Source organism: Bubalus kerabau, chromosome 1, assembly GCF_029407905.1.
Source record: "Bubalus kerabau isolate K-KA32 ecotype Philippines breed swamp buffalo chromosome 1, PCC_UOA_SB_1v2, whole genome shotgun sequence".
NCBI classification, from domain to species: Eukaryota; Metazoa; Chordata; class Mammalia; order Artiodactyla; family Bovidae; genus Bubalus; species Bubalus kerabau.
Genome location: NC_073624.1, coordinates 221,976,428 through 222,120,606, shown reverse-complemented (window position 1 = coordinate 222,120,606; position 144,179 = coordinate 221,976,428). Strand labels below are relative to the sequence as shown.

The 144,179-nt window shown below is 42.5% G+C and overlaps 1 protein-coding gene across 1 annotated transcript; it reads right to left on the bottom strand.

Moving 5' to 3' along the window:
* Positions 1-80,285: 80,285 nt before the first annotated feature.
* Positions 80,286-133,201, bottom strand: NDFIP1 (Nedd4 family interacting protein 1). The gene is made up of 8 exons (XM_055556301.1): positions 132,905-133,201; positions 104,869-104,956; positions 97,588-97,718; positions 94,262-94,349; positions 93,187-93,311; positions 90,917-90,983; positions 87,303-87,408; positions 80,286-81,331 (listed from the first exon to the last, which is right to left on the bottom strand). Exons 1-7 carry the CDS (start codon positions 132,965-132,967, stop codon positions 87,305-87,307), a joined length of 666 nt encoding a protein of 221 aa, XP_055412276.1. The 5' UTR covers positions 132,968-133,201; the 3' UTR covers positions 80,286-81,331; positions 87,303-87,304.
* Positions 133,202-144,179: the final 10,978 nt, after the last annotated feature.

Here is a 144,179-nt window from a genome sequence, read left to right as displayed (position 1 = left end):
TTTCGTCTCACAAAGCCCCTTGGGGAAAATGCTCCAAATCCACATGGACACCCATGTCTGCAGGGCTTCTCGTAGGTGCTTCTGTGCCTTCCCACCCATCTCAGGGACCAGGTGGAGTGCTGGGTTCTGAGCAGAGGCCAGGAGGTCCCTGCTAAGCTCTGGACCTTACTGGACCACCAGGTCACCAGAGCACTGTGCTCATACACAGAACTGCACAGTTTCTGGTCTAACCTCAGGTCTTAATTTCTAAAGTATCCTGGGAGGAATCATCTACCTTAGTGGAGCCTCAGTTTCTTCATCTGGAAAATGGTAATATGGACTGAACTGTGCTCCCCCAAATTCATATCTCAAAGTCTAAAACCCCCAAGGTATTTGGAGATAGGGCCTATCAGGAGGTAATAAAGGTTAAATGAGTACACAAGTGTGGGGCCCTACTCTGACAGAATTAGTGTCCTTATTAGAAGAGGAAGGGATATCAGAGCTTGCTCTCTCTCTCTCTCTGCATGTACAGAGAAGAGACCATATGAGGATATAGTACCTAGGAATAAATCTAGAAAACATACATAAACCCTTGGCAGAAAATGATCAAACTTTAAATGTTATTTTAAAAGACCTACAGAGATGGAGAGAAATACGATGTTTTTAGATAAGAAAATTTTAAATCATAGTCCTATTAATTCTAGCCAAACTCATCTTTAGCTTTAATGTAATGCCTACAAAAAAAGTCCCACAGGTATTTTCCAAGGACTTGAAAGCTGTTTCAAAATGTATATGGTAGAACAACTATTTAATCTGTCCAAGAAAGTTAAGACTTCTGAACGAGTTTGGCAGGGGCACTCAACCAAATACCATAACCTACTGTTAAAGCTGGATTAATAAAGACAGTGTGTATTGGAACAACAACAGAAGATGGACCAATAGAACATAATAGAGAACCTCGAACCATATTTATGTATATGTGGAAGTCTGACTTATGACCAAGTGGACATTTCAGATAGTGATTAAAGCCTGAACTATTTAAGAAATGGTGTTGAGACAATCGGTAAATTAAACAGAAATAGGTGAAAATGCATACGTGTCTCACATCTTACATCGAAAAACTAAAAGGCCCATTCATTAAATATGAAATATACAAGTATAAAATCTTTATAAGGTCACTAAAAATATTTTTATATCCTCAAGGATATAATCAAGAAGAAAAAGCCTAAATGATAAAGGAAACAACTGACAAATTCAATGACATTTTTAAAAGAAAGTACAAAAAGACTACTTTGTGAAAAAAGATTGGGACATATTTCACTAACAAAGGATTAATACAGAGACTATATAAAGTACTTTTATAAAAAATAAAATGGTAAAATAAATTACAAACATAAGCAAAAGTCTTAAGAAAGCATTTCACAGAAGAAGAAACACAAATGGCCCATCATATGAAAAGATGCTCAATCTCATTAGTCCTCAGAGAAATGCACACTGAAACTGTGATGAGCTACCCTTTCACATCTAGGCTTCCGTACCTATTCCTTCTCACCTTCCAGATGCATCATTACTAGAAAATCAGCCAAGGGGCTTCTCTGGTGGTTCAGTGGCTAAGACTCTGCACTCTCAATAAGGAGACCCAGGTTTGATCCTGAGTCAGGGAACCAGATTCCACATGCCACCACCAAGAGTTTGCATGCCACCGCTGAAAATCCACACGCCGCAATGAAGATCAAAGACACAGCACGTTGCAAAGACTCAGTACAGCCAAACAAATAAATATTTTTTCTTAAAAAAAAAAACAGAAAGAAAGTCTGCCAACCCAGGGCTTGGAGATGTGAAGCAACAGGAACTGTTACTGGTGGTACCATAAATTGGTACAACCACTTTGAAAAAAGCTTGCCTTTACCTAATAAAGACGAGTATGCTCACTTTCTATCATGCAGCAATTCCACTCCTGTGCTACGCACCCCAGATAAACTCCTACCCAAGAGTTCCAGGCAACATGCACAACAGATGTTCACTGCAAGGTTGTTTAGCAGAGACAAGACCCAAGGGAGGAAAAGAGGCTCCTGGGGTACAAAACCTAAGATGGCATTCACTCCAAAGGCTGTTGCAGGTCAATGCCTCTGATAACTACACTCTTGGTGTCTGCAGTGGGTTGAATGGTAGCCCCCCAAAAGGGGGACTGAAACCTCTGAATGTGGCCATATTTGGAAAAAAGGGTCTTTGAAGATGTAATTAAGTTAAAGATCTAGAAAGAAGATCATTTTGGATAATCTGAGTGGGCCCTTACTCAGAGACAGATGTCCATTTATATAAATTTCAAAAACAGGCAAAGGAAATAATGTATTGTTTAGGTTTTCATGTGCAGGTAGTAAAGCTATAAAAAATAGCAAGGGACTAACACAAAATGGTGATTACGATTATTTCTGAGAGGGAAGAGAGACTAAGGGCTTGTAAGGTTGTGGGGTTTAAGCTGGATACTAGATACAATGGTATTTCTTATTACATGTCCCTTTTATGGACTTATTGATAGCTTTGATTTTCAGTAAAAATGAACTAACAAAGAAAGTACAGCCTTATGGACATGAACCTTTTCAGTATGCTGAATGTCTCTCCTTAGATGAAAGATGCCACAGGACAGGGACTAATCAGGTCATAAGTCATTCAGTCAGTCACCCAACACAAGCGCCAAGCTCCAAGAGGCGCTGATACTGTGCTAGCCTCTGAGCTCCAAAGTGAAGGCACAGGTTGGCAGGTAGAAGTCTTAAGAGCTGAGAGAAGAGACAACACACACTGACTTATCTGCAAAATTAATTTGCAAACTGAAATGTGTTTAAGGGTTGCGACTTACAGTGTTTTCTGTTACCCCAAATTCTGAAAGCTTTCAGTGTTTGATAAAGGAATAAATCTGCTGATTGGATAAATTCCATCCACTTAAAAATGGAAGACTGAACACATGCACTTAATTAACATCCCAAAGCTCACTAACAAAAGATGAAGGAACATTTTTTTTTTTTAAAGAAAGATATAAACCCAGAAGGACAACATGAATAGAAGAGACAGCAGCAGAAAAAGCAAAACAAAGCAAACACCCAGCAACAAGAAAAAGAAAGCTGGAAAGCAGATGGATGAGTGGTCTTCCATTTGGCGGGACCACAAAGCCGGCTCCTAAGCCAGAGCAGGGCAGGCTGAGAGGTCACATGATTTGCACACAGATCCCTGCAAGGGATTCAGGGTTGAGAACACCAAGTATCCATAGAAGTGGGAGCAAAGGTGGAGCCTGGACTGTGTAAGTTGAAGCCAGACTCCTTCTGTCCCCATTCCGTGCAGTCCAGGTTTGCCTCTTTCCCAGGCTGGTGGACCGGGGAGGTTTACTCTCTAAAGACTGATTCACGGAGGGTCTCTTTCCTGAGGGCAGCAGCTCAGTCAACAACGGTGGGATGAAACGTGAATGTTTGCCTATGGTGCATGGAGATATGCCTGCCCTCTGCTCCCATGGGTTCCTGCATAGGTAAGGCAGAAAGTTGGCAGCCAGGGGAGCTAAGAGTGGTGATCAGTACCTTGAATAACTCAGTATGTGCCAGTCTTCATCACTGTGCCGTCAGTGAGTCTCTCTGTAATGTCACTGTGTCTCTCTCCCCTGGTCCCACAGTGCAGTGGCAGGACTGGAACCCAGCACCCACCCAAGTTTTCTAAATCCATGTTCTTTCACATTTTTCTGCTGGTTCCCCCAACTCAGATAGATACCCACCTCTGACCCCACAGCCCAACCCCACTGTTCCCAACTCCAATATACTGGTGAAAAGACTTAGCTGGCATCCTGTCAGACACGTCGAGGGCCTGGCTACCCTTCCCTGCCCTTAGTAAGATCAGCCCTCACAGCCCCACACCCATGGTTCTCTGTCCACAGTGGACTCCTCAGGATTTTCTGAAAGTCTGGAGGAGATGTGCAGAGTCCCCAAGGGTCCGGGGCCCTGTAATGAGAGATGACAACAGAGGCAGAATCTGGCCTTCCAGGGGGCCTACTTGAGAGCTTTCTGGTCAAACTCAGACTGTGGGTGAATGGGTGTCCTTCCCCGCCTACCCCTGCAAGTGAGGGAGGGGCTAAATAAGTGCTTAGAGACCATCACTTGCAGGGAAAGAGGAGAAGCAGCAGCTTCTGCGTCTTCCAAACCTGTCTCCGTGCTGATGCCGCCCCACTGCTGCCTAAACTGGCCAAGATAAACGGTAAATTATGTCTGTCTAAGAGCGTTCTGAGACAGGTGGCAACAAAACCGTTTCCACACACAAAACACAGCGGCTCCTAGACTATGTGGAGGCCACAGATCAAGAGTACAGCCTTGACTGGGAAGCCCTAGATGTGAAGCACCCAGGCATAGCTAACCTGTCTCAAAGGGCTGGGACTGTTTGGCTTCATCTCTCTGTTCATAGATCTGCCTGAGTGGTCTGCTCCAGGGAAGAGATCCCATAACGAGTCAGGAGAAAGAGCAGAAACACTCACAAGAAACCCAAGAGGAATTCTGAAAAGATCCTCCACACCCACTCCCTCCCTGCTCCAACCCCAATTGTCATCCGCTCAAGCCACAAAGCCTTCCGTCCCTGGGGAGCCCCCAGTGCCATTCTTGCCTGCGGGTACCACACAGCCAGGACAAGAAAGCATTCCTTTTGGTGGGGTAAGGAGGAAGCGGGCCCAGCCCTGCCAGGCAGGAGGGGAAGAAGGATTCCATTCCCATTGTTCTCACTCAGACCGCCCAACAATGGGAGAAGGAGGAGGAAGGAGGTGCCCTGGGAGTCTGTCTGACCTGCCAGAGCAGCAACAACAGGGCATTCCAACCTCATGGCTGTCGTCGGCTCCCTCCTCCCTCCCCTAGGTTCTCCCACACCACCTCTTTTTCCTCCTCTCCCCACCCCACCCCCCAAAGTGCCTACCATCTACAGGACACTCAGGGCAGGGGCCCAGCCCTGGTGCCTGTCACCTGTTGCCAGCCCCTGCTTGCCTGGTAAGCTCTCTCTGCAACATTCCTTCTCAAAGACCTGCAGCCTCAACCCACAGAGCTAAAATCCAAACCTCTCCCTAGTCTGTAGACCTCACACCATAATCCCAGGGCCACAACCACGTGGGGTAGAGACTGCTGATCAAAATCAGTTCCTTGCATTGCAGTCATCACTGTTTGTAACGAATACGTGCCAGGTACTGGGGACACACAGTGAAACAAACAAAGATTCCCGTCCTTATGACGCTTATGCCCTCGTCTTCTGCTCTCACCTGTGTGCCAGGTCTATGTGACAAGAAAATACTTCCTCGGCAATCTGGCCAGGATGTGGCAGTATGGCGCAGTGGTTAAGGGTAGGGTTTTTGAAGCAAACTAGACCTGAGTTCAAGGCCTGTTGCTACCCATGTGCAAACTGTATAACCCTAAGAGAATTTTCCTTAGCCTTCTACGTCTCAATTTCCTCATTTGGAAAGTACAGTTTTAGTATGAAGATAAGCATTATTGTTAATAAATAACATTTAGTTATCACAGAGGTTGTTGTGAGGCTCCAACGAGAAGACACATATCAAAGGCTTGGCCCAGTGTGGGGCATGTAATAAATAAATGATCAGTTTAACATCAGGTGATCTCATGGGACCCTTGCTCCATGGGGAAGCTGTGCTGGGGAAGGACTCTTTAGTCTGGTTTCCTATGTACTTGCTAAAGGTCCACTTGCCCTGACTACTCCCTTTTCTGCAGCATCTTATCATGAGCCAGCTCCCCCCCAGATATTCACTGGGCTGTTTATTTTCCATTTGTCCATATGCTTACCGCAAACACCAAGGAGCCTCTGGATGAGGCTTACACTGAGGAGCTATAATCGCTACCTTGCAGCCAATGCATGGAGCCAGGAGATAGGATCCAAGTGCAAACAAATTCACCATATGGTTCAGATTTCTGAGGTCCTTGAGAAGCATACCCAGGAAGGTTTTTAATTATGTCATTGGGCCACTGGAGAGAAATGAGCACCCTCTGAGAAGATCTTTTCTGAGCTACCAAACCGGAAGATGACTTAGTCTCATCAGCTATCTCCTTCCATGTTGGAACAAAAAGGCAGGTCCCATCCTCCCGAGGACATTCCTTCCCAACTGGGTGAACACAAGGAGGTTTGAAATCATTCACTGAACACAGCAGGGGCAGGACCAGAGTAGGGACCGGTGACCATACTGTCACAAATAAATCTTGCCCACAAATGATATCCACCTCTTCATATTTGTAATTGGGGAGGGAAAACCATTCTCCTGTTTCTTTGCATGCGTGCTCAGTCGTGTCCAACTCCTGCAACTCCATGGACTACGGCCCACCAGTCTCCTCTGTTCCCAGAGTTTTCCAGACAAGAATACTAGAGTGGGTTGCCATTTCCTTCTCCAGGGGACCTTCCTGATCCAGTAATCAAACCTGCATCTCCAGCATTTCCTGTATTGGCAGGTGGGTTCTTTACCACTGAGCCACCTGGGAAGGCCAAACCATTCTCCAGGAAGATATAAAACAAGATCCTGGAACTTCCCTGATGGTCCAGTGATTAAGAATCTGCCTTGCAATGCAGGGTCTGTGGGTTGGATTTGGTCAAGGAACTAAGATCCCACATGCCTCAGGATAACTAAGCCCAGTGCTACAACTACTGAGCCCCCGTGCCACAATCAGAGAGAAGCCTACATGCTGCAATAAAAATCCTACATGCTGCAACTAAGACCTGATGCAGCCAAATAAATAAATATTGAAAAATAAAACAAGGCCCTGAGCTCATAAACCCCAACTTCTTCATTTGGGGGCAATTTACACAGATATTGAAAGATTCGAGGAAACATCTGAGGAAAGCATGATATAACCCTATTGTCTTAGACAAATGTGCTTTCTGAGTCCTTCTCACTATAAACTTGATTTAATGGAGCCTCACACTGCACACAGCCTTCTGCTAAGTGTTACCACATTTGCTTGCCTGTTATCAGTGGGTCTCAGACACCTAAGTAGATTCCACTGAGCTCCTCGGCTTCTAGACACACAAGAGGAAGTGTGCACAACCAACAAGTCCTTCTTGATCTGAAGATGTGGGGTGAGCCAAGGGAAATAACGCTGGGAGATAATGAAAGACAGTGAGGCCAGATGTCACAGAGAGTCAGACATAAGTTAACAACTGAACAACAACATAGGATCCACATGGATTTCTCAGTGTGTGAGGGGGTGGAGGTGAGCTAGGGGTGCTGGCTTGTCCTTTTGTGTACACTAGTCCATTGGAATAGGGAATTGGTGTCAGCTTAGAAAACCCTAAGGCGACAGGCCTGAAATGAAGACATAAGTGACAGGAGGAACAGGACTCTTTGTTTACTAAGTGTGACATCCCTCAGGGCCTGCCTGGCAGAATGGATAACAAATAGAAGACCTTGTATCTGTCAGAGTTCTGGTAGGAAATAAGGGGTCCACTCCAACTGGATGAATGAGAAGTTTCATAAAAGTTCAATTTACAGACCTGAAGGAAAGAAACAAGGGACAGTGCAGTGCTCTGAGGTGAGCCACAGTGGGTGAGCCTGAGGGGTCAGAAGAGGGGAGTGTCCACCAAGGCAATCCAGTTCATCCTTTCCCCTCCTTCTAGCCTCTAACTGGTGCTTCTCCTTGGCTGAACCCACTCAGAAATCACAAACCAGGGGGAACTGAACCCAAGGTGCAGTCCAGCCCAGTCCACACACACACATGCCCCACCTGGGTCACACAGCAAGTAGAGAAGGGAGACTCTGGCTTTGGAGGGCAAGCAGAAGACATCCAGCCCAGCCCTCAGTACGGATTTGCTGGTTGACTGAGAAACTAGCCTCTGACCAAGGATGAAGCTAAAAAGGAAAGAGGCCTCTTGGTGCTCTTTTGTGTATCACTGTGTGGGGATAAAGTCAACGCACTGAGCACTTACCAAGCATGGTATTAAGGGCATTACATAAATGGTCTTACTCAGTCTTGACAACAGCCTCAGGAGGGGGTGCTGCTATGAGCCCCATTTTACAGAGAAGAAAACTGAATTTCAAAAGGGTTATGTAATTGGCTCGAGACCCACACTTATTAAATGGATTCAAATTGCATCTTATTCCTTTATTTTTATTTCTCTACTTTTCATTATGAACATTTTTAAATATAGAGGAAAAAAAGAAAGAATGAAACAGTGAACATCCTTATATCAACTGCCCAGATTCAACAACTGTAAGTACTTTGCCATATTTGCTTTATCTATACATATAAATATGTAGACTTTTACTTAGGAAAAATATAAAATAATTTGCAAATATTTCTTCACACATCTTCAAAAATATTGACATTCTCTTCCTACTCACTCTACTACTGTCACACCAAAGAATATTAACACCAATTTTCTAATAACAAACAAACCAGTTGGGAGTCAAACTTTTCTGGTATTCCCTAAAACATCTTTTAACTTATTTGACTCAGGAGCCAATTAAAGGTCATACACTGCATGCAGTTATGTATTTTTGTTTGTTTTCTTTTGTTTTGGTTTAACGTATTTGAAGACCCTTTTAATCTAGAACGGGCCTCCCAACTATCAGCTTTGTGATGAGTCCAGGCCTGCTGTCTTACGGAATACTCTGTACTCTTGATTTGTCTGATTATTTCCTCATGGTGTTATTTAACTTGTTTCTGTATTCCTTTTATTTCTGTAAACTGAAGTGGAGGCTGGATTAGATTGGAGCTAAACATTTTGAGAAAGAATATTTTACAAGTGATGCTGGTCCCTCCTACTGCATCATCTTAGGGGGCCAAGACTCTCCGAGCCTGCACTCTGACCTGCCAGTCAATTTCTCAGCCCGGCGGGGGTTGCGGGGGTGAGGAGGTGGGGGCTGCTGGAGAAAGCTTGCTGACCATTAGAAAAATCCAGCCCGAGGAATTCCTAACTGATGGCTGTCAGTGGGTTGGAAAAATGGAAAAATCCATGAGAAAGAACAGGATAAGAAAGAGGAGGGACAGACGGCCCTGCCTTCAGGGAGCCTTTGGTCTTCTCTAAGCAGCTGTGTAATAGCTCTAGGACTCCAAGGAAAAGGACAGATTGCCACACACACAGATGTGTGCCTCATTCACAGGCAAGCTGCCCCCACTCCCAGCATGACCCAATCACAACCAAGGGTGTCTGCCTTTTTGTTCCATATATTTATTTATGTATTGTTTTCTGCTTTTACATCCACAATCAAATCTGAAATATGAGGTAACTCTTCAAGGGTTCAGCAAAATTATCATTAACTCCTTAGATCTACATTGATTGAAAATTAAAGAAAGAGTGATTTGGTACAACTGTTCAGAATCCTCACTTGGTTGCCACTCTTCATTTTTTTCAAAAGTATTAATTCCTTGTTGTTGTTTTTACTTGAAGTTGATTTACAATGTTGTAAAATATCTATGTTATATATTGTGGTTATGTAATTGTTAATCTCAAACTCCTGATTTATCCCTCCTCCCCTTCCCTTTCTCCTTTGGTAACCATAGGTTTTTCTATGTCTGTGAGGCTGTTTTTGTTTTCTAAACAAGTTCATTTGCATTATTTTGTAAGATTCCACATATAAGTGATATCATATGATATTTATCTTTCTTTGTCTGACTTACTTCACTGAGTATGATAATCTCTAGGGAAAGAGGAGAGTGAAAAAACTGGCTCAAGACTCAACATTAAAAAAACTAAGATCATGGCGTCCAGTCCCATCACTTCATGGCAAACAGAAGGGGAAAAGTGGAAGCAGTGGCAGATTTTACTTTCTTGGGCTCCAAAATCACTGTGGATGGTGACTTCAGGTATGAAATTCAAAGATGTTTGTTCCTTGGAAGGAAAGTTATGACAAACCTAGACAGCATATTAAAAAGCAGAAGACATTACTTTGCCGACAAAGGTCCATCTAGTCAAAGCTATGGCTTTTCCAGTAGTCACGTAGGGATGTGAGAGTTGGACCATAAAGAAGGCTGAGCACTGAAGAACTGATGTTTTTGAACTATGGTGCTGGAGGAGAAGACTCTTCAGAGTCCCTTGGATGGCAAGGAGATGAAACCAGTCAATCCTAAAGGAAATCAACCCTGAATATTCATTGAAAGGACTGTTGCTGAAGCTGAAGCTCCAATAATTTGGTCACCTGATGCCAAAAGCTGACTCACTGAAAAAGACTCTGATGCTGGGAAAGACTGAAGGTCAAAGGAGAAGGGGGCAGAGATGATAAGATGGTTAGATAGCATCACTTAATGGACATGAATTTGAGCAGATTCCAGGAGACAGTGGAAGACAGAGGAGCCTGGCATGCTGTAGTCCATGGGGTTGCAGAAAGTTGGACATAACTTAGTGACTGAAAAACAACAAAATATTCCATTGTATATACATGTACCACATCTTCTTTATCCATTCCTCTGTTGATGGACACTTAGGTCACTGACATGTCTTGGCTATTATAAATAGTACTGTTATGAATATTGAGGTGCATGTATATTTTTGAATTAGAGTTTTTGTTTTTTCCATATATATGCTCAGAGCAGGATTGTTGGATCACAAAGTAACTGTGTTTTTAGTTTTGGGGTTTTTTTTTAAGGAGCCTCCATATTGTTCTCCACAGTGGCTGCACCAATTTACATCCCCACCAACAGTGTAGGAGGATTCCCTTTTCTCCACACTATTTTCAGTATTTACTATTTGCAGACTGAATATTTGTTATTTCTTATGTGGTCCCTTTTGCCAGTCAAGTTATGTGGGGTTTTGTACTGTTTTATTTTGGTTAAGGAGTGTTTGGTTATAAGAAATAAAAATCCACTTCAGGTAATTTACCCTGGAGAAGGAAATGGCAACCCACACCAGTATTCTTGCCTGAGAAATCCCATGGACAGAGGATCCTGGCAGATTATATATAGTTCACGGGGTCGCACAGAGCAGGATACAGTTTAGCAACTAAACAACAATAACAGTTAAGTAAAAAATGTTATATCACAAGTAAATGGGTATATTTAAAAACAGACAGACTCACAGGAATCCCAAACCAAGAGCTGTCCTACTCCTCTCAAACTACACTCAGATGTGCTTTGGGGGTTCTGGCCAGCACACAGTCCTGCATGGGTCCTAAAAACTTAGGACTTTCTCCTTTGACCATTAGATTAAGATCCACTCTGGTCCCAATGGATTTCTGCCTCCCAGGAATTCAGCATTATAACTAAGAGAGGTAGGTTAGTTTCTGCTGGTTGCTGAAATTGAGGACTTGTCAATTCAGTAAAGCTGAGAAAGCCAGCATGTGGAGAGGGAACAGAGAGGGCTGACAAAGAGAGGCCAGAGGTGTGTCTCAGGGTCCCTGAGAAAGGAGAGAGGCATCCCCCAGGCTTCTCCACCAGACAGCTCAGTTCCTTTTACACTCATGAATCATGAAGTCGCTCAGTCGTGTCTGATTCTTTGTGATCCCATGGACTGTAGCCTATCAGGCTCCTTTTGGCTTAAGCCAGTTTGTAATGAGTCTGTGTAACCTGCCAGTAAATCAATATGACCAAGCAGCAGCATACCAGGGGAGGGTAGAGGAGCAGGCTGCCCCATGGGAAGGAATAGTTTTAACATTGGCATTGTTTAGAACTGCTGGTGAATGGCGAGTAGTCCTCTGCTTCCATTTCCTTCTTGACTTTTCATCCTCTTCAGACAATGTGCCCCTTCAGTGCCTGCGCCGGCTGCTGCTCCCAACCACCCTACTCTTCAGACACCGCAGAGACTCGGTCAGTGAGAATCAGATTGGAAGGGGTTTGGAAATGTTTCTTAAAGACTATGTTCCCCTTGTTTTCCCAACCCTGATTCAAATATCCTCCTGCAAGGAGTCCCGTAAGAATTCACAAGGGGCATGAAGTTTTCCCTCTTGCCAGCCTGTAGGGAGGCAGGGGACAAGTTCGGCCTGTGGGAAACTCAGCCCTAGATGTCAGTGGGTCTGAGCCTGAGTCTTCGGCCCATCCCCAGCTCCAGCTAAGTACCTCCCCGGAGGCCACATTAGTACCTAATATGGATTTCCACATGCCAGGAAGATGTCTGGTGTCATCCTCCTCCTCTTTCTGTGGACACTCCCTCTTCTGTTTACCCAGTGAGATCCAGCTCTTAAGAGGAAGTGAGGGTCAAAGATGGGAGCCCAGAAGGCTTCCTGGTCAAGAAGGTAAACTTGTACATAAGACCTCAAGACCCAACCCAACTATTACTACATCCTCCAGAAACATCCCAAGAATGCCTGTCTCCTCCCAGGCTTGTGTGAGCTTCCCCCTGCAAGGCTGAGATCAATGTTATCTCAGGGAAGCCGCATTGCCCAGTGGTTAAGAATGTGGTCTCTGTAACCCAGTGAATTCCGGCTTTACTGTTTCATTGTAGACAGGTTAAGTGATCTTACTGAGCCTCAATTTTTTTCTTTAACTTTTAATTTTGTATTGGGGTATAGACACTTAACAAACAATATTGTGATAGTTTCAGGTGAACAGTGAAGGGACTCAGCTATACATATACATGTATCCATTCTCCTCCAAACTCCCCTCCCATCCAGGTTGCCACATAACATGGAGCAGAGCTCCATGTGCTATACAGTAGGTCCTCGTCAGCTATCCACTTTAAATATAGCATGTCCATATCAAACTCCCTAACTATCCCTTCTCCCCATCCTTCCCCCTGACAACCAGAAGCTCTTTCTCAGTCTGTGAGTCTGTTTCTGTTTTGTAAGTCCATTTGTATACTTTCTTTTTAGACTCCACATGTAAGGGAGGTCATATGATATTTCTCCTTCTCTAACTTACTTCACTCAGTATGACAATCTCTAGGTCCACCCATGTTGCCACAAATGGCATTATTTCATTATTTTTAATGGCCAAGTAATACTCCATTGTGTATATACAGCACATCTTTCTTTATCCATTCCTCTGTCGATGGACATTTAGGTTGCTTTCATGTCTTGGCTACTGTAAACAGTGCTGCAATGAACACTGGGGTGCACAAATCCTCTCAGATCATATTTTTCTCCAGATATATGCCCAGGAGTGGAATTGCAGGGTCGTACAGTAGCTCTATTTTTAGTTTTTGAAGGAACATCCTTACGGTTCTCCATGGTAGTTATACCAGTTTACAATCTCACCAACAGTTTAGAAGGTTTCCCTTCTCTCCACACCCTCTCCAGCTTTTATTGTTTGTGGATTTCTATTTTTATAATAGCCATTCTGAGCCTCAATTTTTTAAAAACAAGTTTAAGTTCAGTTCAGTTCAGTCGCTTAGTTGTGTCCTACTCTTTGCGACCCTATGAACTGCAGCACGCCAGGCCTCCCTGTCCATCACCAACTCCCGGAGTTTACCCAAACTCATATCCATTGAGTCAGTGATGCCATCCAACCATCTCATCCTCTGTCATCCCCTTCTCCTCCTGCCTTCAATCCCAGCATCAGGGTCTTTTCCAATGAGTCAGCTCTTCGCATCAGGTGTCCAAAGTATTGGAGTTTCAGCTTCAACATCAGTCCTTCCAATGAATACCCAGGACTGATCTCCTTTAGGATGGACTGGTTGGATCTCCTTGCAGTCCAAGGGACTCTCAAGAGTCTTCTCTAAGACCACAGTTCAAAAGCATCAATTCTTTGGCACTCAGCTTTCTTTATAGTCCAAATCTCACATCTATACATGACTACTGGAAAAACCATAGCCTTGACTAGATGGACCTTTGTTGGCAAAGTAATGTCTCTGCTTTTGAATATGCTATCTAGGTTGGTCATAACTTTCCTTCCAAGGAGTAAGCGCCTTTTAATTTCATGGCTACAATCACCATCTGCAGTGATCTTGGAGCCCAAAAAAATAAAGTCTCTTACTGTTTCCACTGTTTCCCCATCTATTTGCCATGAAGTGATGGGACCGGATGCCATGATCTTAGTTTTCTGAATGTTGAGCTTTAAGCCAACTTTTTCACTCTCCTCTTTCACTTTCATCAAGAGGCTCTTTAGTTCTTCTTCACTTTCTGCCATAAGGATGGTGTCATCTGCATATCTGAGGTTATTGATATTTCTCCCGCCAATCTTGATTCCAGCTTGTGCTTCATCCAGCCCAGTGTTTCGCATGATATACTTACTCTGCATGTAAGTTAAATAAACAGGGTGACAATATACACCCTTGATGTACTCCTTTTCCTATGTGGAACCAGTGTGTTGTTCCATGTCCAGTTCTAACTGTTGCTTCCTGACCTGCATACAGGTTTCTCAAGAGGCAGATGAGGTGGCCCGGTATTCCCATCTCTTTCAGAATTTTCAGCAGTTTATTGTGATCCACATAGTCAAAGGCTTTGGCATAGTCAATAAAGCAGAACAAGTTTAGTGAAATATAATTTACACATAAAATTCATCATTTAATGATTGTACAATTTAATAATTTTTAGAAAATTTACTGAGTTATGCAACCATCACCATAATTGAGTTTTAGGATATTTCTGTGACCTCATAAGGTCCCTTGTGCCCTATTACAGCTAATCCTTATTTCAACCCTCAGCCGCAGGCAACCATCCATCTACAAAAAAGATTTGCCTTTTTTTGTACTTTTTATATAAATGAAGTCATATGTGTGCCTTTTTGTGTCTGGTTTTTTTCACTGAGAACAATTTTTTGAGGTTTATCTATATTACAACCTGTATCAGTACTTCATTCCTTTTTGTTGCCAAATAATATTCTACTGTATATACATACATGTATGTGTGTGTGTGTGTGTGTGTGTATTATACATTCATCCGGCTTCCAAGGTGGCACTAATGGTAAAGAACCTGATGGCCAATGCCAATGCAGGAGATGTAAGAGACACAGGTTCAATCCCTGGGTTGGGAAGATCCTCTGGAGAAGGAAATGGCAACCCACTCCAGTATTCTTGCCTGGAAAATCCCATGGACAGAGGAACATGGTGGACCACAGTCCATAGGGTCAAAAAGAGTTGGATACGATTGAAGCAACTTAGCATGCAAGGACGTATACATTCATCAACTGATAGATATTTGAGTTTTACTGAGAGATATTTCCGGTTTGTTGCTATTATAAATAGCGCTGCTATGAAATGTTTCCATCTAATTTTTGTGTAGATATCTGGTCTCAATTTTCTTTTCTTTTTTTTTTTTTTTTTTGGTCTCAATTTTCTTGGGTATATACCTAGGCATGATATTGCTAGGTTGTATGGTAAATCGATATCTAACTCTTCAAGAATCTGCCACACAAATTTCCAAAGTGGTTCAGGCTTGATTTTATTACTGGAAACTCAGTATACTGAGTTTCTACCTTGTCTGGGTGCAGTGAGTCAATGAACGAATGAGTCAATGTATGTAAGCACTTAGCCTGGGGCCTGGAGAGCAGTAAGTGCTCAGGAAATGCTGGTATAATTAGCTCCTGATTACTTGACTAGTTCTCCCTTTAAGGCAGGGAATGTGTCTGATTTGAGTCTTTATCCTCAGACCTAGCAGAGTGTCTGCTGTCCCCGAGGCACGAAGTGTCATGGGGATCCAGAGGGAGGGTCCCTCTGAGCGTGTGTGACAGGACTTACTGGAGGCAGCAGCCGCTGAGTTGAACCTTGAAGCCTGCCTTCTGCAGGCACAGGCTTGATCCCTAAAGAGAAACTCTTCACATCTCAGGGAAAGCATCTAAAACACCTCACCTTGGACTGAATCCTGGGGCCCTGTTTTCCTTCTGGCTCAGAAGAAGAATGGTGGGGGTACTTTCTTCGTCCTTTCTCCACTGTCCAGCAAAGACGGGAGGACTTCCAAGGGCATGCAGCCTGACAACTCTCTCCAGCATCAATTCTTTTTCTCCATCCTCTGCCCTTGACCACTGAGAGTAGGAGCAGGCTCTGGGGTCCCCTTTCAGAGGGCTGGGCCTCACAGACCTTGGAATTCAATGCTCCCTCCCTCCTTAGGATACCCCTCTGGCAGCTTCCCACCCATCCTTAAAACGCCAGGTCCCAGCCTCTGTACCACTCATTGCCTTCTGGTGAACTCCCCCACATCCACTCTGTTTCCCAGGTTCTCATGCCAGGCCTGTGTGCATGAGAGAGAGCTGGTATATGTGTGTGTGTCGGGGCGGAGTGGGGGGGCAGGGCGGTGGTGGCCAGTAAGCCAGGAGAATCCATTTTCATTGGGGTGCTTACTCTCTGCCTACAAGAGCCCCTCCTGTGCCCCTCACAAGAGCTAGAGGTAGAGCAGATTTGTGAGCATTAATTGCACCCCTCAACCCAAGCCCTCGCCAGCCTCCAGCCTGGTTTACCTGAGGGTTTGGCTCTAATGCACTGCGGAAGCTCTCCACTGCTGGAGCCACAGCAGTCAGGCCTGCCGCTCACCTCCACCTCTCACAACTGCCGGCCCCCTAGGCGCTCTGGCTGGGGAGAGGGGGAAGGGGAGGGAATACTTCCCATCCCAGAGGGCAATTTCAAAATCAATGCACTTCGGACCCAACAACAAGCCAACTGCAGGTTCAGGAAATCAGTGTAATGTATGCAATTAATTAAAGGGTAAGACTCAAGGCAGACTAAATACTGGAAATCAGGAACCGGAGTCCAAGTCCCTTCATGATCGGAAGGGGGAACTTCCCGATTTGATTGCAGAAAGCAATTTACTTCAATTAGCAGTGACATAAACAGGGTGATTGCTTAATAGGGGTGCCAAATCTCTAAAAAATAAACAGCCTGAATTGCATCCCTTACCATGACATTAGCGGAGTGGGATAGCTTTTCCCCAGACAGGTTGGATTAACCCTTTAGGAGCCACCCTACTCTCAAGCAGGGAGATGCATGGCTCCGGCAAGGTCTTTACATAGTGGTCCTAAACATTTGTTGTGCATTTAATACGTGTGAATCAATTTGTGTGTTGCTTTCATGTCTGTTAATCCCCTCAGTAATCCTTTACTATGCCCATTTTAACAGATGAGGAGAATGAAGCTCAGAAAGTTCAAGGGGGTGAGCTTTTCAAATACAAATCCAGTGAGGTAATTTCTCTGCTTAGCTTAAAACCATCCCATGGCCTCCAAATTCCTGATTATAGCCTGAAAGCCCCAGAGGGAAGTGTCACAGTTGGATCTCCTGCCTGCTTCTCCCACTTACTCACTATACCATACATTCTATGGCCACTGTTTATTCCTGAAACATATCAAGATCATTCCCACCTCAAGGCCTTTGCACCTGCCATTCCCTCTGCGTGGAACGTTCTTCCATTTCTGGACAGAACTGACTTCTCTCTTCTAGATCTCTGGTCAAATAGCACCTCCTCAGAGAGGCCTACCTCATGGTCCCCACTCCCTTTGGCTTTTGACCTGACACTGAGAACTACCAAGATTATCTTGTGTGTTCACTGTTAATGTATTTCTTGTTTGCTTCCTCCCCCACTCCCACCCTCCACCCCCAACCCCAGGCACCATGGGATTAGAGATTCTGTCTGTCTTACTCACTGCACAGGCTTGAGCACACAGGAAACAGACAAGTGATCTGCTTAATAAAGGAAGTGTTGGGACTTTTCTGCTGGTCCAGTGGCTAGGACTCTGCACTCCCAATACAGGAGGCCCAGATTTGATCCCTGGTCAGGGACCTAGATCCCACATGCTGCAACTAAGAGTTCTCGCACCACCACTAGAGACTCTGCATGCTGCAACAAAGACTTGGCACAGTCAAATAAATAAAATACGTTTAAAATAAGTAAATAAAGGAAGTGCTATCCTTGTTTTTATAGAGAGAAAGAAACTGAGGTTCAGAGAAGTTAAGCCACTTCATACACTGTCAGAGGAGAAGGAAATGGCAACCTTCTTGTCTGGGAAATCCCATGGACAGAGGAGCCTGGCAGGCTACAGCCCATGGGGTTGCAAAAGAGTAGGACACGACTAAGTGACTAAACCACCATACACTGTCAAACAGCAGGTAAATGGCAGAGCTGGGGTTCAGACAGCTTCCTCCCATGTAGCTACATAGCCCTTTTGATTTTTTTTGAGAAGCCTCCCTTCTCCCCCACCCACCTTGCCCCCTACACCTTCTCACCATACCCACTGACCCTGAAGAAGCAGGCACCCATCCAACCAGCTGGGAGAGAATTAAAACCACAGCCCCAGAGCAAAATCTCTTCTTGCCGAACCTCCCTCCATCATGGGTATAATTGGTCCTATTAAGCCTTAGCTGGGCAAGGTCATCATTCCAAGAATGCAAATTCCGGAAGTTAAAGACCTTAAGACCTTCTTCCTCTGGCTCTCCACCTGGAAGGATTTAGGTGATGAACTGGGCTCCGGTGTAAAGCTGTTTGAAGGCACTTAAGCTGTCCAGGGATTCCTGCCCCATTCACTGCTCATTCCACTTTTGGGTCCAACCTCCCCACACTGCTGGTTGAGTGGGGGCTGCCTGGCTTATCCTGAGCTAATTAAAGGGGAAAGAGAAGTCTGGTGAAGCCAAGATCAGTGGCAAGAGAAGTGGCCAGGAGAAGATCAGAGAAAGGGTGAAAGTTATGAAAAATCGGGTGTTAACAGCTCGAGGTGTGGGTTGCAGGGAAGTGGGACTCTGAGCTTCCTCCCTGGCCAGGCAGATGGGGTGGGAGCTGAAAGCAAAGCTCTTCCCCTGCCTCTGACTGGGCCTCGCTGTCTTCCTCTGGCAACTCACATCATCACCCTCGGGTCAAGTGTGGTTGTTATCACTGTCCCAGCTTCGCTGTCCATTGCCTGTGTGACCCTGAGCAGAACTTTAAGCTCTCTGACATCACTTCCCAGTTGATAAGGAGATCACAATACTCACCCAGTCTAAAGACTGGGTTTCAGCAACTTTAAATAAGGAAATGAATGGAAAATGTAAAGTATAAAGAACAGCAAGGGGATGTACTCTCTATGTAGCTTAAGTAGGCAAAAGACTCTAACGTTTACTAAATATCTACTGCCAAAGGTAGTTTTTTAACGCTCCATGGTGAGAGGTAACTGAGGCTCACAGAGCAGCTTTCCTCCAGCTACTGAGCACTGAAGCCTAGGCGCTGATGACTGGTTCTGCTGCAGGCATCCAGCTGGGATGTGACACTGCATGCAGCACAGATCTGATCCAATCAGACAAAATCCTGTGCAGAGGGGAACAGCCAAGGTGCAGCCTCTGAATGTGGGTGAAAAGCACTGCGGGGTAAGGAGGCACAGGGTACAAGATACAGATGCAGAGGGGGCAGGGTCAGATCATGGGGCTTCCCAGGCCGTGGAAAGGGCTTTCATTATTTGGTTCCAAATTGCAGTAAGAAAGCAATGGGGAAAAAAAAAAAATCAACATCTTTAAACGTGACCCTGGCAGTGTGTGAAGATGGCAGTGTCGGCAGTTGGGGCCAGGATGGGGTGGGAGGAGTGATGGAACTTGAAGGAAAAGGATGGATTTGAACTTAAGAGATATTCTGGAGGTGGAACCCAGAGGGCCTGTTGGATGTGGGCCGGGATGACCGAGAGAGCGCACCAGAGGGTGAACATATTTTACGAAGGAGTAAAGCAAAAATTCAGAGCTGCCTTCTTGTTAGGGACACTTAAAAAGTTTCAGAAGACCCCAAATCTAGTGGATAAACACGAAAAAATTCTTGAAAAACACGTCTCGTGTATGCCCTCAGGAAACAGGGACGTATGGCGCCTCTCACCCCACTGGCTAGAGACATCTGCTCCTTTCTTTAATTAAGCTCTTCTCTGAGCCCCTTCACTGTTAATTATTCCCAGCTCCTGGGTGGGACAGGACCTTTTCTCATGAGATTCCAGGCCAGCACAGCCTTCAGAAATGCCTTAGCATGGCTTTACTTAGGCTCTGGCGCCAGCTTCGGGCCTCGGAGCCTCAAATTCCCACATGACCTGGAGAAGGAAGACTGAGTCCCATTTAAGGTCATAAAATGCTTTCCAAGGGGCTCAAATGTCACCTCCTCCATGAGGCCTGCCTGACAGTTCTGAAATAAAAATTCCACCTCCTGGGTGGACCTAGAGACTGTCTTACAGAGTGAAGTAAGTCAGAAAAACAAATATTGTATATTCATGCATATATGGGGAATCTAGAAAAATTGTTCAGGTGAACCTATTTGCAAAGCAGAAACAGAGACACAGACATAGAGAACAAAAGTATGGATACCAAAGTGGGAAAGAGGGGGAGGGACGAATTGTGAGATTGGACTTGACACATATACAGTATTATGTATAAAATAGATAACTAATGAGAACCTATCCAACCAGTCCATTCTGAAGGAGATCAGCCCTGGGATTTCTTTGGAGGGAATGATGCTAAAGCTGAAACTCCAGTACTTTGGCCACCTCATGCGAAGAGTTGACTCACTGGAAAAACTCTGATGCTGGGAGGGATTGGGGGCAGGAGGAGAAGGGGACGACAGAGGATGAGATGGCTGGATGGCATCACTGACTCGATGGACGTGAGTCTGAGTGAACTCCGGGAGTTGGTGATGGACAGGGAGGCCTGGCGTGCTGCGATTCATGGGGTCGCAAGGAGTCGGACACAACTGAGCAACTGAACTGAACTGAACAGTGTAGCACAGTGAACTCTCTTCAGTGCTCTGTGGTAAAAAAGAGGGAATACCTGTATACTTAAAGTAGATTCACTTTACCGTATAGCAGAAACTAACACAACAGGGTAAAGCAACTAATCTTCCAAAAAAAAAATCAGTATCAAAAAAAGTAAAAGAATTCCATCTCTCTGTTATTCTCTATGTCTGTACATAGGAGCTTTTTAAAAAGCTCATAGTGAGTATGATAATTTATCATTATCAATGACTCACTTGATTACCCTTTGCTATTCTTTCTCCACCAGTCTGTGCCCTCCTACAGGGTCTCTTCAAGCTGCATATGCGGCCCTCGAGCACACTACACTCAGTGGAGGTGGCTTATATTTACCCATTAAACCCAAGGCACTCAACCAGGTCTTTGAAAGTCCCCACCACGCCTTCCTTCTTGTGGGCTCTCTCGGGCCCCACAGCTCTGACTGCCACTGCCAACTTCTGTCCCCAGGAGCTGTGTTCCCAGGAGGGAACTGCTGAGAGCACCAAGTCACTGAGGTCAAAGAGGTTACTAATAACAGAAAGAAAAGCCAGCCTTCACTTGTTAAATGATGGTACTCAAAGGACTACTGCAGATATGTGTTTTTCAAACAAGAACCATGAATACTGCCCACAGGCCAGGCACAGTGCTCTGAGCTGGGACACAGTGGAGAAGATCAACCGGTCCCAGCCCCTCTTGGAGCTCACAATCTCATGGGCTCCTCAGGCTTTCCCAAGAACCACTGGTCTCCCAGAACAGATGTCCACGACCAGGGAATCCAGCTTTTCCCCTCCCCTCCCCTTCACCCTGAATGTGGCAGTTTTCAAGTTCCCCAAGGAAGGAATCAGTGCAGGAAACCCCACCTCCACTGACTTCAGGCTAAGAGGACACCAGGAATGAAGCCTTCAAGGGTCCATATCCCAGCTGTGCGGCTCATTAACTACATAACCTTGAGCACATAACTTCTGTAAACCTCATTTCTTCCCCTGCAAATTGAAATCAAGCATCCCCACTCCAAAGAGTGGTTATGAGGATTAAGTGAAATGATGATGATGATAATTGCTAACATTTTTGGAGTTCTTTACTAGTGCCAGACACTGTGCTGAGAGCTTTGTCTGAATTATCACATTTAATCTTCCCAACAACCCCATAAGGAGAGCTGTTATCATCCCTGTTTTTAGAGCTGAGGACAGATTACATCATTGTCCGGTATCACCTAGCCAGCAAGTGGCAGAGCTGGGATGGAGATCAAGCCATTTTAACTACCATCTACACTACAAGCCATGGCCTTATATGGCCTCCCTGTGCAGTCACACCAGGCAAAGAACAGGCTTGGTGCCTGGTATGAAGTTAAAGAAAGGAAGAAAAGAGGAATGAAGTTAGTGCTCAATAAATGTTACTCTTATTAAACAACTGGAGGATCCAATATAAGGTTGCCCCAGCTCTGACACTTCTATGGGACTGGTCTGTGATCTCCCAGCAGTCATGCTCTCCCTGACCTGTGCCTGTTCCAAGTCCCCAATCTTCCTCCTTATAAAAGCTGGTGGCCGGACCTTCCCTGTCATCTCCCTGGCAGCGTAATCACTATGGGACACACCCAGTGCCTCAGCCTCGTCTTCAGATCCGGACCTGAGCCTCCTTGAAGAAGCTGAGCGGCCAGGTTGTGTCAAGGGACTAATTTTTGCTCTCCTTGTCCCCTTAACACTACCTGCAGGTACTGGCCTGAATGAAAACAGCAGGGGCCTGGGAGGTAGCTCTGGGTACCACTGGGACAAGCACGACTCAGGTCCAAAGAAAATGATAGTATGAGATCATTCATTATAATATTTAGCTCCCAGAAGAAACCACTGTAAGCCCCATCCAAACCACAGACAGCTTTGGCAGCCCAGTATCCTCTTACGGTTACATAAGCTTTGCAGGGAAATAAATACCAACTCATCTCCGAGGAATTTTAAGGGCTAATAAGCCTTAACCAGTCTGTGCAGACAGGGCTCCCTTTCGAGGGAGGGACTGTGGTTTTAGGGAAGAAGGATTGAGAGGGAGTTGGGATAGGGTTTAGAGGAGACCCCATGGGCCTGGCTGGCTGCAGGGCCATTCTTCAGAGAGCACCTCACTCACAGGGGCAGACATTCCCAAGGTCAGCCGCATCCGTGGCCACCACTCCCTGTATACAATCAGAATCCACTCTCCAGTTGCCCTTTACAAGTAGTAAGCTCTCCATCATTTGAATATGTTCAAGCATATTCAAATACACATTCAAACACGAACTGCCTAACTGACTCTAAGGGACTTTTCGGTTTCTGGATTTTATTATTATATTATGATTTTCAGGTATAAGAAATTGCCCTTGGCATCAACAAAAGGCAAGATAATATGGGAGAAAGAATTTGCATTCAGAAACTGAAGACCTGTAATTTTACACTAACTGGGTGACCTTGGGCAAGTTGCTTCACCTTTTTGAGCCTCAGTAAAATAGAAATAACAATTACTCTCTTCTGCCTGCCCCACCTGGTTGCTGGAAGAGGCAGGTAAAATTGCAGTGTGTGAAAAAATGCATAGTGAGATGCTGCAGACACACCAGGCATTAAGCAGAGACCGTGGCTTTCTGCCCAGGGTGATAGGAAAAGCACTAAAAGCCCAGACTGACCATCACCGCGCACATGTCGAAGGCACATTCTCTCACTGTCCTGTGTTTTCTGAGAGAAGCAAATCAAGTGTGTCTGTAGCTTCTGGAGCTAGATTCCTTGGTTCTGAGTCCTGGATCTGCCACTCACTAGCTGTGTATCCTCAGTCAACTCAACTCATTTGACCTCTCTGTGCCTCACTTTTCTAATTTTAAATGGGTATAAGAATAGTACTTATCCTCAGGCTTTCCTGGTGGTCTAGTGGTAAAAAATCCACCTGCCAAGGCAGGGGACATTGTGTTCGATCCCTGGTCTGAGAACATTGCACATGCCTCAGAGCAACTTGGAGAAGACAATGGCACCCACTCCAGTGCTCTTGCCTGGAAAATCCCACGGACAGAGGAGCCTGGTGGGCTGCAGTCCATTGGGTCGCTAAGAGTCAGGCATGACTAAGCGACTTCACTTTCACTTTTCACTTTCCTACATTGGAGAAGGAAATGGCAACCCACTCCAGTGTTCTTGCCTGGAGAATCCCAGGGACGGCGGAGCCTAGTGGGCTGCCATCTATGGGGTCGCACAGAGTCGGACACAACTGAAGCGGCTTAGCAGCAGCAGAGCAACTAAGCCCATCACCACAACTACTGAGCCTGTGCTCTAGAACCCGGGAGCCACAACTACTAAGCCCATGTGCTGCAACTACTGAAGTCCATGTGCCCTAGAGTCCATGCTGCTCAATAAAAGAAGCCACCTCAATGAGAAGCTTGTGTACTGCAATGAAGAGTAGCCCCTGATCGCAACTAGATAAAGCCCATGCAAAGCAACAAAGACCCAGAGCAGCCAAAAATAAAAATAAATAAATCTTAAAAAAAAAAAAAAAAAAAGAAAACCTATCCTCAACAGGTCTTAGGAAAATTAAGTATAAAATAGATATTAAGTGCTTAGAACAGTAAAAGTACTTTATAAGGATTTACTGTTAGTGTTATTAATACCTTAACCAGCTAAAGTAAGTTAATTTCTATCAGCCACTGTCAGTGAACAGGAAGAAGAATCCTCACACTGCTGCTGCTAAGTCGCTTCAGTCGAGTCCGACCCCATAGATGGCAGCCCACCAGGCTCCCCCGTCCCTGGGATTCTCCAGGTAAGAACACTGGAGTGGGTTGCCATTTCCTTCTCCAGTGCATGAGAGTGAAAAGTGAAAAGTGAAGTTGCTCAGTTGTGTCCGACTCTTCGCAACCCCATGGACTGCAGCCCATCAGGCTCCTCCATCCATGGGATTTTCCAGGCAAGAGTACTGGAGTGGGGTGCCATTGCCTTCTCAGATCCTCATACTAGACGGCTAAATTTAGAAAGGGGTGACAGAGACAACTGTGCTGTGCTTAGTCGCTCAGTCGTGTCTGACTCTTTTCAACCCCATGGACTGTAGCCCACTAGGCTCCTCTGTCCATGGGGATTCTCCAAGCAAGAATACTAGAGTGGGTTGCCATACCCTCCTCCAGGGGATCTTCCCAACCCAGTGGTCAAACCGGGGTCTCCTGCATTGCAGACAGGTTCTTTACTGTCTGAGCCACGAGAGAAGCCCAAGAATACTGGAGTATGTAGCCTAGCCCTTCTCCAGGGGAACTTACCAACCCACGTATCAAACCGGGATCTCCTGCCTTGCATGCAGACTCTTTACCAGCTGAGCTTCCCAGGGAAGCCCTGGACAGAGACAACTACCACTCTTTAATCAGCAATTAAAATGTACCAGGCACTTTACAAACATTATCTTATCTAATCTCCAAGACAAGTGGTAGTATTATTGTTCCCATTATATAGCAGAGGAGACCAAACCTCAGCAAGGTCATGTGACTTAGCCAAGATGACAGAGCAGATAAGTGATAGTGTCAGGGCTTGAACTCAGGTATTCTGGTGCTGAGGTCAAATCTTTTAGGCTGATTTCAGGCTTGGGTGTCATCCTGGCTTCTGGGCTTGGAGTCTCTGTAGTGAGGGGCTATCGGAAACAGGAAGATCACGTGTCATGGACACAGTGGGTGGCCTGAAGACCACCGGGCAGTCCCAGGCCATTCTCAGGTGTCCTGGTGTCTCTGGTTTCCACAGAGGAGGAAAAGGGCCTCCTTTAAGGGCCAGAAAGGACTTCAAGGTGTTGGGGAACAAACATCACGTCTGAGGGCAGTGTCAAGTGCAAGAAAAGGCTGAGTCCCACCCCAGCTTCAGTGGCCTTTGTCCCCATGTCTGTGGACGGAAGCTGGGAAACATCTCTCCCCCACCACCCACCCAGAGGAATGGGTCTGGGTAGGCAGACCAAATGCTAGGAGGCAACACTGCCTTCTCAAGTCAGATCAAGACTGGGGAGAGCTAATAAGTAACTGGGCTCAGTGAGATTCAATCTGCATCACCAGGGCAACCACAAGGTTTAGTAACACAGAGACCAGAGGGCTGGAACAGACCCCCAGCCCCAGAGCTGGCAGGCCACATTCCCAGAGTGCCAGGACCAAGGTGCGTGGACTCCATCACTCTCTCCCCAGAAGCAAGGGAGGCCCTGCCAGGTCCTCCAGCAGAGATCTGATTCCCCCCACATTAAAAGCAACAACTTTGTCTCTGCCCCAAAGTTCTTACTGGTCAACTGTACCCAAAGGAGAAAAAGAACTTGCTCAAGCCTCACTGCCCAGTCTCTGGGCCTCCCCAAACATCTACAGGCTGAGAGAGTCCTGGAAAGATGGAGGCTGCCCACTTTGTGCCAAGCCTGTGCTAAGTGCTGCCAGGTTTCTAGAGATCTGAATGCCAAAGGGCAGAACAGGAGAGGGGTACAGCCGAGAGGGGACAGGGGAGGATGAAAGCCTTGGGAGGCCTTGGGGGAGGCCCTTTGAGAACCTCAAAGAGAGATGGCTGTGTAATCCTGCCCACCTCCTCATCTGCCACCAGGCCCTGAGTTGGTAGTTTGGGTCTCCCTCCCCAACCTGGGGAAGTGCTCCATGTAGCTGACCAAGAGGCTGTCTGGCTGGCTGTGTCAGGCCCTATCGGCCCACCCTGCTTCCAGCAAGGCGCTCTTCCCACAGAGCCTCACCCACGTGGCAGGCAGGCAGCTGGCAGCTTGTTTTATGAACATCCAAAATCCAAGGGGAACCACAAAACCACGCTGGGCTGCAGACAACCTTTGGAGAAGGAGGCTGCCGCTGGGCTCTGCCCCATACAGGGCATTGGTGGGATCCACTTCCTGTTCACCAGGCGCCTTGGCCGGCCAAGTCTTAGCATCCAGCCCTGTGAGCTGGTATACCTGCTTTCTCATCAGGTAGCAATAGCATAGTAATGAAAGTCGCTCAGTCATGTCCGACTCTTTACAACCCCATGGACTATACAGTCCGTGGAATTCTCCAGGCCAGAATACTGGAGTGGGTAGCCGTTCCTTTCTCCATGGGATCTTCCCAACCCAGGGGTCAAACCCAGGTCTCCTGCACTGCAGGCAGATTCTTTACCAGCTGAGCCACGAGGGAAGTCTTCTTACTGGGAAGACTTGAGAATCAGAAAGAGTGGAGGGCACCAGAGGTGGGTGGCCCATGACATAGCTCAGAGGGTCAGTAACCAAAGGAGACCACCTGGAACCTTCTCAACTATCTGGAGCCTTTTCATTGCCTGTTACTGAGGAAAGGAGTCTGGGGACTCCGGTGGCTAAAGGATGGTATGGAGGAGGAACAGGGGCAATGGTACAGAATTTCCTAAAACTGGTCTTTTTTTACTGAACAATAAATATGTTGAGGATACTTTTCTGTGTCAGGAGATATAACTGCACTGTATCCATTTTGTACCTTTTGATACAAAATGATACATACTTTCAGGGGGCTTTTTCAAACTGTTCAATTTAGAGAGTATAGAGATGGATGAACCAAAAAAGTGTTACGGCTTCTCGCCCCTCTTGCTCGATTGTAGTCACAACAGTGTCACAGATCTTAAGACTGTAAGGTCTTGTTGTTGTGTTGTTCAGTCGCTAAGTCGTGTCTGACTCTTTGTGACCCCATGGATTGCAGTATGCCAGGCTCCTCTGTTGTGAGGTCTTAGCTAAGGGCGACCTTCTCCTGAGTGCCTCTCCCTCACCAATTCTCACTGGTCCTCTCTCCTCACTGGTCTTTACCTCTGTAAGGTTTTCTTTTTCCTTTCAATTACTTTATCACAATATTAACTAGACATTTTTTGATTGTGTATGGACTTTGTCCTTCATTAGATTATAAGCAATATGAGCTCAGGTGTATTCTAAGCACCTTGCATAATTTTAGTTGAGTTCTTAATAATGAGCACTTCCTCATAATGAGCACATATTGAGTATTCAACTCATATTTGTTGAATGAATGAATGAATACTAAGTTGAGAACGAGATGCCAAGAGATATAAGGTGTGCTCCCTACTTTTAGTCTTACTATTGGGGGAGTGAAAAAGATGGCTGTATGGAAAAAGGTAACCAATTAATGAGAGCATTTAACAAACCAACAGTCTTGGAATAATTCAGGAATTCATAACCAAAAGAATGGGCTTCCCTGGTGGCTCAGATGGTAAAGAATTGGCCTGCAATGCAGAAGGATACAGGTTCGATCCCTGGGTCCAAGAATGACCACCCACTCCAGTACTCTTGCCTGGAGAATTCCAAGGACAGAAGAGCCTGACAGTGTACAGTCTATGAGGTCTCAAAGAGTCGGACACGACTGAGCACTTTTCAAACAAAAGGATGAAACTCAGCTAAATCTCACACTTTATATAATAATTTAAAATGTATCACTGATCTAAATGCAAAATATACAACTTTTAGAAGGAAACATGGGAGAAATTTTCAAGAGCTAGAGTTAGGTAAAGAGTTCTTAGACCTGACACCAAATCACAATCCATAATGGCAAACAACTGATAAACTGGACTTCACCAAAACTTAAAATTTTTGATTTGTGAATGACTCTGTTAAGAAGATGAAAAGACGAAAAGAAAATAAAAGAAGATGAACAGACAAGCCACATATTGGGGAAAAAAAATCTGCAAATCACATTCCCAACAAAGGACCTATATCGAGAATATAAAAAGAACTCTTTAAATAAACTCAACAGTAAGCAGATAAAGGATCCAATTAGAAAACAGGTAAAAGTTTTTGACACTTTACCAAAGATTATGAGGATGGAAACAAGCACATGAAAATGTGTTCGATTGGAAAATGCAAATTAAAACCACAAAGATAACCACAAAGGTAACTAAACACAGCTAAAATATACATACCAACTCTACCAAGTGCTGATGAGGATGAGGAACTCTCATACGCTGGTGGTGGAATGTAAAATGGTCCAGTCGCTCTGGAAAAAGAGCTCAGCAGTTTCTTATAAGATTAAACACACTTACCCTGTAACCCAGCAATTACTCTCCCAGGCATTTATCCTGGAGAAATCAAAAACACTTAAGTTTGCACAAGAATCTATATATAAATGTTCAAAGCAGCTCTATTTGTAATTGCCAAGAAGTAGCAACAACCAAGATGTCCTTCAACAGGTGACCAGAAAAACACAGCAGCCAGCAGGGAAAGGAACCGATTCAACACTGTGAGACGATCTCCAGGACTCCAAGCTGAATTCAAAAAGCTAAGCTCAAGAGGCTACACACTATTCTCAAAATGGCACAACTATAGAGATGGAGGATACATCAGTGGTTGCCAGGGCTAGGGATGGGGGCAGGGTGTGACCATAAAGGAATAGCAAGTGTTCCTTTGTGTTATGGGACAGCTTTGTATCTTGATCATAGTGGTGGTCACACAAATTTCTAAAGGTAACAAAAACTTAATAGAACCACACACATACACAAAGTGTACACACACATACACAAAAGTGCAGGTAAAAAAAACTGGTGAAACTTGAACAAAATCCATAGCCTAGTTAATGGTACTACACCAACATCAATTTCCTGTTTGTCAATGTACCATAGCTTCGTAAGATGCTACCATTGGGGAAGTTCACTGAATGGTACAGCAATGGACTGGACTGCTCTGTGCTATTTTTGCAACTTCAAGTCTATAATAATTTCAAAATAAAAACTTCAGAAAATAATAAGTAAGGTCAATATTGGTTAAAGCTCCAAATGTGAAGAATGAATGTGAAAAGCTGTTCAGCTCCAGGGGAGGTATGGTGTTGGCAGTGGTCAAGAAAAGCTTCAAGCAATCTGGTATTTAGCAAGCCCCAACCCTGTGATGCATGCCAGGCATCATGCCAGACAGTGGAGTTAATTTAAAGACCCTAGTCCTATATGGTAGAGATCACCATAACAATGTAACCAATTAAACTCCAATAAAAGAAAATATTTTTTAAAAGACCCTGGCCCTATTCTCAAGAGACTCTGAACGAAGAGGATAGGGAGGTGGGGTCAGGGTGGGGAGGAAATGCCTATTGGTAATGGTAGGAGCCGCAGACCCATCATAAGCTGGATCTTGGCCAGGACCCCATTTATTATGTGGACCCCTCTAGCCTCACCTCAAAGGAAAACTGTCAGGACACTTCAGGTGTCAGTGCAGACCCTGTCTCTAACAGTCCTCAGATATCTAGGTATTCCCATTTCCCCAGTGCAGTGACCTCTCTGAAGGAAGGATGGGGGTATTACATGTCACAGTATTACAGGTTCTTTTTTCTGGAGTCCAAGTCACCTCTTTAGTCAGGGGCTTTCAGGTCTAAATACTGGCTTAGGTCTGGAAACAGGGCAAAAGATTGTGTCTTTTTATTGGACCCCAGTCTCTAATTCATCCCCCCTTGATCTCTTTGGTTGGTACAAGCTAGATAGCACCCTTATCAACTATTGAGCTATTTGCCCCAGAAACATTGTGATATACCAACCCACTCCATAACTTTCTGTCAGGCACCCTTTGCTGCCACTTCAGTTTTCCCAGCTGTCATGATCATTGTGGTCCCCTGGCTTCTGGAGTTCAAAGCACTGTCTCTGACCTCTATTATTTGGGAGATCCTATCACTACCATAGTTATTAGAGAGACAAAGTCTCAGAGAGTCGCTTTACCCTTAGTCCTGGCCTGTAAAGGAAAGCCATCACTGAACTCTGAGTGATGCTGGGGTTCCTCTCAACAGCATATCCTTTTCACACCTTGGCAACTGCTGTGTCCTTCGAGCCCTCCTGTGGAAGATGAGGAGGCAGGTGTTCTGGCTGTACTGAGTCAGTCTATGTCAGCATACCTACTCCCTGGAGTCCTTTCACCCCTTCCTCCATCATTTGCCATGGCGATTCTGGCAAAGTCAACTTTGCTTAGCAAGGGTGGTCACTTTCTCTATGCCTCTGGAAGCATCCTAGAAGTGAGTCAGTACCATCTACTAGGGTCCTGTGTCTCAGGAGAGCACACCAAAGTCAAACTCTTTCCTGCTCAGTGTTACATTCTGTTCCTTTGATTGACACCCTCAGATCCAGGCCCATGCATGCTCCCCTGGCCAGTTCTATCCTGCAACCCTGTGGGATGGGCCCTTTCCTCCCACATCCAGCCATAGTATCCCTCACTGGGTTATGCTGCGACTTAACTGTAATTTCAGGCCTAATGGCCAGGAAGGAAGGGGTGGACAAATCCTAGAGGCACCTGCTGCCTTCAGGAGAGAGACCCTTGCACTGCTGCCCAGTACCATGCTAGCCTTACTAGGGAGGGCTGGGCCACTTCTGCAGGCTCCGAAGGTTCAGCAGAACTGGAGAACTCACAACCTTCTGGGCACCCACATGGGATGTCTGTATCCCACTTGTCAGGGTTCTAGGGTCTCGACTTCAGCATGATGGAAGTGGTTGGTTGGGCATTTCACTTTCTTTGAAGTTTAGTCACTGAACTAAACTGACTAAGGTTTGGGTCTTTGCCCTCTGTTGGAGATTAGAACATCTTTGTATAAAAGAGAGAGGCCCTTGAGCTTTCACATCTGCCTTTCAGTGCCTGTTACTGATAACAGTTGTCCATCATCTTTCTGTACAGCATCAGTGGGGCTGAGTAACAACCATCCAGTCCCTTCATCCATACAGCCCTGTGAAACCCCAACACCTCCATGGCTGCTGCTACATCCTCCACTGTACCTGAAGGTGAGTTAACAGTGGGCACCATCTCATCCCAGGGACAGCCTGGCTCCACCTCCACTCATTGTCAGCCCTGGGATCAGTGAGGCTGCTCCAAACCCCAACTTATTGTGTGTTTTGCTGGACCATCCCCTGGACACACTGTCACAGGTGAGGTTCTTCCGAAGCAGACACAGATGTGGAGTTTGGAGTGCAAGATGTTTCTTAGTGGTCAACATCTACAAAAGGAAGGAGGCAGAAGCAGAACAAGCAGAGGAGAAGAAGTCAAGCTGCAGTGCAAGCCTGTCCAGTGCAAGGCCAACCTGGCGGAAAGCTCTGGAGCCAATGGTGCACCAGATCCATCCCTGTTAGGCTGGAGTGGTCAGGCCTTTAGATCCTCACTTCCCTGGGCCACCAGATGTGGGCCACCCTGAGGAGGGCATGGCCTCGGGTGGGACAGTTCCCAGCAGCAGAGGCAGATTCTGAGGGAGTAAGGAGCTGGGAGCTGCCTGCTGACAGCCCTGACGCTGGACAGCGAGCAAGTCCTGCCTTGAAGGGAGACCTAAGGAATGAAGTAGAACTCCAATTCATTTTAAATGATGAGATACTTCTTCCCCCAGATTTGAAGCATGGAATTTCAACAGAAAATAAAAGAAGGGAGAGACTTTCCCAAAGGGGAAAGTCTAGCACTTTCCCAGAACAAGAGAGGGAGAGACTTGCATGGAGAAGCTCCACGGGGGATGGTGTCCCCTGAGCCTGGGAACGTGGTTGCCTTTAAGGAGTAGGCATGCTTGACACTTGCTATCTATTAGTTTTACTTTTTGGAAAAGTAGCTGAGACTATTGGTCCTGAATAAACCCCTCAGAGATCATATTCAGAAAGAGGCCTTTCAATAGTTCCAGGGGTGGGGGTGGGGGCAGGGTCTGTAACACTAGCAAAGTTCTTGTGAGAGATATCTTTTAAAAATTGTACCAGCCACATGAAAAGATGCTCAACATCACTAATTACTAGAGAAACGCAAATCAAAACTACAATGAGGTATCACCTCACACTGGACAGAATGGACATCAAAAAGTCAAAAAATAATACATGCTGGAGAGGACGTGGAGAAACTGACCCCTCCTACACTGTTGGTGGGAATGCAAATTGGTGCAACCCCTATGGAAAACAGTATGGAGGTTCCTTAAAAAATTAAAAATACAGTTACCATATGATCCAGCAATCCCACTCCTAGGCACATGTCCAGAGAAAAGATACATGCACCCCTAAGTTCACAGCAGCACTATTTACAATAGCCAAGACATGGCAATGACCTCAATGCCCACTGCCAGAGGAATGGATCATGACGATGTGGTACATATACATGAAGGATTCTACTCAGCCATAGAAAGAATAAAATAATGACATTTACAGCAACATAAATGGACCCAGAGATTATCATATCAAGTAATACAAAATCAGAACAGACAAATACCATATATGGCTTATATGCAGAATCTAAAATATGACTTATGGGACTTTCCTGGAAGTCCAGTAATTGAGATTCTGAGTTCCACTGAGTTCAAGCTGGATTTAGAAAAGCAAAAGGAACCAAAGATCAAATTGCCAACATACGCTGGATCATTGAAAAAGCAAGAGAGTTCCAGAAAAACATCTACTTCTGCTTTATTGACTACACCAAAGCCTTTGACTGTGTGGATCACAACAAACTGTGGAAAATTCTTAAAGAGATGGGAATACCAGAACACCTGACCTGCCTCCTGAGAAACTTATATGCAGGTCAAGAAGCAACAGTTAGAACTGGACGTGGAACAACACACTGGTTCCAAATAGGGAAAGAGAGTACGTCAAGGCCGTATATTGTCACCCTGCTTATTTCACTTATATGCGGAGTACATCATGAGAAACGCTGGGCTGGAAGAAGCCCACGCTGGAATCAAGATTGCCGGGAGAAATATCAATAACCTCAGATATGCAGATGACACCACCCTTATGGCAAAGAACATTGAAGAACTAAAGAGCCTCCTGATTAAAGTGAAAGAGGACAGTGAAAAAGTTGGCTTAAAAGTCAACATACAGAAACCTAAGATCATGGCATCTGGTCCCATCACTTCATGGCAAATAGATGGAGAAGAGTGGAAACAGTGTCAGACTTTATTTTTCTGGGCTCCAAAATCACTGCAGATGGTGACTGCAGCTATGAAATTAAAAGACGCTTGCTCCTTGGAAGAAAAGTTGTGACCAACCTAGACAGCATATTAAAAAGCAGAGACATTACTTTGCCAACAAAGGTCCGTTTAGTCAAAGGTATGGTTTTTCCAGTGATATGGATGTGAGAGTTGGACTATAAAGAAAGCTGAGTGCTGAAGAATTGATGCTTTTGAACTGTGGTGTTGGAGAAGACTCTCTTGAGAGTCCCTTGGACTGCAAGGAGATCCAACCGGTCCATCCTAAAGGAAATCAGCCCTGAATATTCATTGGAAGGACTGATGCTGAAGCTGAAACTCCAATACTTTGGCCACCTGATGTGAAGAACTGACTCACTGGAAAACACCCTGATGCTGGGAAAGATTGAAGGTGGGAGGAGAAGGGGACTATAGAGGATGAGATGGCTGGATGGCATCACCACGCAATGGACATGAGTTTGAGTAACCTCTGGGAGTTGGTGATGGACAGGGAGGCCTGGCATGCTGCAGTCCATGGGGTCGCAAAGAGTTGGACACAACTGAGCAACTGAACTGAATTGAAGCACTAGAGCCCTGAGAGAGAAGTAAAGCTCCCTTGATTTGAGAAGTGACTAACACAGAAAGGGATTTTTTTCTTTTCAATGTTTGCTTTCAATTCCACTTGAATCCAGGTAACTCAAAGCCCCCTTAGAACCCCTTTCCCTGCTTACGATACCCTTCCCGAGATAACCATGGTCAGTGCTGATCTTTCCAAATCTCCCTCTATGCTTATACCTATCTATATGTGTACAGATGGAAATAATTTTTGTGGAAGTATTTTTTAAAACATATGTATCCCTGCAACTTGCATTTTTCACACATCAATTTGTCTTGGAAATCTTTGCCTAGCAGCAGCGTGGTGGCTTTGTAATGCAGAGATTTGGCAAGGTTGAAGGCAAGCTCTGGGATCTCCCTTCCCAGTGTGTTTCAGGTTAGGCTGGGACAGGGAAGTTTCACTCAGATTTGGAGGGCAGATGTCACATAGTGACCATATTCTTTTTAACTCTCAAAAGGTGAGAGCAGGGTTTTGGGTCAGGCATATTGCCATTGATCTGTTGATCTACAGCTGCTCTGCCCTCTCCGTGTCTGGCTCTGGGATGAAGGGCATCAGCTTCTCCTGAAAGAGAAGCTGGAGGTAGGGAGACTGATTTCAGTGAAATCCCGCTGGTCCTTGCCATCCCCCCACTTCCCAGCCCCACCAGCCTCCGCACTTTATTTACATTGCTCCTGGACTCTACCTGCCTGCCTGGTGGACTTCTAGCTCCTGCATCAGATGAGGAGACTGCAGCCTTACAAAGACTGTTCAACCATCTCTCCCAATAGTTTAAAGTCAAATCTCCTCTCCCATCTCCCTCTCTCTCTCTCATACGCACGAGCGCGCACACATACACACACACACACACACACACACACAGGGTACTTCCTGGTGGTTCCACTTCTCTAACAAAACTGCTGAGAACACTCGACTACTTCATTCTTCTTAACTATTATGGAAATGCCAGCATTATTCAACTCTTTCCCTGCTGAAGGACCTTTAGGAGGTTCTACTTTGTCACTCTTATAAATCATGCTATAAGAAGCACCCTTTTGGAGACTTTCCAGGCAGTCCGCTGGTTAAGACTCCATACTTCCACTGCAGGGGACATGGGTTCAATTCCTGGCTGGGGAACTAAGGTCCCGCATGCTTCAAAGTGAAGCCCCCTCCCCCCAAAAAATCACCCTTTCTCATGCCCCCTTTTTAAAATTACACCTGTGCTTATTTTTTAGGACAGAGATATGAAACTGATGACTCCAAAAGTTGACACATTTTACACTGCGGAGAGGCCTCCTTTGCCTGGAACCAGAATAGGCAAGGAACATTCACAGGGTAATTTTAGTCTCCTCCCCAATAAGGATATAAAAGCATTTAGCAGCCACTGATCAGTCAAGGCGAACCACCTTCCTGGGGTTCAGCAGTGTGGGTGGCACTAACACACACCGACATGGGGACCTGCAAGCCATGCAGTGAGCCTGGCAGAGCGTTAAGGCACATCACAAGTGTGGGAGATGGGGCTGCTGCTGCTGTTTGTTGTTTAGTTGCTAAGTCGTGTCGGACTCTTTGTGACCCCATGGGCTGTAGCACACCAGGCTCCCCTGTCCATGGGGTTTCCCAGGCAAGAATACCAGAATGGGTTGCCATTTCCTTCTCCAGGGGATCTTCCCAGCCCAGGGATCGAACTCATGTCTTCTTTACCATTGAGCCACCAGGGAAGCCCCAGGAGATGGGGCTACTGGTCTCCATTCTTTACTGTCCTACAGCTGCACTCCTCCTGAGGAGATCTAGGAGGGGTGGGAGGGCAGAATGTGTTTTTCCACCCTTGACTGTGGGCCCTGTGACTTACATTAGCCAATTAAACAGTCCAGATGTGAAGTGAGAAGAAATCTGAAATATGGTTGTGCATGACTTGCTTTACGTCCATGAAAACAATGTGCCTCAGGGACCTGCCAATCCAAGGAGGATGGCAGACACATGGTGCAGACCTGGACTCAACCCACAGCCTGGAGCGAGACCCAGAGAGCCTGGCTTAGATCAGATGAACCCCAGTGGCAAAGAGACAGCTCAGCATCACACTTTGCATCAGACTTTGTGAGCCTCCTTCAATTTGGAACAGGCCCTCGGCCTTTACAACCTAGACGCTTTTGAAGATTACTGGTCAGTTATTAGAGGGAATGTCTTTCAGTGTGGTTCTTACAATTAGATTCTCGTTATGTGTCTTTAGCAAGAATACAGAGAAGTAAGGCTGACTGATATCCTATCAGTGGCACATGATTTCAGTCTATCTCATTGCTGGTAATGCTTTGATCATTTGATTAATGTGATGTCTGCCAGACTTCACTGTAAAATTACTCTGTTCCCTTTTGAAATTGAAAATATCTTATGGAGAGAATACTTAAAACTATGTAAGTATTCATTTATAATTTATATTAGCATGGAGTCAGGGTCTCCTAATTCAGTCTGGGTTATAACTGATCACTGTCACTATTTATGTTGCTGTTTAAATGGTCCTAGATTTGGCCAACAGAAGCCCCTTCAGAATGGCTTCTTTGTCCATGTAACATTTCCCCATGATTTTTTGAGCATCTACTTGTTTTCTTGCACAAAAAGATGTTCTAGGCTGTTCTTGTACTTTCTGTGCCCTAATCCAGGAATCAGCCATTTCTCCAAGGAGTCCTAGTTTCTGCTGGTAGGAAATGATGTGAGCCAAAATGTGAGAGCTAGGTGTGGTCACTGCTATTGAAGTGTCACTGTCCCCAGGCCCTCAGTGGTCAGAGACAGTGGACATTTACATCTATCTGTCTATCTATCTATCCTACCTACCTATCTATGTACTGAAAGTCATGAGTTCTGATAGATATCTCCAATTCTAGTCTAATACCACAGGGTTCACTTAAGTTTTATCCCTTCCATAACTGTTACTCTTTTCTCTGACACTGTGAAGCCTGACTCTCATTAGTCCTAATAAACCTGCTTATTTGATCACTCTGATGTTACCAATCTGTTATCACCATCCTTTCCCCCAGAGGCCCTTCTTACCCTCTGACTCTCATGCTGGGACAACCCACGGGGGCAAGTTCCTCATTCTATTTGGACTCTGATACCCCATAACAGGGCATATACCTATTATGTATGTCTATACCTCCCTATAGGTACCCTCCTCTCCCACCCAGGTCTGTCTTCTGATCTTCCTATATGAAGTTGCTCCCTGTACCACTTGGACACCTTGTTTATCTTTCAAAGGCTCTGATATGCCTCTTTCTTGGATACCTTATCATCCCTTTGGGTTCGGACTCCTCAAGGCAGGCAGTCTTTATAAATAGACACCCTCCTTTCAGGCCCTGACTTCATTCTGGACCACAGGAACTCTCTGCAGACACACAAGCATCAACCTTCCTCTGTCCTATCTAATGGCTTTGTGGGGAAAAAACAACTTATTCATGAAAGGATGAATTCATGAATTCATGAAAGGATGAATGGAAGGACCCTCTGCCCCTCTGGCTGCTTGGTGAAGAACAAACTGTAGGGAGGCATGAGTGAAAGGAAGGAGATGGTAGAGAGGCTGTTGTAACAATGCAAATGAGATAACAGAGACTTAGTAGCAATGGGGATGGGGCTGCTGCTGCTGAGTCACTCAGTCATGTCCGACTCTGTGCAAGCCTATGGACTATAGCCTGCCAGGCTCCTCTGTCCATGGGATTCTCCAGGCAAGAATACTGGAGCGGATTGCCATGCCCTCCTCCAGGGGATCTTCCCAACCCAGGGATCGAACCCACGTCTCTATGTCTCCTGCATTGGCAGGCAGGTTCTTTACCACTACTGCCACCTGGGGATGGGGAGAAATGGTCATATTCCAGATGTATTCTAAAAGTGAAGTCAGTAAGATGTACTGATGAAATAACCTGGGCATTCAACCAAGGATCAATTATTTTTCATATTGCTTACTAAAGGCCCTCTGGTTTCAAGAAGTAGAAACCCATTCAAACTAGCTGAAGCAAAGAAGATGAATTTAAGGATTCACGTATATCTCTCAGAACCAAAGGCAGGAGAAGAATCCAGGTCTCATGAGGAGCAGGAACCAGAACCTGGAGAATGAGTGGGACTCAGGACAGGCACCTTCCTCTCTCTTTGATTTTGTGGCCTCTCGTCTGTGCTGCTCTCTGCACATCTGCTCCATTCTCCTCTCTTGGCAGACCTCCTCCCTCTGTTCTCCATGCACAGAAGATGGCAATGATGATTCACAGCTCCTGTTTTACATGCCCCTTTCAAGACTAGAGGAAACCAACTACTGTCTGATTCCCAGCCCCAAATCCCCATGAGAGATAAGCTGAGGAGTCAAGCATCAATCAGCAACTTACCTCTTACAGCCAGGGGAATAGAGTCCCCTAGAATAAACTTGGCGCCCAGACCTACCTCTGATGAGGGAGGGGGCACTTCTCAGGGACTAGGGGTTAATGGGCAGGTCAGACACACCTTCCAAGTGTCACCTATTCATCTATTAAATGCAGAGGAGCCAGTAGCTCTTGTGCAGCACACAGAAACAGACAAGACAAAAGCCACATCTTTAAGCCAAGAATCTCAGAAGAAAGCTGAGATATGAAACAGTAAGAAAATGATTCCAGACAGCCAGGGTCATATGGCAGGTGTTCCGAGAAGCACTGGTGGCCTTCAGAAATGGAAAAACCCCACACATCACCAGGTTCTGTCAACAGTATCTAAGTTTCCAAAACAGAGGATGGTGGGGGAAGCTGGGGGGAGGGGAATCTTTGGTTATTTTGCAGTAGACATGGGTGGCCCAGCAGAAGTCCCATGAGTTGGGCTGTCCTAGATTCAGCGGGCACTGGGCCTCTTCAGGGCTCCAGACCCCCTCAGCACTGATTTATGGCTTGTGCAGTCAGCAAATTTATACCCTCTGTGGCTTTGTTTTTATAGCATTGCTTCTCCAAGAGCTGGTTTCATACCTCAGACATATAAATCTGTTAGGGGGTGGTATATAGCACAAGAGGTCTTTCCCAGGTGGGCAAGATTTTGTTCTCATCTATAGAGTCTTTCAGAGCCCTTCTAACCTGATCCTTCCACCCCTCATCCCAAGCATTTGGGTTGTTCACTGGAAAAGCCAACCCAATCTACAGTTCCAGTGTAGCTGGAAGATGGGGCCTAGCTCCTTGAAGCACTTAAAAGCTCACTGAGCCATTCAATTGTTGTTAGCTCACAACCTGGGAGAGTTAACTCAAATTCCTGCTGGAGTTAATCCTACCATCTCTAAGACCTTGGCTAAAGGGGCTACATGACAATGAAACAAAGGTGGAATCTTGTTCCAACTAATTCCAGTTGTCATTCAAATCTCACACGGCTAGGATCATATTTGCAGTCTAAAGCAATATGGTACTAGGGCAAAGAAAGAAGTGTCAGGCAAATTCTCGAAATTCCTGTTCATTTCCCCTCACCTCTTCCTTCTGGAGTGTTGTTTTGGTGGGAGGAGAGCTAAGGTGTTTGATGTAGGGGTGAATGAGGGGACGGCTGAAGGATATTTACTTCTTGCAACTGAACAGACCCGCTCTTTCCTCCAAGCCAAGTAGCATAACATCAACACCTTCTTCAGGAGAGATATGCTTCTGTCAGAGGCATAGGGAAGCTGGTGCTCATTTGTTTGTGGAAGAGAACTTGTTGGGCCAGAACAATAAAGCACTGTGACCTTCGGTCTACAATGACGATGAAAATTGTTCTGTCCTGCAGGCTCCCTTTCCGACTCAGGGACCACAGATTTTGCTCACAAGGAAATACTAAGATAATATGAGTTCCTTGTTTTCCTCTACGTATTTCATTCTAGGTCAGCACTTTCCAGAGAGGGTTCCATGCAACAGTAGTTTCATAAAATGCTCATCAAAAAATAAGTTTGGCAAAAAGACAACCTACTGAGTGGGAAAAAAATATCTGCAAATGATATGACCCCACTCCAGTACTCTTGCCTGGAAAATCCCATGGACGGAGGAGCCTGGTAGGCTGCAGTCCATGGGGTCGCGAAGAGTTGTACACGACTGCGTGACTTCACTTCCACTTTTCACTTTCATGCACTGGAGAAGTAAATGGCAACCCACTCCAGTGTTCTTGCCTGGAGAATCCCAGGGACGGGGGAGCCTGGTGGGCTGCTGTCTATGGGGTCGCACAGAGTCGGACACGACTGAAGCGACTTAGCAGCAGTAGCAGCAGCATCCAACATATATAAGCAGCTCATACAACTCAATGGCAAGAAAACAAATAACCCAATTAAAAAGCGAGTGGAAGAACTGAATAGACATTTTTCCAAACAGGAAATGCAAATGGCCGACAGGCATCTGAAAAGATGATCAACATGGCTAACCATAAGGGAAATGCAAATCAAAACCACAGTGAGATGTCACCTCACATGTGTCAGAACGGCTGTCATCAGAAAAAACACAAATAAAAAATGTTGGCAAGCATGTGAAGAAAAGGGAACCACTGTGCACTGTTTGTGAGAACATAAAGTGCTACAGTCATTGTGGAAAACAGTATGGAGGCTTCTTAAAAAATTTAAGAGAGAACTACCACAGTACCCAGCAATTCCACTCCTGGGTATATATGTGAAAAAAACAAAAACACTAATTCAAAAATATACATGTACCCCAATATTCGCAAGAGTATTTATAAATTATACTGCATATAATTTATATTGTGTATAATTTATAAATTATATGCAATTATAAATAATACTTGCCAAGATATGGGAGCAACCTGAGTATCCATCAACAGATGAATGGATAAAGAAGATTTGGTCTACATATAGGACAGAATACTACTCAGCCATTAAAAAAAGAACAAAATATGCCATTTGCAGCAACATGGATGGACTTGGAGGGTATTATGCTAAGTGAAATAAGTCAGATGAGAAAGACAAACATCGTATGACATCACTAATATGAGGAATCTAAAAAATACAAAAAACTAGTGAATATAACAAAAAGAAGCAGACTCACAGATACAGAGAACAAATGATGGTAGTGGTTTCCAGTGGGGAGAGGGGAGGGGGAAGGGGCGTTACAGGGATAGGGGAAAAGATATACAAACTATTATGTATAAAAAAACTATAAGGATATAGAGTACAATACAAGGAATAAAGTCAATATTTTATAATAACTCTAAATGGAGGATAACCTTTAAAAACTGTGACTGACTGTATCATGCATCTGTAACATAGAATACTACACAGCAACTATACTTCAATTAAAAAAAATCAGTTTGAGTAATACTACTATCTATGATGGTCCCTCCTGGAATTAATGCAATAGTGTGTGTAGTGCAAGAGCCGAGAGGTCCAGGGGTTAAGAAGCCTGGTTCCCTCTGCTGAGCCATTTCCCCAACCTCTCTGACCTGGAACACGCACCTCCTGCCACTGCTCCTTCTTTATTAACAATCAGCATAAGGACACATTTCAGGAAGTGGCACTCCCTGCCAACTTGTCCAGCTGGGATTGAATTTGGAAGTCAAAAGGCATCATAAAATACTGACCTACTTGGTTCCATCCATGAACCAGGAACATTTTGGTTCTGAAAATATACCCTCTTCTATGAAGGCAGCCTCTGCATCTCAAAAAAGATGAACATGGAAATATTTAAAAAAGTAAACGATTAAAAAAAGTTTTAATCAACATAAGCCTATCTACCTAATGTGGAAGTTGAACTTGACAAGCCAAGCAACATCAACATCAAATGAACATGTGGTAGATCCACAGAAGAACAAAAAATCTAAAATTGGAAACATCTCAAATTCAACATCTACCATGACCTTCTTTATTAGCTCAATTCACTTTGATTTATTCAAGAACTTAAGTTCTTTAAGCTTCATTTCACCTGTCTACCCTCCAGGGTGGTCAAGAGGCTCATAATGGAGTGTATGGCTACACTCTCAGTGTACTGCAAGGCTCTGGACACCATGCGTCAAACGTGACTTGACGTCTTGGATTTCCCTGAGGTTCTGTGGCCAAGAACAAAATCACTGATGCATAGGAGGGAACCAACTCATCAAGACGAGATTGAAAAGGAGGTGGTCAAAAACGATTTCACAATCCTTGACAAACATCTACTTGAAGGACATAAAGGAAAAGACTGAAGAAGTTAGAAATGATCATTTCTCTGGAGAAAACGACTGGTGTGAAGAGGCATCTCTTGCTGCCATTGGCCATTAAGATGTAGCCATGAAGCTGGAGTTGGGAAAATGAACAGAATGGAGAGGAAGGAAAAGAGGGGCCCATCCTTTCTTGCCCAAAGGATTGTGGGGAGAAGACATCAAGCAGAAGCATCAAGAGGTGCTTGATGTAGGCATGTAAGTTTCAGTTTTCTCTCAGAGAGGAGGTGGGAGCTAGATTGGGTGGGGATGAGCAGGGAAGGTTCTTGCCCTACTTCTGATGCAGCTTCTAGAAGTTTCCAATACAGATAAGTGAGCCAAACAGCATGGCCAGAGGAGAGGGTCTGGCAGGCCGTCAGAGCTTCCTCAGCTCCTACAAGGGGACAAAGTCAGTAAAGAGCCAGGGGCTGAGGGTGGAACTCTTCCCCAGGGCCAGATGGAAAACCTGGTGGAGAATCTACCGAAGGTGACACAGGCAAGCAGGGATGTCCTACCAGCCGCTATCTGAGCTGAGCAGGAATGAACTCAACACACAGCAGACACCAAGGTGACCCAGCGAGAGGACTCTCAAACAGTCCTGTGTGACACCAGCCAGTTCACACCCACGGGCAGGCACAGGACAGAAGGAACCCTTAGTCTACACCGTGAATTCCCCTAAGACCCTCCCTGCACATCTTCCTGGACCAGGGAAAAGAGACTGAGTGAAACCTCAAGAGACTGTTTAAAAGTTCAGACTCCATCATAAGCTGCACTGGCTTTTTTTTTCTGCCACCCAGCAGACAGGTGTAGGGCAGGGGCTTCTACCAGGTATAGCCTTAAATATAGAAGTTGTACTTTCTCCCATTATTTTGCAGTAACCCTAAACAGGGTATAGTCTATAAAAATATTGACTCATGCTATACACCTGCAACTAATATATTGTCAATCAACTATACTTTGACTAAAAAATTTTTTAAATAAAGTATATTTTACTATCAAAAGAAGCTACACTTTCTCTGCACAACTGAAAGTGGTGTGAACAAAATTTATGTCTCTACTACAAACTAAGGGAGGTGTTTTCTTCAAGGTTCTTCTACAAATAGTTCATCGTTCACTTTAAAAAAATACTTCTATTTCACAATAAACTGCCCAAGGATGGGTGACACTGCCAGGTGGGCAGTGCTGCCCCACAGGCTAAGGGAGAAGCAAGCAGAGGGGCCAGGTGAGAAACACTGCCTGCACTGAGCTCCATGCCCTGCAGTTCCCATCTCTCTCTGAGGCCACCTACTCTCCTGTAGCATCAGCTCGACCTCAGAGGGCTCTTCTGAGGGATCAGTGAGATAAAGTTTAGAAGCACTTGGGACACAGCCTGACCCCTATGCTCTGCAGTTATTTCTGCTCATGGGTAAGCAAGGATTTTTACTGTTATTATTTCCATGTCTCTCTGCTGCTGCATTTTAAGGCACAGTGCTAACAAGTGACTTAAAAAAAAAAAAAACAGTGGAACTTTTATGTCTAAAATGAATGTAGTTTGTTCACAGTCATCTCCACAGGACTGAGACCCACACAATTAATTATGTCACAGCCAAGCCTGTGCCCCAGGATGGCGTGAGGCTCTGCCAGGAAGGTGGCTGTGCATCCTCCAACACTTCATCCCCAGGGCCCCCACAGGGCCTGTGACATGGTGGGGGCAACATGAAAGCTCCCCAGTAGAGTCCTGCCCTGTGTGCCACGTTTGTTGGTTCAGGTTCTGACCAGCAGTTCTGGAGCAGCTGTTGTTGGTGCTGTTCAGTCTCTAAGTCATGTTCGACTCTGCCAGATTATAGCAAGCCAGGCTCCTCTGTCCTCCACTATCTCCCAGAGTTTGCTCAAACTCATGTCCACTGAGTCAGCGATGCCATCCAACTATCTCATGGTGCAGTTTTGGTAGTGATCAATCTTCACCTTTGAGGATGAGCTTTAGTTTTGGAAACTGTGGGGTGTCTGGAGCCCGATGGCAAATAAGGAGTGGGGTAAGGGTTGTCAAAGAATGCTGAGCGAAACCATTTTTTGATCAAGCGAGCTAGGAAGCTGTTTGCAACATGGTGCCTGGTGAATGGGGAGCACTGGGAAGAGAACGTGCAGATATGTGTACACGGCTGGAGGCAGTGTGACTGGAGCTGAGGCCAGATTAGTTCTGTGGCCTCAGCTCGGGGAGGATGAGGGCGAGGGGTTGGGGAGGCATTGTTGAAGCTGCTACTGTGGAAAATTCTAGTTGCTTTATTAATATTTTAAACAAAAGAATATGTCATCATTCAGTAGTGGGTATGTGGGACATTTTTCTATGACTGGACTCTCTCAGAAAGCATACCTCTGTGCTGGTGAGCGGGCCACTGGACTAGAGGGTCCAGGCATAGACTCTTCCCATAGGGTACTTGGTGCCTCTTAGAGCTTATCCTGTTTGCATGTTATTGCCTAATAGATAGCTAGCAACGACAAAGCAGAAGGAGGAGGGAGCAGCGTGCCTTTCCTCTACAATAAATATTTAACCTGAATTTTCTCTACAAAACAAAACCAAAAAAGTAAACCATAAAGGGATTAACAGGAAGGTAATAACCCCGTGGGGAACCATTAACACATCCCAGGGTTGTTCGCCCCGCTGGGCCAAGAAGGACATTTCACTTCTCCAAACTGTTTAAGTTTGTGGTTGGAGAAAATATATACCCCTGACTTAAACCCGCACAGTTTGCAATAAAGATAACCGATTTTACGATACTCATTCTGTAAGTGGATTTTGAAAGGAGGCCCTCTACCAGCTCCTGCCCTCCCTCCCATCTGGGCCTTTCGGCCACTCGGCCACCTCCTTTAGGGCAGGAGGGCTGGAGGAGGAGAAGCATCAGGCCGCATCCTCACCCACCCCATGAAGGCAAAAAACCGACCATAACCGGGAATGAAACCCAGGCTTTGGGATTATTTGTAATTATTCCTAGGCTACCTACAATTTTCTGTTTGCCACTGCTGGTCCTGGGATGAAGTGAATTGGCTTTACCTGAGCTGTTAGATCCCCAAGTTTCCCCCATGGTGGATTCTCTATCCTAAAGGAATGACCATGTGATAACGCACCATAAAGGAACCGGGGAGAGGACTTGTGTCCCTGACATCGCCAGGTCCTTTCCTCTGTCTTCACGAAACAGCTGTCAGCACTGGTTTGGGCTCTACTCCTTCTCTAGGTTCAAGGTGAGGTTCCAAACGATGGGGCCTGTGGTGGAACACACTGCCCAGCCTCTGCCAACCACTGTGCCAGGCTCTCTGGGCCAAAGGGCAGGCATCTGGGATGGGAAAATGGCCCTGAGGAGCCAGAGCCAATGGGGCACGGGGCCCTGCCAGGGACCCAGAGACTGAAACAGGCACTCTGAGCTGAGAACCCCGAGGATGAGGGTCCAGGCAACCACCCCACGCCTCACAGGAGTCAAAGGCGAGCAGAGGAGATCCAAGAGATAGAGTCCTGGGCTCAGCCCTGATTCCAGTCCATTCCCATCTCTACCCCTAGACATCACAGCATGTGATCCATACTAAGGTATTTTATTCCCCTGCTAAGCCAGAGTGTGTGCCGGAGTTTTCTACCTCTTTGGTCATGTCGGGACCAAGACCATCCCAACGTGCTAGTGTACAAAGTCCAGGAGACAAAGCTTGGATTCAAAGCTGGAAAAGCAGTGGGAGTGATCCTGACCAGAGAGTATCTCTGAATTAAACCCTAGACTAACCCATCAAAGGTATCATCGCCAACATCTTCTTATCTTCTTGTTTCGGCAAAGTGGGAATACTAGAGGGAAAAAGCCTGAAAAGCCTCTTAACAAGAGGGCATTAAATAGAGGTTTTACTCCCCTGATCTGGCTGCCTGTATCCCACTCTCTCCTCATTAATGAATGGGCTTTTCAGCCCAGCTGATGGGCTCAGAGTTCAGGGCTAGTCTCACAATTCCAGTGAAGTGTAAAATATTCTCTTACTAGGAACTGCAGAGCCTTCTGAAAACTCATCTAAGTCAGTAATGAGCCTGAAGACAGTGCAGGATTAACAAAATTTTCTCAGTGACACCATGAAACCCTCTCCCTCAAAGGCAGGTCACGGGCAGCAGAGCTATTTGATAAGACCCAGAATCAGAGTCCTTATATACCATATCTGACCCTCAGCCCCTCAAACCATCTCCCTGTTTCCTTGATGGTGCCAGAGGGATAGGATACTTATGGGCACATCCCCAAATTGAACTCTCAAGTAGAAAGAAGAATGAAAGTCTAAAAAGATGCTCAATACCATTAATAGTAAAAACAAGATACAATTTTTCACCCACCAGATGGACAAAGAAAAAAACAACTGATGATATTCAATGCTAAGTGAGTTCGGAGAAATGAACATTCTTGTTCCTTGCTGAGGAGAGTGCATGAGGTTACAGCTTTGTTGAAGGCAATTTTGCTCTAGCTATCCAGATCAGACATGTGCGAGCGCTTTGAGCGAAAAATCCCCTTCTACAAATCCCTACATAAATGTGTAACCAATCCCAAAAGGCGACCCCAAGAATTCCCCGCCCTCTGCACAGGCACAGAGGCCATTCCCACATCAAGAGCTAGAGCTTGTTTCCTGCCCCCTTGCATCTGGGCTTGCCCTGTGATTGGAGGTGACCAACAGAATGTGGCAGAAGTGACATTCTGGAACCCAGTCCCATGCTGTGAGAAACCCAAGCCACGTGTAGAGACCACTTAGAGGAGAGCCAAGGTGCTCCTGACGCCAGCCTAGCTCAGTTCCCAGCCATCAGCCTACACCAGCAGCCAGCCATGTGAGTGACACCACTTCAGACCCCCCACCTTGACAATACCACGTAAGGTAAAAAACCACTCAATCCATAGAAACTTGAGGAAATAAGAAGCTATTTTAAGGCACTAAGTTTTAAGGGCTCTGTTTCTCAGCAATAGATTAAAAAACCCCCCAAATCCCAATATTCATTGCCATACAGAAATACTGGAGACAACTTACAGGTCATCAATAGAAGAACGGTTACATAAGTGATGATCCAGCACAACAGGAATGCTCTGTGGCCATTGAGAAGATTGAAGTCAACCTGAAAGCAGGGACGGGGGAAGTCCCCCGGAGATAGGCTAATGAAAAGTACAAAGTTCTGAACAATTATATATGCCTAGTATAATTTTATGTAAAGTATGTATTATTTGGGTGAGTGCCTACATACCACTATTAATAGTAGTGCCTTCAGAGGAAGAAAGATGGGTTTGGGGTCAGAGAAGGATATAGAAATTTCTACCTTTTATTTCTGAGTTGTTTCTTGCAATGAGCATGTACTCATGTATTAGTGTTACAATCTAATAAAAGACGATAAACAGATTTCTAGGTCTTTTCAACACAGTACATTGGCTTCCTGAAAGGTTAGGAAATGCCCAGTTTCATGCTAGCCGTCATTTCACTGAGCACCTACGTTAAACCAGGAAACCCATGTATTATTTATAATTCTCACAACAACCCATGTGGGTAGGCACTATTTTTGCTATTTCAGATAATGCGGACCCTCGGGTTCAGAATGGACACACAGCTTTCCAAGTGTCACTCCGCTGAGTGGTAGAACCACTATTTGAACTCAGGTGGGTCCCACTCCAAAGCCTGGGTGCCCTTTCAGGGAAGACCGGGGCCCTGCCTGACGGAGCTGAAGATCTGACTGGGGAAGAGGACCCACCCAGCTGAGAGGTGCTGCTGCCCACAGTGCCTGCGCCCACTGCTCTGGGTTCCCATTCCAGCTTAACTGCTGACGAGCTGTGAGGCTGTGGACAAGTGACAGCCTCCTGTATCTTATTCAGCCATCAAGTGAGCCCTTACTGAGTACCTCCTGGGTGCTGGACACTGTCATGCCAGCTCTCCAGCACCTCAGAAGGGGAAAACCCTGCCTTCACAGAGCTTATGATATAATATGGGAGCCAGATATGAAACAAGTAACCAAACAAGCACATGATGGATCACAGAGGGTGATAAAAAACTACAAAAGGAGAATACAAAAAATGCCTCAGTTTCCATGTCTGTAAAATGGGATACCAACAGTGCTAATTTCACGGGACTCTGGTGCTGAGTCCGTAAAATATTTCACGTGAGATGCTTAGTACTAAGTTGAGGACAGAGTGAATTCTGGTAAATGGGAATTATGATAAGGAATGATGATGATAAACTGTGTGCCTGAAAGCTCCATGCACAGCTAAACTGTGTACCTGAAGGCTGTGATACAGAATTTTTTTAAAGGCTGCACAACAAATATCAGTTAACTGAATGTAACAAAGAGGTAACCTACCTAGGCTAGAGCAGTCAAGGGGTCCTGCCCAGAAGAGGAATCACACAAGCCAGTGCTCAAAGCTGGAACAAGCTTTGTTTACAGGACAAGGGACTCCACCCTGCCCAGCGGCTGTGAAGTAGCCAAAGAGCAGACAGAGGCCAGGCGGCCTGCCCCCTTGGGGCTAACACGGTTAGTCAGGGCCTTGTCACAGGGCCTGCCGAGAAACCAGACTGGGACAGGCTTGTTGCTGCCGCCACGGGGAGGGCAGTGCGGGTGGGGGCAGGAAGGCCTGGGGGAGCACCAGGCTATTTGTTATGGGGTGAAGAGGAAGCTATAAGTGGTCCTCTGTCCTCCATTAACAGCAGGATGGAGTCAGGCTGGAGCCGCCGGCTGCGGAATCAGCCTTGTTTTTTAAACACACATGGCTGGTCCAGGCCTTTTAACCCCCAAACACCCCAGGGTTCCTGCAGGAAGAAAACAGTAGCCTTTGGTCTAAAAACTCGACAGCTGGGGTGTAGCTTAGGGCATTTCTGTTCAGCTTAGAAATAAACAGAAGATAAGACTATTGTGATTTAAAAAAAAACAAAAAACTGTACTTTATAATGGATTATTCAAAGTCAGGGAGTCTGGGCTGGTTATAAATCTTTATACTGTAGACTCCTCACTGTATATCCTGAAGCTGAGAGTGAATAAAAGTAGATTACTCCTGTCTGTGAAGAAATACAAACTATTTACTTCTGTCTCATCTGCCCTTTCAAGGGGAGGGGACAGGTATCCCGCCCACCGTCCAGAGTCACCGGGAAGCTCGAGGTCTAGAAGCATTTAGGTGCTGCTCCTCTGGGTCTCATGTTCCTCTGAGACTTCTCCACCACACCCTTTGCTGAAGGGAGGGAGTGATTAGATCAGTGATGCTTCATGTTCTGGAGAAGTCCACACACCTTAGCACACTCAAGGAGGCCAGAGACTCCTCCCCAGAAAATCCCCACCACACACAACTGTGCAGCATCAGGAATTCAAGGCTCCACCTCAGACCCCAAGCACTTTGGCTCCAAGGACCCCAGATTTTGTCCTTCCCAGATCAGACTGACTGGTAAGCTTCCTCCCAGCTCTCATTTTACAACTGCTTTGGTTCCATTCTCTACATGGGATAATCTTTAGCAATCAGAGGCTAATTACACAAAGAATTTCAGGGTTCAGAAACACCCAGTTGAGTGGGGAAGCTCAAGTTGTCAGTATGAGAACTGCTACGAGTGGGGAGAACAGGGCATTCAAGCAAGACCCTGGACACCAACGCTGAACCCCAACTCTTACCCATGATGTTGGGAGGGGTCCTTAGGACACTCAAGGCCCAACATGACTGCCATCTGTCTCATGAGACCCACTGCTTGGCTGAGGAGGTACTGATGAAAAAGCCGGGGGTCCCCAGTCCCCAGCACCACCATCCCCTCCTAGGGCCTCAACCCCACACTCCACAACGGGGTTCACAAGGTCACACTGCTGAGCAGGGAAGCCCTGCCTGAGAGTCCAGTCCAGAAAGGTAGGGGCTCCCAGACCTCAGGGAAAGGGCAGAAAGTGAACACTTCATATTTGCCATGACTTGCATGCAGCCTTGACAAAAAACAAAGATCTGGCTGCATTGCACCCTGACCCAACAGAGCACCGATAGGCGCTGTCTTTCCCAGAGCCTTCCATTTTCATCCACTAAATCGGGGTTCCAAGCAATCCCCAACCTGTACATAAGAAACTTCCCAGATCTTCCAGAAAGCAATCTGCAAAGCAAAACCACCACCCTAAAGGCAGTCCCCTCAGAAACCAGGGTGATCAGGACAAAGGAACTCCTGTGATGCAGGAAGATTAGCATCCACAAGCCTTTGGTTGGACTCAGTGGGAGCAAGCCAGTCCCAAGATGCGGGAATGATTACTAACAGACCATGTCCCAACCTTACACGTGTTCCACATCCACAAACTGGAAAAAATGCTGAATTAAATATGAAACAGGAAACGAAGATAAAGAGCTCTGCACACAAATATTCCCACACAGTCTTCTAGTTAGCAGGGGAGGAAAGCCAGTGGTGGTGATTTTTAATTAGAAAGGAGGACTAATACCTGCCTCCCAAGGCCAAGGCCTTCATCTGGGAAGCACAGGCCAACATTAACCCTTGTAGCCCCAGTGTGGGTGCTGTGTTATCAGTGGTCCCACTCTAGAGAAAGCTCCTCAGGGTTTTCTAAGCCTGGCTTGTTAGCTATAGAATCTTTAAGAAAGAGAAGGAGGGAGGGCATGATGGGAGAAGCAAACGGTCAGGAGAGAAGTGAGTCAATCCCTCCACCAGGATGGTGTGAGGGTGAAATCACCCGAAGCCTAACAGAAATGGGCTCAACTTCCAGCTCTTCTGTTTACAGCGTGTGACCAGGAACTGCTTGCTTACTCCATCTTCTGGTCTTAATTTTCCTTGTTTGTGAGACGGAGATGACAGTATGAATTTGACAAAGTTGTGAAGATTAAATGAGATAATGTGTGAAAAGCACTTGTTTGTCTGGAATATTAAAAGGACTCAAACATGAGTCCTTTAATAGTAGTGACAGCTACTATTAAATTAGCTGAATTATTACCCTTTAGTCTCCTCCATCGGAGAAGGAAATGGCAATCCACTCCAGTATTCTTGCCTAGAAAATCCCCTGGACAGAGGAGCCTGGTGGGCTGCTGTCCATAGGGTTGCACAGAGTCGGACGTGACTGAAGCGACTTAGCATGCACTGGAGAAGGAAATGGCAACCCACCCCAGTATTCTTGCCTGGAGAACCCCAGGGATGGAGGAGCCTGGTGTGCTGCTGTCTATAGGGTCTCATAGAATCGGACACGACTGAAGCGATTTAGCAGCAGCAGCGGCAGTCTCCTCCATGTGTCCGAGGCAGCCATGTGCTACCATGAAACACAAGAGGATAAACTCCCTCCTGAAAGACTGAGTTCACAGTGTGTGGGAGGTGAGGGAGAGTAAGTAGGCACTCCTTCCATTAAAGAGGGGATCACCTCCTCCCCCCAACCCTCACGGAGGGTACTGACAGCCTGGAGGAGGCTGTCCTTTAGGGAATCCCTCCACCCGCAAAGCAAGAAACAGGAGCTAAAGCTCCTCTTTCTCCAGCCCCTTCCCCCCCCATCACTTGACTGAGTGGCATTTGACTCAATCACAAGCAACAATGTAGGTCCACTGGTTTTCCCCCTTTTTCTTCCCAAGACTATGTGAGCAAAACCAGGCAGAGGGTAATGGGCTTGGTTCTTTCTAAAGCAAAAGTGACCATTTACAAGTAATCACTATGGTCCTGAAAGAACTATTCAGATCTAAAAGAACATTTAAACAGCTAGTGCATAGAACAGTGCTAGGTACACAGCAGGTGCTCAATAAATATCTGCTGAACAGCCAAATGGATAAAAGTGATTTCTCCCCACAGTGGCTACTCTTGAGGCACCCACACTCCAGTGAAAGGCACACGTGGAAAGAAATTCCCCTTCACTGAGTTTCCAGGTATGCGTGCGTGCTCAGTCACTCGGTCAGGTCCGACTCTTCGCGACCCCAAGGACTGTAGCCCATCAGGCTCCTCTGTCCATGGGATTTCCTAAGCAAGAATACTGAAGTGGGTTGCCATTTCCTCCTCCTGGGACAGGATCTTCCTGACCCAGGGACTGAAGCTATATCTCCTTTGTCTCTCCACTGGCAGGCAGATTCTTTATAACTGAGCCACCTGGGAAGCGCAAGGTCACAAAAAGCAGTTAAACTCCAGCCTCCAAACTCATTTCTAATTCTATAAAATCAGCGTTGGAAAGAAGTGAGTTCTCATCTCTCCTCTCTCTTTAATCCCTTCACCTGTTACCCACACACTTTTACTAAGATATTGAACCCAAAAACCTGACACCACATAGTAGGTTCACATTAAATACTTGTGGAATAAAAAGTAATTTAAAAATGCATTTACTGACATCAGGAGCCCTATGCTGGCCCTGTGCAACTGTCAGAGTAAGAGGGCAGCAGAGCCTGGAGCAAGCCAGCCATGTGAGATTTCTTTCATCAGCATCTCCTACCAGATATTAATAGGATATGCATGCCTAAATGAAAGCACAAATCCAGACCTGCTTCAGGAGGGCAGCATGCTCGCTCACTCCACTGACTCAAGCCACATGTTTTAGAAAAGAACACTCTACATTATTTATTAGCAGTAGAAACAGTGCCAATAATTCATATTTTGTGAGCATTTATATGCCCGGCCTCAAGCTGGTTGATTTACATCCTATATATCCTTTCATTCTCATGAAAGAAGGTTATGTTATTCCCATTACAGAGATAAACTGAGGCCGAGAGAAGTGAAATAAGGTGCCGGAGGCCACACAGCCAGTCTGTGAGACCCCAGAGGGCCTCCCTACCCTACTTCTCAGCACATCTCTCCAACCCGTGCCGGCTTCCAAGCCCACCCAACTGCGCCCATTCCTCAAACATCTCGGACCTGTGTTCAAGCACTTTCCTTGGCCTGGAAAGCCCTTCCTGACACAAGACTATACTCAAATCCTGCTCCTTTCTGGAGCCTCCCTGCCACAGTCCCTTCGGCCCTGCCCCCCACAGCCCAGGAAGAGCACCCCCGCCCTGCTCTGTGCCCTGAGCATCATGCCACAAGCCCAAGACGATCCAAGCGCGGGTCCGGGGCCAGTGCCACTGCACCTCCAGCACCTAGCACGGTCAGCTGCCTGCCCCCAGCACGAGCACAGCACAAGTCCTGCAATGAAGTGAAATCACACACGTCCTTCCCCAAATATCACAGGAGAGAAACAATCCCCAACCCTGACCCAGGGACATGCCCTTCTGGTCCCTTCTCGGCTCTCTGGGAAGGGACTGACCAACGGGGTACAGGTGGAGCCAAAAGAAAAAAAGAATTGCACAGACTGCTCCCCAGACAGGGCCAGGCAGGGGTCCAGGCCCAGGGAGCGCCGGCGGCACCTCCTCTCCCTCCCGCAGCAGGTGCCGGGGGGCAGGTGCCGCTCAGGCTGAGGTGGCTCGAGGCCATTTGGGCTCTGGGTGGTGGCGCCCCTGACCCCTCAGCCAGGGCCGCAGCAGCAGCCCTCCTGCTCCTGCAGGACACTCCCTGGCCTCCACTCTGGGGCTCTCCATGACCTCATTGCTTTTATCCCAAGGAAGTCAGCAGAGCAATCTACTTCCTGGGCTTGTCTTCAAGGCCAAAGGCTTTCTCCCTGTCAGAACAAGAGGCCATTCCTCAGAAGTCCCAGCTTTTCCTCTCTCTCTTATCAAAAAACTCTGAGCAGAAAGGAGCTGGTTGGGGGTGGTGGGGGTGGGGGGCGCATCTTCCCACTGAGACACCTGTAAAGGGCTGGACCCAGGACCTGGGAGGGAGGCATAGGGCTCCTCTTGCATGGAAGGGCCATGGGGCCTGCTTGCTGTCTTCCAGCAACACAACAGACTAAAAGAACTATAGGAAATTCCTTCCAACCCCCATATTTTATGTTCTTTCTGGAGGCTAGTCAGAGATGTCTACAGTTTCAGTTCAGTTCAGTTCAGTTGCTCAGTCGTATCCGACTCTTTGCAACCCCATGAATTGCAGCATGCCAGGCCTCCCTGTCCATCACCAACTCCCAGAGTTCACTCAAACCCATGTCTATCGAGTCGGTGATGCCATCCAGCCATCTCATCCTCTGTCGTCCCCTTCTCCTCCTGCCCCCAATCCCTCCCAGCATCAGAGTCTTTTCCAATGAGTCAACTCTTCACATGAGGTGGCCAAAGTACTGGAGTTTCAGCTTTAGCATCATTCCTTCCAAAGAACACCCAGGACTGATGTTTAGAATGGACTGGTTGGATCTCCTTGCAGTCCAAGGGACTCTCAAGAGTCTTCTCCAACACCACAGTTCAAAAGCATCCATTCTTCAGTGCTCAGCTTTCTTCACAGTCCAACTCTCACATCCATACATGACCACAGGAAAAACCATAGACTTGACTAGACGGACCTTTGTTGGCATAGTAATGTCTCTGCTTTTCAATATGCTATCTAGGTTGGTCATAACTTTTCTTCCAAGGAGTAAGCGTCTTAAATTTCATGGCTGCCATCACCATCTGCAGTGATTTGGGAGCCCAAAAAAAGAAAGTCTGACACTGTTTCCACTGTTTCCCCATCTATTTCCCATGAAGTGATGGGACCGGATGCCATGATCTTTGTTTTCTGAATGTTGAGCTTTAAGCCAACTTTTTCACTCTCCACTTTCACTTTCATCAAGAGGCTTTTTAATTCTTCTTCACTTTCTGCCATAAGGGTGGTGTCATCTGCATATCTGAGGTTATTGATATTTCTCCCGGCAATCTTGATTCCAGCTTGTGCTTCTTCCAGTCCAGCGTTTCTCATGATGTACTCTGCATATAAGTTAAATAAACAGGGTGACAATATACAGCCTTGACATATTCCTTTTCCTATTTGGAACCAATCTGTTGTTCCATGTCCAGTCCTAACTGTTGCTTCCTGAACTGCATACAGATTTCTCAAGAGGCAGGTCAGGTGGTCTGGTATTCCCATCTCTTTCAGAATTTTCCACAGTTTGTTGTGATCCACACAGTCAAAGGCTTTGGCATAGTCAATAAAGTAGCAATAGATGTTTTTCTGGAACTCTCTTGCTTTTTCCATGATCCAGCGGATGTTGGCAATTTGATCTCTGGTTCCTCTGCCTTTTCTAAAACCAGCTTGAAGATCTGGAAGTTCACGGGTCACGTATAGCTGAAGCCTGGCTTGGAGAATTTTGAGAACTACTTTACTAGCGTGTGAGATGAGTGCAATTGTGCGGTAGTTTGAGCATTCTTTGGCATTGCCTTTCTTTGGGATTGGAATGAAAACTGACCTTTTCCAGTCCTGTGGCCACTGCTGAGTTTTCCAAATTTGCTGGCATATTGAGTGCAGCACTTTCACAGCATCATCTTTCAGGATTTGAAATAGCTCAACTGGAATTCCATCACCTCCACTAGCTTTGTTCATAGTGATGCTTTCTAAGGCCCACTTGACTTCAGTTTAGGTGGCTACAATTTATTGTCCAAACCAAGATACTTTTTTAAATAAAAGGCATCAAACAGGCATAAACTGGGCCTACCCCCTAGCAAACTGGGATGTCTGGTCCTTCTATCAATGTGGTTGAGGGCAGGCAACACTTCCCCAGAATTCAGGTTTGCCTAACTCCAGACCTGGAAACACTGTTCAAACTTTTCCAAAAGAAATAGCCACCTCTCATAAAGATTTTGGCCAACCACTTCTCTGAATACCATAATAAGACACATAATAAATTATGATGTAATCTGGCCTTTGCCTAAAGTCCTCTGGTTTCTTCTGTAGATGCTCTACACAGAGGTGCATGTCAAGGGCATTCTCTGAGCAGGGCTGCTGCTGCTGCTGCTGCTGCTAAGTCATTTCAATCATGTCCAACTCTGTGTGACCCCATGGACAGCAACCCACCAAGCTCCTCTGTCCACGGAATTCTCTAGGCAGGAGTACTGGAGTGGGCTGCCATTTCCTTCTCTGCTGAGCAGGGCAGAACACCCACAAAGGAGAAGACTGATGACACTAAGTGGCCTGTGCCACTGGAGTCACTGTCAGTACTGTCCCTTCTGAGGGGTACGGGCGTCAGGAGAGCGGAGAGACAGGGTCTTCAACCAACTTTCCCACGTGGAGAAGGGGAGGGAGACTAGCCACTGATGACCAGGTAGAGTCCTTTTGGGTATCGCCCTTTGGGGTGCACCAACATGCTCCAGGGAAGTGGGAGTTGGAATAAGGGGGTGGTATTAACTGTCCTCCCCCCAAGCAGAATATGGGCCTAGCTCCTGGCTCCCCTCTTCTCCGTCCCCCTGGCTCTACTGTGGGAGCTCACTGCAGCCCAGGGTTCAGTATCAGGACCCAAGGGGCTCAGGGCAGCCCACCTTGATGAGCCCAAGCAGACACAGGGCACCCCTTCTGGCTCCCCTATTAGGTGAGGGAAACTCTGGGGTGCAACTCAGCAACCTTTCCTTCTATTCCTGTATCCCCTCTGTCATGTAGGGACATTAGGAACAATGACCACCAAGAATCCTTGACCTCCCAGGATAGTCACCTCAGATACAAGTGTGTGTGAAACTGAAAATCAAAGAATCAGATGCTGTGGGACAGTCCATGGAGGGGAGCCTGTTTCCCCACATTCAGTCAATTTTGCCACACCCCTGTAGCACCTGTACTCTTATATTCTATGCAGTCCACCAAAGCAAGTCCATTTTTAAACTTAAATACACAGTTTAGTCTTATACCAAACATAAACATCTATGAAATAATATTTTATAAATATGCTTTTACATGGATAAGATACAAGCATTTAATGTGTATGTGTATATATTTTAACACATGACTACTAAATTTAAAAAAATCTTTATCTATGTATCTCTTGAAGTCATCTCACAATTTGGGAAACACAGATGAAAGGGCTCAGGGGTCTGAGCTCAGGTCACCAGCCGGAGAGGAGAGTGGAGCGGGGATAAGGGATTTATTCTCCAGGCTTCCTCCCTGTAGAGTTCTCTTGAGCTGGCCGGGCCCTCCCTCAAAGCCACAGCTCCTGGCAGGGATCCCCTGCATATACTACCCTTATCAGGGCGTGGTACCTGTTCCCTCTTTGCTCCTTGAGGTGCCAGAGTGCTTGGGAAGGCTGACACTCTATCTTTGTTTGTTCCTCAAAGTGTTGAAAACTCACACTTTTGAAAACTCAGTTCAGTTCAGTTCAGTCACCCTGTTGTGTCTGACTCCTTGTGACCCCGTGGACTGCAGCACACCAGGCCTCCCTGTCCATCACCAACTCCCGGAGTTGACTCGTACTCATGTCCATTGAGTCAGTGATGCCATCCAACCATCTCATCCTCTGTCATCCCCTTCTCCTCCTGCCTTTAGTCTTTCCCAGCACCAGGGTCTTTTCCAATGAGTCAGTTCTTCACATCAGGTGGCAAAAGTATTGGAGCTTCAGCTTCAGCATCACTCCTTCCAATGACTAGTCAGGACTGATTTTCTTTAGGACGGACCGGTTGGATCTCTTTGCAGTCCAAGAGACTCTCAAGAGTCTTCTCCAACACCACAGTTCAAAAGCATCAATTCTTTGGCACTCAGCTTTCTTTATAGTCCAACTCTCACATCCATACGTGACTACTGGTAAAACCGTAGCTTTGACTAGATGGACCTTTATTGGCAAAACAATGTCTCTGCTTTTTAATATGCTGTCTAGGTTGGTCATAACTTTTCTTCCAAGGAGCAAGCGTCTTTTAATTTCATGGCTGCAGTCAGTATCTGCAGTGATTTTCAGTTCAGTTCAGTCGCTCAGTCGTGTCTGACTCTTTGCGACCCCATGAATCACAGCACGCCAGGCCTCCCTGTCCATCACCAACTCCCAGAGTTCACCCAGACTCATGTCCATCGAGTCAGTGATGCCATCCAGCCATCTCATCCTCTGTCGTCCCCTTCTCCTCCTGCCCCCAATCACTCCCAGCATCAGAGTCTTTTCCAATGAGTCAACTCTTCGCATGAGGTGGCCAAAGTACTGGAGTTTCAGCTTCAGCATCATTTCTTCCAAACAAATCCCAGGGCTGATCTCCTTCAGAATGGACTGGTTGAATCTCCTTGCAGTCCAAGGGACTCTAAAGAGTCTTCTCCAACACCACAGTTCAAAAGCATCAATTCTTCAGTGCTCAGCCTTCTTCATAGTCCAACTCTCACATCCATACATGACCACAGGAAAAACCATAGCCTTGACTAGACGGACCTTTGTTGGCAAAGTAATGTCTCTGATTTTCAATATGCTATCTAGGTTGGTCATAACTTTCCTTCCAAGGAGTAAGCATCTTTTAATTTCATGGCTGCAGTCATCATCTGCAGTGATTTTGGAGCCCCAAAAAATAAAGTCTAACACTGTCTCCACTCCCCATCTATTTCCCATGAAATGATACAGTGAGTTTGGAGCCCCCCAAAATAAAGTCTCTCATTGTTTCCACTGTTTCCTCATCTATTTGCCATGAAGTGATGGGACCAGATGCCATGATCTTAGATTTCTGAATGTTGAGTTTTAAGCCAACTTTTTCACTCTCCTCATTCACTTTCATTAAGAGGCTCTTTAGTTCTTCGCTTTCTGCCATAAGGGTGGTGTCATCTGCGTATCTGAGGTTATTGATATTTCTCCTGGAAATCTTGATTCCAGCTTGTGCTTCATCCAGCCCGGCATTTCTCATGATGTACTCTGCATATAACTTAAATAAGCAAGGTGACAATATACAGCCTTGATGTACTCCTTTCCTGATTTGGAAACAGTCTGTTGTTCCAAGTCCAGTTCTAACTGTTGCTTCTTGACCTGCATACAGATTTCTCAGGAGGCAGGTCAGGTGGTGTGGTATTCCCATCTCTTTAAGAAAACTGACCCTTTGTTATACCCTTTGCAAACTATCCAGCTGAATGCACCATCTACATCCTGTCCGAACCTGACTCATTTGTGTAAACATCCTCATATAAAACCTCTCATACAAAATATAAAACTATGACAAAGGCCCCAAAAAATGATGAAAAAAGCTTAGAAACAGACAGCTTATTAAAAAAAAAATACAAAATAGTGAACAAATGGTGGGCAAGTATCCAAAGTATTTAATGTATTTATATACGTTAAAAAGTCTAAGGACCATGATACACCTTTCAAATCAGCAGAGAGTAAACCACAAGAGCCTCCCTAAGGCTGATCAGGCTGTGGAACAAACGGCACCCCATCCTTTGCTGGTAGCAAAGAATGGTGTATAAGAGTGATTCAACAAAATGCTTAGATCCGTCAACCAGGTAACCAACTCCTGGGAATTCATGGAGGAACTACATCATAAAAATGATAAAAGGAAAACTGCACAGAGATCCTCCTTTGGACTTTATCAGATAACAAAAATTAAAAAGTGTCTAGATTCCCAAAAGAGCAGATTGGCCGAGTAAATTATGCTCCATCTCTTCCATGAAATATTATGCAGTCTTTAAAATCATAAAGACTTCTGCTGCTGCTAAGTCACTTCAGTCATGTCCGACTTTGTGCGACCCCATAGACGGCAGCCCACCAGGCTCCCCCGTCCCGGGGATTCTCTAGGCAAGAACACTGGAGTGGGTTGCCATTTCCTTCTCCAATGCATGAAAGTGAAAAGTGAAAGTGAAGTCGCTCAGCCATGTCCGACCCTCAGTGACCCCATGGACTGCAGCCCTCCAGGCTCCTCTGTCCATGGGATTTTCCAGGCAAGAGTACTGGAGTGGGGTGCCACTGCCTTCTCCGAAAGACTTCATAGAAATGTTTATAATGCATATAAAGCCAAGCAAAAAAAAAAAGAAATAATACAGATACTATGCTTAACATCACGTATGAATACCCAAGAACAAAGACTGGAAGCATTTATTAGATTCAAGTGGTGAGATTATGAACATATTTTTTTCCTACAAATATTTTCTTTACTATTATATTTAATATACTGCTAGCACAATATTATTTTGACAATCACATGTAAAAAGGAACAATTTTAATTTCCAAAGTAGCAAACACCTTATGGTTAATAACTGTAGTTAGTCTCCTACCTTCTCTAAATCCCTGGTTCTTTTAACTGCTGGAAACAGAACACCATGATGTGGTGAGCGGAGCATGGACTTTCAGGTAGAGCTGAGCTCCTGGATTTAAGAGCTGTGAAGCCCTCGGTAAATTATGTAACTTCTCTGAGCTCCGGTTTCCTCACTGCAATACAGGATGATAATGTCTACCTACCCTCCAGGGATTTTAAAGGCAAGTGCCTAGTACAGGAGAAGTGTTCAATAAATAATTGCTATCAAGCCAGACAATCCACTGGTGCTTATTTCTACAAGTCTATTTTGGCTGACACTGTTTGCTACTCCAGTTCCAATGTATACATGTCTTTCCCCCCAAAACTGGACGGTGAATTCCTTAAGGGGCACCTCCTCTGGAGTTAGCCCCAGGATGAAGCCCACAGGACATACTCCATAAATATTAGGTGAATGATGGATAGATATCCATTGAGCCCACTGTTAATAGTTTGAAAGGGGCAAAAATAAAGGCTGGAAACATCTGAACATTCAGGAAGAGGTTGATGAAATCTATGATCTCCCACAAGAAGAGATTCAGGATGAGAAATAATGACACTACGCTCCCTCCAAAGGCTCTCCAGCTCATTCCAAGAATGGAACAAACACAGGACCCGGAATGAAGCCTCCCCTCCCCGGACCCCACCCAAGGACCTCGCCTGGAAGGAGAAAAGTCTGAGTCGTAGGTCCACTGCTGAGGTGGGTCCACTGCTGAGGAAGGGCTGTCAGCCCCATGTGGTGCTTCTAGCCCATTTCCGAAAACTTGAGGGATTACAGGTGAACATGGAGAAAATGAAGGGAGAGAAAATGCTAACCTTTCATCACACTCCATCTTCAGCTCCAAAGATGTCCTCAACTCCTTACTTTGAAAACTGGTCATGAAAAGGAAAGAATCTAGCATTTACCCCATCTTTTCAGAAGGCATTGTATTTCAGGGTAATCAGATAGTCCCATGCAACGAGGGAGAGCTTTTCTTTAGAGAGTCTAGGTAATAAATGTAGAAGGAACAAAAAAAAAAAAATCAGGAAATCACCTTCTGCAACACCAATGACATAGTTGGTTCAGGCAGGGATGGTCAATGGACGCACAGGTTTGGGGGGAACTAGACAGCATTCAACATGGGACCCAAGTCTCAACTCACAAACTCTTTGCTGGCAGCAAACTCCCACTGTGCCCTGGTCTTTACTCCTAGTTAGACCTCCCATCTTTCAAAAAGCCAACAGGAGGGCAAAGCAATTTTTTTAATATATATATCCTCCTCTTTTCATTAAAAGCAAACCTCCAGGATGAATCCCTTTCTGGACCTCCACAGAATCTAGCTCAGAGTAGAGGGGAGAAGGGCAGTTCTAGACAGACCCAGTGCCTGATGAAAGAAGAGAAAGAGACTCAGAGCTGAAGGCCAGAGAAGCCCTGCCTGGAGTGTCCACCACTGCTGGGCACCGATTTTGTGAGGTCAGCATCGTTCTCCATTCACAGAGAGGGAAACAGTCTCAGAGACTGTTAACTAACTTGCCCAGAGCCGCTCAGCTGATGTGCAATAGACTTTAAACAGGCATTTCAGAAAGCAGAGCCTGAGTTCACCAGCTGTGGAAGCTAATCTGCCTCTCCCCTAAAAAGACTGCAGGGCTGTCATCTCTAAGTACATCAGCCCCACCCCTACTCCTGCCACAGGGCTCAAGGCGGGTTGGTCAGTTTAGAAGCACTAACCCCACACTTACCAGGAACTCTAAACTGGGTTAGGCTCTTGCAAGGCTCAGAGGCAGGAACCTGGCCTCTGTTCTAAAGGCACTTAAATCCCTTTGTGGAGACAACACTGAGAAACGTAAAGGAGTAACCAACCTCACTGCAAGGTTCCTTCCCCAACACCAGCTTTTGCACTTGGTTCCTCTTGCTACTGTGCATGTGATGAAGTATTTAGAGGACCTTTATCTCAGCAGTTGATGGCTATGGGCTCCTTAAGCTCAGGATCTTGTCTTATCTCTATACACTTAACACCTGCAATGCTGGGAGGTGTGGGCAATACTGAATGTGATGGGAAAGAGTGTGACAGATGTGCAGAGATGGTCCCAATGCCCCACTTTATCTGTCCTGCTTGGGTCTTACTCCCCCCATCCCAATCATTCCAGAATCCCTCCAAGGAGCCAGGTTCCCTGGATTTTCTCCCCAGATGGAGGGGGCAGGGGGGCTGTCACTTCTGCCAGAGCCGCACACAGATGCTAAGGACCTCGCAGAAATCTTTTCTGACTGAAGGTCAACCCCAGGCACTAAGCTTTGCAGACTGTTCTGTCCTTAAGTAGGTGGGTACCTTTTCAGTGCTGGCCCCCATTTTCCCCAGCCCCTGGCTGCTAGGCCGTCCAGTTCTCCTTGAGGGATGGGAACTCACCAGGCGGATGGGATCAGCTACCTCCCATCCAGCCCTGAGACCCAGGAAAGGGCGCAGAGAGAGCAACAGAAGCCCCCACTCCCAACCCAATTGGGAGAAAGCCTTGTCTGTGTGCAGAGCAACGCTGTTAAGACCATTTCCTGGGTCAGGCCTGCCCACCTCAGCATGTTCTCTGGGATCTGGTGGGAGAAGAGTGACACACAGCTTCTCGGTGCTCAGGCTCCAAGGACATGGGCTCCCCAAGTGCCCCTAAGCAGGCAAATAACCACCCCCAAACCTGGAGCCATTGGCTTTCTGTTGGAGGCGGTGGGTGGGCAAATGAAATTCTCAGCAACAACAGCTTCTCCCAAGAAAACCTCCCTCCCTCAACATCTGTGCCTCTGTAGGCTGGCATTTCATTCAGTTCCACATTTTCCTCCCTCCTTCCCAGTATGGCAGTGCAAACACACAGTCTTCAGGCTCCCACGTGGCTGTAATGATTCCAGTTTTCCTCACCATAGGCTATTCACTGACAGTTTCTAGATCCTACAATACACACATACTGCCAAGTACATTCTTGCCTTCCAAAGCCTTTTTTCATTTTGGTCCATCAAGTCAAAATTATTAGTGTTACTGGCCAAATTTCAAGGCAAAAGAAAATCTGGAAAAGCACAAACCTGGAATTCTGTCCTTGTTGGTATTTAAAGTCATACTCCAACTTTTTGAAACACATACTCTAATTTGAGATGGAACAATTCTGACGTTATGTATTTATACTCAAAGATATTCGAACTAAGAGATTCAGTTTAAAATAGTAAACACTTGACGCTGCATCCTAGCCCAAGATGCCAACACTCAGTGAAGCCTCATTAGTCCTACTTCCTGTTGTGACAAATTCATATAAAACCCTTCTGACAAGGCTGCTTCCAGGACCTGCCCCCACCCTGCCCTGCTCCCAACACCAGTTTTTTTGCAAAGCTAGTTGTTTAAATACCACTGAACAAGGGCACTTTTCACAACTTCATTTTGCCCTGTTAACTATAATTGTTCTGTCTCTAAACCCTCCTAGCCAGAAAGCTTTTGTGAATGCTTCCTAATGTGCTGCATGATGGTTTGGGGCAAGTTCTGGCTTCTGACCAGGGCTGGAACTTCAGCTCCACTTTCCCTGATTTATGGCTTTGGGCAAGCAACTCAACATTTCTCGGCCTGAGGTTCCTCTCCTGGAAACTAGAGATGCTAACAGGCCTCAGGCTCCATACGTGGTTCACTACCAGTTTTGTTCTGCTCCTGTCCTGACTTGGCAGTTTTCCCTGCTTGCAATCCCATGCTGCCGAGGTCACAGATGGGGAATACGTGTGGGCAACAAGTAGGCAGGTGGTCTGCATGACCTTGAGGGCCAAGTTCCCCGGTGACGCAAGGGATGCTATTTTAGCATCACGACCCCCAGTCTGGAATAGACCCTAGGAAGGGACCGTAGGAAGAGAAGGAAGACTCCTCCTGTTCTTTCAAGCTCTCAAAGGTCTCCATTTCACTGCCCTTAGCAAACCCCCACCCTACAAGCCACATCATCCTGGATTACCCTTGGTTTCCACAGTTAACGCCTCCCTGCACTGGGGAGGGCCTGCTTGGCCCTTGACCTCCTCCTGCAGGGTCACCCTGTGTTTTCTTCAAGGTGCCTTGAGCACAGTCCACCCGGTGAGGGTCCAGCTCTCTCTGAGAAACCAAAGTCTCTTTCCCTTCAAAGCAGAGGTAGAAGATGCTGAGCTCAGCTGGGCAGATTCAAACCAGCCAACCGCTTGCCCTTTCAGCCCAAATCCCAATATTTGGGATGTTTCCACAACATTGCCTGAGTGGGGGAGGAGAGGGATGGGAATTGGGACACAATCTAAATATTCAATAACAGGAGATGATTAAAGTAAATTATGAAACAATCAGGTGATGGAATACGACCCACATTTAAAATGATACGATGCCAGGCAATGAAAAGAGATGCTCAGGATAGGCTAAAACTAAAAGCAGGCTAAAAAGAGTTCAACCTGCAGAGTCAAGCAGGTTGAAAGTTGTTCAAAAACCTTTCCCATGCCTGTGTGTTTATGCATCCCACATCTAGATACATATGAAAGAACCAAAAATACACTGGAAAAAGATGCACCAAAATGTACTCAGGGCAGTCACTGTGTGGTGGAATTGGGGGAAATAATTTTCTTCCTCTTTTTGCTTATCAACAGTATTTTCAATAACGGTCATGCATTACTTTTGGTAAGAGGGGGAAATTAACTTCAAAAGAACGTTTAGAATTGCCTCACCTCTAGTCTCTGGGGCTGAGTCACATCTTACAGAGAGAAGAGACGAAGCCTGGGCGGAGCTCCGCAAACATGCCTTCCCCTCCAGCGTGTGTCACTGGCGTTCCTTCCCAGGGACAGAGAATGAGTTTCTCGACAGCAGAGCTGGCCCATCTCAGGGCCAGGATGGTGCTGGCAGGAGTCACTTTCTAACACGTCCCGACATGTGTTTCCAGTAACGCTGTTTGTGGCCGCTTTCTTCTCTTATCGCTCCTCCCGTGACCTTTACTGGTTACAGACTTACTGGCTGGAGCCAGGTGGATTTGTTTGATTTTTGTTGATGGTTATTAGGAAGAGGAAGTGCCAGAAGGGATTACCTCAAGTTTAAACCTATTTCCAGCAGAGTCCCGGGCCTTTAATTACACATCTCAGGTCTGTTTGGTAAAGAGGTGGTCAAAGATGTGCTTTTTATCTCCCTCGGAATCTCCTGTGGCTGGCAGCGCTCCATGTGCGCCTGGTGTTCTGTAAACTCCAGCCACGGGCTCCTGCGGAGAGGAGAGCGACGGTGGAAGATGGAGGCCAGTGAGAGACATTTTTAAAATCTCTGTACCTGGGAATCCTTGGTCAGGCCGTGCCATTTTGGGGGCACAGTCAGCAGAGGAACTGTACCCCTGGAGAGCTAGAATTTTGTTGGCGGAATTGGAGCTATGGCAGCTTCCGGAGAAGAACCCCGAGTCAGCTACTGCTGAACTACAAGGATGAGGACAGTCAGAATGCAAAATGCCCAGGCCCAGTCCAAAAGCAGACTTCTTTTTTCTTCGTTTTCTTGCAGGTTCGTTTTCACATCTTGACACTGAAATATTAACAGCCTGTCTGACCCTGGGCAGGCTGTAACCGTCTGGAAGGCACCACATCAGCTGTGGCGCAGAGACCAACGTCACTTCCGGTACAGGTGCGTCTAGTCCGAAAGACGGGAACCAACTGGTCCCCAAAAAGAACCTTTCCCACTATGACTTCTCCAGGCCGGTGAAAGAAGATAAGACTACCAGAATCCACCACCCTCCACCCACTCCAGGCCCTCTTTTGTTTTACTTGCCCGTTGAAGGGATTGCCAGATAACAAAATTGCTACAAATCCAAGACCCGGAAGTTTAACACATAAACTGCAACTTTATGGGGGGGGAGGGGGCGGCGGGGAATGAGGATGCTCCATTACTGAGGGTCTTAGCACACTTTTGGCACAATAGTCAAGTCAGGAAATGAAGAATTACTCTTTAGCTTCTTGTATTAAAGACACAACATTGTAGGTCAAATGCACACAGAAATTCAGAAATAGGACTGCAAAATTCCCTTTAATTTACGGCCCAGAGGGTTGGAATTTGGGAGGGACATTTGGTTAGAATGGAAATGGGAACAAATGGGGTTTGGTTAGAGGCCTCTTTCGTCCGAGGCTGGGACCCCTTACCACCCAAATTCTGCCCCTGGCAAGGCTATTTCTTCCATAATCCCCAGGATCCTAACAGTTTCCTTTCAGCAGGAGCACATAGCATTGAGTACAGATTCTTGCTTCAGTCTCTGGAATCCTGCAACCCCCTCAAGGCAAGCTACGTATAATATGCTTTTTCTTGGCACCGCCGCCTCATTAGAGCAATGAAAACAGGCCCTGAAAGACAGAAGAGCGTCTTCCCTGGCGTCAACCCAGCCACTTCTGAGGCTCCCAGCACCATGCTCCATGAGGTGGGCCTGGCCGGGAAAGGCTGCCTGGGGTGGGAGTGGAAAGGCTATTTTAGTTCAGTGGAAAGTTTAGTTTAGTGGAAAGGCTAGTTTAGTTTAGCAATTCTGCAACGACAGAGACACACAGCTTTGACATCTTACATCAGGATTGTTTCAAGTGTAGGACCCATACCCTGCTGCTGCTGCTAAGTCACTTCAGTCGTGTCCGACTCTGTGCGACCCCATAGACGGCAGCCCACTAGGCTCCTCTGTCCCTGGGATTCTCCAGGAAAGAATACTGGAGTGGGTTGCCATTTCCTTCTCCAATGCATGGAAGTGAAAAGTGAAAATGAAGTCTCTCAGTCGTCCCCGACTCTTAGCAACACCAAGGACTGCAGCCTACTAGGCTCCTCCATCTATGGGATTTTCCAGGGAAGAGTACTGGAGTAGGGTGCCATTGCTTTCTCCGGACCCATACCCTAAGGGTACCTTAAATGATGTTAAGTGGGGCATAACATGTTTCATTTTAATGGTTATGTATTTATTTTAGTGTGAATTTGAGAAAAATGAAATTAGTACATCAACGGTTATTTCATGAATGTTGCTTAGGATAAGGCTAAGTGATAACAAAGTGAGTAATAATAATAAAAAAATTAAACTAAATACTAATTTAACAATATAGGTGATATAGAAATAGGACAAAAATCCCATGAAGCTAATGTTTAAATGACCAAAGTTTGGGACCATTCCGTGCCAGCTGACAAATTAACCAAAGTATATGAAAAGCTCAGACTAGAAACAGCTTTCCGTGATGCTAAGAGCTATGGAATCAGAAAGCCAAGGTTCAGATGCTAGCTCTATCGTTACATTAGCTCTGTGACCTTGGACTAATTCCAACTCTTTAAGCAACAGTTTCTTCATCTGTAAAACAGAAATGTTTTCCATTCCTTTCTCATTAGATTGTTCTGAGCATTAAATGAGGTAATATTAGTAAAGTCTTTAGCACAGCACCTGGCATATAGCAAGAACTTCAAAAGTAGGAGTAAGGATTATAAATGTAAAGTCCTCATTGCTAAAGCAGGCTACTCATCAATTTGTCCTGAAGAGTTCCTTCCAGGAAGATGCAACACAAATAGCACAGGAACGTTTAGCCCTTTGGGTCATGGATCTGCTCCCAGAGAAATATGCATGCAGACAGACATGCAAATGCCCAAACTGTATAAATTCTAAGGTATTCACACTGACACCTCCTTTAGCCATTTCCTGAGCTGACTGCAGACCTGGTCAGCTGAGATGGAGAGCTGGATTACAAGAGCTACCTCCACTACTTCTGCCCCAGGGAGGCCTGGCATCATCCCATTTTGGTTCTCTCTGACTGCCTCTTAACACAAAGGCTACCACAGGTTTACTCTCTGCATGGGCAGAATGCAAATAAGATCTCAAGGACCTACACGCCCCTCTACACTCAGTAACTGGCTTGTTCTCCCCACCCTATCTCAGTGCAGTACAGCCTGGCCTTGCAATTTTTAACTTGGTGCTAATGGAGCTGGGTAAACTCAAGAGACCAGCAAATGTACATGGAAAACCAGGGGCCCTGATAAGCTGCTGATATGGTGTGCCTGTGCTTCCGCCAGTTCTATTTAAACACTGATAGACCCCTGCGCAAACAAGAAACCCTTTGTGCTCTGAGCATCTGCAACTGCCATCCGGAGTCCGTTCTGGACATGGCCAAGGCTCGGAGTAGGCGGAGTGGGGGTGAGAGAGAGGCAAAGCTTTCCTGCTGTTTATCAGACAAGTGCACACAGGGAGGACCCAGCTGCTCTTCAATCCTAGGGCTCCAAATCTTTCTGCCGCCTGTCCCTCTCACAGCCATCTCTGAACAACTGAGATTGAGAAAATGTTTTCTATAAAATTCACTGCAGATCCTTCAAGCAGGACATATGATGAGCTAGTTCAAGCCATGACCTACCCACATCACACCAGTGGGTAAGAGATGACTGACTTATCTCACAAAGAAGCAAGGAATGGGAAGCTGGTGAGTTTCCCCAAGTGCCCTAATATCAATCAAAAAAGGAGTCAAGGTTAAGCCCAGAGAAACTCCAAGAAAGGCAGATGCTATGGAGCTAAAGGACAGCAGCTGTTTCTCATAGCTGTTTGAATTTTGGTTTATTTAGCAAAAAAAGTTTGTAAATTCACATTTGGAGTTTGAATTTCTTTCTTGAATATTAAGATGATAAGAGCCTCACTCCTCAAAGTAGGGTTCTTCTGGATGGGTAGTTTGGGCATCATCTGGGAGCTTGTTATAAATGCAGAAGCTTGAGCCTCAGACCCAAACTTCTAAGTCAGAATCTGCACTTTAACAAGATCCCCAGGCAATGCATATGCCAGTTACAGTTTGATAAGCATTGGTTAGAGTATTTATAAAGCTCTTGGAAAAGTCTGTTAAAGGAAAATAAAATATTATGGATTGTTTCTTTTCAAGTTTGCAACAGATTTTAACCTAAATATCAGTATAAAAAATAAAGTTCAATGTAAAAGAATGAGACTAATAACAGAAGACCTGTTGATATAATTTGTTTTCAGTAATCAGTTCTCAAATCTAAATGAAGACATTTGCTGTTGTTCAGTCATTTAAGTTGTGTCTGACTGTTCGCGACTCCATGAACTATAATTTCTCACAAATAGCTCAATATATATATCAGTTGGGCAGCTTCAAATACCCTTCTCTGACATGAAAACAGGATTATTCTTAGCAGTCCAAAGATTATATGCTCTTCCCATGAAGGTTCACACCTGTACACATTTGGATTAGTGGCATTTTAAGAAGCTAAAAATGTACTTCAGATTTAGTATTAATGACAGAAGGCAAATTTTACAAAATCAGATTGGAAATGTTTCCATAATCAACATGGATTACTTTCAGAAAAAACGAAGCAGAGGAGGTTGAAGATGTATTGATTAGTGGCCAAGAGTGGCTGGGTTTGATGTGGAATCTAAATTTTAAAAAATGATACAAATGAACTTATTTAAAAAACAGAAATAGACTCAAGACATAATAAACGAATTTATGGTTATCATAGGGGAAAGAGGGGAGGAAGGGATAAATTAGGAATTTGGGATTAACATATACACACTGCTATATATAAAACAGATAAACAAGGACCTACGTATATAGCACATGGAACTACACTCAATATTTTGTAGTAACCTATAAAGGAAAAGAATTTGAAAAAGAATATATATGTAATATATATTATATGTTATACATATATAGAATATATACACAAAACTGAATCACTTTGCTGTACATCTGAAACTAATACAACATTGTAAACCAACTATACTTCAACAAACAAGAACAAAAAACTTGTAAGCCAAAAAAAGAGTACCTAGGTTTGGCTCCTTGCTTTGTGTGCTGTGTGACATTACCTAAGTTATTCAACTTCTCTGAGCCACCTCCCTCAGCGTAAGATGGGGATAACAGAACTTTTACTGCTGAATTATTGTAGGATTAAAAGATTATTATGCATGAAAAGTACTATAACAGCACTTAGATACACAAAGTGCTGAATAAATGTAAGCCATTAAGAAGAAATTAGTATTGAAATACAGTCTTAAGATGTCCTTCTGTGTGATCTGAGAGACAGAGTGAAGGGCTTGTCCTGTCTGCCTGGCATTAGCTCTAAGAGCCTGTAGGAATCACTTCACTTGAGTAGTAACTAGAAAGACCCACGTCATTGGTTAGGTCTGCCTCACTGGCTTAGAGGGGGGATTACAGACTCCTATGAAATGAGGTGGGGAGCCTGAGGCCAAGGTCAGCCACTGTTACTGTACCTTCAGGCCAGAATCCACTCCCACTCCAGCACAGAGGAGTTGGCTCGGCGGCTGGGAGCCTGGGGGCAATGGAACAGTAAGTGTAGGTCATGAAAGGGCAAGAGAGTAAAAAGAGGGAATGGGGCAGGTGCGCTCCCAGGACAGGTGCTGCATCTTTGTCAGCAGTTCACACTCTTTAACACCACCAACCCAATCAACCTCGGCCTCACCGCTCTGGAGCTCTAGTCTGTTAACCTCCCTGGTTAAAAAGGGCCTCTGTTTTTTAAAGTATAAAGTGAGGATAATAGTACTACCCACCTCAAAGATTTGGGATGATTAAATGAGGTAATGTGTATAAAGAATGAAGCAGGGTACTTACATGGTAAATGCTTCATAAATAGTACCCATGACTGTGTATCTACGATAGGCGTCTGTAACATAGCAATCTTACAGTAGGTTCTATCCTTGGGGCCAAGGAGTTGGATGTGAATATTGGGTGAACAAAGAACTGGAAATGTTTTGGTCACACTATGAGTGAAAGACTAAGATTATGGGAAATCTTTGTTACAATTGTTGCAAAATCCTAGTCAGTCTCCTTAGGAATGAAGCAGTGGAAAGAAGAGGCATTAGAAGTTGGCTTTAAAGACACTACGTTTTAGGATTCATCAGAACTAGCTGAAAAGCAGGAAAAGGCAAGGTAATCTCCACTGCAGCAAGACTGTAAAAAAAAATTTTTTTTTAATTGATAACAAGCAGAATGGCTTAATAAGAGACCTCATCTCACCAGACTATCCTGGTGGCTAGTACTACACTATGTGAAAATGACAAAGCCACAAAAACAAGGCTGAAAAACAAAAACAAAAACCAAACAGTTGCTTTTAGGTGGTAGTGGGATTAGAGTTGAATTTTTGATTTGTTGATTATTTTTGCAAAATCAGGGTATCTTCTGAAGCCCTGTAAGATCAAGGCGGGGAAATGTATGATGGGCTGATAGTTTCAGGCACAGTGAAAGATGATTTGCTGCTGTGGGGGGGAGGTGGTGGGGTGTGCAGTGGTTTTCAAGCCCTTTTTTTTTTTAAGCTATGCAACATTTTGGTAAACAAAATCTTATTGAGATCCCATCTATAAAGCAGATAGAATACTGCTTTTATTGAATAAATTCACTTATAGGTTCAGTTTTTCCTTATTCCACTTAGGTGTAAATGAGAGCACAAATGTGTATTGGTTGCATACACATTTCAACAGACATTTCATTTGATTTTTTAATGGTTAAAGATATTTTTAGAAGATAAAATTCCAAATAAAAACACAGAATCCTAGTATTTGTTGGAAGATGGTTCAGGAACATCGAGAGGATTGTGAAGATAAGGGCTAGGCAACTGCCAGGAGCTTTTCCATCAGGACCACGTCTTCCAGAGGTGCATGCATAAGTCATTTGTGTCCATGCAGAGAGGGGAAGAACAGTGAGCACAGGATACCCCAATGTCTTCTGTTTAATGACCAAACTAACACAGAGGGGCATGGAGAGGAGGTGAGCCCATAAAGGCCTCATCTGTGCAAAGTTCCCCAGGTCCTACATGAAAGGAGAAAACAGGCAGGCATGTGGGGTGGGAGTGGATTGGCTGGAAGCATCTACCTGGGGACATTCAGGGATGCTAACTGGTGGGATTCAGGAAAGAAAATAAAAGTATGTGATCTTGTTGGGTGGGGCTCAGCAGGAAGGTGAAGAAGGCAGAGAGTAACTAGACACCATGGCCCAGGCAAGATGAGGAGGAAGGCAAGGAGATGGCCCTCACTACAGTGGGAGAGAAGAGACTTGTAGGGTTTGGGACAGGCAAAGGTAAAGCCAGGGAGAGTGATCCACAAAGTACTGGGAACCTTGTTAAGGGGAGGTGCAGAGCGGCAGGTAAAGATCTGGTGAAGAGCGGGTAAAGTAGCAAAGAATTTAAGGCAGGTGCAGAAAGAAGTAAGGCGAAGGATAAGGAGTTCAAAGGATGCTTTGAAGACTTAAATCCACACAAAGATAGTGTATGGCAAATCTTGTCACATAATACAAATGGCCCGAGAAAAAAGGAGGCCAGAATTTCAGCCTACAGAACTCAGGAAAGGAAATGAGAATCAGAGTTTATTGGATTTATAGAGTGTTTTGATGTGACTGAGTGTTGAAAAATCGTTTGCCAAGGGGAGGGAGACTTTGGTGGCTTGGCAGTAAGGAGCGCGCAATGATCCCTTTTATAGTAATCTGTGAGGATCAAATGAACATGGATATAAATATAAGGGCCTACAGAAACACATGATGGTATTACCAGAGAAGCAAGGGTAAGTCATACTCTCATCTGGGCAGCAAGAGTCTAGGCAGAAAAGAGCAGTCTGATTTATCAGAGATGGTCTAATGACAGCCTTGACAAAGTGAAGGAATGAGGAAAGGCAGAATTTATGAAAGCTATGTGGTCCTCAAAAGGAAATGAATGCCCAGGTTTGTGCAACAGGTTTGGGCTTTTAACGTACTGCCCTTGGATCCAGTGCTGTAGCTAGCTGGGGAGCTGTAAAGAGCTGTCTTCTGGTGACTGGCTCTTTAACTACATTATCTTGTTTAGAACTAAAGTGGCCTTGTGAGAAAAGATTCTGGAACACAGATTAGGAAACTGAACTTTGAATAGGGCAAGCGAGTGACCTAAGACCACACAGCTGGCAAGTGGGGAGCAAGTGGACTCATGAGCACTTCTCCCCTGGCAGTGGTTTTCCAGGTCCTGCTTCACAAGAGCCCAGAGATGCTTTCCCGCCCATCCTTCTTGGCTCCTCAGGTGGTAAGAGCCTCTCTCTGCTTGGAGGGTATTTGGCTTTAAGAAGATCTTTAGTGCTCATCTGGTGAAAACTATAGGGCTTCCCTGGTGGCTCAGAGGTTAAAGTGTCTGCCTTCAATGTGGGAGACCTGGGTTCGATCCCTGGGTCGGGAAGATCCCCTGGAGAAGGAAATGGCAATCCACTCCAGTATTCTTGCCTGGAGAATCCCATGGACAGAGGAGCTTGGTGGGCTACAGCCCATGGGGTCGCAAAGAGTCGGACACAACTGAGCGACTTCACTCACTTAGTGCTCCTCTGGTGAAAACTAAGTTAGGAGCAGGTCATCATAGCTTGAAAAGTATAGTAAACTTCTTTCACCTCTATGCAAATAAGGCAGAGAAGATGCTGGTGTATCATGGTTTCTTGCACAGGAAAGCACTTTGTCTTACGTGCTGCCTTCTCCCTCACCAGAACCTCCTTGTGCCCAGAGGCTCCCTTGCACAAATTATGGGTACACAATAGCCAACACAAGGTCATACACATCATAGCCAACTAAGAGAAATGAGTATTTATCACATGATGGCCTGAAACATCTGTATTCAAGAAGCCAGAGCATTTCCATTATACATCAGTCCCAGCAATCTACCGTACAGCATAGTGCCCATAGTTGGCAACACTACTGTGTACTTTAAAATCTGCTAAGAGGGTAGATCTTATGTTAAGTGTTATCATCAAAAAAAAAAAAAAAAAAAGACAATAAAGAGGCAGGAAGAAACTTCTGGAGGTGATAGATATGTTTATGGCACAGATTGTGGTGGTAACAGTTTCATAGATGTAAACCATTCTCCAAACTCATTAAGTTGTATACATTTAATATGTACTGCTTTTTGTATGTCAATCATAGCTCGATAAAGTTGTTTACAAGAAATAGAAATTTAAAATCCGGATCAAAAATATATATAATATATAGAAACCATATTTCTCAGAAGGTGGACTTTATCACTTCTAACACACAGGTGATTATCTAAATTTCATCTGTGATTCTTTCCAAGGGGAATAAAATACGCAGATGGAGGTGAAGCCAAAGCCACTTGGTATGTGAGGACACAGGAAAGTGTCTTGGCTTCCCTTCGGGTGTCTGATGTCACCAAAGCAGTGCTCTAGAAGGCCAGTCTGGGTAAACTCATGACCTCTGCTTTGCCCTTGTGTTCCTAAAAGTTTTATGGGAAGTTCACTAATAAACTAAGAGTGTAAATGCTTCATCATCAAATTAAAAAATAATAAACTGCTACTGAAGCTGACTTGCACTACATATTTTCTGCAAAACACATTTATTTACCTTTCCTTCTAATAAAATACACCTGGCAATAAATAAAAGGTAGTAAAAGTATCCATGACTTGCTATTAAAACTTGGTATGTTTTTAATGACAATTTTTAGTATACTGTTTTTGGATGGATCTGGCACTATTTGAAAATAAGCACCCAACAAGGACACAATTGAGATCGGAACCAAAGTAAAAACACAATAATTTGTCCTAGGTACAGTGTGTATACTCAGAGAATTTAAATGTCTCTCCCTAAAAGATCAAACTGCACTTTAAAATGGTCAACATACTTCTACCAGTGAGCAACTTGTATAAAAATGCCACCATAAAACACATTAGTCTTTTTTTTCCTTAAAGTTTAAACTACAGCCTAATGAATTTAGTTCATCACACGCTTACATAAATCCTACAGTGGAGGGGGGGAAAGAGTCTTTGAAATTTCAAACATTTTCTTCTCCCTTTCTTTCCCTTCCTTTCTTTCTCTTTTAAAGAAAACCTCTCAAGAAGGTATCTAACCACTTCTTGGAGACATAATCATATGTAAAAAAAAAAAAAAACTCGAATAAAAGAGAAATTTTTTAAAAAAATTTTAGTCACTCTTTATTCTTCAATTTAGACCAATCCTCTTTTATAGGGGGCTCCCAGCAATTAGTTGGCAATCTTATCCTGTGAGTTTGAAGGATTAAAGCAGAAGCAAAGAACAAAAGGAATGGATTTGCTACACTCTTCTGCAGGTCTCCTCTCTTAACAAATCAGACTTCATTTCCTCCAGGGCCCTCCCTACCCACCTAATCTTTTCTTTCTTTCTTCCTCCCATGGTCCTTTAGGAAAAGGAGTCTTAAAGGTAACATTATGGAATGCCATCTTAACTAAAATCCTTCAGAATATGCAAAGGTTGAAAATGAATTTGGAAACTAGAGTGTGCTTTTTTGAGTCCTCGTTTTGGGATTCTGACAAAGTACAATTTTTGGATTACTGGATCTTAAACTGTAGCAGCAGGTAAAAAGCCACCCAACTTAGGTTTCCCAGAAGTTTGAACACACTCCCTTCCTTCTTGCAGGCTATTTAGGACAGTGTTCACAGAAGGTCATGACATTAAAGAGAGTATAGCCTGGGAACAGCAGACGTGACATCTGTCGAACTTACTCTTCCATCTGTCACGGACATGGGCCACATAAAAACCTCTAGAGCTCTCGGGGACTTTCAGGGGCCTGCTAATCCATTCCTTTTCCTTTACCCTTAAGCCATTCCAGAGAAGGATTGACCCTATTTTTTAAGACCTCCAAGGAAGAGTCTATGATCACTCTTAGACAGCCAAATATTCAGAAATTATTTTCCCTATGGCTTTTCCCCATGGATCTGCCGACACATTCCTTCCCATAGTGCTGCCATAAACAGAAGAAAATATGGTAGCCATGAGCTTTGAGAAGACCTACATGAAGACAAAATAACTCTTAATTTTACTGAACAGTCAGTGCCATGAAAATACCCTAATGAAAAATTAACTCATAATTTTAAGTGTAGGTATACATGCTCTGGGCTTCCCTGGTGGCTCAGAAGTAAAGAATCCACTTGCCATTGTAGGAGACATGGGTTCCAACCCTGGGTTGGGAAGATCTCCTGGAGAAGGAATGGCAACCCACTCCAGTATTCCTGCCTGTAGAATCCCATGCACAGAAGAGCCCAGGAGCTACAGTTCATAGGGTCGCGAAAGAGTCAGACATGACTGAGCGACTAAACAACAACAATACATGCTTTTCAGGTTTCTTCCATGAAAAGTGAAGGTTTGAGATGAGTACTTACCCATTATCCTTATTCGGAAGCTCTGTGGAACTGCAGCAAGAACCAAGCCCGACCATTTGTAAATTCCACAGGATGAGGATTAGAAAAACAAGTTAAGTTTTAATACCTAAATTTAGAGAACTGCTAAATCACAGAAGCATTTAAGGACAAAAATAATTGGGAGACCTACATACAGATTAAAATGCATCTCACAAATATAGCCACAGGGAAAACAAACACAACTATCCCAAAAAGGGCTTTTCTCATACACATGACCATGGTTACAGGAATCCAGGGTTAGACACTCACTGAGCCAAACCCACACCCCACAAAAAGAGACAGCTACTTTTGCTTCTGTAGCCCACCAGTAATCACTTTTTAAAAGAACTACACACACAGTACCAAATGATGCTAGTAATAAAAGGATTGGTGAAAATATTCATCTATCCAGTGGCTCACTTAGTAATTTATTGGCAATCCTAGTTAAAAAGCAAACTGGAAAAAAAAAAAAACCACGAGTATAAAACCCCTCAATGTCGATCGATAATCAGAGAAAAAACCCAATATACTAAAATGACCAGAATGACATCTAAACCTAGTGACTGCCACATACAGCCTAAGAAATGTTCTGTCAAAATAAAATGTGGAATCAGGAAGCAGATGGCAAAATTCTTTCTAAAATCTCACTTAAGGGGACATTTTAGGTATTTCGGACTCTTGTGCAAATGAAAAGAAGAATGTTTCATCAAGTGTAACTCTAGCCGAGTTATGATAATAGGTTGCTCCAATCCTCTTTCCTTGGCTCAGGAAGTAACTGGCTTAAATGGAGGAAGCAGCTCTCAGTAGGGGATGTGAATGCAAACCCTAACTAGCAAGGTGAAAAATCAGTGCAGCGCAGGATGAATTTCAGAAGAGAGGTTGGGTCTGAGTCAGAAGGCAGCACTCCCTTAGTTCTATAGTTTAGCTGATATTACTTTATGGCGAGAAATCAACTTCCCTATATCTGAGTTTTTTTTTTTTTTTTTTTTAGGGTTTTGACCCACTGGTGAACCTTCCAGATAACTAATGAACAACAATGAATACGGACTTCTCAGCAGTTCCGCACTAATCTTTGTATAAGATTTAGGGAAACTGCTTTTCTCTGTTTTGTTGTCTATAAACCTGCAATCACATAAAGATGGGAAAAAGTCTGTGAAATATTTCATTTCTCACATAACTGGTAAAAACGAATCACTTTTAGAGCAGAATCAACAACATACAAAGCAGGGTTGGGAGATGTCTATTTCACAAAACCACATCCCAGTTTCTGACCTGGATGAAATCCTGCATAAACATAAGATGATTCTCATTATTTAACATATTCTATATTCAGGTTTAACAGGTTTGCCTTTAAGTTTACATCTTACAAATCTGCCAACTGAATTAAAACTCTCAAAATCAGAATGCAATGCTTTTTGGTAAATAAAACAAAGCAAAAAGAGGCATCAAAACAAAACTGAAGTAATGTATCTATATTACAAGTGACAAAATCTGAGACTAACTGGAGAGTTGAGGGGACCAAAATGCCACGAAGCAGATGGGACTATTTCAAATTTCTAGACAGAGAAACTGTCCTCAGGAGGACAGCTCTCCACTTAGGTTGTCCAAAGAGCACGTTTTCTATAGGTCATAAAGCTGTACTTAAGAAAGGAACTGGGTTATCAAAGAACCCCTTTTTAGAATACAAAATCAGTTTCTGTAACTCCTTTCCTCCTGAAAGTCTTTTATTCTCGACCTGAACTTACCCTTCCCTTAAAGAATTTTGGTGTCTTTCTTTGAGATGTCCTGCATTTCAGCAGCAGAACATAGAGAGTCAATACTCAGAAGTTCCCTGTCAAACAGCACTTTTTGTGGGTGCTCTAAATGGGGACAACCACACAGTATAGCAAAGTTACACCTCCAGTACTTACCTTTAGTACTGGTGGTGCACCAAATGCTCTCCCTTATCTCACCTCATCGGCCTTAGGGACTGTAACTGCTATTTAGGCTTAACAATGTGCAAAGCAAGAATTTTCTTAAACGCACAAACCATCTATAGAAACATATTTGCATTTTGCTACACCTCTCATAATCCCTCAAATTATCTTCAGAAAGCCTGAAAAGGTGAAAATCTAACTAGCTAAAAAACATCAGCCAAACTTGAAAATTATTAAGCTACATCTTATATTCATACATGGTTTTCCTGTATTCATCACTAAGGTTTCACAAAAAAACAGATTCAGGTAGGCAGTAGGACCCATATTACTTTTTCATAAATTATTCTCTTATATTTTACATAAACATACAGTTCTGTGTCTATTCTTGGCATGTTTTAAGTTAAAATTTGATTATCGGTGTTTACTAGTATTAGGAACAGGTGATTTTTCAATATGGACCATCCAACCCCTCAATAAGGTCAGACATCCGTAAGAGGTGGTAGAGTTGGACTCAAAGCAGAGGCCAGCACTCCATTTGTTGGGTGTATTTTTCCTGATTCTTACCTAGAACCCTGACACCTCAGGCAACCACTTACTATCCTTTGGCCCTGAAATTCCCTTTCAGGAGTTCTTTCTACCTTTAAATATAGTGTAAGAATATAATGAAGGCCAAAAGAAGTTTCATCTGGGTTACTAATAACCCACAGCGGGACACAGCTCAAGTCAGATAACTTTGTTTGCATCATTCCAATTGGCAACAGTCAGTCAGAGACAAGAGGGGCCTCTGAAGTCATAGACGAGCCCCAGCTGTCCCTCAGCCCAAGGTCAAAGCCAATTTATTCCATAACCTTGTGCAAATAACAGTGGTTCCTCAGTATTCTCTCTCAAATAATTTAAACACTTCTCCTTTATCTGAAAGGGTTATTCTTAATAATGAACCCACCAAAGGGAGACAGAAAAGAGAGAAAAATAAAAAGTAATACTGCAGAACAAACATTTCCACCCTAACACTGAGGACCCCAGGTAACTTGTATATCTGCAAAGAATTGAATTTTTAGAACATTTAAGAAAGACAGAAATCACCATCCTAATTAATTTTAAAGCATACCAACCTTAGGTTTATGTATAACAAAGTCTTAAGGACTTTGCAGAAATATGCAGAAATAAGAATTCCAAATATTTCAGCCCTCAAATACACAAAGTCAAATAAGGCATAAGACCTAAAGAGTAAACACAAAGCAAAACTACAATGTTTTAGTTAATGTGATCTAGGGCCCCTCTATTTTGTCCTGTAAGATAATTTAAATAGCTCTCTCTGTTGCAATGTCCAAATTTATTCAGACTGTTAGAATATGATAGGCTATAAACTCCTCCGAAGTCTATGGTTGGTACAATCTAATTCAAAATATTAAAAAATTTTTCAGAGACTTTCAAGACTGTATCCATTGTAAAATATAACTTGTAAACAAGAACATGTTATATTATTACTTACTGTAATCAATAAATGAGTTATACTTACGGTAATCAATAAATGAGTTAGAATAAGTAGTCTTTGAAACACTGTTCCAGGAGGCACTCAGTTTTCCTGTTTGGCTTTCAAATAATGCACATTTCTATGCATTACCTACGATACCCCTGAACACTCACTTCCTAAGCTGATCCTGGATGTTCACATGCAGCAAATAAATGAACATTTGCAGCTATCATACCATGCTAGTGCTGGTTTGTATAGTTATTTAACCATCTTGCTACATTTTTTCTTTATATATTAAGTGGAGGGGGAAAAAACCCAAACAACTGATATTATAAAAACCACTGGTCTCTAAATTTAACACAATTGAGACAAGAAGAGAAAATCAGGAGGAAGGAGAAAGGTTTAGCTTCACCTGGGCACTTGCTCACAGGACTTAAACCAGCTGATTGTGTTCAACTGAGAAAAAGGGCAAATGCAGAGAACATGCAGAAAACATTAGAAATAAATTAGCTAAGATTATGTCTAAAAATGAAGCATAATTGGAATTCCAGAATGACTTGCAATCTCTACAACTCCTCCCTTATTTTAGCCCATCGTCTTTTGAAGAACTAATACATTTTTAGGAATATACTGAATATGATATGAAAGTAACATCCCGTGCTAAAAAAGAAAAAAACTGGTCCAAGATCAATTTTTGTGTTTATTGAATGATTGTGTATGTATCTATATGAATGAAGATTAGAAAAAACTGCCTTGGCAATTAATAAGTGCAAACCAAGAAATTAAATAGTAATCCACAGCAAAAGTTGCTACACAAGAGACGTTTATTAATGTTCTGTTGTATTTACAGCTTTAACATAGCAAACCAGGGTGAATTACCACTTGGCAAAAAGCACGTCACTCAACATTTATAACACATTGGTCTCTGCTAACACATTGTAAAAGCAAGTAGTACAGTATGTTAGGGATAATCTCAAAAGTTCCACGCTAATTCTTTCTTTGCTCCTAGTACCTAATCCCCTCTCTACTCCTAGCCCCTGGCCTAATCATCAGGAGACAAAAGAAAAAGAAAAAAGGGGGCAGGGATTCCAATCATATAGAAAGTGTCGAGAATTGCAATTTATTAGTCATTATGCTGCATTTGTCCTTGTCCTTTCTATTTTACACAATGACAACACCTTTACAATCCCTTAGGTACACAACACAGAATAAGGTACTGCAAAATTAGAATACAGACTATAAGAAATTAATACTTATTTTTTACCAATTAAGAACATATTCTTGACCACACTTTAAATGTATTTTGCACTATGATTTTGCTTCCAGGTGTTCACAGTACAATTAAATAAATTTCTAGATTAATTTTAACAGCAAAATGGATTATGTGCAGAAATGCAGTCATAACAAAAGTTTTACTTCTGAGAAAACCCCCTTTTTAAATGGCCAGCATTATACATATCTTACACTAAAATATTTAATTCCAAATTCATTTTGAGATGGAGGATGAATAAAAGCAAGATTGCCCCCTACTGACTACAGGGACAAGGCTCATGCTATTTAAAATGACTACAAACAATAGATAAGGCATTATTAATACATCACAGACTTGACTGCGAGAGCTTTTTCAAACATTAACCACTAATGATTCAATGATTACAGAATTTTGCATTAACTATTAAAATTTTACACCTAGGAACAAATAGAGAGAAATGATCTTTGTCAACAGTACTTTATTTTTTTAAAGCAGGTGATGATTCCTCTGTGTTCCGCATCTTGATTCACTTCCTGCAGGTGTTCTCTTGCTTCTTGGGAGAGAATTCATAAATGCAGGAAGGCCTTTGCCAGAAAACATCTGCCAGAGAAGGATATTGAATATTGGAACTCTGGTTAGGTTGTTATTTTGGCTAAAAGAAGGATGTAGTCACAAAAGAAGGCAGGATGTTTGGAGACATGAGTACATTTTAACATAGCTTTAAGATTACTATACACTGACATCATAATATTCAAAAAACATTACATTTTTGGTTCTTAAAATTATCAAGGTCTCCAGAACTAGGAAAGACTTCAATGCTTTCTCTAAATCCCATGAGGTCAGGGATCTCTTTCTCTAAACCTAACACAAGAACAGAATTCAAGGAGCACTTCATCCCACACTTAACACCAATGGCAATGACTGAAACTTGGGGACAAAGAGACAGCAGAATCCAAATGCGTAGGTAATTTTCCAAACACACTTGAAGCTGTTTACCCTGCCAGATCTCACATGAAAGATTTCCAATAAGGATGCCAGTGATGTCATGCTACCCTTGGAGCACAGCAAAGTTAGAAAACAGCTGTAAACTCATAGGAACCACAGGTACTTCTTCCCAATAATTAGGGGAAAAAAAGTTACTGTATTTTGGGGGAGGTATCTCCGGTAGACAAAAAAAAGTGTATGCAGCCCCTATTCTATAAAGCAATTTACATGACTGACATAAATACTCTCAAAATGATGTCCATCTATTTATTATAAATGCAATTTTCATATAACACTTTGATGAATTTTTGTATTGGCATATAAACTGGTTTGGTTCTCATGGAAAAAATACAAATAATTCCCTGTATTAGTGTCAAAAAAAATACTCTAAAGAGATACATTATTGATGTATGGCAAAACCAATACAATATTGTAAAGTAAAAAAATAATAATAATAAAAAAATTAAAAGAAAAAAAAAAGAGATACATTAACACTTAACAAAAGCTTATTGAGAAACTATGTTGTGGTACCCTACACCAAGTGAAAGTTGGATGGGCTCATACCTAGGCCCTTCCATCTTTCAAAATTACTGTAAAAGCCACAAGCAGCCCTTTTATAGACCGATTAGACTACTGCATACATCTTTAAAAAGTTGACAAGATGCAGAGAAGCTACAACTCTGGAAGAAATCAACATATTCTTTTTGAACATTAATATTTTCCCAAACTCCAAATTCACTTGGTGTTTTGATCTGAAGCAAACCAATGATACTGATATAAGAGCAACTCTTCTTTAGGGAGATTTCAGAATGTGCAAGGACAAAGACACAAGAATATAAGGATTCCTGAAGCCAAGTAGAACCAAAAATAAAATCTGTCTGGTAGGCATATGACAAATAGAGATTTCTGCAATGAGGCTAGTTAGACTCATTACAAGTCTAAGTAAATTCACTTTTATCAGTTACCATTAATAAATAAAAATTGATATAATAATTACTATTAGGTCAAAACACTAGAGTTTTGCAAGAATATGAGATACAGTCCAGATAACTACCAGGCCACTAAGTTCACGCTATGTGCATGGAGATAAGTTAGTTTTAGCAGATCCCTCAAAGTCAGAGCCACCCAAAAGACACTAAAAAATCCATTAAGAGGTCCTACCTACTGTATAGCAAAAGGAACACTATTCAACATTCTGTAATATTCTATATGGGAAAATAATCTGAAAAATAATAGATATATGTGTATGTATAACTGAAAATAACACAACATTGTATATCAACTATTCTCCAGTATTAAAAAAAAATCCATTAAAAGGTCCTAGATAGGTCTACTGATGGGTGATCTCATTCATCAAACAAACTCCAAATGAAAAACATTGCTATAGAGGCATTCACTGCTCTCTACGACTCAGGCCGGTTGAGATCAATTTGATTCACAGGTTGCTACAAAAACAATGATGGAATGTAAACTGGAAAAGAGACAGGTTTTAGGGACTGTGAATATCACCACTAAGCTTTAGATCGGATAACTTAAGAAACAAGGGAATCCAATAGCCTACACAATTTCTTCTTGGACCCTGTGTGATTTTTTTTTAAGCAAAAATTCCACTGGCAATATTTTCTACTGTCTTGCTACTTTACACAGCCCAAATAAGTCAAACTAACCTGAGGTGAATTGGAAATAAAGATGTATTAAGGAGGAGGGGGAATATTATAGAAAAAAAGAAAATGAAAACATTTATCATCATATGCAAAAAAGGTAAGATATCTGATGCCCAGAATGTATAACTCACCAGATCACAGCAATCTCTATCTAATTATGAAGGGCCCCATCTCATTAATGCTATCAGGGATTATACACTTTCTTCCCCTCCTATTTCAGAAGTAGTGAAGGTAACATATTTAAGATCCATTATACTTTGTATATATAAGTACTTTTGGAGTAGTGTTAGATATCAGGTTAACTGTGTTACCACCTTATAGTTACTATGTATAGCTAACTCCTCAACTATCTGGCAACATCAGAGGAAGTGGAACTTGATGAAAATTTATTTTCCAGTTAACTGGTAAATAAGATAAAGTATGGACACTTTATATTTTTGACCATTTCAGATAAAGATGTTTCTAAAAGGGATATGTTTCTTTTCATACAACATAGAAGGAACATATTGTTTTTCCTGCTTCCTCATAGTCACACACCTCTTGATGCCACTGTGCCTCACTCTAGCAGTGTCTTTTGGCTTTTCTTGCTGTGAGGCAGGAAACCAGATTTCCTGTATACGCTTAAATGAGCTCCAGAAGGGAACCCGAGAGCCACCCTATGACAGTAGTATATGAGCTTTAGTGTTCAGCTCTTATAATACCTACTATGGCTGGTAAGAAAGATCTTTTGAGGGTATTTCAAGGTTTGTGTGTGTGTATCCCATATTTTGGGCAGCCTTGTGTGTGTGCGTACTCTATATTTTGGGCAGTCTAAATAGAAAAGTCACTATTCTTATACATTTTTCTAGTACAATGCCAGACCTTAGCATGGGAATTGAATTATTTTTATCTACAGCAAAGTTATTTTAGCAATTTCCTATCTGTGGCTTTCTGGTAAAAGTAAGCCCACAGCTAGCTTTTAACCAGTGATACCTCCAGTAAACAAAGTAAGAGGTCTCAGTGAAAGAAAATCTTTATATCTTACACAATGGTTTTCTACCACATCTTCAAACTAAACTAAATTTCCTCTGAACTAGAGAAAGAAAACATTCTATTTCTGGTTCTGGATGAACAGTTCCTACCTGTGTCAATGAATAAAGGAAATTCAGTCCCATGGGATATTATAGCTTTGTGGATTCCTTCTGGGGATACTGAAAATTAGTAAGGAAGTCATTAAAATTCTAAATGCTGCTCTAAGTCTCTAAACCCCTAATTTAGAGCTCTGAGTCCTCTAGGCATGTCAGGGATGATTTCAAATCAACTAGGATATCAAAGTCAGACAGGAAAGCAACGAACCCCATTATGCCCTCCACTGAAACACCTCTAAGTTTCTGACAACTCCTAAAGCATTGTAATGGTTCTGACTCCAAAACACAGAGAGCACCAGGTCTGTAATACCCCTTCACAGCTCCAACGCCATTACTGCTTAACTAAGGGCTGCCTACTTGAAATCATAACTCTAAAGGTGCGCTGTTTTACATTTAGAATATACCCATAAAACACTTCAGAAATTTTAGGAAGTCAAAACAATAACAACAAATTTTACAACAGGAAAACTGCGAAGTTCAGGCTTTCTCTCAACTTCCATTGTCACATCAACCTGTCCTGTATTAGATGCAAGATAAAGAAGGTATGCATCCCCTAATGAAGCCAGAAGCTGCCTTCAACCAGATGAATGAAGTGATCAGACAGAGGTGTGGCCTCAGTCATTTAGAAATTCAAAGCCAATACACCAGACCTACAGAATCTGTGAAGGAAGGCAGGCAGAGAGGGAGGGAGGGATCTGTCCTCTCAGGGTATTGTGGGCACCAGTGGATGAGGGGAACTGTGGAGGTGGGTTCAGAAGCTCATCATCAGGAGAACTGTGACTACACCAAAGACTTAACTTTGAACCTATGGTAGGTAAGAGTTAAAGCTAAGGATCAGAAGTAACTATAAATTATAATCAGACACACAGAAGGAGAAAAAAGATGACAATGGTAACTACATAAACTACTAAAACCACACAAAACATCTGACAAACCTCTTAAAGTGTAACAGAAACATCACAGGGGTTAGGGCCCAGGTAAGCGTGTCAATGTCCATCTGCACCCAGACTGTGTAACCCAATTCAAATTCAGGACACACCACCTCTCAGGACATTTTAAACATGTAATAAAACATTCCTTTTCTTGGGGGAAAAAAAAACCAAAACAGTGGTTATCTTAAAGACTAAAACAGTCTCGCAAATAAAAGTACACACTCTTTTGAAGAAACTGACTTTAATCAAAAGAACATAGGTTCTTTACATGCTTTAACTTTTATAAGAATGCCTTATGAATATACTCTACCACGCATGTATCTGAGCTTATCTGTCACTAATAACCTTTTGTTGTTTATACAAGCACATTGTACATGTATATGCACAAGTACATGTATAATGCTTAATTCAGTATCTGACATATTGAAAAGTTGGCAAATATTAGTTATTACTATTATGCCATGCTTGAAAAATTTTTACTCCACTTAAGAAGTTATCGTATTATTCTGTTGCTTAAAGACTTTCAACACCCTCTCACAACCTGGCAAATTAAATATGATAGGTATTTTCTTTTCTAGAAGCATATATTCTGAGACTACCATGAAATCTTCAAAACTGAGAATGCTACTCTGCATCCTAAGACCACAACAAATCTTCAAAATTGAAAACTCCACTCTTAGCATATGATTACTTACAAAAACTGTGAAATAACCCAACAGCAAATACAGGCTCACATGGAATCAGCCTTGTGTTGAGCCAATATGTGACTGGGTTTAAAGGGCTGCTCTGTGAGTTCCACTGCTAATGGGCTTAGTGCTTAAGATATTTGAGAATGCTCTCAGATTGACTTTTCAGCCTTAATCCTCAACACTCCTTTATGTTACAAACTGCTTCTTTTGAGCCAGCTGCATACTTCCCTACCTCTCTTCCTATTCAACACTGCCTCAGGTGACTCTAAAAGGCTTACCCACCCAACATTTTCCATATTATACTTTCTAGGTTTATCTCAAGGTTTATCTCAGCTGTTACAATCTTCACAAATCCTTGCCGATGTCTCAACTAGCCTGGCTCTACTTGTCCTCAACAGTCTTAAGGAACAAAGAATCAGTTCCAAGGAGGCCCATCAGACCTTGTTACTAGAGATCTCTCTCTGGTGTACTCTTTCTCAAGATTCCCTGTCTCCTCCTTTTTGCAGCTGGTGATGCAAGACGGAGCCAGCCTCTGGGGAAAACCATGGGGGAACCAAACAGCCTTGGCAAGGCTTAGTCCTCCTGTTCTAGGCAGGGAAAAGGCCCTTTTCTCCCCTTCCTTTCTTTCCTTGGGTTTGACCCTCCCACCAGAATGGTAACATCAGGATGTGAACCTGAAGAAAATGCCCAGGAAAGCCCCTCATTGATTTTAGGAGATGGAAGCCTTGGTAGGCTTGTCAGTAGCCAAAAGGAGTTCCTCAAGTACTGTGGACTCTCCCAGCTCTGGATTTAGGGGCCCCACCAAACAGAACTTAGTGATTAGGCCTGAAAGGTTCCTTCTCACTACTTACCTCTGGAACTAGTACAACCCAAACAGTGGCTTCAGGATTCATGATTCAAAGATTAAGAACCCTGAGTCCTAGTCAAGTCTCTTCTGCATTGTCCAAACATGAGATAATGTTGTCTCCTCTGGTAGTTTTTCTAACTTGCCTTTTAAGATAGTTTTTTCATAGAAACACTCCTTACTAAACTAGAAACTAAAAGGCAAAGACGATGGCTTCCTGTCTCTATATCCCCTACCACAGGTTGTATATTCTACTCTAAATGTGAACAGTAATCTACCCATGCATCACATGATTACACTGGGACTGGAATAAAGTTTTTTTCTTTAATACCTTTAATAAATAAAGAGAACTCTGGTCCTGGGGAGATTTGAGAAGTTTTCTGGCATCTTCCGAACTTTTGCATAATTGATAAATCCTCTGAGAAACAGGAGAAAGCCTAATTTAAAAAAGAAAAGTCAAGAATGAGTTTATAATTCTCATATTAAGCCCAGTCCCCAGAAATATCCCTCCTGATACCAAATACTTCATTTTTCTGTTATCAGAAAAGCTATCAAAACATAATTTCCTCTAAAAATTTCAAAGGATTTGATTTTACACCAAGTTTTCTATTTCTCAATGAGAACATACAATCTCAAGAGCCAAATAAAGTCTCTTTTGCACATTCAGAATCTAATTTGTGTAAAAGAAAACAAAAAATAAGATGGGGCCAAACATTTACATCATTTACTTTTGGAAGCCTCACTGAGAAGCATCATCAAAACCTACTCTCCCTACCCACCCCAGGATCTTAGTTCCTCAACCAGGGACCAAACCTGTACCCTAAGCAGTGAAAGTGTAGAGTCCTAACCAATGGACAGCCAGGGATTCCAAAACCTTCTGAATTGCAAAAAAGTGTTCCAAGATAATTAACACTAAAAACAGAGAGGTTATAAACAGTGTTTTTCTCAAATAAAAAAATTTCATCCTTTCTTGTTATGGTTTTTTTTTCTGTCAACAGTACACAATGCTGTCCACTAGATGTCAGGCTGTCCTTACCTTTACAAGAATTCTGTTTCAACTCTAAATTCTATTTCTCTGTTCTTAATTTAGGAGTCAGCAGGGAAGATGATGAGCTCCCTCCAGTGGTAGCTCACACACTGCTGGCCCTCCTCCTCCAGAGATGGCCCCTGGTCTTAAGACACATTTTTTTCAAATGGCTTTATAGAGATATAATTTACATATCACAAAGCTTACCCATTTAATGTGTACAATTCACTGGCTTTTAGTAGTTAAAACTCTAATCCAATTTCAGAATTCTTTATCGTCCCTAAAACTATCTGTACCCATTAAGTAGCCACTCCCCATTTCCTACCCTCCTCCCATCTCACCAGCTCTGAGCAATAACTTTCTTTTGGATATATATATTTTAAAATATACTCAAGCAGTGGAAGATGCTTTGCACTCAGTCAGAAATGATTTCTGGCAGCAACCAAGAGTCATCAGCACTGAGCACAGTGAAAACTACCCTGTTAGGCATCAAAATCAGCGACAATACAACCTAACTCCAGTCAAAGGATAGGTGCCATGTGGGAATATAGGTCAGTTTTGCTAGATATTTCAATTTTAAAAAGGTAAAAAAATTCAGATATTTTATGTGAAAGTTCTTGGTTTTTATATGATGTGTGTGCGCTAAGTGTGTGTGTTAAATCACTTCAGTCATGCCTAACTCTGCAACCCTATGCACTGTAGCACATCAGGCTCCTCTGTCCATGGGATTTTCTAGGCAAGAATACTAGAGTGGGTTGCCATGCCCTCCTCCAGGAGATTTTCCTGACCCAGGGATCGAACCCACATCTCTGGTCTTCTGCATTGACAGGCAGGTTTTTTACCACTCGTGCCACCAGGGAAGCCCATTTATAATGACAACTAAAAAAATAACTTCTGAAAATAACTATGGAACATACAAGTCACAACTACAGGCTAGATGTAGTTTATGAGCTGCCAGCTCATAGACCTGGTCTTTGCAGGAAACCATCCCCCCTTAAAAAAAAAAAAAACAGTAACAACAACAACAAAAGATTCTCTCTGCAAGGAGTTCTAAAAATGACTCACACATTGGATCCAAATGTATGAAGTACATCTGAAGTCTCACCATTCTCTGCTTACCACTAAGCAGTAAGACAGCAAGAATGATCAATTACAAAGTATTATAAACTCATCCCCCATGAAACTTTAATATAGGAAGGAAATCAGCCTATTAGATTTTTTAAAATTATCTATGTTGTCAACAATCAACCTAAAATTATGCTTAATGGCTCTTCTTTGGCTTATTCAGGATTTGCTTGGACTTTGGGCTTGGGAGAAGATGAGGAGTCAGACTTTCTCTTAAAGATACAGTCTGGAGAATAAGCAAGTCAAGGAACGACTTCTCCAGAGTGACTCTCCTGTAGGTTGTTTTTTGTTTTTTTTGTTTTGTTTTGTTTTGTTTTGTTTTTTAATTTTATTTTATTTTTAAACTTTACATAACTGTATTAGTTTTGCCAAATATCAAAATGAATCCGCCACAGGTATACATGTGTTCCCCATCCTGAACCCTCCTCCCTCCTCCCTCCCCATTCCATCCCTCTGGGTCGTCCCAGTGCACCAGCCCCAAGCATCCAGTATCGTGCATCGAACCTGGACTGGCAACTCGTTTAATACATGATATTTTACATGTTTCAATGCCATTCTCCCAAATCTTCCCACCCTCTCCCTCTCTCACAGAATCCATAAGACTGTTCTATACATCAGTGTCTCTTTTGCTGTCTTGTACACAGGGTTATTGTTACCATCTTTCTAAATTCGTTTTTTTAAATTATTAAGTTTCTCAGTAATCAAGAGAAGAAGTAAAAATCACTATGTCTCTTTCCTTGGAATGCTGTGACTAAGAGTAGAATAAAATGATGCTACTGGGGAGGCCGGGGATGGCATCATGAATGACTAGTATTCTCTAAGTAAAATTTAGAGTCATCAGTGCATGACTCTGTTACCCAAGGCAAGGCAGGCAGGCCCTGAATATATTAAGCAGCTTTTGGTCATGGGCTCTACACTGTGCTAGCCAGACCCATTAGCAACCCTGGGAACCAAAGATCCAAATTGAGGAGATAACAAAAAGACCTGAGACAGAAGAAATGTTAGGATAGGAGAAAATGATGCCAAGAAGCAGAGTGAGACAATTATACCACCCTTAACAGCCACAAGATGCCCCTTCTATTTTCTTGTAGAATGATAGCAATGACGATGGTCTGCTATTGTATCATACAAATTTTCTCTACAAAGAATGAGGAAGCCAACAGTATTCACCACACTGCTCATTTCTTTAAGATGTCTTGGAAAAAAGTTACACTAATAAGTACAATCTTAAGACCAACTACCTGAAATGGCTGGTATGTTTAAAAAAAAAAAAATCTTATTCTCATCAAGAGCAAACTAAAGAATTCTGGACAGCCAATGGTGGTTCTTCCAGAAGTTATGCAAGACAATATATTTTCTGTTTTCTACTGATATATTCAACTGAAGATAGGCCACATACACTCATGAGTAGTTCAGTAGGTAACAGTATACCTATAAGCAGTTTGGGGTTGAGCTTGTGAACCCTTTGAGGCAATAACTCACAAGGCGGGAAAAAATCTAAGGATTATAAAAAGTCATCTTATTGGTACACCCCTCTGGCTACATGGAAAATGTGAGAAGTGTGTATGGATGGGTTAGGAAAAATTTACCACCACTAAGAGACAGTCTATGAATATGTATGTTACTCTGATGGTGATAACAGCCTAACCTTTGACATATTTTTAAAATTATACTTATTATCACTAATATATTACTGTATAGTAGTAAGTGAGATGAAGGTTTACTAAAAGTAATTTTACTTCTAAAATTTAACATAATCTTTTCTATCCTTTGTCTTTTTTAAAAGCACTTACCTAGAACCAGGAACACCCACCAGAGCCAGTACTGACCATCAAAATATCCAGGGAAGTAAGTGGAAAACTGAAAAATAAAGCAAAATACTTTATAGAGAACCTCTGCAGATATTATTTCACATTTTAGCTTAAGAGTTTATAAAACACAAGATTTTACCTTGTACACAAATGCTGTTGCTCATTTAGTCTTACAAAAATTTCTAAAAATTTAGTCAAAGTATTTTATATAGTACAGATCTGAAATGATTACAATATTTGCTAATAAACTTCCTTTCATGGAAAAGCAATCTTGAAATATGGTAGCTTTCAGCTTTACATACACCTTGTTTTGAAAGTGCTCAAACCTGTTTGTTTTTTAAAAATATTTTTCCTCTTTTAAAAATATGTCTTTTTTAAAAAGAAATTTTATTTATTTTTGGCCTTGCGGGGTCTTCGCTGCTGTGCAGGCTTTTCTCTAGTTTTGAGAGCTGGGGCTGCTCTCCAGTTTCAGCGCACGGGCTTCTCACTGTTGCGGCTTCTCTTGTTGCAAAGCACAGGTTCGAGAGCACACAGGCTTCAGTAGTTGGTGGCCTGTGGGCTCAGTAGTTGAGTCTCCCTGGCTCTAGAGCACACGCTTATTAGTTGTGGCACATGGGCTTAGTTGCTCTGTGGCATGTGGGATCTTCCTGGATCAGGGATCAAACCTGTGCCTTCTGCACTGGCACACGGATTCTTTACCACTGAGCCACCAGGAAAGCCCCAGAAATATGTCTTGATGATACTTTTATTTTGCTTACGTAGTGCCAAACTCAATTATATTTGGCCTCCTTTCTAATGATCCCTGATTTTGTTCCTACCCTTTCAGCCATGCCTTGACCTTGGAAGCTTTACCATGTACATGATGATAATCCCATTCCTTTGCCAGGGACTATATAGCACATGATACTATTGTGGCCAGTGGGAACTAAGGGCTGTGAGGAAAGCTTCTTAGCTCTTAAAAAGAAAGGGAGAGGAAATAGTTTCCTTTCTTCTGCTGAGCACTGTTGTGTTTCTGATGTGATGCCTGAAACTGCCATGGCCAGCTATACCAATAGGTTGAGCCACCTGTCGGCTGTCCTTGATATCAGTGAAACATTTAACTGACCTCCACGTCAGGACTTATTTTCACTGGAAACAAAATTTCCCCAATGTTTTCTAAGCCATTTTTGAGCTACATGTTCTGTTACTCCAAAGACCATCCAAAAGCTGATTAATTCTTTTAAAAATTTAGTATAAATAAAAAGATTGGTAACTACTTTGATCTTGCTTTCTGTTGAAGACTAGAGTTTAGCACAGTTTGAGCATTCAAATAGTTTTACTTCTTGATTAATAAGATTTAGAGAAGGAATGAAAAACTTCTTTATGGCTTGAGTTCATAACCTAAAGACCATGTTTTAGGAGAGTATATGTTAGTTGTCTAGGAGAAAAGCCCATAATTTTTATCAGATTCTCAAAGGAACTTGGAATTCTAAAAATGTTAACAGCCGTAGAATAAATAACTTTGAAAAACTCCATGGCTCAGTCAACACCCATTAGTTTAATAATGCCAGTTTATGATAAACACCTTGCTTTTATATTATAAAGCTAACAATGGCAGTAAACTTATCTCAAATCAGAGGACACTTTAAGAAACTAGATCTTTTATAACTTTAAATTACTTCATGCAATTCTAACTAACTGGTAACTCCTACATCACTTAAGATCTCTCTCTTATTTACTTTAGAGATAAGGCCCCTAATGGAGTAGGGCTTGTTGAACAGTTCTTGGCTCTCCAAATATCCTGGCATAACCAAAGATGCTACTTACAACCAATCTTGGAAGAGAGGAAGGCTGAGAGGGAGGAAGGAGGGAGAAAAGAATAGAGGGGAAGAGAGAAGAAGGACTCAAACTTCAGCAGCATTAATGAGAGAAATGTCTGCTTTTGATGAGATACCAGAAAGTTAATAGACCCTTATTATAAAAACAACTAATTTCAGAACAAATACATGTAGTATCACATTATAAACATTAAAAACAGAGAAAGCAGCTGAACAAGGATAGATATCCTAGGGCCACTGATATTTTGTAGATTTGACTACAAAACTTGTGTGCATGAACCAACTACAACTGATCTAGGTTCAATTTCCTGAAACCAGACAAAGACAAACAGAAAATCATTTTAAATGTTGAGATAATTCCAAAGTCAAATATTCAAAATTATTCCACTCATTCTTCTCCAGAGACTATCATTGCTGGTGTACAACTTAACTTACCCTCACAATCAGGATCCACTTAATTAGAGAGAGACCAAATCCTGAAATGGCCCCATACCTTCCTGCAGCTGAAGTGGTCAGGCAAAAAGACAGGAAGAACCCAATCCAGTTAAAGAGGAATGCCACTGTAAAAGCCAAGAGAAGAAAAGAGGCAGGTCAGACACATCCTGTTATCCAAGGAGCAAGAGTTCTAAGGGTGCACTCTGGATTTACTCCTGCTTAAATGGCTTTCTCAAGGATAAACGAGCTGAGCCCACCCTCCACAATTCTTACCTCACCTCCCCAAAATGGCCATCCTCTGTCTTCCTCCCAAAAGCAAACAAGAAAGCACAGTCTCTAAATATCAGGTGTTTTATTATTACATCTACTGCTATACACTTTAAGAAATAACTTAATATCACCAAACTTCATACTTATGACTTGCACCCTTTATTGTATGTGTTATACCTGAGTAATTAAACATTATTTGAACATTAAATCAATGCCCCTAAATACTCTGATTCAAGTCATTCATCCTCTTGCTTCTGTAAACTTTGACAGCTTACATAATGCGTTACCTCTAAAAGCACTGAATTTCCTTCATATCTTTTTAATACAGCAAATAAAATTTCTGAAATGGTTGCTCACTCCCAAGTCAGGCATATGGAAAGTTAAATGCAAAATAACATCAAGGGGGAAAAATCAGGCTGACTCTGATGTGTTGGAAAATAGAAGCGTGCAAAACAGAATTCATCAGACAAAGGCATTTACTTCCTATTTTACTGGTCAAGAATGAGTAGGAGGAATGCTTAAGGGGTTCTGAAGATCAGAAAAATGAAGCTCAGCTCAAGTAAAAATGTAGCATCCCCCATAAGTGCTTTAAGTATATTTTCCATAGCTATTCACAGAAATTGAAGACAGAGACAGGAAATTAAGATGAAAGTGTACTGTGCTTTGAATGTGTCAGTAAAAGGCATCAAATACATATAATTATTAAAATATTATCTCAATTAGTTCTTTTAATTCAGTCATATTCACTCTGAATCTAAAGCACTCTGGTTTGCGGGAAGGGGCTCTGCTGTGTGTATATACTTACTGAAGAAAGTTAACATGAAAATCCCATCGTTTCCTATCCTCATCTGGTCAGGATCATCAAACTCCTCCCGGCCTGCAAATTCCTCATCCTAAATGAAAAGAAAAGGTAAGTTCACAATAAATTATTTCAAGGCAAAGGAAAGACATCAAAAAAAATTGAGAAAGGACAAAAGTGACTTCCAAGGGGAAAACGTACTGCTTTGGCTCAATTTAAAACTAAGAGCATTAAGCTTTAGTATATGTTAAATTTTTCATTGGTCTTCTAAGATAAAATTTTTTCTGAAATGAAAGGAATTTTTCCCTTTCTAAGCCAAGTTCTTTAACAATATATTTCAAAAATTATAAAGTTCACAAAGAACTATTCACTCTTCCTTATTCATAGACACACACATATATATAAAAACATAAAGAAATATACGTACAAAGAAAAAGAAAATTCTCTTACATATTTGGCTTAAATGCTAGAATATCAGTAATCCAGGGCCTGTGTAGCCCAGAATATTAGTAATCCTGGACCTACTGAGAAAATACCATTGATTAGCTCAAGAGTTTTATGAAACTGACTTGGTGGGGGCAGATGGAAGAAGATACTGTGATCATATATGAAGAGTCTAACAGTGCTGCCCATGCTCAACTCCAGAACTATTTGTTTATACCGGTATACTGGTCTAAAACAACCTCACTTCCAATCTTATTGGCAGAGAGAATCCTTTCCATCCTAACCAGAAAACATAGTGTTGCAAGTCTAGAAGGAACATGATCTTGACCAACACTGACACCAACATATGTAGCCTACCTTTTTCTTTTTTTTTTAATTTTAAAATTTATTTATTTATGGCTGTGCTTGGCCTTCGATGCTATACACGTGCTTTTCTCTAGTTGTGGGGAGCAAGGGCTACTGTTCGTTGAGATGCATGTGTTTCTCACTGCGGTGGCTTCTCTTGTTTCTTCTCTTGAGCACGAACTTCAGTGTGCGCGGGCTTCAACAACTGCGGTGCACAGTCTTAGTTTGCTTGCACCATATGGGATCTTCCCAGACCAGGGGCTGAACCTGCGTACTCTGCACTGGGACGTGGATTTTTAGCCACTGGACCACCAGGAAAGTTCCCTACCTTTTCAACTAATTGTAGGTATGTGCTGAAATATTGAAAAAAAAAAAAAAAAAATGAATACACACTTAAAGTGGTAGACTTGTACACAGTCCAATGAGGGTTCCTCAAATGAAAAATAAACAAACAAATAAAGAAAACTTTAGGGAGAACCAAAACTTGCCCTACATAGAAAAGGGACTGGGACATTTCTAATAAGCTGTTAACTCATTCCCCTGAAGAAGGGGAACCAAAGAAGAAGTGGAAGTAGCAGCTTCATCTAATTTACTATCTTTCCTCTAATGTTTGAAATTTATACAAGAATGGGTTCTTTCATATTTTTAAAAATAAGAAATACTTAGTATTCTGAATTCATATTAGCAGGAAGAACAGGCTTTGCCAAAATAGAAAGTAACTGTTTTGTGGGCATCCCTGGTGGCTCAGTGGTAAAGAATCTGCCTGCCAATCCAGGGGACATGGGTTCTGGTCCTGATCTGGGAAGATCCCACATGCTGCAGAGCAACTAAGCCCATGAGCCCAAACTATTGAGTCTATGCTCCAGAGCCCAGGTGCTGCAACTACTGAGCTCATGGGCCACAACTACCGAAGCCCATGTGTTCTAGAGCCCATGCTCTGCAACAAGAGAAGCCACTGCAATGAGAAGCCTGTGCACTGCTATAGAGAGCAGCCCTGCCCACAACTAGAGACAAGCTGGCACAGCAACGAGGACCAAGCACAGCCAAAAATAAAGATAAATAAAATACAAAAAGAGAAACTGTTTTGTGCATAACTATTCAAAATAAACTACCAAAATACATGGAAGTAATGCCTAGTAATACTATAAATGTCTTCTAACCATTCTTTCTATCTTGGTATCTCTAGTCCCAAAATTCCTCCTAAAATTGTCACCAGGTTAATGTTTCTAAAACATTTACTCTCTCTGGGTCTCAATTTTTGCATCTGTAAAATGGAGATAATATAATCTCTACCTTGCAAGGTTATTGTGAGGACTGAAAATAATATATACTATATATATAAGCACGAAACACAGTGTCAACCATGTTGTTTGCTTCCAATACACGTTAACTATATAAACACTGTTTTCTCTTTAGACAATGAGCTCCATGAGGGTTCTTCTTCCTTGCGCCTATAAGAAGTGAATGCTAATAGTTTCCTTTGATGTGCAGAAGCTTTTAAGGTTAATTAGGTCCGTTTGGCAAAACGAATACAATTATGTAAAGTTTAAAAATAAAATAAAATTTAAAAAAAAAAAAAAAAGAAGTGAATGCATGTCACCATGCAGAATCAGCATAGACTACGCTCATCAACTGTAACTTCTGCCAAGCAGTGGTTTTAGGAATGTTACCCCTCATGGAAGATGTGACCTGCAAACAGTCTACCATCCTAAGGCCTGAACTTCTGGGTCTTGTGTTATTGCACTGCCCAGACTGAACTTATATTCTTGTTCTTATATTTTACTCTAGCTTCCTGCCAGGCCTAGGGTCTGGAGCCCTGACTGCCCCATTTCCAGGGACTGGATCCCGCTCTCCTTTCTCTCAGTATGAGGCCCAAGGTCCCACTTGCACCAGCTTCAACCTGAATGAATACATGTGATACCACAATTGTATCACTTTATAGGCCTGACATTATGAATCATGAGTGCCCAAAATTCTCCACTGGTTTTCATTACATCCCACCTCCAGTCCCAAGAAGTAACATCAGGCCAGACAGAATGTGAATTCATTATGCCTCCACAGATGGCATCATCTGGACGTCTGGTGGCACAGGGTTCAACCAGATGATTGTTAGAGCCCCTCTGAGTTTAATGTTATGAAGCTGCACTTATTTATTCTCTCCACAAATTCCTAAGCAGCTATCTACTTAACACCAAAATATTAAGTGTGCAGAATCAAGGCAAAATTGGTATATTCCTATATCAGCTCTGCTCTAAGATGTTTCAGCCATGAAAGGAGACTTGAGAAAGTGAGGGTAGTAGTAGAAATACGGGGGAAATGAGCTGGTTTGACTAGTGATTTTTCTGCTCTTTTATACTGTTTACCTCCATCATCTTCAGGAAAAGATAAGAGTCTATTATCCCAAAAGAAAAACGTATCTGATTTTAAAGATTAGTTGTACTTTTACTAATCAATTTAATCTAAGTAATATCACAAAGTTGATAATGCAAAGAACTTAATTCCCATAAACTAGTACCAAATAACAAGGTCTAAATTGGACTTACTCTTCCAGGAACCAAAGGGATAGTGGCTTCAGCTTTGGTTCTCTCAGCTTCATCATAACTGGGCAGTGTGGTAGCCACATTGTAAGAAGGGGGCTTTGGAAACCCAGACTCATCTTTGTAGTCAAAATACGCTGCAAAATAAAAAGGAAGTCACAATTACCCAGTGATTAGCTGAAATGAGGAAAAAGGATTTCTGCTAACTCTGGCAAACAAAAACCAACCATTTCTCTAAAATTTCGCCGTTCTTTTAGTCACTAAGTCCGACTCTGCGACCCCATGGACTGTAGCCCACTAGGCTCCTCTGTCCATGGGATTTCCCAGGCAAGAATACTGGAGTGGGTTGCCATTTCCTTCTCCAAGGGATGTTCCTGACCCAGGGATCAAACCCATATCTTCAGAATTGGCAGGTGGATTCTTTACCACTGAGCCACCAGAGAAGCCCTCCTCAAACATTATATACAGAATAACTGAATCAGAAGATACTTAAAGATGAACATGGGATTCGGAATAATTTTTAAACTTATTGGCTTTTCAATTATTTAAATTCCAGATTCACTTTACTTTCCCTGCCAAGTGCTTTTGAACACTTTTTCTGGCTCATTATGTGGTGGCTTCTCAGGTGGCACTAGTGCTAAAAGAACTTGCCTGCTAATACAGGAGACATAAGAGACATGGGTTTGATCCCTGGGTGGGGAAGATCCCCTGAAGGAGGGCACAGCAACCCACTCCAGTATTCTTGCCTAGAGAATCCCATGGACAGAGGAGCCTGTTGGGCTACAGTCCATGGGGTCCCAAAGAGTTGGATATGACTGAAGCAACTCAGCACGCGTGTGGTGTGTTCACAAAAACCTACAATATTAATAATAGCATAAGGTAAAGTTTAAGCTCAAAATAGTTCACCTGTGTGTTTGGAAATCTGTACCATGGTTTCCTCCCACTTATAAACATCAAAATAAACTTGAAAACAAGGTTAAAATTAATATTTCATAGATTTTTGCACTTTGATTCTTTCACACTATTTTTACCATGGATTGTTTCCTATGACATGCCTAAGGTAATCACAGGTTCAGTTAGAGAATCGTTATTGAGTGAAATCTTGCATCACCTCTTTTTAAATTTACATCTTCATTCTCACTGAATTCTATTATAATAGATTCAATATGCATTATTAGAACAGATCTATTTACAAATGGATTAAATTTTCTACACAATTTTTTTAAAACTTAAGAATTTTGAAAAAATTCCTATGCTTCAAGATTAACATTTTTTCTCCACCTTGCTTAACTATAATTAACTCCCAATTTTACTGTAGTATATTACTGAAATTATCAATCAATAGAATTCACCTAATTAACCAAAAATAAGGAGAAAAATTTATTGTCTTCACATGGGCAGAAGAAAGGATTGATAAAATACCTAAAACTGATTCCTTAATCTTTTCACAAATCTCTAAGAAAAATCTAGAGTAAGTATCATAATTAATGGTAAGTTATTAAAAGCTTTCTCCCCTAAGATTAGAAAATCAGACAAAAATGGCCCATTATTACCACCTCAATTCAAACATTATCTTAGAAGTACTATCAGGTTGGTGCAAAAGTAATTGCAGTTTTCCATGGTTGGACTTTGCTGTTTGATACTGGAAAGTGAAAGTCGTTCAGCCGTGTCCAATTCTTTGCAAACCCATGGACTATATACAGCCCAAGGAATTCTCCAGGCCAGAATACTACAGTGGGTAGCCCTTCCCTTCTCCAGGAGATATTCCCAACCCAGGGACTGAACCCAGCTCTCCCACAATGCAGGCGGATTCTTTACCAGCTGAGTCACAAGGGAAGCCCTTGATACTGGAATACATTCTTAAATAAATGTAGTCATGTTATACATCATTTTAATGTGCATTTCTTGCTTTGGTTTTTTTTTTTTTTTTTGCTAATGATTTATTACTTGCTGTGTATTTTATATTCATTTTAGACTATGGAAATGATCTTAGACAAAAAGCAAATTCGAGCGATTTTCTTACTCAAGTCGTAAAGCAGCAGAGACAACTCATGATATCAACAGTGCATTCAGCCTAAGAACTGCTAATGAACGTACAATATGGTGGTGGTTCGAGAAGTTTTGCAAAGGAGATGAGAGCCTAGAAGATGAGAGCAGTGGATGGCCATCGGAAGTTGGTAACGACCAACTGAGAGGATCATCAAAGCTGATCCTCTTAAAACTACACGAGAAGTTGCACAAGAACTCAACATCCACCATTCTACAGTTGTTCAGCATTTGAAGCAAATTAGAAAGGTGAGAAAACTCGGTGAGTGCCTCATGAGTAGACCGCAAATCAAAAAATTGTCATTTTGAAGTGTCGTCTTCTCTTACTGTACACAACAACAAATCATTTCTCAATAAGATTGTGATGTGCCATGAAAAGTAGATTTTATATGACAACCAACAATGACCAGCTCAGTGGCTGGACCAAGAATAAGCTCCAAAGCACTTCCGAAAGCCAAAACTGCACCAAAAAAAGCTCATGGTTACCGTTTGGTGTCTGCTGCCTGTCCGAACCAATACAGCTTTCTGAATTCCGGCAAAACCAATACATCTGAGAAGTATGCTCAAAAATGGATGAGATGCACCGAAAACTGCAAGGCCTGCAGCCAGCACTGGTCAACAGAAAGGGCTCAATCCTTCACAGGAATGCCCAACCGCACATCACAAAACCAACACTTCAAAGCTGAATGAGCTGGGCTACGAAGTTTTGCCTCATCCACCATATTCACCTGACCTCTTGCCAAGCGACTATCACTTCTTCAAGCATCTTGACAATTTTTTGCAGGGAAAATGCTTGCACAATCAGTAGGAGGCAGAAAATGGTTTCCAAGATTTCACCGAATACCAAGGCAAGGATTTTTATGCTACAGGAATAAACAAACTTCTCGTTGGCAAAAATCTGTTGATTATAATGGTTCCTATTTTGATTAATAAAGATGTGCTTGAGCCTAGTTATAATGATTTAAAATTCACGGTCTGAAATTGCAACTACATTTGCACCAACCAAAGAATTGATGCTTTTGAACTGTGGTGTTGGAGAAAACTCTTGAGAGTCCCTTGGACTGCAAGGAGATCCAACCAGTCCATTCTAAAGGAGATCAGCCCTGGGTGTTCTTTGGAAGGAATGATGCTAAAGCTGAAACTCCAGTACTTTGACCACCGCATGCAAAGAGTTGACTCATTGGAAAAAGACTCTGATGCTGGAAGGGATTGGGGGCAGGAGGAAAAGGGGACGACAGAGGATGAGATGGCTGGATGGCATCACCAACTTGATGGATGTGCATTTGAGTGAACTCCGGGAGTTGGTGATGGACAGGGAGGCCTGGTGTGCTGTGATTCATGGGGTTGCAAAGAGTCGGACACGACTGAGCGACTGAACTGAACTGAACTGAATACTAGTTGATGCAGTATGGCAAGAAAAGAGAATACAAGACAAAAGGATTGGAAAAGAATAAGTCTATTAAGTCTATCCTTAATCATGGAAGACATAATTACATATGTAGAAAATCCAAGAGTATCTACAAACAAATGATTAGAATTAATATATGAATTTAGGAAAAGTCTCTGAACACACAGTTAATATAAACCATCAATTATATTTTCATATATCAGTAACAAACAGAAAATAAAATTATACATGGACCATTTACAACAGCACCAAAACAAACCAAATACCTATGAATAAATCTAATTAAAAAGATGCAAGAAAAAAATATGTAAGAAACAAGATGCAAGGTCTCTATATTGAAACTCACAAAATATTATTCAGAGAAATTAAAGAAAATCTTAATAAATGGGAGGGGTTTAACACAGACTGGAAGACATAATATGATAAAGATGCTGCTGCTGCTGCTAAGTCGCTTCAGTCGTGTCCGACTCTGTGCGACCCCATAGACGGCAGCCCACCAGGTTCCGCCGTCCCTGGGATTCTCCAGGCAAGAACACTGGAGTGGGTTGCCATTTCCTTCTCCAGTGCATGAAGTTAAAAGTGAAAGGGAAGTCGCTCAGTCGTGTCCGACTCTTAGCAACCCCATGGACTGCAGCCTACCAGGCTCCTCCGTCCGTGGGATTTTCCAGGCAAGAGTACTGGAGTGGGGTGCCATTGCCTTCTCCGGATAAAGATGCTAATTATCTTCAAATTAATAAACAGATTTAGTGCAATCCCAACTAAACTTCCAGCAGAGTTTTTGTTTATTTCTTTCCATTTTATGGAAACTAGCAAGCTGATTCTAAACTGTAAATGAAAATGCAAAAGCCAAGATGTTGGGGGCCAGAGTGAGGCCCTCGGCCCGTGGCAAAGGTCATGAGGAAGCAGGCTCAACATACGCAAAGGCGGGATCGAGCCTCAGGAGTCCCCCCGGAAATCCTCAAGCATCTACCCCATAACCAGAGCCTGCCTACTTTACTACTTTGTGCTCTCACCTACACCTCTGACTTTAGGGGGGCTGTCCCCCACCTTTAACTCTTTTGGAGAAGGAGTTAACTTAGAGCTCCAGTTAATAAAAACTCCTGGGCGTGACAAGAGTGTTTTAACCTACAAACTCCTCTGAAGGTTCTCTGGCCTGCCTGACAGGCTTGTCCAGCCACATGTGATTGCTCACAGCCTCCCAACCGTGAGAGGCACGAGATGCTTTAAACCTTCTAAAAACAGGTTCTTTAGAGAAGTTAGAAAACTATTAGTATAAGTATAGTGGGCTGATTAGAAATTGTATTGGTGAAGAGTTTTTCATTTGTTGAGCCAATGTTTACTGCTAAGTCTCCACATCCCCTGCCCTTATACACGTTAATGAATATATAGAAGAAATAAGTATTAACCTTTGATATTAATCACGTTGGACCTTAGGCTAAGTAAATTCTTTCCTTAATTAAAACCCACTACACCCTCACCCTATAGGAATGTAACTTTATTTGGGTGGCGTCTGTTTCAAAAATAATCACCCCTGGAGAAGTGTCCTGGTTGACTGACCGCTGTCACAAGGAGAGGGTCATAAATTGTCAGCAGGCCCCCTGGCAAGAAGATGATGTAACACCCCTACGACCTCTGTATACACTTGTATGAAGCACCTGACTTTAATAAAAGTCAGGACTGCTGTCCCTGCGTGACTTTTGTATAACACCTCAGTGTATAAAAACAGACCCTGGAAAATAAAGAATGGGGATCAGTTTCTCGAAATACTGGTCTCCCCATGTCGCTCTCTCTCTCAAATTCTGGCTGAGTCTCCATCTGGAGCGTGGAACCCGCCATGCTTACTAATTATGCCTGGGCTTCTAAGATCCGACCAGAGAGGCCTCAATGTCTCCTCTCCTTCAGGAGAACGGAAGGACGCCTGCAGCCTACATAAGTGGTGCAAACTTCTTGTCTTGAAGTTTTATTGGTCTCCTGCGTAAACCAAGCTACTCAGCCTCTTTTCTCCACTGAATTTTCCTACTGAGCTATCCTCATTCTATTGCTCTTTATATCTTTGATGAATATGTAAATAGTCGCCGACGCCGTCTCCCCTTCGAATACCCTGGATCAGCCGGGGCTGGACCCCGGCACCAAGAAGTACCAAAGCAATCTTGAACAACAAAAAGATTAAAGGACCTAATTACCAGATATCAAGATTATAAAGCTCTGGAATTAAGACTGGAGTATAGGCACAAAGGTGAATAAACAGACCAAAGAAAGTACTGAGTCCAGAAAACAGATACTCATACACATATATGGCCACCTGATTCATGACAAAGGTGACACTGCAGTACAGTAGAGGAAAAATGGTCTTTTCAATAAATGATGTGAGACCAAATGGATATCTGTAAGGGAAAACAATCCTGACCACTACCTCATACTACACAGAAAAAAACAATTCCAGATGGAATGCAGACCTATGTAAATGAGAAAAATAAAATATCAAAGCTTTTAGAATAAAATAAGGAAAATGTATTATTGAAACTAAAGCTGCCACATAATCCAATTCAAGAAACTTGTTTTTCTCTATGTCAAAATAACTACTTTAACAGATGCACACATATACATGCATATATAATTTCCTTAAAATTTTTTTACTTTTAATTAAATCACACTAAAAATCATATTACAAGTTGATGGGTACAATCTGAATTGCCCATGCCACAGTAATTCTGAATACATGAACAAAACTGACAGCTACCACTTTAAGGAAAGCTTTTTTTGGCCACACCACACAGTTTGCAGGACCTTAGTTCTTCAATCAGGGATTGAACCCAGGCCATGGCAGTGAAAGCCTGGAATCCTAACCAAGAGGCCACCAGGGAACTCTCCTTACTACCTTAAGTTGAGGGAAATCAAGAATATTTATATTTCCCTATTTCAAAGGATTTTTAAAAAATGGGATCCATCAATATAGACACCTCACATAAAATTTTAAGTTTCCATGAAAAGTTTAATGACAATCTTTTCTAATTTAGTACATTCAAAACAAAATCCAGTATTTGTTTACCACAATTTATATACCACAAATTAAAACAGGTAAACTGAATATACAGAACAGTGATTTTTGACTTTTTTCCCCCTACCAACATGTGTGCACCACTCTATTTCTAACCATCAGTCACGTACTTGCCACTCTGTCACAGTTCTGTTTCAGAGAATATGGAAGAAGTTCCATCAAAACTGCTCAGTTTTCAGCAATTAAAGCAGAACTGGTATCACAAAGATCTAATTACCAAAAGTCCTAAACTATCACAATTTTCTTTCTTCTCCCCCATCTCTTCTAAACATGTGTGTGAAAATTATAAAGATAATCTGGCATAGGATGGAAAGAAAAAAATTAATTAAGGAGGGTCTGAACTATGAGGAAGAAAATGAAAACGTTGGGAGACTTCTAGCTTTTTTTAATTAAGGACTTATCAGCCTTTTATTTATTATAAAAGAAATCGAACATATTATATTCCAGGTCATAGGTACTAGAATCAAAGAGCAGAACAACTAACAAGAAAACTAAAAAGAACAAAAGAAAAAAACGTGATCACTTGGTTTCTGAATTCTATCCTTATATTAAGAGTGTTGAAATGAAATTAAGTTCCATAAAAAAGCCACATTGGAATGGGGCCTTTATCTGTTTTTCAGAACAGTAACATGAGTTTTTTTCACCTCAGGTTACAAACTACAAAAAGACTTCTTACAGAAAGCTGAAGCAAATACCAACAACAAATACTTAGTAGCCAAAAGTCTCTGGCTAACGCATTTCAAGAGCTCAGCAGTCATCTCACCCTGTTACCTACCTGCACTCTCCGCAGAAATGCTGCTGTAAGGTGGAGGAGCATCCCCTGCAGCCTGTTCAGGTTCTCCAGGCTCTTCTTCATTCTGCAACTAAATAAAAATTTCACATTTTAATGCAAGCATAAAGGCAATTAGAGGAAAACCTGAAAACTGGAATAGCTTTTCTGGAAAGCTATTTGGCAGTGGGTTTCACAAGTGTTAAAATGTGCAGATCCTTTACGAAGTAGTCTACTCCCAGGATTTATCCTAAGGAAATAATCAGAAAGAGGCAAATAAGGTAGCAAATAAATGCTATTCAGGAACAACCTAAATACCAATCACAGGGGACTTATTAAATAAATTACAGTTCACCTCACAAAGGATTACTAAGTAACCACAAAAATGAAAATGAAAAAAATTCATTGACTTGAACAGAAAGATTTGTGTTGTACTGTTACATAAAAAAGCTAAATTATTCGAATCATGCTGCTGCTGCTGCTATGGCACTCAGTCGTGTCCGACTCTGTGCGACCCCAGAGACGGCAGCCACCAGGCCCCCCCGTCCCTGGGATTCTCCAGGCAAGAGTGCTGGAGTGGGGTGCCATTGCCTTCTCCTATCAAACCATATGAATCACATAAGTTGGTTTTGAAAGACAGTTGTGTGATGGAAAGCAGGTCTACGATAGATATCTACAGTTTACATTGTTTATCTCAGGAGATGCATCAGAGGAGATTTTTTTTCCTTGTGTATACGTATGTTCTAATGTTTTGTAATGAACATCTATCGCTTGTATAATTTTTCCAGTTAGAATAAAAATCTGTTAAGACAAAGACTAATCACAGTAAAACTAAGGTTTACTCAGTTTGCACAGATTGTCACAGATTGTATCTTAAATAATTGAGATATTTTCAAAAACATAAAATTCTACATACAATCTCTGTCAATACATCTTCCTCTTCTGTATCAGTAACTTTCTCACTGGCCAAATCTATAGCTCCAGTTACTTTACATAGCTGACACTGAAAGTGTCTTTCTGCCACTACCAATCTACCCAACTCATCTTCATAAACAAAGACAAGTGATTTAATTTTCCACTGTGACAACAGAATACAGCTCATTTAAAAGATGAACTGGCTAAGAGTCAGTCTACCGGTGGGTAGGTGAGAATATGCTTCAGAGGTGATGGAAGTACTGTTTCCTGATCTGGGTGTTGGTTTTGTGAATGTCAACTCCATTCATGTTTAGTAAATGCTACATAAATATATGTGATTTATTCAGTTTTCTGTGTCTATATTTGATAAAAGAATTTTAAAGAAAAAATTAAAAACATTAAAAAAAAAGATTAACTGGTAGAGAATGGGAGTCAATCTGTAAAGTACTAACATAGTATTTATCAGTGTAACTGACTTGGGAGTCTGGGTACCAGATGTATACCATCAAGCTATATAGAGCTGGACTTCCCTGGTGGTACAGTGGATAGGAATCCGCCTGCCAATTCAGGGAACACGAGTTCGATCCCTAGACTGGGAAGATTCCACATGCAGCAGACAACTGAGACCGTGTGCCACGACTGAAGCCTGCACTCCTAGAGCCCGTGTTCTGTAGCAGGAGAAACCACCACAAGAAGAAGCCCCCACAAGCTGCAAGTAAAGCCAGCATGCAGCAACGAAGACCAAGTGCAGCCAAAAATAAAATGATAAGTAATTTTTAAAACGGCCCATATCTTTTAAATTTTTTTTAAAAAAAAGACATATAGAGCCAACTGAGCCAATGATAAAATACAAATCCTTCTAAACCAACTGCTGCAAAGAACTCTATCTTGAATTGAAACCTAAGAAGAGAAAGGCTGACCTGTCCTCACATGAAGCAGATATTAAATCTGAAAGATCTCAGTCTCCAATTCCCACGCTATTCAAAATTAGAAGCAAACAAAACCTTTCTGATTAATACTGCAAAGCATGTGTGCGTTTTAAGTTGCTTCAGTCATGTCTGACTCTTTATGACCCCACAGACTGTAGCCCACCACGTTCCTCTGTCCACACAATTTCTCAAGCAAGAATACTGGAGTGGGTTGTCATTTTCTCCTCCAGGGGATTTTCCTGACTCAGGGATCAAACCCGAGTCTCCTCTGTTGGCAGGCAGGTTCTTTACCACTAGCGTTACCTGGGAGGCTAATATTGCAAAGCATTCAATTTCAAGTGAATTCTGCCAAATTGTCATCAACATCTACCATCTGGGCACATTTTTTTTTTTAACACTACCTATCGAACATTAAACTTAAGGCATTCCCCAAATAATTGCATTGTAATGTAAGATGAATTTTCTTTTCAGAAGTGGTGCATGCATGTATGCTCAATCGTATCTGACTTTCTGTGACCCTATGGACTGTAGATTGCCAGGCTTCTCTGTCCATGGGATTCTATAGGCAAGAATACTGGAGTAGGTTGCCATTTCCTTCTCCAGGGGATCTTCCCAATCCAGGGATCAAACCCGCATCTCCTGCATTGACAGGGAGATTCTTTACCACTGAGCCACCTGGAAGCCCTTCAGAAGAAGGGCTTCTGGGCAAAATAGCTACAGTAAATCCAAATGTTTTTGGGAGACCAAATCAGTAAATTATTCAAATAGAGTTCCTGCGGCCAGGTTCACTTGGAACAGTTTTAATGCCTGCAAACCTCTAGACAAAGCATTCTCAGTTTATTCCCAACCTACCACTCTTGTGCACTGCAGAAAGTGCAAAAAACCCCAGCAAAAACAAAGCTACAAAAAGCAGCAAAAGTCAGCAGCAAAAGCAAAGGCAAGTAAGAGTTTTACGAATGTTGTCTTAATTTACTATAGCCAGCCATGTTCTTTATTTAAACCTAGTTTCTCCTTTTTTATTTGATTTTTTTTCTATTTCTTGAGGTTGGTCAAATAATCCCGTTACCTCTGCATAATTAAGATTTTAGAAAGAAAGCATGACAATTCTAAGAAATACAGAATTCTAAGAAATAAGGAGTTTTAACACCTGTATCTGCAAGATAGGTTGCTTGTCTCCTAGCAACCTGGAAATGTGAAATTTGATCATCCCACACCAGGGTAAAAGATAACAGAGCAAAGAAATTCCAAATGAGTCAGAAACCCCCATTTTCTCTTTAATGAGGAAAAAAGAAACATTTCCAGGTAAAATTTTTTACTTCATTAAAATTCAACACTTTTGAATCATTAATTAATAAATAGTAAGTAATTATTAGTAATCAATCATACTAATATTATTTCTAGCTGAAAAAACAACCAACAAAGACACCTACTATGATTAAGGAGGCTCGCCGTATTAGGAAGATCTCAGGACCTCACTGTAGGGTTTGCAACTCTGACTTCTTTTCTATAATGCTGGTGATAAATTTACGCTCCATCAAGAAAGGTGTTTAAAATAAAACACTACAATGTTGGAGGCAAAGAGGCAATCCACCTTCAAGAAGTATTAGTGACCACCAGAGTGTGAATAATAACATGCTATACAACAGAATCCCTAGGTGTACATCTTTTTACACTTTGGGGGCATCTACTGCCATTAATTTGGTTCTGCCAGCCAAACAAGCCAGACACTCACTAACAGGGATTGTGGGGGGACTGGAAAATACTGCACTAGAGCTCATAAGGCTGTGAGACTGGTTACATGGTTTCATAATGTATTCTTAAGGTTCTCCTCTTCCGTCCTTGGAAACCTTTCCTATGCAGTCCTCCCTAAATATCCCTGGGGCTCGGGGATCCTCAGGCTCTCCCAGGGCTCTCTAAGAGAATAAGTGTCATTGTCAGTTTGAGGCTGCCGCTGGAAAGATGCCCAGTCTCTTCTAGCAACTGGGTCAGTGGAAGCCTGATTACAACCTACCTGTTACAGATTTCCTTTGTAGGGATTATGGAGAGACAAATTTGAAAAGTGGTGGGACTTCTGCCCTCTCCCTGCACTATGCTCCCGCAGGCTGCTGCTGCTAAGTCGCTTCAGTCGTGTCTGACTCTGTGCGACCCCATAGACGGCAGCCCACCAGGCTCCCCCGTCCCTGGGATTCTCCAGGCAAGAACACTGGAGTAGGTTGCCATTTCCTTCTCCAACGCATGAAAGTGAAGAGTGAAAGTGAAGTTGCTCAGTCGTGCCCGACTCTTAGCGACCTCATGGACTGCAGCCTACCAGGCTCCTCCGTCCATGAGATTTTCCAGGCAAGAGTACTGGAGTGGGGTGCCATCACCTTCTCCATGCTCCTGCAGGAGAGGGTGGTTAATTGTAAAATTGTGACAGTTAATAAATACCTTTGGGGCTCTGGATTCTTTTCTGTCACATAATTTTTTTACAACAATTCTCATCAATTTTACTTATCTCCAAATAAGATTTAAACTGTGGTTTTCCCTTGGTTATACAATTACCTATACATGCCATATAAAGTACTGAGTATAAAACTGCATCTTCACTGCTGATCAAGGAATAATTGAATCGTGAAACTTCAGATGGTCTTTCTCTTCACCACATTCCTGACAGTGCCCTCACTCCTATTTCCTGATTACTTGCATTCCTCCTTATACCATAAGCAGACTCTGTTATGGCTCCCCAGAAGATCCCTAAAACTCTTCCACGTCCCCATTTTATATGGTACAATCTTCTAGGTACTTCTTAGCCTTGATTGTTGTTCACTTGTTAAGTCGTGTCCGACTCTTCAAGACCCCCGTGGGCTGTAGCACGCCAGGCTTCTCTGTTCTCCAGTATCTTTCAGAGTTTGCTCAAATTCATGTCCATTGAGTCGGTGATGCTATCTAACCATCCTCTGCAACCCCCTTCTCCTTTTACCTTCAATCCCTCAGTTTAAAAAAAACAAAACAAAAAAACACCTACCAACAGGTGCTGAAATGTTTTGTCCTGTATATTAAGCCTATGAAATACAGCACAACTAAAATAAAGGATGTTTTTCCTTGTTACTACCTTCCTCTGTATCCTATCCACACTGTTCCTATCAGAAATAAATACATGGTGTTTTAAACAACAGAATCTCCCATAAAAAAATCATACATAACTCAAGTTCTAACAGAAGCATACTTCAATTAACAAGTTTAAAGACACAAACCCTACAAGTTTAAATTATTTGAGCTCCAGCCATAGTAAAAAGGCTTCTCGCTACCCTCCCAAAAGCAGTTCTGAAGCAAGTGTTGGTAGCTCACTCATGTCCGCCTCTTTATGACCCCATGGTCTGTCCATGGAATTCTCCAGGCAAGAATATTGGAGTTGGTTGCCATTTCCTTCTCTAGGGGACCTTCTCAACCCAGGGATCAAAACCAGGTCTCTTGCATTGCAAGCAGATTCTTTATCAACTGAGCCATCAGGGAAATCCCAGTAGTTTTAAAGATGAGCTTCAATTTAGAAATGAGCTGTTTTTAAGCAACAGAAGAGCAAGGACTCAGATTAGGCCAAACTAAGGTCAACATTTACAACTGTACAGGATGGCAGTACCTAAAGGCACATAAAGTCATTCTTGGATTCTCTCTACTAAGAATGGAAGAACAATTTTTAAAAAAAATTCTACTAAACATCAAAGAGAAGATCAACCCCAAAACTCGTAAATCCACGAGAAAAGCTATCAAAGTATACCTCATAATTTACACAAACATAACAAGTATGTGGAAATAATGCTGAACTTATCCTATAAATCCATAAAGTTACAGTATTTTCATGACTCATTTTTTTCTTGGGTGAATCCTATTTAAACAGCAAGAAAATTCTGGTAAGTTTAGATACCTCCTTTAAGTAGTAACAGTCTCAGAAAATCCTAAACTTTAGCTTTAAATGCTATTTACACTTATAATTTTAGCGTTAACTTCTAAAACATTTACCTTAAAATGCAATATTTTAAACCTCTAATGATCAACCCACTATTTTTGCATACTCTTTAAATCCCAACAAATGAGACAGTATAATTACCAGAAAGTAAAAGCACATTTCTCTAGGTAAACCACTGGGGGTGCTATTTTACTCTGTTGTTCAGAAACAAAGTTTGTGAGAAGTAAAAATTTTCTATTGTATATAGACTAGTTTTTTTTTCAATTGAAGTATAATTGACATTCAACATCATATATTAGTTTCAGGTACACTTTATAGTAATTCAATATTCATATACATTTCAAAACGATCACTGATATCTAATTACCATCTGTCACCATTCAAAGTTGTTATACTACTACTGACTGTATTCCCTATCATTATATCCCCATGACTTGAACTCTGTACCCCTTAATCGCCTTCATCTAATCACCTGCCCCCCAATCCACCTCCCCTCTGGCAACCACCAGTTTGCAGACCTTATATTTGTATATAATATACTGACTATAAATTATTCCACCACCACCAAATTCTATCCATTCAAGAATAGTTTTCTACTAACTTACTATTAACTAGGGGATGATATTTATATAAGGTAATTTTGACAACAAAATTCAATAATTAAAAGACCATCTAATTTTAAAAGATATTTCTCTGAAGAAGATATATAGCCAGTATACATGAGATGTTCAACATTATTAGTCATCAAGAAATGCAAATCAAAGCCACAAGATATCACACTGCACCCAAGCATATGGCCATAAACAAAAGGGAAAAAAAAATCAAAATCAAATGGGCTGAATATGCACAGAAATTAAAACACTCATACACAAGATGGAAAATAGTTTGGTTATTTCTCAAAATAAAGTTAAAAACAGAATTAAAAAAGGATCCAGCAAATTCCACTCCAAGACATATATTCAAGAGAACTGAAAATATATCTTCACAGAAAAACTTGTATATAAATGTTCATAGCAGCGTTATTTATAATAGTCAAATTGTTCATCAAATGATGAATGGATAAATAATATCTAGTATATCCATTCAAAATGAAGGGCTTACCTGGTAGCTCAGATGGTAAAGAATCTGCCTGCAATGTAAGACACCCAGGTTCAATCCCTGGGTTGGGAAGATCCTTGTAGAAAGAAATGGCAACCCATTCCAAAATTCTTGCCTGGAAAATTCCATGGACAGAGTAGACTGGTGGGGGGTGGGGGCTACAGACTATGGGGTTGCAAACAGTCGGACACGACTGAGAGACTAACACACACAATTTCAAAAAGATGGACAGAAATAAATAATCCTAACCAAAAAAAGAAATCAAGAAACAAAAATGATGAAGCACTGATACATTCTAAAACCTGAGTGAACTTTGAAAACATTATGCTAAGAAAAAGGAGCCAATCACAAAACACCACATAGTGTATGACTTCATTTATATAATTTCTCCAGAAAAGGCAAATATAATAGAGACAGAAAGGCTGGCAGATGCCAAGTGCTAGGGAATGGAAAGTGTGGAGTTACTGACTGCTAGTACTATGTTTCTTTTGGGGGTGATTCAAATGTTCTGGAATTAGACAGCAGTAACAGTGGCAAAACCTGTGAACACGGTAAAAACCACTGACCTGTACACTGTAAAAAGATGAACTATATGGCATGTGGATTACAACTCAAAAAAGGAAGAGTATTTTCTAATATTAAAACTGAAAACCTGTATAATGTATAATTTATTTAAAAGGACACTGAAAATCAACTATTCCAAATGAGTACTTCCTTGCTAAATCAATGTCTATGTCCCCTAAGGGGAGGGGGTGCGTCCTGATCCCATCAATATCCTCAGAGTTTAACACAGTACACCTATAAGTGAATGGATAAAAATAACAAAGGAAAATAACCCATTGAGTTGCAAACTAATCATGCTTTTAAAAAATCCCTTAATATGTTCCTTCCCTGAAAAGAAAAATACTAGGATCAGGAAATTAAAAGAGAGTTTGACCAACAATGTCTTTTAAGAGCAAAGAATAAACATTATTTTTTTCTGTTGTTTACCTGAAGATAATTTAAAAAACAAATCACCACCAGATCTAGACTATCCATAACATATTTAATGGCAGAGGGAAAACACAAAATGCAAATCCTCTTAGTAGGAAGATAAAAACATAAATAAAAAATCAAAATTCACCAAAGCAAAGGCAAAGCAAAGTAATTAGGATAATGCTTTAAATAAGACAATGGCAATAACAGATGAAAAGAATACCACAGTAAAATTTCCTTAGAACGGCCACCAGTTTGTAAAGCTTTCTATTTAAAGATTTTTGTGGTTATCACCACTAACATGTATAAAAACAACTGATGAATACAATTTGGTTGGAAAGAAAGAAAATATTCCAAGTCAATATTTACATTAGTCCTTACAAATGAGAGCAAATGCTATGAACTATGATCATCAATTCGATGGCTTTTCTTCTATTTTTCACCTGAGGTCCAAGTAACACGTGAAGGCATACCATGGAGAGAGAAAAGAGGAAGGCAAGATGGTAGCCACTCATCTCCAACTTCAACTTTTTAACAATTCTTTTCTTAAATGAATTAATTTAGCTGCAGCACACAGGGTCTTCGCTGCAGCGCACAGACTCTCCCTGGTTGTGGCGCACAGGTTTCAGAGTGTGCCTGCTCAGCAGTTGTTGGGCACGGGTCTAGTTGCTCTGCATAATGTGGGATCTTAGTTCACTGACCAGGGATCGAACCAAGTCCCCTGCATTAAAGGTAGATTCCCAAACACAGGACCACCCGGAAGTCCCTTCAACTTTCTTAAGAAGCCAAGGCACTAGGAGAAATAACTCCTCATTCATTAAGGCACTAAACTAGCCAACTATGGCTAGGATAGTGGCACTGTGAGATTTTTGGGTGGCACCAGAAAACTGCCATCAACCTGCCCACCTCTGGGATCCATATCTTCTCTGTGCGCTGTCATGTTCCAACTCTTTGCAACCCCATGCACTGTAGCCCACCAGGTTCCTCTGTGGGATTCTCCAAGCAAATATACTAATATGGGTTGCCGTTTCCTACTCCAGGGGATCTTCCTCACCCAGGGATGAAACTCACATCTTATGTCTCCTGCACTGGCAGGCAGGTTCTTTACCACCAGCGCCACCTGGGAAGTACATTGTAAGATTTTTGGGTGGCACCAGAAAACTGCCATCAACCTGCCAACCCCTGGGATCCACATCTTACATCCAACTGAAATATTTTCACCACTGATGGCTTCATCAAGACCCTGTCAAGTAAATGGTGTCCAATATTTCTGGTCACCTAGCTTAGACAAAGTCTACAACTAAGAAAGAGCCTTCCAGGTTAGCGATAAGTGCCCCCCACTCCTTATTACTCTTCATGATTTTATAAAGATTGGGGAAATAAGGAACAATCACACAGCTTTCAATTAGGTAAGCCCCTCTACCTCTGAACATAACATCCTTTAAGAAGTGGCATCCAATTATGTCTTGAGTCCTACCTCTTCTCCACTTTTTAGTTCCATATGAAAACTCGGTTCTTAGTTCAGAGCTCCAGAAAGGAGAAGGAATTAAAAGTCCCAGCAAAGATAAGTTGAATTGGAGACTAAGCTCCTGGCCTGTTTTCCTTGCCTTTGACAGGACAGTTCATCTTTTGTTTACAGAATAAACAATATGAAAATAGGAATTAGACAAGAGTCATTTTAAGATGGGCTTCCCTGGTGGCTCAGACAGTAAAGAATCCACCTGCAATGCGGGAGAGCTGAGTTGGATCCCCGGATTGGGAAGATCCCCTGGAGGAGGGCATGGCAACCCACTCCAGTATTCTTGCCTGGAGAATCCCCATGGACAGAGGAGCCTGGCGGGCTATAGCCCATGGGGTCACAAACAGTAGGAGATGACTGAGCAACCAAGCACACATTTAAAATAATTTATATAAAATCTAGTCCGTGAATGGTAAATATTCTTTTGTGTTTTTAAAATCCTCATGTTGTCTTCTCTCTAAAATACCATTATGAAATAAAAAATGAACTCTTAATCATTCATCATTTAATGTATTAAGCAATGCTTTATGAAAAAAACTTTGTCCCAAAAGAATATGGATTATAAGTGGCATCTATTTAGATTTCAAGAACAATTTTAAAAAATTATTTGTTCCTACTTATAAACTCACAACAGAAATGAAAGGATTCTGGACTTGGCATACAGAACACTTCTGGTCTCCATTAAGATTTTATACACACACATATATATAACCAGAACTCTCAAACTTGGAATGTAAAATTGTAGAACCACTTTAGAAAACTGTTTAGCAATATCTACTAAAGATGAATTCATATATACTCTATGACCTAGCAATTCTACTCTAGTTATATACCCCAACAGAAGCACATACATTCACCAAAAGATGTTATCAGGTTATTCAAAGAAACACTATTCATAATACTGGAGACTACTCAAATGCCCATTAACATCAGAATGGGTTACTAAATCATGTTAACTTCACACCATGGAATATCACACAGTCACATGAATGAACAAACTATAACAACATATAATATCACAGGTGAATCTCATAAACATAATTATGCTGAGCAAGAGAAACCAGACACAGAGCTTTTATTGTGTGACTACACCTTATATAATAAAGATCAAAACCAGGCAAATCTAATCTGCCAGTTGAGTCGTTACCGTGGGTAGGGGCACAACCGGAAGGGCACTTGAAATGAGCTTTTGGAGTGCTGGTAATGCTGCTGCTTGAACTGGGTACCAGCTAATGTGCATGTTTAGCTTGTGAAAATTCACTGAGCTACAAGACACACTTATGATTTGTGCATGTTTCTGCAGATAAATCACACTAACAATTCCAGAAAGGTTGAGAAAAGGAGACTAGCAGAGGATTTATGAAACTGAGTCCCCCTAAAACTGAGTGCCTCTGCTCAGTTTATGATTAATCTCTCTCCTAAACTTTCTTATCCTGCCTCTATTCCTCTCAGAATTTAGGGCTATCAAAAAAATGGGGGGAATGGAACAAGCGGGACCCTGTGGGGCCTTTCTAGATACAAAAGCCCCTCTCTACGTCCTGTTTCTTATTTGTAGAAAGGTTTTAGTCTCCCAGATCTTCCCCTCTCTACGTCCTGTTTCTTATTTGTAGAAAGGTTTTAGTCTCCCAGATCTTCCCGAAGTTCCAAAGACCAGACTCAAGCATTTAATGATTAGGAGAATAGTCAAAGGACTCCTAGTTCCTCCTGAAGGAATATAGATAACAATCTGATGCATACCTTTGAGCTGTTCTGCAGAAACTAGTAGAGTTTAGTGCCTATGACATTAGAGTCTGTGGTAGTAGACCCCAAACCAATTGGAACAAGAAGGTTGAGATTCCCAAAATATCACTGCTACCTCACCACCAACCAATCAGAAGGAGATCCAGGATCTAATCACATACATATCCAACCACCCTCCTACCCAACACGTATCTTTAAAAAGCCTTGCCTGAAAGCCATCAGGGAGTTTGGATCTTTTGAGCATAAGCCACCCAGTTCTCCTCGCTTGAAACCTGTAAATAAACCTTTATTTTTCTGTAAACACCCGCTGTCAGAACCTCACTTTCTGCACCACAGGAACATGCACCCTTGCTTGATTAACAGTTAATAGAGTAGACTGTCAGCCCTCTGCAGACTGGGACCTTTGCATGGTTCACTACTGTATTCACCCCAGCACTTAACAGGGAGTGGCACAGCACGGATACTTTATTAGCACATGCTGACTAAATCAGGCATGGAGGTGTAACTTTAACAGAAACCTACCTAAAGAAATGACAGCTAATCTTAATGCCATTTTAACTTACTAGTTTGTATTTATTTAAAAGTATTCATGCTGCTACTGCTGCTAAGTCGCGTCAGTCGTGTCCGACTCTGTGCGACCCCAGAGACGGCAGCCCACCAGGCTCCCCCGTCCCTGGGATTCTCCAGGCAAGAACACTGGAGTGGGTTGCCATTTCCTTCTCCAATGCAGGAAAGTAAAAAGGGAAAGTGAAGTCGCTCAGTCGTGTCCGACTCTTAGCGACCCCATGGACTGCAGCCTACCAGGCTCCTCCGTCCATGGGATTTTCCAGGCAAGAGTACTGGAGTGGGGTGCCATCGCCTTCTTCGAAAAGTATTCATATTACTTTACAAATCACCAAATAAATACAAAGCTAGGTATTAAGCCATATGGGGCTTCCCAGGTGGCTCAGCAGTAAAAAATCCACCTGCAATGCAGGAGACACAGGTTTGATCCCTGGGTCAGGAAGATCCCCTGGAGGAGGGCATGGCAACGCACTCCAGTGTTCCTGCTTGGAGAATCCCATGGACAGAGGAGCCTGGCAGGTTATGGTCCATAGGGTCACAAAGAGTCATACATGACTGAAGCAACCTACCATGCATGCAACAAAAATAAGAAACAAAGGAGAAATAACCTCTCCAATCTTTGGAAATAAAATATTTAGCATAGTGTATTGGGTACAACTAGGTATTCAATAAACGTTTGTGGTACATATGAAGGAAAATTGGTAATTGATCACACTGTAATTCCTAGAAAGTCTTCTGTTCTAAAAACAACCAATTGGTATATCAAAAAATGGAATTAAATTAAAATGGAGTCTAAATTAAAGAGTATAGTCAAATACACAAACCCTGAAAGTGACAGACATGTTCAGAATCCAGAGACTCATGCTAACTGCAGCCTTCCTGGCTCTGCTGGCCTCATGAGCTACCAGAGTTCTCTCAGTTATGCTTGCTTACTATCAGATGATGACGCTTAGAGTAGAGCACAATGGGGCAGAGATTATGGATGGGAAAAGAGTTTGCTGTAATTTAGGCCTCGTCTGGAGTTTCCCTTCTCTTGGAAGAACAATGAGAACCAAGAGGGAAATGCATTAAGCATTCCATATCTTTCCTTTTACCTCACCACAGAATGTTCTACTATGCAAGTGTGTAACTGCTTGCATTTTATAATCAACATCACTCAAAGACTTTATCAGGCCATGACTGATGCTTTTGACCTCATTAAATCAAAAACTTATCATAGAAAAGATAATCAAAACAAGTAATTACAACCATAAGGTTCCAGTTAAAAATTGAACACACAGATCTGTCTCTTATCCCTTCAAAAAAAGCACAAGTGTTAGTCGCTCAGTCATGTCTAACTCTGCAACCCCATGGATTGTAGCTCGCCAGGCTCTTCTGTCCACTGGATTCTCCAGGCAAGAATACTGAAGTGGGTTGCTATTTCTTCCTCCAGGGGATCTTCCCGACCCAGGGATCAAACCTGCATCTCCTGCACTGCAGGCAGGTTCTTTACCATCTGAGCCACCAAAGAAGCCCCTTTATCCCTTCCAAAACCCTCTCAAATGTAAATGTTAGTCATTTTTTAATTTCTTTTTTGCCTCAAATTTAACAAAACTTTACTAACAGGAGAGGAAGCAGCAATAAAATCCTGCAAGTTAGAAGCAGGATAGGTGAGAACTTACACAGCAGACCCAAGAAACCTGAATCCTAAACCAGAAAGCAGGAAAGCAACCTCTCTTGCACTGTACCCTCTCAAGGCTTAAGAACTGGTGGCAGCAGGTACCAGAGAAAGTAAGAGTGAAAATGAGATTTAAAAGCAGAAAGAGAAGTTGGAGACCCAGTTAAACACACAGCTCCCAGAATCCCCATTAAGAGACTGGAGGTTTACTCTCTGGAGAGTGTGAGGCAGTAGAAGTCTGGACCGGAGACACCAGAGATTTGGATAAAGAGTGGATTGTCGGAAAGGAGTGATTAAGTGAGAGACTTAGTTACTAAACCTTGAGATCTCCTAGTCTACCTCTGCCAATCAGCTCTTAGAATAGTAGCAGCCAGGCCTAAGCTCTGGGGACAGACAGAAGAGAGAAAAACACTGTCACTCAAAGAAACAATCTAGTTAGATTAAAAGGTAATAAGGCCTGTCAAGAAGCTCCATCACCCATAGTGAGCTTCCAAACTGCTCTACCAACTGTGTACTTTTAACCAAGCAGGCAAAGATCACCTACTTCTAACTCAAAGATCATAAAAGACCAAAGCAAGGAGAATAAACGCAACACAGATGAAAGAACTATGCAGAAAAGCATAAACTTTAAAAAGAAAAACATTTCAATAATTTCAGAGAAACGAGAAAAAAATTAAAACCATAAAACATGGACAGTGTGCTACTAAAGGAAAGATTCTAACATTTACTGAGCATCTACTATATGTTGAACTCCATTCTCTGTCCTCAGACACTGTCGTGTCCGACTCTTTGTGATCCCATGGGCTGTGGCCCGGCAGGCTTCTCTGTCCATGGGATTCTCCAGGCAAGAATACTGGAGTGAGCTGCCATTTCCTGCTACTAAAAAAAAAAGGGGGGAACATCACTCATTATCAGAGAAATGCAAATCAAAACCACTATGAGGTACCATTTCACACCAGTCAGAATGGCTGCGATCCAAAAGTCTACAAGCAATAAATGCTGGAGAGGGTGTGGAGAAAAGGGAACCCTCTTGCACTGTTGGTGGGAATGCAAACTAGTACAGCCACTATGGAGAACAGTGTGGAGATTCCTTAAAAAACTGGAAATAGAACTGCCTTATGATCCAGCAATCCCACTGCTGGGCATACACACCGAGGAAACCAGAAGGGAAAGAGACACGTGTACCCCAATGTTCATCGCAGCACTGTTTATAATAGCCAGGACATGGAAGCAATCTAGATGTCCATCAGCAGATGAATGGATAAGAAAGCTGTGGTACATATACACAATGGAGTATTACTCAGCCATTAAAAAGAATACATTTGAATCAGTTCTAATGAGGTGGATGAAACTGGAGCCTATTATACAGAGTGAAGCAAGCCAGAAAGAAAAACACCAATACAGTATACTAACGCATATATATGGAATTTAGAAAGATGGTAACAATAACCCTGTGTACGAGACAGCAAAAGAGACACTGATGTATAGAACAGTCTTATGGACTCTGTGAGAGAGGGAGAGGGTGGGAAGATTTGGGAGAATGGCATTGAAACATGTAAAATATCATGTATGAAACAAGTCGCCAGTCCAGGTTCGATGCATGATACTGGATGCTTGGGGCTGGTGCACTGGGACGACCCAGAGGGATGGAATGGGGAGGGAGGAGGGTTCAGGATGGGGAACACAGGTATACCTGTGGCGGATTCATTTTGATATTTGGCGAAACTAATACAATTATGTAAAGTTTAAAAATAAAATTAAATTTAAAAAAAGGGGGGGGAAGGGGCAATTAAAGAGTTTTGAAAATTTTAAAAAAATATTAAAATTTTATCTAAGAGTTATAAAATTGAGACTATCCCATAGAAAGCTGAGAAAAAAGTAAAAAATATGAGATTAAAAAAATTTTAAGAATCAGTATAAAAGAGTCAAGATCCAAAGAGAGAAAGGGGGAGAAAAAAAGCAGAGAAAAAAAAGTCAACCAAATACTTTTTAAAATTTCCCAGAACTGAAGGACATCAGCTTTTAGACCAAAAGGAAGGGCTCACTGAGTGCCTGGCACGTCAGACGTAAACAGATCTATACCAAGGTACACAGTGAAATTTAACAACACTGGGAACAAAAGAAGTTCCTAAAGGCTTCCAGAAAAACAGAAAGTAGGTCACATTTAAAGAATCAGATGTCACAACTGGCTTCAGTCTTCCTAATAGTGGAACCCAGAAGGCAATGGAACAAATGGCTTCAAAATTCTAAAGGAAACTATTTTCAACCTAAAAGCCTAGAAATCAAGTAAGGGTACAGACTAAAAAAAAAAGTCTTAGATGTTCAAAGTCTCAACAACAACAAAAAAGTTTAACTCATGCATTCTTTCTCAGAAAAGTACTAGAGGGTGTGTTCTATAGAAATGAGACAATAAATCAAGAAAAAAAAAAAAGTGTGAATCAAGGCAGGGGACTTCGATTCTAAAAATTGGAAAAGGAAGTCTTAGGATGACAACTCAACCGCAGACCCTGAAAGCAGTCTTATAGTACAGGTCAAAAAACAGGAAAGAGGGGCTTCCCTTGCAATCCAGCAGTTAAGACTCCATGCTTCCACCGCACAGGCCTGGATCTGATCCCTAGCTGGGGAACTAATACCCACATGCAGCCAAAAACAACCCAAAAGGAGCCACACATCCCCCACCCAACAATGAAATCAATAAAATACCTGATGTGTTTGAATATATCAAAAAATTAAGATTAAGTGAGAGTCTGAGGATGATTCATGCCATAAGCAATTTATGATATATACTCAGAAAATTAGGCAAACAAAAAAAATTGTGGTTAACTTTAGGGAAAATAAGGTACTGTTAAGCAAGTAAAACTAATCACAGCATACAATATATCTCAGCTGTGAACATTATTATTTTAAATGCACGATACTGGATGCTTAGGGCTAGTGCGCTGGGATGACCCAGAGGGATGGTATGGAGAGGGAGGAGGGAGGAGGGTTCAGGATGGGGAACACATGTATACCTGTGGCGGATTCATTTTGGTATTTGGCAAAACTAATACAATTTTGTAAAGTTTAAAAATAAAAATAAAATTAAAAAAAATAAATTACTGTAAATACTGTAAATACTGAATATTGATCTAACTACAATATGGCTATAACTATACTAGAAAGATGGACCTTTGTTGGCAAAGTAAAGTCTCTGCTTTTGAATATGCTATCTAGGTTGGTCATAACTTTCCTTCCAAGGAGTAAGCGTCTTTTAATTTCATGGCTGCAGTCACCATCTGCAGTTTGGAAGGAATTATGTTAAAGCTGAAACTCCAGTACTTTGGCCACCTCATGCAAAGAGCTGACTCATTGGAAAAGACTCTGATGCTGCAAGGGATTGGGGGCAGGAGGAGAAGGGGACGACAGAGGATGAGATGGCTGGGTGGCATCACTGACTCGATGGACATGAGTCTGAGTGAACTCCGGGAGTTGGTGATGGACAGGGAGGCCTGGCGTACTTCGATTCATGGGGTTGCAAAGGGTCGGACATGACTGAGCGACTGAACTGAACTGAACTGATACTAGAAAGATATAGAGAAAGGAAATGGGAGCATATGCAGTTGTGGTAAACCAGAGCTAAACCCTTAAATCTCCTAGTGGTCAATTTTTAAAATGCTGAAAACTGAAATGAAGAAGTAATATCTTATGGTTTTTACCTTCACAAATAATAACAAAACAGCAAAAGAAAGAGCTAAGAAACAGGCAAAAGTAAGCAGGAGACTGCTGTTTTTTGTAACAAGCCTGTAATATCTGATTCTAACCTATATGTAAGAAGAACTGTATGTAAGATACGAAAACAAAATATTTAGGTTGGTGCAAATGTAACTGCAGGGCTATATTCTTGCCTGGAAAAACCTATGGACAAGGGAGCCTGGTGTGCTACAGTCCACGGGGTCGCAAAGAATCAGACACAACTGAGCACATACACACAAACGTAATTGCAGGTTGGGACTGTAGGAATTTTAAATTATTGTAACTAAGTTCTATATAGTTATATGTCATTATAACTATGACAAACCTAGACAGCATATTAAAAAGCAGAGACATTACTTTGCCAACAAAGATCCATCTAATCAATGCTATGGTTTTTCCAGTAGTCACGTATGGATGTGAGAGTTGGACTATAAAGAAAGCTGAGCGCTGCAGAATTGATGCTTTTGAACTGTGGTGTTGGAGAAGACTCTTGAGAGTCCCTTGGACTGCAAGGAGATCAAATCAGTCAATCCTAAAGGAAATCAGTCCTGAATATTCACTGGAAGGACTAATGCTGAAGCCAAAACTCCAATACTTTGGCCACGTGATGTGAAGAACTGACTCACTGGAAAAGACCCTGATGCTGAGAAAGACTGAAGGCAGGAGAAGAAGGGGATGACAGAGGATGAGATGGTTGGATGGCATCACCAACTCAATGGACATGAGTTTGAGCAAGCCGGGAGTTGGTGATGGACAGGGAAGCCTGGCATGCTGCAGTCCATGGGGTCACAAAGAGTTGGACATGAGCAACTGAACTGAACTGATAACTAAGTTCAAACACACCTTTATTAATCAAAATAGGAACCATTATAATCAGCACATTTTTGTCAACGAAAAATAAGTTTGTTTATTCATGTAGCGTAAAAATCTGTGCTTTGGGATTTGACAAACTCTCAGAATGCATTTTCTACCTCCTGCTGTTTGTAGAAGCATTTTCTCTGCAAAAAAGTTGTCAAGATGCTTGAAGAAGTGGTAGTCAGCTGACAAGAGGTCAAGTGAATATGGCAGACGAGGCAAAATTTCATAGCCCAATTCATTCATTAGGAGCATTGGCTGTGTGACATGCAGTCAGGCATTGTCATGCGGTAAAACTGGGCCCTTGCTGGGCCCAGCATCTGTTGACCAATGCTGGTTGCAGGCATTGTACTCTTTGGTGCATTTCATCGATTTGCTAAGCATACTTCTCAGATGTAATCATTTTGCTGGGATTTAGAAAGCTGTAGTGGATCACACCAGCAGCAGACCACCAAATAGTGACCATGACCTTCTTGGGGTACAAGTTTGACTCTGGGAAATGCTTTGAAACTTCTTCTAGGTCCAACCACTGAGCTGTTTATCATTGGTTGCATAAAATCCCTTTTTGTCACAAGTCACAATCTGATAGCAAAATGGTTTGCTGTTGTTGTGTACAATAAGAGAAGACAATACTTCAAAAGGACAATTTTTTTATTTGCAATCAGCTCATGAGGCACCCACTTATCTAGCTTTTTCACCTTCCCAATTGGCTTCAAACGTTGAACAACCATATAATGGTCAACACTGAGCTCTTCGGCAACTTCTCGTGTAGTTGAAAGAGGATCAGTTTCAGTGCTTGCTCTCAGATGGTCGTTGTCAACTTCCGACGGCTGGAAACTATGCTCCTCATATTCAAGGCTCTCATCTCCTTTGCAAAACTTCTTGAACTATCACTGCACTGCACATTCATTATCAGTTTCTGGGTCAAATATGTTGCTGATGTTGTGAGTTGTCTCCAATACTTTATGACTCATTTTGAACTCAAATAAGAAAATAGCTTGAATTTGCATTTTGTCTAACATCATTTTCCTAGTCTAAAATAAATACAAAATAAACAGCAAGCAGTATCATTAGCAAAAAAATATAAAGTGCAAAATGTACATTAAAATGATTTATAACAATCACATTTAAGAATGTATTCCAATATCAAACAGCAAAGTCCAACAATGCAAAATTACAATTAACTTTTGTATCAACCTAATAAACAGAAAAAAGGTTTAAAATGTGGTTACAAAATGTGTCATGAAAGGGGAATCTAGTATTCATGGGAAACTAACCAAACAGAGAGAGGGGAGGAACTCAAACTCCCCTTAGGACAGACTACCTAAACTGAGAGGGGCACTGGGAAGAAGGCAGCATTCCAGGTAGAGGAAGAGGACGATTCCTGACCAGAAAAGGTGATAGGTGATTTTTCTAGCAAGTGAAACAAGTTCCCCAGGTAAACAACAAATCATGAAAGTCCATCTCTACCCCCTTCTCCCAAGTCCTGGTCTCCCCACCTACCTCTTACCCGTCCTTCAAGGCCAAGCTCAAGCTCCATCTTCTCAGAAGTTTCCTGCAAGTCTCTGGAAGACATGATCACTTCCATCTCAAAATGATGCCATTTATCCACTATCTTATTCTCTTAATTAATGTAATTAATATTACATACCATAATACATTCTCAGGGATTGAAGTCATTCAATAGGTATTTAATGAATAGTTACTATATACAGAAAACTGTGCTCGTCACTAAGAGTAAAGGAAGGATGAAAAGGAAGGAAAGAAAACAAAAAAAACAGGAGTCTTCAGGTGCAATGAACACAGACCGTGGTTTCTAACATCATTCTCCAATAAAAGGAACCAGGGTTCTTTGAAGAAACAGCTGATTCCAGGATGGCTCAGGAACTATACATGGTAAGTCTGGTGCCAAAAAGTTAAGAAGTGCTTTAAAAACCACAAAGATGGAGCTCTGTCAAAGGGATACAAGTACCAACTGAAGGAGATCCTAATGGCAAAAGCTAGAACAACCTAACAAAATAGTGCTGGCTTATAATTCAAAGAATAACATTAATGAGCCCATACCAGTATCAATGAATAAATAAAGTAATGAAGAAGAGACAAATGTCCCATGCAGAAAAATTCCAAATAACTTAATGTAGACACATTACCCTCAATGAGGTGATGGAACTTAACTCCCCAATCCTTAAGTATAAGCTGTACATAGTGAACAGAGTGACTTCCTTCCAAAACGCACAGTACAAAAGGGGAGGGGGAAGGTGGAGTCATTTTATGTAGAGAGATTTGACAAACACTACTTTAGCCAGGTGATCAAGGTCAACATCAACCGTGATAAGTTGATGATAGTATGTTGACAGTATGCATTCTTGATATGATGTGATGAAAACAGCAGATTACCTCTGTGTGGCTTCCTCCCCAAATCTAATCATGAGAAAAGCATCTAACAAATCCCAAAGAAAGGACAGCCTACAAATAACTGACTAATACTTCTTAAAAATGTCAAGGTCATCAAAAACAAAGAAAACTTAAGAAACTGTCACAACCAAGAGAAGTCTATGGAGATATGACGACCTAATGTAATGTGGAATCTGTACAGACTCCTGAAACAGAAAAAAAGACATAGATAAAAATTGAAAATCTTAATAAAGTATGGACTTTAGTTAATAATTGGAGAAGGAAATGGCAGCCCACTCCAGTATTCTTGCCTGGAAAATCCCATGGACCAAGGAGACTGGTAGGTTACCGTCCATGGGGTTGCAAAGAGTCGGACACGACTGAGCAACTTCACTTTCACTTTCACTTAGTTAATAATAACATATCAATATTGGTTCATTGCTGCTGCTGCTGCTGCTGCTGCTGCTGCTAAGTCACTTCAGTCGTGTCTGACTCTGTGCGACCCCATAGACGGCAGCCCACCAGGCTCCCCCGTCCCTGGGATTCTCCAGGCAAGAACACTGGAGTGGGTTGCCATTTCTTTCTCCCATGCAGGAAAGTGAAAAGGGAAAGTGAAGTCACTCAGTCGTGTCCGACTCTTAGCGACCCCATGGACTGCAGCCTACCAGGCTCCTCCATCCATGGGATTTTCCAGGCAAGAGTGCTGGAGTGGGGCGCCATTGCCTTCTCCAATTGGTTCATTAATTGTCAACAAATGTACCATACTAATATGTTAGTGGGAAAACTGGGTCTGGTGTATACAGAAACTATACTACCTTCAATGTTTCTGAAAATCTAAAAATGTTACAAAAAGTAAAGTTTATTTTTTTTAATACTTTTAACATTTTTTTTTAAGGAAAGGAAAAAAGCCTAAAGAACACACACCAAACGTGCAAAGCAGTCAGGCCTCTGGGGAAAAGAATGGGAGGGAAGTCAAGCTTTCCTTTACAAGTTACTATTTGACTCTAGAATATGAAGAATGTATCTGTGTGCTATTCTGTAACAAGAAATGTTCAACGTTACTGCCACATTTAAGTACTGAATGACAAATAAAATGAAATTGTTATTAAACAGAAACCACTCCTTAAACCTTTGTACTTGATTTATTTGGCTGCATGAGGTCTTAGCTGCAGGAAGAGGTATCCTCGCTGCATCGGGAGAGATCTTTCATTGTCGCTAAGGGCTCTAGTTGTAGCCTGCAGGCTCAGGAATTTCGGTGTGCAGGCTAAGTTACTCTACAGCATGTAGGATCTTAGTTCCCCAACCAAGGATCCAACACGCGCCCCGGAATTGAAAGGCAGATTCTCAACCACTGGACCACCAGGGAAGTCCCATCAACCTTTATGTTTCTATTCATAAACTATCCAATCTCCAGAAAGACCTCCAAATCACATTCAAGCCACTGATTAACTACCAACTGATAATACTGCAATACACAAATTTAAAAGAAAAACTGTCAAAGATTATACTAAACTGCTAGGGGAAAATATATAATACAGTAAGAAAATATTTCACTAGAAATGTTCTTAAATTTGATCAATACTGAGAGCTAGTATCTAAAACTTTAAATTGTGCTATTCAGGAAAAAAAATGAGTCTAATTGTAATAGCAGGACGTGCAAAGTGAAGTCTGTTAACACTCAGTTGGTGAAGGCGACAACATACACTATACATCTATCTACACAGCCATGAGAAGCAATTAATTACAACTGGACTGTGTAAAATTCAACAGATTCAATACATGATATTCACCAACTACCTGGTATATTGGCAAAAGTAACGAGAATAAGGATGAGATCACCAAGTTGATTCTTTGCATCAATCTCTAATTAAAGTGTTAAAAGTTGTTTTATCTAAATAAGCATTATCCATTACTATAAAAATATGGTTCCACTAAAAAGTTATACTGTTCAAAGATAATATAAGAATAAATTATTAAGAACCTGAAGTAATCATTTTAAAGCCCTAAGAACAAGTAAATCAGAGAATGGCACTTGAATTTCTCTAAGTCTTTCCTCTTTTAATTAGCAAAATACAATATTACTCTCATGGTAGGCTTATTTTATAATCTAATTTAATGTAGAGTAATGTAATATTGGTAGTGTTCAGGATAAAGTAATTTGAAGTTATATGCAGGGAAACCAATGGGTGGCATCAGTTTAGGCAATGCCAGATTTTCCTAGAGTACTTCACTGAGAGTTAGATACAACGGAGAGTTGAAGATTTGCAGCTCCTGTCGCTCACAAATGCTGGTTCTGCATTCATGACAAATTATACAAAAGTGCTTTCATGACGTATTTCCTCATGTGATAATATATGCTTAAAATATCATACCATTGCCTTTTAGAGTTACACACAGAAATATTAATGGATGAAATGACATGATTTCTAGAATTTGCTACAAAATAATAGACAGTATAAATGAAAAAGTTAACTATTTGTTGATTGTTGAAGCTGAGTGATGGGTGCATAAGTTTTATTACACTAAATTTTTGTATGCTTGAAATTTTACAAAGTAAAAAGTTGACAATATAAATAAATACTAACAAATTACTCCTAGAAGCAACCCAAGTGCTCATCAACTATTGGGTTAAGAAGATGTGAGATACAAACACACACACACACCCCCCACACCTTCTTAATATATACACACAATGGAATATTATTCCACCACAAAAAAGAATGAAATACTGCCATCTGCAGCAAGTAGGTGAACCTAGAGAATAATATGCTTAGTGAAGTCAGTCAGATAAAGACAAATATTGTATATCACTTACATGTGGAATCTGAAAAATAATAAAAAAGAACGTATATGCAAAACGAACAGACTCACAGATTTAGAAAACAAACTTGTAGTTACCAAAGGGGAAAGGGAAGGAAGTACAAACTAGGGGTATGAGATTAATAGATACAAACTACTATATGTAAAATAAATAAGCAACAAGAATATACATATACAGGGAATTATACTCATTATCTTGTAATAACCTATAATGGACTATAATCTGAGAAAATACCAAACCACTATGCTATACACCTTAAACTAACACAGCATTGTAAACCAATTACAATTTTAATAAAGAAATAAATTACGCCTACAACTCAGTAACAAAAAGCCAACAATTAAAAAATTTGAATGTTTGAATTTGCCCAATTCAAAAATTGGCAAAGGATCTGAATACACATCTCTCCAATATGTACCAATGGCCAACAAGCACATAAAAGATGTTCAGTTTCACTAATCATTAGGGACATGCAAACCAAAATCATTATGAGATGCCACTTCACACCCAGGCTTTATCAAAAACAAAAACAAAACACAAACAGAAAGCATACATGTTGATGAGAATGTGACAAAACTGGAATTCTTATGCATTGCTGGTGGGAATATAAAACAGTGCATTGCTATGGAAAACAGTATGGCAGTTTCTCAAATAATTAAAAATAGCAATACCATAGTGAAAGTGAAAGTCACCCAGTCAAGTCCAGGTCTTTGTGACCCCATGGACTGTACAGTCCATGGAATTCTCCAGGCCAGAATACTGGAGAGGGTAGCCTTTCCCTTCTCCAGCAGATCTTCCCAACCCAGGGATCGAACCCAGGTCTCCCGCGTCGCAGGCATATTCTTTACCATCTGAGCCACCAAGGAAGTCCAAGTAAAGTGGAGTGGTAGCCTATCCCTTCTCCAGGGGACCTTCCTGAACCAGGGAACAAATTGGGGTATCCTGCATTGCAGGTGGATTCTTTACCAGCTGAGCTACCAAGGAAGCAATACCATGTAAACCAACAATTCCACTTCTGCGTATATATCTAAAAGAACTCAAAGCTTGGACTCTTTTGAAACTTATTTACCCATTATTCACAGCAGCATTATTCACAATGGCTAAAATGTATTGACAGATGAAATAAAATATAGTATACACATACAATGGATATTATTTAGCTTTAAAATGAAATGAAATTCTGACACATGACACAATGTGGATGGACCTTGAGGACATTATGCTAAGTGATATAAGCCCGTCACAAAAGGATAAATACTGTATGACTCCACCTATATGAGGTACTCAGAGTGATCAAATTCACTGATAGAAAGCAGGATGGTGGCTGTCAGGGGGCTGGGGAGGGGGAAATAAGACAGTTACTGTTTAAGGGGGTAAGGATTTTCTGGAAATGGATGGTGGTGAAATTAAGGCTGCACAACGTGAGTATACTAAACAAAATAAAAATTAAAAAAAGAGCCACAGAGGCACCATTCACCCCTTCCTCCAGAATCATGACGTCATTTTACACTTGAACATGCAAAATGTTTGGCCTGCCCGAGATGGAATTCTTTCCCTCATTTCTCAAAATGTTTGGCCTGCCCGAGATGAAATTCTTTCCCTCATTTCTCAAAACCTTCCTTCACAATACTGAAAGAACGTACCCAAAGCCGATCCACAACGCCAGCAGACTACAATACACACTTATGAGTGATGCCACAAGCAACTCACTTATTTAGCAGGCAGGGAGTCATCTAAAACAAACATTCTGCAGCCTGTTTTTAAGCAGATACAGCAGTGTCATCATTGCCTACTTTCACTGGTTTTAAATCCAAATATCTCTAAACATATCAGGAAGTAAGTATTTGGGAAGATGCACGACATAGCCCATGATCTACTACAGTGAGGCAAACGTAGCTTGGAATGGATGAACAGGGTAAATGGCCTCAGAGAGGGCAGCACACAACAAGGTTTTCAACACTAGGCCTCCCTAGAGCTTCCTGAAACAGCGCTTCAGAAGGTATGGACACACAAGCTCATGTTTCAAATCGCAAAAAGAGAAAAAAATAAAGCCACAGGAAATTTATGAGCCCCAACTATCTGTGTAGTCTGGGGTGATGCTAAATTCCAATTAGGGACATATTGCTCTACCAATCAAAAGACCATAAAGGCAAAACCACTGGTTGCAATTACGAATGAATCATAGTTTTCTCCTACATTTACTTCATTAGAAGACCAGCTCAATTTGACTAACCATATGAAATAGAAGTCAGAGGTCCCTTTGTGACAACCAAAAAGTACCATGCTATCAGGCTGCCTAGACAATTCAACAACATTCCATAATTCGAAAGCCTTTTAAATATGTATATTCTCTGACCAAGCATTTCCACCCACTAGAAATTTATACTAAGGAAATAGTTGAAGATGTAAAAGAAACTTTAGTGATTGAAAAAAATTATAAACACCCTTAGAGACCAACAATAGGCAACTGATTAAATTATGGTCTAGCCATACAACTGCATGCTATGCAGATGTTAAAATATGAACCCATCTCATTATACAGCTATAGTGTCTGCCTTTTTACACACAGGTGCTCAATACATACACATGAAAACTTGAGAAGGCAAATGTGTTTCGGAACATGTGGGTATGTAAACACAGATGTACACATATGCACAAAGTGTGTGAAAGTATCATCAGAGGCCCATAAAACTGCCATGTATGTACAAAGATGTGCCTGTGTACGTATGTATGGGTGCATAAGACAATACAAATGTATATGTATATATCTGCTAATGTACATGCTTATATTTGGGCCATAAGCCTGTGTTTAAGTAGTTGAATGTGTATTTACCCTTGTAATCACTACTTAGAAGCGGTGACCTTGAGCAAGTTACCGTGCCTCCAGAGAGTCTTGACTTCGTCATTTAACGTCATCTATACAACATCAAACACTGTCTCAAAGGGGTTCTGTGAGGATTAAGTGAAATAATGGATGTAAAGTACTTAGTACCATGACTGGCACAGAGTAAATGCTCAATCAATATTAACTTTCCTTATCTGGACACGTACACTGATCTACCCTTGTGTATATTTACACAGCTGTAAGTACACAAAGATACACAAAATATTAACTTTGGTTATCTATAGGTGATAGGTTTTTGGTGTGGGGTTTTGGTTTTGTTTTGGGGTGTTTTTTTTTTTTTGGCTTTCGTATTTTGCATATTTTCTAGGAATGTCAGTTCTTTTTTTCATTCTATTTTTGAAGATTTCTTCAAAACAATGATTTTTTTTTAAGTAAAAAAGATGGCCTGTCCTTAAGATACCTCAATTTTGCATATTTAAAGCTATTAACCACTACACCAAGAAATACGTAATTTTAATACTTCACCATTTTTTGTTTCTAGCAGTATGTCAACATTACCTAATAGCTCAAGAAGATGGCAGTACAAAGAAAAGCCTCAGCTTTTTGCTTGTTTGCTTTATCCTAGGCAGGATGAAAAGAATGAACTAGATCACAATATGCGATACATGTGATCTGTGAACACCTCGGTGACAGTTAAGTGATACCTGTCATTTGTATTTTACTAAAGCAGAGAGGAACCCAGGGCCTTGCCCAAGGTCATACAAAAAAGCACGTAGCCCAGGCTGTGAGAGAACTAAGGACTAGACTGCATTGCCACAATTTGAGCGTGCTTATGAAACCAAAAAGCTAAATTCTTAAAATTAGTCATATGAGGAGTCAGGCTGTAGGAGGGAGGAAATTACAACACAGAGCTGATGATAGCAAAAAAAACCCAGCAACTGGCCCCACCAGGATTAATCTACATGTTTTAATCATATTGGTTTTCCTCACTTATAAAACATAAAACTGTAGATCATCTATGATAGGACATTTAATTTCATAAAAGCACAATTCCATTTATATGCAAATTAAACTGAAAGCATCTGAAAAAACTGCACGCAGATACCTGCGGTTCCAGTCAACATCAGTTAGCCACCTGGATCAATTCCCACAATTACGATGTGTTAAATACCTCTAAAAACCCTGCAAAATGTCTCCCTCGAATTTCCGAGGGAAATCAGGCTACAGATAGGCGAGTAAAACAAGCAGCTTTTTTCCCTAGGGCTTCAATTAAGAAATTATACCCGAGATAATAATCCACCCATCCTCTATACATTTTCTCCCCAGCTATGCTATTCAATTTCTTTAAACGTCATTTCCAAGCTTGGAAAACACACGGCCGAGCACACGCCCTGCAGCCTGCAACGTTACGTAGTTCGACATTTTAGGGGCATCACTAGTTAAACATCGCGTTTCCCAAATCTACTGCGAACTGGGACTTGTCCCTCGTATCATTTTGACTTCTGTCTTTAAATGCAAGCGAGGGGAATGGGTTTTGACGAGCAGACTAGGCTCTGAAACCCTGAGTAATCGCATCTCACTGCGGAGAGCTGTCGGCAGCAGCAGCAGCGATTTTAATCTTCTCTCCACCTAATTTCCTTTACATTTCACGTTTTTGGTTTGGTGGTTTTTTTTTCCCCCCCTTTTCCAGTGACATCAAATTCAACGTGGAAAAAGGCAAACTGAATGCCCTCAGGTCAAAGCCTCCGGAGGGTGTCGGGTTCTGACTCGGCGACCCGCCCGCCGTGGGAAATGCGGAAAACACTGCAGGGCGGAGGTTTTTCCACCGTCCGACTCCCGCCCCGCGTCGCGGAGGGACGGTCCCGGCCCGCGGCCGCCTCGAATCCAAGCCCGGGGCCCGCCCGGCCGGCCCAGGCCCAGCGCGGCCTGGCAAGCCGCGGAGTCGAGTTGGCTACAGGCGGGGCCGGAGAAGAGGCCTGAAGCGGCCAGCGGGCAGGGCCGGGCCGGGGTCGGGGAGGGCCGGGGGAGGGGGGGGGGCACTTGGGCGCTGCTCACCTGCTGGTACCGGTTGCCGCAGGCTGGCTCCACCGCCGCCAGAGCCGCCAACGCCAACGCCATGGCGCAGCCGGCTGCAGGGAAGGAGGACGAGCGAGCAAGCTGAAGGGGCGCGGGCGCTGCGGCCTGGGGGCGTCGGGAGGCCGACTGGGACGCGCCTCGGGTGGGTCTCGGTGGCCGCCGCCGCTACCAGGCCAGCCGCTCTCCTCGGGTAGTGAGCGCCGCCGCCGCCGCTGAGGCTCAGACGCGGCCCCTGGGGAGGAGGCGGGGACAACGACGACGACGCTGCGCCGCCGCCCCGCCCCCGACTCGCGCAGCCCGGCCCGTCAGGCCCGGCCTCGCCCGGCGGTGCAGCTGCCCACTGTGGGCTCCGCCCGTCGTTCCGCTCCCCGAGGCTGAGGCGTCGGAGTCGGTTCCTTCCAAAACAGGTTGCAGGTCACCGCAGAGAGGGCGACGCTGGTGATGGGTGCCTGGTTCTAAGCACCAAGCTTTCTCTGCGTGCTACTTTGAACCCTCCTCACACACCCCAGACAGAGGCCACAGCCCCATTTTAGAGGTCGTTGGTGCCCAGGGAGATTGACAGTCTCCCACAGCAGCCATCTGACCCCTAGTATCTATCTGGCTGCAGTATCTCAGTTCTTATCCACTTCCTTCTTGTCTGCCATCCTCCGTAGACTAGGGGTCAGTTGACTACAGGGCAGAGGCTAAATCCGGTTCAATGACTGTGGAAAGCATGTGAAATTCACCTTTCTGTGTCCATAAATTGTTTTATTTGGAACACAGCCGCTCCCGTTTGTTTATTATGGCCTGCAAATCCTAAATTACTTACTATCTGGCCCTTTATCGAAAAAGTTTGCTGACCCTAAATCCTGGAAAACTTCTTGACCCCTGAGTGATCATAATAGCATCCGCTATTTTTATGTAGTCCTTTAGTGTTTTAACAGCCTCTGTGGATATAGACACGATGTTTTCTGAACCAAAGCTCTCTGAGGAGGTGTCATGAAAGGCAAAACTTCAAAGATGTAGACTTGTGAAGAGCTTTCCAGGAGGAACATAAATGCAAAGACGGTGAGGAAAGTGAGAGGTTTGCCTTGTGGAAGAACGGAAAGGAGGCAGCGGAAGGGCCATATAGGAGATACAGTTATTGATGTTTCACAGATGGGGGGAGTTATGCTTGAAGACATTAGATATTTTACACAAGAACACAGAGCTGGTAAGGGGTAAAGTTGGGTTATAAACTCATCAAGCTAGCTTTCTTAACCATTATCATACAATCAAATTATAAACTTTGTAAAGATGACACTATTTATCTTTGAAATATTTTGGTATCTCCCATAGCATCTAGCACAGTATAGTTATTGATCCTGGAACAGGCATTTGAGGTCTGCTGTTTCTATCATACCCAGCCATCTGGAATTGCTTCTACCCACATGGCCAACACAGAAAAATACTTGATCTCTGAAGCTTGTTGTTATTCCTATTTCTTCTTGATTGCCTTTCCAAGTTGGCAGTCTAGAGTTGGCACTACTATCACTATTGTTTTATCTTCCAATATTCAAATTTAGGTAACTACATGTTTTAAACCACAACTGTGTGTTTTGAGCCTACCCTGAGGTCTCTGTATGTAGGAGCCAGTCACAATCAACAAAAATTATGTATATTTCTTTTCCTCACTTCCAATTCTGTGTGTGTGCATGTGCACGTGTGAGTTGTTTGTGTGCTCAGTCGTGTCTGACTCTTGCTACTCCCATGGACTGTAGCCCACCAGGCTCCTCTGTCCATGGGATTTACCAGGCCAACAATACTGGAGTGGGTTGCCATTCCCTTCTTCTGCAGGGGATCTTCCCAACCCAGGGATTGAACCTGCATCTCTTGCGCCTCTTGCCAGTATCCAAACTCCAAGAAGTCAGTTCCTATTTCCAAGCACTGGTCTCACAAATTTTCACTGTGGGAGAGTGACCAAATCCAACAAAATGCCAATCTGAGTGTTTCCAAGTGGTCTGCTCCTTAGTCTGTCCCACAAATGTTCTTTTTTATCTGGAAAAACAACTTTCAAATGTAATGATGTACAGTGAATCAATCCAAACATAATCCTACCTTGTGGTCTTATATAAGGGGGGGAAAAAGTCTAATTTGAAATTTAAAAAAAATCTCATCAATGGAAAGTAGAAATCCAGACTTCTTTGCCCAGATTTTCTAAATTTACATGTAAGAAGGAATAAAAAAAGAAGATGTCTGTGCTGAAACATATGGCTATTGGAGCAACAGCTGCCATCTTCATGCGTGTCTGCAGCACTTTTGTGGCTTTTGTGGAAAAGAAGTTGCTGTCCTTCTCATCTATTTCTTTCCTAAATTACTTTCTCCTTCAACAGCTATTAATATATACTCCCTGCATGTGGACATACATATTATCGTAAGGTAAATACTGGGTTTTCTCACAGGAATATTTTCTCTCAAAAGAAAAAAAAAAAAAGAGTTGATATTCAGCTTCCAATCTCCCTTTCCTACTCTTTTTCTGATATCCTGAACCAAGATGTTTTGTGTTAACCATTAAGACGTTTGTTTTTTTTTTTCCTCTGAGTTCCCCCAAAGCCCTTTGTAAGTAAACTGGGAACTCCCTGGAGATCCAGGGGTTAGGACTCAATGCTCTCACTGCCGAGGACCCAGATTTGATCCCTGGAACTAAACTCCCATAAAAGGAGCACAGTGTGGCAAAAAAAAAAAAAAGAAGCCTTTTGTAAGTAAACTGAGGTGATGTGTGTTGATTCAATGGCTGGGTGAGCTGGGGAATTGAGAAATTGAGTCACCGCTGTAGAAAGTCTGCAGTTGGCAGGCAAACTGTACAGTGAAGGGAAAACTCTGAATTTCTGACTCACCGATCCATGCCTGCTGCCAGCCGAGCAGACAGAAAAGATAATCCAAGGCTGTAAAAATTGCACTCTTTGGCTTTATCTCGAGGTGTTGTCAAGAGAGTTTCCACACAGAAAGTTATTAATTTCATATTGCTGCACTTAGAAGCTTATTTCCCCACAGAATAGCAGTAATACTTTCCATGTGCAATACTTTTTATGTGAACTGCTGGTTCTGAATCATCCATCCTAAGAGAGAAAAGAAAGATTATGGACAAGTAAGAACACAGCTCATGTCTGTTTCCCTACCCCAATTGGACAGGGAGGCCTGGTGTGCTGTGGTTCATGGGGTCGCAGAGTCGGACACGACTGAGCGACTGAACTGAACCCCAATTTGAACAAAAATCTCCACGATATAGTCTTCTGTTTTTCACCTGAGACCTGTCCAAGGCAGTACTGAGCTCAATGAGTAACCAAGAAGGGTTTGTTAAATTTTAAACAAAGTCTCACTGGTCTAATATCTCATTTCAGGCCTTGAATATCTCCAGTTAATTTTTTCAGGGCTCCGGCAGGACAATGCATTGCCATTTCTACTGACTTACTATTTCTTTTCATTCTCACTACATCACTATGAGTTTCCTTAAGGGCAAAGGTATTGTCTTGCTATTGCAAATAAAGAAATTATTCACTGATAATTACTACTGCTTGTGGAGCACCTCCTGGGTTTTGGACCTTTTCATACATCATCTCTGATGTATGAAACATCAACAATCATCAACATTCATAGCTAGATCAGATCAGATCAGATCAGTCACTCAGTCGTGTCCGACTCTTTGCGACCCCATGAATCGCAGCATGCCAGGCCTCCCTGTCCATCACCAACTCCCGGAGTTCACCCAGACTCACGTCCATCGAGTCGGTGATGCCATCCAGCCATCTCATCCTCTGTCGTCCCCTTCTCCTCCTGCCCCCAATCCCTCCCAGCATCAGAGTCTTTTCCAATGAGTCAGCTCTTCACATGAGGTGGCCAAAGTACTGGAGTTTCAGCTTTAGCATCATTCCCTCCAAAGAAATCCCAGGGCTGATCTCCTTCAGAATGGACTGGTTGGATCTTCTTGCAGTCCAAGGGACTCTCAAGAGTCTTCTCCAACACCACAGTTCAAAGGCATTAATTCTTCGGCATTCAGCCTTCTTCACGGTCCAACTCACATCCATATATGACCACAGGAAAAACCATAGCCTTGACTAGATGGACCTTTGTTGGCAAAGTAATGTCTCTGCTTTTGAATATGCTATCTAAGTTGGTCATAACTTTCCTTCCAAGGAGTAAGCGTCTTTTAATTTCATGGCTGCAGTCACCATCTGCAGTGATTTTGGAGCCCAAAAAAATAAAATCTGACACTGTTTCCACCGTTTCCCCATCTATTTCCCATGAAGTGATGGGACCGGATGCCATGATCTTCGTTTTCTGAATGTTGAGCTTTAAGCCAACTTTTTCACTCTCCACTTTCACTTTCATCAAGAGGCTTTTGAGTTCCTCTTCACTTTCTGCCATAAGGGTGGTGTCATCTGCATATCTGAGGTTATTGATATTTCTCCCGGCAATCTTGATTCCAGCTTGTGTTTCTTCCAATCCAGCGTTTCTCATGATGTACTCTGCATATAAGTTAAATAAACAGGGTGACAATATACAGCCTTGACGTACTCCTTTTCCTATTTGGAACCAGTCTGTTGTTCCATGTCCAGTTCTACCTGTTGCTTCCTGACCTGCATACAGATTTCTCAAGAGGCAGGTCAGGTGGTCTGGTATTCCCATCTCTTTCAGAATTTTCCACAGTTTATTGTGATCCACACAGTCAAAGGCTTTGGCATAGTCAATAAAGCAGAAATAGATGTTTTTCTGGAACACCCTTGCTTTTTCCATGATCCAGCAGATGTTGGCAATTTGATCTCTGGTTCCTCTGCCTTTTCTAAAACCAGCTTGAACATCAGGAAGTTCACGGTTCACGTATTGCTGAAGCCTGGCTTGGAGAATTTTGAGCATTATTTTACTAGCATGTGAGATGAGTGCAATTGTGCGGTAGTTTGAGCATTCTTTGGCATTGCCTTTCTTTGGGATTGGAATGAAAACTGACCTTTTCCAGTCCTGTGGCCACTGCTGAGTTTTCCAAATGTGCTGGCATATTGAGTGCAGCACTTTCACAGCAACATCTTTCAGGATTTGGAATAGCTCAACTGGAATTCCATCACCTCCACTAGCTTTGTTCGTAGTGATGCTTTCTAAGGCCCACTTGACTTCACATTCCAGGATGTCTGGCTCTAGGTGAGTGATCACACCATCGTGATTATCTGGGTCCTGAAGATCTTTTTTGTACAGTTCTTCTGTGTATTCTTGCCACCTCTTCTTAATATCTTCTGCTTCTGTTAGGTCCATAACCCTCAGCAAATGAAGAGATTCAAGAAATGTACATCACTTGCTCAGCTAAGGTGTTGTGGAACCAAAATGCAAACTCAGATCTGTCTGACAACTAAACTTGAGCACTGCTCTGTGTGTGGAGGGAAATACAGGACATAGAAGAACCTTGGAGTCTTCACAATGAGATAGAGAGGGTAGGAAACACATATTCAAGACATATTTTTAAATATAAAAATCTCAAGTTGTGTTGGCCTATATTAAACAATGCCAAGAGTTGGGGAAGAGAAGTGTGTAACCAGGTGTGATAATAAGGTAAGGATTGAGGAGAAAGATTTTCGAATGAGAATGAGGAATGAGAATAAGGATTAGTCATGATGGGAAGAGGGAAAGGCATAGCAAGTCATGAATATGCTGATACAAAAGCTTAGGAACAGGAGTACACAAAATAATAGTAATATGGGCTAATAAATATTTGGGGCTTTGTGACAAGCTTTCTGTCACAGCTACTCCACTTTGCCATTGTATCATGAACACAGTCATAGACAACACTGGACAAATTGGTGTGGCTACATTCCAATAAAGCTTTGTTGACAGACATCGAAATTTGAATTTCTTATTATTTTCACATGAAATACAAGATATTCTTCTTTTGATTTTTTTTCAACTATTTAAAAATGTAAAACCTATTCTTAATGCAAGTCATACAAAAGCAGGTGGTGGACTGAATTTAACAATCAGGCAGTTGTCCAATCCCTAGCTTACAGTAGAACAAAAAAAAGTTTCTGTGCTAAGAACTTGAGTAGGAAGTTTAAATCACAGAGTAATGCAGAAGACCTAATGGGGAAGAAAGGGAAAGAGTGAAGAGGATGAGAATTTATAAAAGCTTTTAAAAAGTAAATGTCTTATGCAAAAAAGTAAGTCAGAAGAAAACGGTTAGTCAAGTAGGAATCTAACATGAGATATACTCTTGATTCCTTAGTTTACCTTCCGGCCGCTAGAATGCAACTGATTGATTCATTCAACAAATATTAATTTAGCACTAATATGGGCAAGTACTGAGGCTTTCTGCCTAGAACTTGAAACTATAAAAGAATAGTTTTTAATTTATTCTCTAAAATGATATTCGGAGAAGGCAATGGCACCCCACTCCAGTACTTTTGCCTAGAAAATCCCATGGACGGAGGAGCCTGGTAGGCTGCAGTCCATGGGGTCGCTAAGAGTCGGACACGACTGAGCGACTTCACTTTCCCTTTTCACTTTCATGCATTGGAGAAGGAAATGGCAACCCACTCCAGTGTTCTTGCCTGGAGAATCCCAGGGTCGGGGGAGCCTGGTGGGCTGCCGTCTATGGGGTCACACAGAGTCGGACACGACTGAAGCAACTTAGCAGCAGCAGCAGCAGCAAAATGATATTAAGAAATGCTGCTGCTGCTGCTTCTAAGTCGCTTCAGTCATGTCCTACTCTGCGAGACCCCACAGACAGCAGCCCACTAAACTCCTCTGTCCCTGGGATTCTCCAGACAAGAATACCTAAGTGGGTTGCCATTTCCTTCTCCAATACATGAAAGTGAAAAGTGAAAGTGAAGGTGCTCAGTCGTGTCCGACTCTTAGCAACCCCATGGACCCGTAGCCTACCAGGCTCCTCCGTCCCTGGGATTCTCCAGGCAAGAATACTGGCATGGGTTGCCATTTCCTTTTCCATAAGAAATGCTAAGAGTGGTTATTTACTTATTTTAGTTAACAGCTAATAAGTTTTGGTATGTTATGGCTTTATTTTCATTCATCTCTAAGGATTTTCTAATTTCTCTTGTGATTTCTTGGACTCATTGGTTACTTAGAAATGTGTGGTTTAATTCCTTATAATAGTGCATTTCCCAAATTTCTTTCTGTTATTGATTGCTGATTTCACTCCACTGTAGTTGAAGAATATACTTTGCCTTATTTCAATCCTTTTAAATGTATTGAGATTTGCTTAACTGTGGCATATGATCTATCCTGGAGAATGTTCCATGTTTATTTGAATGTATATTCTGCTGGTGGTGGGTGGAGTGTTCTACAGGTGTCAGGTCTAGCTGGCTTACAGTTAATTCAGACCCTCTATTTCCATGTTAATCTTCTGCCTAGTTGTTCTAGCTATTATTAGAAGTGGATTACTGAAGTTTTCAAATATTATTGCTGAATTGTCTATCTCTCTTTTCAGTTGTGTCAGTTTTGCTTCGTATATTTTAGTGCCTTATTGTTAGGTACATGAATATTTACAGTATTCACTTATTTTTTACACTGTCTTGATCTAAAAAGGATTTAAGTGGTTATGGTATAGCAAGAACTCATAGATTAGAGTAGATGAGAAAGAAAAAGCAAGACAAGAGTAGCAACATGAAACAGAATTTGCCTTCTTGTTCACTGATGTCTCTGTGTGAACAGAGCCTGATGCATAGTAGGCCCTTGTAGGATTGAAATAACATCAAGAATGAGGATGACCCAAAAATGAAGTAATACACATTTTATAGGTGAACCATTAGTTTGGCATCCAATTATAGTGAAGATTTCATTGGTTATACAGTTGATAGTAAACCTGAGCTAAACAAAACAAAAGATACTGAAACCAATGGAAAAATTCTCCCAAGAGCCTTCACTAATATTTAATTACAAAGATGCTAAACTGATCTACCCTTCTGTCCTGAACAGAATATATGCTTTAAGTTTTGGGAATCCTCCCTGCTATGAATGATGCTACAGCTGGTCCATGTATTTACTGTTATACTCGACTGTGCAAATTGTGCACTGCCCCACTTCAGGAATGGCCATCCCATTGTATTCTATGCAGTTGACACCCCCACCCTGCATTTGGGCAATATACAGTCTGTGCAACCATAGGAGGTGACCCCACAAAATCTTGGAGTGATCCCTCCCCTGACAAATGGCTCACAATTTATTTAGGGGCATTGTGGGTGGCAAAGGAATGAGGAACAGCAAAGCATCCACAAGGAAATCAAGTGACTGATCCTCATCTTACAATGTACCAACCAATTGCATGAACTAGTTCCTTGAAAAAAAGAACAAGGTGATTAGGGAAATGCTTAAATCTCTAACCCTCAGGCTGATTGGGAGGGTAAGAAAAGGGCTTCTCACATTTCCCAGGCTAGTAGTTTCCTTACTGTGTTTAGGGAGTATCATAAGAAACACCATTACACAAGGGGAATACTAAAGCTCATATTTATGCCTGTGGTGTGTCAGGGGAGAAACAGTGTGTGCTAATTATGACAAAAAAGAGAAGCGACCTGCGGCGGTGGGGGGGGGGGGGCGGTCCCTCTGGAAGACACTGATGTTGGTTTAAACTCAGCAGCAGCTTGTGGGCCTGCATGCTGGTGCCTATAGGTCTTGAGGAAACTTCCCAGGCGACTTAGAGCAGGCCTTAGGCAAAGTACAAGAGGGAATCTCTAGTTCTAAATTAGATTACATACAGACCTGGGAATAATACCTTGGTTTTTAAGCAGTGTTGACATCCTGGCCAAATTATTCAGGAACTCCTCTCTAACATTATTCCTGCGTGGGTCTCGCCCGCACCACCACATCTTCAGCAACAACAGCCTGTAGATGGAACAGACAAGCCACCTTGTGTGCCAAAATCCTTGCCTCGTGTCAGCAGTGCTCCAGTAGGATGGTGGTGCTAGGTGGGCAGATACCCTGGGAATACAGCCTTTCCGGAATTGACGATGACAAAACAGGTCACAAAACCTCAGATTGTGATTTTAAATGGTCTAACTGGCTGTCTACAGGTGGTGGAACAGAAGCTTCGCGGTTGACTCTCGAAACACCAAATATTCTCTTACCTAGTCTTTGCTTTACCTGTTGAGCCAGTGTCATTCCACTGGCAAATATGGTCAGTATACTCATCTGTAGGCCATCCAGAATACCAGCTTAAATTCCCACTGCTGTTTGTCACCATAAAAAGTCTTCAGGCACACTTTTTATTGTCCACTGGGCTAACAAAACTCCCTGTGATGTCACTGTTCACATGAACATTGCTTTAATAACATTTACTGAGTATTGATTTTATGCTAGGGAGTTTGTCAAGCGTTTACATTTATTATCTTTGTTTTCCCTTCCTGACCTTCAACGTGGGATAGCTCCTCTAGGCCCTCTTGTGCCCGCGCCGCCACCGCTCCTTGGACGTGGGGTTAGCCCTCCCAGCCTCCACCCCTTGCCTCGGGCGTGGGGGCATTGAAGGTCAGGAAGGGCGGCGGTGAGGAGATATCCCTCGTCCAAGGTAAGAGAAACCCAAGTAAGATGGTAGGTGTTGCAAGAGAGCATGAGAGGGCAGACACACTGAAACCATACTCACAGAAAACTAGTCAATCTAATCACACTAGGACCACAGACTTGTCTAACTCAATGAAACTAAGCCATGCCCTAGGGGAACCCAGGACGGGCGGGTCATGGTGGAGAGATCTGACAGAATGTGGTCCACTGGAGAAGGGAATGGCAAACCACTTCAGTATTCTTGCCTTGAGAACCCCATGAACAGTATGAAAAGGCAAAATAATAGGATACTGAAAGAGGAACTCCCCAGGTCAGTAGGTGCCCAATATGCTACTGGAGATCAGTGGAGAAATAACTCCAGAAAGAATTAAGGGATGGAGCCAAAGCAAAAACAATACCCAGCTGTGGATGTGACTGGTGGTAGAAGCAAGGTCTGATGCTGTAAAGAGCAATATTGCATAGGAACCGGGAATGTCAGGTCCATGAATCAAGGCAAATTGGAAGTGGTCAAACAAGAGATGGCAAGAGTGAATGTCGACATTCTAGGAATCAGCGAACTGAAATGGACTGGAATGGGTGAATTTAACTCAGATGACCATTATATCTACTACTGCGGGCAGGAATCCCTCAGAAGAAATGGAGTAGCCATCATGGTCAACAAAAGAGTCCGAAATGCAGTACTTGGATGCAATCTCAAAAACGACAGAATGATCTCTGTTCGTCTCCAAGGCAAACCATTCAATATCACAGTAATCCAAGTCTATGCCCCAACCAGTAATGCTGAAGAAGCTGAAGTTGAATGGTTCTATGAAGACCTACAAGACCTTTTAGAACTAACACCCCAAAAAGATGTCCTTTTCATTTTAGGGAACTGGAATGCAAAAGTAGGAAGTCAAGAAACACCTGGAGTTTGTTGCCAAACAGGCAAATTTGGCCTTGGAATACGGAATAAAGAGGGGCAAAGACTAATAGAGTTTTGCCAAGAAAATGCACTGGTCATAGCAAACACCCTCTTCCAACAACACAAGAGAAGACTCTACACATGGACATCACCAGATGGTCAATGCCGAAATCAGATAGATTATATTCTTTGCAGCCAGAGATGGAGAAGCTCTATACAGTCAACAAAAACAAGACCGGGAGCTGACTGTGGCTCAGATCATGAACTCCTTATTGCCAAATTCAGACTGAAATTGAAAAAAGTAGGGAAAGCCACTAGACCATTCAGGTATGACCTAAATCAAATCCCTTATGATTATACAGTGGAAGTGAGAAATAGATTTAAGGGCCTAGATCTGATAGACAGAGTGCCTGATGAACTATGGACTGAGGTTCGTGACATTGTACAGGAGACAGGGATCCAGATCATCCCCATGGAAAAGAAATGCAAAAAAGCAAAATGGCTGTCTGGGGAAGCCTTACAAATAGCTGTGAAGAGAAGCGAAAAGCAAAGGAGAAAAGGAAAGATATAAGCATCTGAATGCAGAGTTCCAAAGAATAGCAAGAAGACATAAGAAAGCCTTCCTCAGCAACCAATGCAAAGAAATAGAGGAAAACAACAGAATGGGAAAGATGAGAGATCTCTTCAAGAAAATTAGAGATACCAAGGGAACATTTCATGCAAAGATGGGCTCGATAAAGAACAGAAATGGTATGGACCTAACAGAAGCAGAAGATATTAAGAAGAGGTGGCAAGAATACACAGAAGAACTGTACAAAAAAGATCTTCAGGACCCAGATAATCACG

What these genes read in the sequence shown, in the direction of transcription:
- NDFIP1 (XM_055556301.1), bottom strand. Translation starts at nt 132,967, where the DNA reads ATGGCGTTGGCGTTGGCGGCTCTGGCGGCGGTGGAGCCAGCCTGCGGC. An exon ending in GCGGCAACCGGTACCAGCAG is followed by an intron (nt 104,957 to 132,904) that starts GTGAGCAGCGCC and finishes ATTTTTATTTAG; the next exon opens with TTGCAGAATGAAGAAGAGCC. An exon ending in TTTCATGTTAACTTTCTTCA is followed by an intron (nt 93,312 to 94,261) that starts GTAAGTATATAC and finishes TGGCTTTTACAG; the next exon opens with TGGCATTCCTCTTTAACTGG.